The sequence below is a fragment of the Euleptes europaea genome, chromosome 6, assembly GCF_029931775.1.
Source record: "Euleptes europaea isolate rEulEur1 chromosome 6, rEulEur1.hap1, whole genome shotgun sequence".
Classification (NCBI taxonomy): domain Eukaryota; kingdom Metazoa; phylum Chordata; class Lepidosauria; order Squamata; family Sphaerodactylidae; genus Euleptes; species Euleptes europaea.
In genome coordinates this window covers 49,839,831-49,984,009 of record NC_079317.1, presented here as the reverse complement: position 1 = coordinate 49,984,009, position 144,179 = coordinate 49,839,831, and the positions used below count along the sequence as shown (strand labels likewise).

At 44.6% G+C, this 144,179-nt stretch overlaps 1 protein-coding gene across 1 annotated transcript; it reads right to left on the bottom strand.

Moving 5' to 3' along the window:
• Positions 1-41,765: 41,765 nt before the first annotated feature.
• Positions 41,766-118,252, bottom strand: BAHD1 (bromo adjacent homology domain containing 1). The gene is made up of 7 exons (XM_056851778.1): positions 118,228-118,252; positions 69,068-70,717; positions 51,072-51,433; positions 49,202-49,361; positions 46,662-46,738; positions 43,712-43,803; positions 41,766-41,955 (listed from the first exon to the last, which is right to left on the bottom strand). The coding sequence occupies exons 2-7, from the start codon at positions 70,698-70,700 to the stop codon at positions 41,766-41,768; spliced, it is 2,514 nt and encodes an 837-aa protein (XP_056707756.1). The 5' UTR covers positions 70,701-70,717; positions 118,228-118,252.
• Between the last annotated feature and the right edge of the window lie 25,927 nt (positions 118,253-144,179).

Here is a 144,179-nt window from a genome sequence, read left to right as displayed (position 1 = left end):
ACTGGTCCCTCTAGCTGTGCCTTTAATATCAGTTGATTTGCTGTAGATAGCAGGTGATGTTATTTAGCTCCATACCATGAAAAGCTTCAACTGCCCATTTGTGCACATATTAAAAGGACAGGGCTTTTTTTTCATTATGGTCTTTTGCCCTTCCATAATAATTGTCCATCCTTAAAGGCTTAGAGGTACTCTGTTCAGCTTTTATTGCCAGTTCATCATGACCTGTTGAGAGTGATCCGCTCTTATTCTGATTTTGATTGGAGGGTTGGCCTTTTGGTTTCCTTTTGTAATTATTCTTGTCCTTCTGTTTGTACTTGTGTGTGTCTATCTGACAAAGGTGGCACAATAAATGTGTTGGTCTTTAAGGTGCAGCAAGGTGTGGGGGGGAGGTAGTTGTGAATTTCCTGCATTGTGCAGGGGGTTGGACTTGATGACCCTGGTGGTCCCTTCCAACTCTATGATTCTATGATTCTAAGACTCTCTTTTTTGTGTGTGTATATATGGTGTTTCAGCCGCAATAATTAAGAAAACTACTTGCCTCCTTGTTCATTCATTTGAAAGGGAATGATTGGTTGAACTATCAAAAATTAATCAAAGGTTAATCAAACACCACCACTTCCACTTAGTCATGAAACCAATTATAGTGTTGGGAACGAAAAGTGTGTTAATCAAACACCACCACTTCCACTTAGTCATGAAACCAATTATAGTGTTGGGAACGAAAAGTAATCTTTGATGGTCTATAATCTTTAGGCAGTAGATGGGAAAGTGTGGGGAATCAATTTCTTTCTGGAGTCGGCTGCAGATGTCCGAATGCTTGGTACTGCAATAAAATGACAAAACTGGGAGCCAGAATCAGTGTGTCCAAGACATTCTGGTGGCTGAAAAGGAAACTCCAAATGACAGCCCTTCCATCGGTTAACCCAGAAAGCATAACACATGGAGGAACTGCTAGTTTACATGAGGAATGCAGTTTTGTTTTTTGTTAACCTGAGCTTGTATATGAAAACAATTCTGCGCAGATTTGCATGTTTGTAAGTACACATCCATTACCTATCCCCCACAATATAATACCTACCTTCCACAAAGAAGGTGAAATATAAAAATACGGGCATGTGGTGACTTCCTGCAGTGCCCTAGTGAAATGCAAGCACGGTGAACAAAAACATAGTGTACACCTAATTACGGCAGATGCTCTGTGTTACATGCTCAGTGAACTGAAGATATGCAAAGCACCACACAGAAGTGCACAACCACACTAATAGGAGGAACGTGAGAATAGAGAGGACACACAGGCAAAGAGGAGGGATGACATGAAGTGCTTGCAGAAACAGGTAGGCACAACACTTAGAGGTACCTGATAAGAATACACAGGATAATTTCACACCCAGTTATGGCCTTTGGAAGCTGCCTCATCATGGTAGGGTCACATCTGGCTGAATCATCAGCATTGATGAAGTTCTACTCCAAAGTCACCTTTAAATGCTAAATTTTTAAAACTTGGGCTGACCGCCCCAAACAGCTTACAAACAGGCTTTGTGTAGACTGAGGAACTGGCAAAAAATATAATGTTAGCAAGAGCACTGAATGCACACAGCAGCAGGGTAGAAGTGGTTTTAATTATTCCTGCTAACCCCTGGCAATAAAAATGTTGCATTGTACATGATAATTCCTGTATTTATTTAAACTAGGTCCAGTGTTTTAAAGACAAGTGTTATGTGAATGATATAGTTTTGGCAGGGCAGGACATTTATTTCTCTTCTCTTTCCCTTTTATTAAATAATCTGATATGCGTGCAAAGTGATTTTGTGAAACACTCAGTAGACTCCAGTTTCCAGAAAATTTCATCCACTAACGCATGAATGAGCAAGAGCTCAGAGGGGTGATGTTCAAGAGCACTGAGGTAGACATTGTACCAAGATACATCCAGGAAGTGCTTCTGGAGGGTTTATGTTGGTTTAATTCCCTGATTCCAACCCACAGTGCCCCTCTGCCCCATCTATACCACAGGCGATATCAAGGGTGGGCTCAGCACTGGCTGAACTGTCAGTATTGCAGAAGTGGGATAATGCAAAAGAATGTACTTGTCAAGAAACTGAGCCCCCTAAGTTTCTTGTTCTGATTTTTTCAAACATTAGTTCTCTGCGTTAGGCTCTTCATGATGAGGAAAAATTGAATTGTCATTGCTTGGAATTTAGCCAGTTGTAACTAATTAGCAACGGTGATAAGAACTCCAGGTGAGGGAAGTTTTTAGCTGCAGAAAATACCTCCAACTCCTAACTCATGACGACCCCTTTAGATCACTATAAAATGATGCAATTAGTTGAGATCATCAGCCAAGGGTCTGATTGGGCAAGCTCAGGCCAACTCAGCATCTTTTTGGCATAAAAGAATTGCATTCCCAATTCAGCTTTATTCTTGGATCTTATGCTGTGGTTCCATGATTCACTTTGGGATTCTTGCTATGGGGCCTGGACATGCTGTCAGCCCTTGACTCTGGCCAGAGTGGACCTTTTGATGGGTGACATCTTGAACTTTGAAGTGTGTATCTTGTTTCTTGAATTAGTGTTTGACTGTTTAGCGACTGCTACCTGTTTTAGGTTTTGTTATTTTAAACACCACACTTGCTTTTGTTCTCTTAGAAATATTCTTGCACAATTTTAATACATTTCTTGCTTTCATTTGTGTGGGGTGTTTATGTCTTCAGGTAGCTTCAACCTAATTTCAGTACCTTAACCAAAGGGCTACGCCTACCAGATAATAAATTGGTGAAACTCATATTGCAGGTGGCCAACCTCACAGGGGTGACTTTCTTTTGTTAAGCCCAGGAAATCTGTCTCTTGGCTTCTGGCTGATTGGGTTAGAAAAAGGGACTGGTGGCAGCTACACTCCTGAGGTATAAGGATTTGTGCCCCCAGGTGTCTTGTAAATTTTGAATACTTCCTGGATTGGAGGCTCTTGGCAGTACTTGCCCACCAAGACTGGATACATGAGAAACTGCTGCCTGAATGTACCCTTAGTTCAATACCTTGATTTCAACTTATGTTGGTCTCCTTAAGATGCAATCCTTTGTGCACCATGGAAATCTGTGTGCACTTTTTGTGGACAGGCATACTTTTCTATCTGTGGCCATATGCAGACATGTCCTGAGCTCCCATGGAGACAAATAACAAGGCTTCTTGAAACCTAAGAGTATGGAAAAAGAGCGATTAGTTGTTGCTTTAACTTGGCACTCAGATCACTGGCTCATTAAAAACCAACTGGCCCAGTTTCTAGAAACCCTCCCTCCACCTAATGATTTCCTTGGGGCTTTTCTTCACTAACAAAGGATTATCTGGTTCAGCAGGTCTGAGACATTTGTCCCAGCTAAATATGGTATGTGCTTCCTGCCAGCAATCTTGGCAGCCTGGGAAATTTCAACAAGACTAATATTAATACTGATACTTGTCTATCAGTAGCAACAGCTGGAAGAGTCCCCCAGCTGGGGGAAGGAGGCGTTCAGCACAGTCTTCTCATTTGGAAAGAGAACAATATGAAACAGGCCCACATCTGTCAGTTCACTTCCACTGGAGGGGAATAATAGTCTCAATACATTTGCAGACAGCTGATTAAATAAAGGCCTATTAATCAGCCCAAAAGATTGACAGGGCTTACTGGGGCTGATGAGCTGCTGTGCACCTGACAAATAGTGTCTGTTTAAGTTTCTCCAAACTTCTAGAACAAAAAGTGCAATAAAAGATGTTTCTGACTGTCTTTTCTTAAGAGGAGTAGCAAAGGGCATCACAATAACTGATATGATTTTTTGTGAGTAGGGTCGTGCAAAATAAATTCGGTAAACTTTGGGTTCAGGTTTATTGGGCCCAATTTTTTTCGGTAAACCTGGAATCCCAAATACCTATACCAGTAAAGGGGTATTTCGGCTTTATTTCTGGGAAAAATTCAGGGCCATTATAGTCTATGGAGATTTTTCTGAAGCTCCTGTGAGGGCATTTTTGGAGGTAGAGTCACCAAATTTGCAGCATGGCTGCAAGGGACTCTCCTTAGATGGTCACTGAAGTTTGGTGAACATTGGGATAGGGGGTCCAATTTTATGGTCCCACAAAGGGGTCACCCCTATTGTCCAGGCATTTGCGAGCCAAGCTGTCCATCGGTTTTCAGGTTCAGAAGTTCAGCATTGTTGAGGACTGGCAGAAAGAGCCAATTGGCAGGCTGGCACCTCAAAGTCTGGGGGCTCCCTTCGTATCTGGGGCACATAGCATTACCACAGCAGCTAGGCAGCAATTCAGGGCCTCTATAGCATCTACTTATTGAGGAGGATCACTCATTTACATTTAGATTGGCTAATATGCATTACGTTTACTCTCCTGTTTGCAACTTTTTGTTTTTAAAAGGTTTAGTGATTTATTGTTCATCTCTCCATTATCTAGTGTGTCCTCTACTGGTTTAGAAATGATTTAAAATTGTACTTTATTTACTCATGCTTCAGAACTGTCTATTTATCTATTTATATTATTTTCTGTAACCACTTGCAACTTACTAATGGTTTTTGTATCCATGCCTTGTTCATATGTATTTCATATATATTCACGCATCTGACTCAGTTTGAAGTTTACAATTTGCTTTTGTAGTATGTTGTGCAATAATGCCATCCAATAAACTGTTTAATTAGTATCAGTAAAACATTGGAACCTGCATCTTCCTACCAACAGTTGCATACCCACTGGGGTGAGAACCCTTGAAAAAGAGCAGAGGACTGAATTAACACCCTCAGTTCCAGGTAGAGGGAAAAAACCAGAATGTACCAATAAGAATTACTTCTGTCATCTCACTGATATACTTGGGTCTCTGTCACTCCATCCCTCTAAATCATGTTGAGAGATCTGAGGACTACGCTCCTAACTAACAAGGATTTTTGCCCTTATTGTCGTCTTATTATGACATAACAGGCTCAGACTGAAAACCACTCATATCTTGCCAGAAGGGTCAGATTGAAAACCACTCATACCTTACCAGCAGGGTCATGGTTTCCACCATTCCATGGCTGCTCCCATGCTATTTCTAGTAACATGCAACTTGCTTTTCGTTTGCATTGTATTTATTGAAACACGGCCATGGCACCTGGATGAGTCTTACTAGGATTATTCCAGTTTTAGCCTTCTGAAAGTACTAGCAAATATCACATGGGTAAGAAAATGGCTTACATATGTTACCATATTTATGATCCAGCAGATCATAAGATAAGATCCAGCAGGTTTGCAAAGTATTTCCTAATTGAAAGGAGATTCTGTACATCTACAAGTTAATAGGCTCACGATCCTGTTCATGCCTGGTGTAGTATACAAAGCTGAAGTAGCACAATGGCTAAGGAATGAGCTAAAAATCAGGAAGTCTACGGTTCAAATTTCTCTTTGGCCTGAACTTGGTAGGTTGCCTTCAGTAATCCTCAGTGCCTCTCCCTCCCCAGCAATATGGGGATAACAGTGGTGACCTATCTTACAGAGATGTTGTAAAGGTCACATTTTGATAATATATGTTAAGTCCACGTGGGAAGGATTCACGAGGTCTGAGACGGAGTTCAAACAACAACCGTGTTTATTGATTACAGGAACATAACTGCTTAACACAATGAGCAACCCCTGTTTATATGCCCCCTTGGCCACCTGCGGCCACTCCCCCCTTGATAGGGGGACATAACCTCCTGGTGACCAATGGTACATATTGGCTTAGAGCCAATGGGGTCCGTTTGCTTGACCAATAGGGTGAGCCGGGTTTAGGATCCTTTGTGCAGAACTCAAGCTCCTAAGTCTCCCTTGCTTACTCCCCAACTATATACATACACAACACCCCTCCCCCCTAAGTCCGAGCGACCCTCACTGTGCACTAGGAGCACACAAAGTCCTGAAAAAAGCTCGGCCGCGATCGATTCCGTTGGGAGCGGCGCGTCGCTGGGATGGGGAAGTCGGGCGATCCGTCGTTGCCGGATCAGTCTCACCTTCAGTGGCTTAGTTGTTGTCCGCCTGGCTGCTGGAGGAGTCCAGCGTTTGCAGCGGCAAAGTTTGCTCTGATCGCTCCGGTTGTTCCGGCTCCCTGGTGACAGGAATCGGCAGCAGCGCTGGCACCGTGGCTGCTTCCAGCAAGTCAGTGGGGCGGCATAGTAGCTGATCAATGTGGCACCGCAGGACGTGCCCCTCTGGGGTGGTGACCCGATAGGATACCGGGCCGGTGTCGTCCTGGACAGTGGCTGGAATCCAGGCGGGGCCTGCTCCGTAGTTTCGGGCAAACACGGGGTCGTCCTGCTCCACGACCCTTGGAGTGGCGGTCAAGTCCTTGCGGCCCGGGTACTCAGGCGCCAGGTCGGGGTGCAGCCGGTCAAGCAGAGTTTTCGGCCAGCGACCCATGAGGAGTTCCGCGGGGCTCTTCCCGGTCACGGAGTTGGGCGTGGTGCGCTGTGCTAGGTGGAAATCCACCAGCCCCCTGTCCCAGTCACAACTGTCGATGCGCCGCAACGCATCCTTGGTAGTCTGGACCATCCGTTCCACCTGTCCGTTGGTGGCGGGGTGGAACGGAGCCGAGGTTGTGTGGCATATTAAGTTCTTGGCCAGGAACTCCTTGAACTCGGAGGACGTAAATTGGGCCCCGTTGTCGGAGAATACGGTGTTCGGCAAGCCATGGGTTGTGAAGTCCTTGCGCAGCTCTCGGATGACCGTACGCGAGGTCATAGAGCCGACATCGACCACCTCCAGCCATTTAGAGTAGGAGTCCACGATAATCAGAAAAGTCTTACCCTGGAAGGGTCCCGCAAAGTCTATGTGGATGCGGGAACAGGGTGTGTGTGTGCGGACTCCCAGTGCTGGGTCGGGGCATGTGGCATCTCTGGGCGTGACTCCTGGCAAGATCGGCAACGGCTCACCCATTCCTCGACAGCAGCATCGATGCCTGGCCACCACACATAGCTCCTAGCCAGGGCCTTGATGCGCATGATTCCCGGGTGGCAGACATGTAGAGCCTCCAGGACCCTTGTGCGCATCTTCGCCGGAATCACCACGTGGCCCCCCCAGAGCAGGCACCCCTTGTTGAGTGATAGCTCGTGTTGGCGCATGGAGAACGGCTTGAATTCCCCGTCCGGCTTGGCGGCCGGCCACCCCTTCCCCACCCAGTTGAGAACCCAGGCGATGGTGCGATCCTTAGCCGTGTGCGCGCCAATGTCCGAGGGGGGCTTCCGGCAGCAACTCCAGCAGCATGATGTCGCCGGCAGGATGTGGGTCCGGGTCGCAGACTTCCAGCGGCCGGCGGCTGAGGACATCGGAGTTGCTGATGGACTTCCCAGGCTGATGGGTGAGCTGGAACTCGTAGGCGTTCATGAAGATGGACCAACGGAGCATCTGGGGCGACAGGATCTGTGGCGTCTGGCGATCCGGAATGAACAACCCCAAGAGCGGCTTGTGGTCCGTCACAATCGTGAACCGGTGGCCGTAGATGAAGTCGTGGAACTTCTTGATGCCAGCCATGACGGCGAGGGCCTCCCGGTCGATCTGCGCAGAGTTCCGTTCGGCCGGCGTGAGAGTCCTGGAGTAAAAAGCGATCGGGGCTTCCCGACTGTCAGGCAACCAGTGCTGCAGGACCGCGCCGACACCGTATGGGGAGGAGTCACAGGTCAGCACCACCGGCAACTTCTCATCAAAGTAGACGAGCAGGCTGGACGAGGAGAGGAGGCCTTTTGCAGCCTCGAAGGCTCGCTGCTGTGGCTTGCTCCACGACCATGGAGCGAACTTGTCCAGGAGACGGTGGAGGGGCTTGGCGACCGAAGCCTTGTTGGGCAGGAAGGCGTGATAGAAATTTAAAAGTCCCAAGAACGCCTGGAGCTCCTGCTTGCACTTGGGTGGAGGGGCACTGTGGATCGCCTTGACTTTCGACGGGGTCGGGTGGATCCCAGCAGCATCGATGAGGTAGCCCAGGAACTCTACCTGCGGAAGGCCCAGCTGGAACTTCTTGCGCTTGATGGTGAGGCCCGCGGTTCTGAAAAGGCCGAGCACCTGGCGGACGCGGTCCAAGAGTTCCCCCTCGGAGGCAGCTGCAATCAGGACATCATCAAAGTACGGGACAATGCCAGGCAGGCCCTTAAGGAGGTCCTCCATGATGTTCTGGAATATCCTCGGGGCCGTGCTGACCCCGAACTGCAGACGGGTCATCCTGAAAGCACCCTGGTGAGTGACGATGGTCTGCGCTTCCTCCGAGGCCTCGTCCACCGGCAGTTGCTGATATGCCTGGGCCAGGTCTAGTTTGGCGAAGACCCGGCCCCCTGCGAGGGAGGCCAGAAGGTGGCTCACGACCGGCACGGGGTAGGCATGACTCTGCAGGGCCAGGTTCAGCGTGCACTTGTAGTCCGCACAGATGCGGACGTCCCCGTTCGGCTTCAGCGGCGTGACGATTGGGGTTTCCCACTTCGCGTTGGGCACCGGAACCAGGACGCCTTGGGCGATGAGGCGATCAAGCTCCGTGTCGATCCGGTCCTTGAGTGCGAAGGGGACGCGGCGGGCCTTCAGTCGGTGGACCTGTTGGGTGGCGCCATCTTTCTTCTCCGGATGAGACGGTTTCCTCAACGAGTGGCAGACTTTGGTTATGTGGCCGGAACGCCCGCACGCCCTGCACTGAGCATTGCGGAATCGGCACGTGCGGTGGTCATGGGGGTCGCCGCAGCTGGCGCAGGCCCTAGAAGCCGGGCCCCGTGGCTTGGGCACCCTGGAGGGCATAGCTCTCCCAGTCGCCGGGGTTGGAGATGTCGAATGCCTCCAACGAACTGGTGATGGCCATGAGCGCGGTGTGTTCGTCTCTCCCGAGAATCCAAGTGAATCAGCAATCGGGCCGGGCTGCCTACCGGAAACAGCGAGGTCGCGGAGTGAGGCGGTAGCTGTGGGACAGCCGACGTGTGATTCAGCAATGCGGACAGGGCTGCCCACCGGTCACTGCGAAACGGCGGAGCGGGAGTGATTCAGCAGTCCAGCCGGGTTGCTCTCCAGTCTTCGTCGCCACTGTTAAGTCCACATGGGAAGGATGCACGAGGTTGGAGACGGAGTTCAAGCAACAACCGCGTTTATTGATTACAGGAACAGAACTGCTTAACACAATGAGCAACCCCTGTTTATATGCCCCCTTGGCCGCCTGCGGCCACTCCCCCCTTGATCTGTTATAGGGAGACATAACCTCCTGGTGACCAATGGTACATATTGGCTTAGAGCCAATGGGGTCCATTTGCTTGACCAATAGGGTGAGCAGGGTTTAGGATCCTTTGTGCAGAACTCAAGCTCCTAAGTCTCCCTTGCTTACTCCCCAACTATATACATACACAACATATGTAAAGCCATTTGAACCCCTTATTTCATTCACTATTATTACTGTAATCTTACTAGTATTAATGCATCAAATTTAGATATTCATGACATAGGCTATTGAGGTTGCTTCTGACTGCAGATAGGTTGAGCTTCTTAGATTTTTAGTGGTTCTGAACAGAAGGCAATGAGCAGCTTCAGACCATATTATAATTTGTGTTCTCTCTCTATTTCAGTATTTATCCTGGCAAGCCTCACCAATCCTTTGGAAGACTGACTGATTTAAAAGACATCCTTCCTAGTGGTTTTGTCCATCTTCTTTTGTTGAGTTAACTGTGCTCAGTAGACACCTACAGAAACTCCTGCGGCAGTTGCCTTTTGTTATGTCTTAAAATTCTGGTGCTCTTTTGTGTGACATGTTTCCTACAGAGAGACTCTTCTTTGTGTGTAGCAAAAAAGTGGACACACCACACAAACTGGTTCCCACACCTGTATACTCAAAGCACAATAACGTTTTGAGCGACATTTTAAATACTACAGTGTTTGCAAAAAGATTTTCCTACATAAAGATTTCTCTTGCTGAAGAGAGAAAAAAGACATCTTAAGTGGTCCTTAAATTGAATTGCTTCATTACTTTAAGCACAAATGGAACATGGCTAAGAAGAGAGAAAATTCTTATTCAAAAGCTAAGTGAAGTATCTGTGGTCATATAAGGGGTGCCATTTCAAATTTCATTGGGTGTGCAGCACAATTCTTAGTAAAGCTTTGAAGACCCTCTCTTGGCTATATCCAAGATTAAACTGCAAAGATGACAATGCATTATAAAAAATATTAATGTTGGTCACTATTTATTCCACATAACACCTGTAAGTAATGTTACCAACTCAGGTCAGCAATCACACCTTTTAAATCAAACCACAATAGTCAGTGGGTAGTCAGCAGACAGTTTTAATCAGTTTGCCTGGTTTTCAACAATGGTTAATGGAGATGATTCAGCATAAGAGAACAATGGAGTTTCTCTCTAGGTCAAGAGCTGTAATCAAAAGGTAGACGAGAAGTTTTGTTTATTTAATAGTTTGCATTTTAATAATGCTTTACAGAATTCAAAGAATTTCACAGGTATTAACGTATATGTTAACATGATATTCAATTATGTTTGGATGCAACCTCCCTCCCTCTCTCTTACATGCATATTATACACACACACACACACACACACACACACACATACATATACATATATACATATATATAAATTTGCAATACAGATTTAATAATACTGATCTATTTTATGCAGATTGAATAATACTGATCTATTTTTTGCAATGGAGGGAGTTGAATCCAAACGTAATTGAATATCATGTCATTATTGCACTATAGCAATAATTAACAATAGGATTTTGCTGTGTAGACAAGACAAACTAGTTGCAAATGATGGAACAATATCCAACTATGTGTGGATGGAGAGAGAAAGAAAACATGTGCCAACATGGACAGAATAGAAGATTGCCACAGGTCATCTAGTTTGTGGGGTTTGTGGGTTTTTGGTTCACAGCTCAGGTTTCTAGATACTGCACTTCCAAATAACTATAATGCTTCATTTTAAAATACATATCCCCTTTCCCCATATATACAATACTCAATGCAGCTCACATTAAAATGAGAACAAAATAAAGGGAGAAGGAAGGGATGTACCCACTGTAGCAGCAAATGGAAATTAACCCAAAATAAATTAACCCAAAATAAAACAAAAATAACAGCAAAATGTCACATAAAACACCTATAAAACCTGTTATCAAATAAGACCAGCCATACATCAGCATGAACCAGATACAACATATGCTAAAAGAAATCAGATCATAAACTGAAGACAAGGCTAATTTTTACAGAGAAGGAGAAACCTTAAGTTGCCTCTTAAACGCCAGGAAAGAAGAGCGATCTGAACTTGAAAGAAGGATTCCATAGGCTTGGGGCCAGTACACAGAAGGTCCCATTATGTGCAGCAACAGGGTGCACACTTCCCCTCTCACACTGTTGGCATGTACAACAGGAGCTCTAGGATTTGGGAGCCAGCGGCTTTCTCTGTGTCCCAGCTGAATGAATGTGTTTATACTTTGTATATAAAAGGGGAAATTTTTAAGCTGCAATGAACAAAATTCAGTCTGTTCCTTCTGTTGTGCTTCTGGGAGTCCCTTGGGAATAGTGTACTTGTAATAGCTAATAAACATTCAGTATTTTCTATTGCCTCCCTTGAAGAAGATCAGAAGAAAATTCGTCAGGAAATGTAATAAGCCCCTGCCCTGAGCCTCATACACTGGTTTGAGAAGTTCTTCCACTGTAATCTGTGTGATTTATTTCAAAATAAGTGTTAGCACTTAGTGTGTGTTACTGAATTCTGCTTGTGAATCAAACAGAGCACAGTGTACTATTTTATCATATCAAAAGCTGCATTCAAAATATTTTTTCCAAACAATTCTGTATTAACTCAAGAAACATATCCTTACTGTTTCTAAGATATTAAAGATAGCCTTCAAAGCAAAAGAACCAGCTTTGCCTTTTATCAGGCCTTTGTGATTAAAAAATACTTCTCTTAAATTATTTTTTGTTTATTTAAAAATGATCCTCTTAGAATTTTGGCAAGCATTTTTGTAAAGATGTGAACTCAGCTGGCTAAGCTCCTTGGGCTTGATCTGGCTGGATTCCAGAGGATTTTCCCACTCCCGAGGGCCAGTTGTCCGCACAAGCCACCTAAGCATCTGCTTCAGACAGCACAGTAAGGAGGGTGGCACAACACACCGTAGGAGCTTTGCTTGCTCCAGGCTGCTGGCAGTGTGAAAGGCCCCAACTTCTGGACCTCTTCCACTGGCAGCAGGGTCCATGCCGAGCCCCCCAAGCAAGACCGGCACTGCTAGGTCAGAGGCCCTCAATGACATGGAGGACAACATGGACATACCTTGCTTGGGGTGACAAAATACTTTGCCCTGACCCCATGTGCATCAGGTTTTTTTCTTGAGTACCCTTTTCAAAATTTGGCTTCCACTCATAAATTGTTCTGTAAACTGCCTTTTAAATTTTTTCACATTTGTAGCCTGCCTTTCCTCAAGGCTCTCCAGGATGTATATATGCAGCTAGCACCAGCGTGGTGTAGTGGTTTGGAGCGTTGGAAAACCAGGTTTGATTCCCCACTCCCTCACATGAGCGGCGGAGGCTAATCTGGTGAACTGAATTTGTTTCCCCACTCCTACACATGAAGCCAGCTGGGTGACCTTGGGCAGTCACATTCTCTCAGCCCCACCTACCTCACAGGGTGCTGTTGTGGGGAGGGGAAGGTGATTGTAAGCCGGTTTGATTCTTCCTTAAGTTTTAAAGTTGGCATATAAAAACCAACTCTTCTTCTCCTTAATCTTCACAACCACTCTTTAAAATAGGTTGGACTGAGGGACGGAGATCTGCATAAAGCTAACCAGGGAGCCTTATGTATGAAAAAAGATTTGAACACAGGTCACCCATGGCTAAGTCACACATTCCACCCACTGCAGGTACACCACAGTGGCTCCAATTTCCAAAGGGCAGAATAGCAGAAAATATTACACATACACTGACCACTTTTAGAAAACTCTCCTGTGTAATCCCCAGAGCCCTCTACATTCATAGGGGCTTATACAGCCAGAGGTACAGGGGCAGGGCCGGATTTTGGTTTGATGAGGCCCTAAGCTATTGAAGGTAATGGGGCCCTTTATATGTCCAGCTGTCCTTTGTCAACAACAAATTGTCGCTGTTTTTTGTGTTGAATATATGCTATATGGTAATTTATATATAGAAATGAGCAAACCAGTGATATTTTAGGGAGCAGGCTAGCAGGCAGGGCCCATTACTTACATCATAGGAGCCTACACAACACAAAACACTGTTGCTGAATGTAGGTTTTATTTTATTTGTTTTTTATCTTATATTTATCTGTTCTAATCGAGGTGATTGCAATATGCATTGTACCTCTGCATCCTTTACAAGCATTCTTTACAACAGACCTCCCACCTTCTGGCTGGGATAAAAACACTCAGATCTCCATTCCTACTGGTGTCTGACGAAGGAAGCTTTGACTCTTGAAAACATATACCTTGAAACTCTTGTTGGTCTCTAAGGCGCTACTAGACTCTTATCTAGTGGTTCTACTTGCAGACCAACCACGGCTACCATCTGAAAGGGACTTTGTGAAAAACTGTCACACACGGCTTCATAAAGGGCTTGTCTTGTGATCCCATGGGATATTCTCACACCCAGTGCCAGGTGAACAATAATCAGACATGCCATTCCCCTCAAAGTGCATCCCTAACAAAGCAAAACTACTGGGTAAATGAATGAAGTCCCCAGTCAGCGGGATAACTTAGACTCCAGCCTCAGAAGCATCAACCTCAGAGAAAATCTGGCTCCCACTGTTGTAACAAGGGAATATGGGATGCCCCTGCATAACACACAGACACGCCTGTTTTACAACCCCAGCAGCCACAGATTGTATAGGAACTAGGCAATAAACACCTCTTGTTACCTGCAGGAAGGAAAGCATCCCCATTTATGGTGATAGATGGAGGGGACATTTGCCACACTGCCAGGAAGAAACACAATGGATTACTTTTAATATCCTGATGGAGGGTGCCCTCAAAGCCAGGGGAGCGCCACGCTAATTGGTTAGATGCCAGCTCTCATTTCAGGATAGGTCAAACCAACCCTCTCTCAGCTGGGGAAGAAAATGTTAAAAGATTCAGCTCACTCACTGCAAGCTGTGCAAGACAGAGGAGTTGGGAACTGAGAGGAAAACTGAGTGAAGTCTGCAAGGACCATCCTTTGTTTTTATAAATTCTAGCTTTCTTGAGCCGGTTGCCTAGTGGCGAGGTAAAATCAGTGACAAGTAGGGTTGCCAGCTCTGGGTTGGGAAATACCTGGAGATTTTGGGAGTGGAGCCTGGGGAAGGTGGGGTTTGGAGAGGGGAGGGACTTCAATGCCATAGAGTCCAAGTGCCAAAGCGGCCATTTTCTCCAGGTGAACTGATCTCTATCAGTTGGAGATCAGTTGTAATAGCAGGAGATCTCCAGCATCACCAGGAGTTTGGCTACCCTAGTGACAAGTGAAATCTAGTTAGAGCTTGATTTCGGTGCTTTTCCTTGATTCTGTAATACCTGTAAGCCTTGTTCTGATATGTATTTCCCTACTTTTTTGTGTTTTTAGAAGACAGGAGTTTTCTCTAGTTAAATAAATATTTTTTTTCCTTTTAAAGATCTCAGACTGTGACTAAATGGCTCACCCTCAGGCCTAGCCATTCACCCATGCAGAGATCAAGCACCTGGCTCAGCTAGAGGATTAGCAGGCAGGGATGGGATGGGGAGGGGGGGGGAGCCACAACAGTCTTCCACCTGCACCCCCTCCTGCTTTTAGTGAGTCAGACCATGGAAAGGGAGAAAAGGGCTCAACACAGAGTCTGTCTGGTGGTAGAAATCTACCTGGTAAAAGGGTGGGCAGGAGGCCAGGCGGTCCAGTCCCCTTGAACACACACTGATCTGAGGGTTGTAGCCTAGGAAGGGGGGATAGGAGGGGAGGAGGATCAAGATACCTGCTCCTGGAAGAAAATAATTTTGAGGATAAACAGACTCCCTTTTAGGTCAGCATTTTAGGTTCAATCTAGTTCAGTGCAGCTTGATCTTCAGGACCGACCTGCCACCATCCTGACCCTTGACAACGCTCACACCTCAGAATCAGGCAAGGCCTCTTTCTCTGTCCCTCCCAATGGTCTTGCTGTCACCCTGGCCCCTTCAGGTTGCTCTCACTCCTGATCACCCCAGCTCTCTTGCCTCTGAAGTCCTTGTCCTTCCCAGGCTCCATCCCCAAATTCCCAGGAGTTTCCCAACCTGGACCTGGCAACCCTACATCCCACCCCCCTGCTGGTGGCCAGGGGAGACCCGGCAACCCGATAATGGGGGGATTTGTCACCAGTGGCAGCAGCGGTACTAGCAGCAGGGACATAGGTTGCTCTTGCCAAGATGGCTGAACAAGGGATCACCCTTTAGCACTTGACCCAGATTCTCGGTGAAAATGAAGAGGATGAACACAAGCCCCTGCCCAAAAGAACATCTGGGAGATCCAGGAGCTAAACGTGGGTGATGAGAGTGTATGCAAGTCCAAAGAGGCCCTGCTTGGAAGTGTTGCCTTTGCTGCTGAACCCCAGCGCTCCAGTTGTGGTTGCAGCTTACAAGAAATGTGAAGGAAGAGCCAAAAGTGAGGCCATTTTGTGCTCTGATATCAGAGTTCTGGTCAGCACTTGAATTATCTGACTGAATCCATGCAATACCCTGTAAGAAATAAGAATTAAATAAGCTGTGGGGAAATAAGCAAAAGGAAAATGCTGATTCTATGATCTTAGGCAGTTCATGAGAGAAAGTTCATGAGAGGGACGGCATCTTGGCCATCTTCTGGGCATGAAGTAGGGGTCACTGGGTGCGTGTGGGGGAGGTAGTTGTGAAATTCCTGCATTGTGCAGGGGGTTGGACTAGATGACCCTGGTGGTCCCTTCCAACTCTATGATTCTATGATTCTAATATTTCCCATGGTTTGATAATTTCATTATCATTTATGAGCAATTGTATAATTTAAGTCCTGTTATGTCACCACTCAACAAGGATCTCTTCAAATCCAATGTTTAGGATTTCCCTCTGGGCGGCCTTTTCTAGGGACCCACACAAGTAAGCACTGCTTGTCACCTGCTCATGTCCAATGCATATTGGGGATTAGTACAATTGTTTTTATTTTTAAAATGTTCAGGACAGTTTCTTCTTTGGTTTTTTCTAGACAGGAGTTAGAAGCAATTGTGCTCAGAATGTTACACTTCATATAAAAGTACAAAGCCATTTAAAAGGGAGGAGGATTTGCCACACTATCCTTCTGTTTCTTAACACGTATATAAAGTGCAGAGGAGCTGAAGAGGAGATACTTTAATTCACTCTGCGGAACGACAGGCACGCCGTTCAGTGCTCCTGAAAGCCTTACTAGACTTAGAAACGGGAACATATCCAACAAACAGCAGGCCCACCGGCAGCACCGGTGCCTTTTCTTTAGCACAATGAACTGGCAAAGGAAGAAATGTTTTAGTAAAAGCAACAGGGGAAAACCCAGAGGAAATAGGGAAAATGCAATACAATGCACAGAACGCTCAGCGGTTTAGGCCACAAAGAATGGTTAAAGCTGGGGTCTGCAACTTTTTACAATTAAAGAGCCAAACGACATCAAAATTCAGAGCAAGAGATCTAAAAGAGAATAATGAATTATTTAAAACTAGAACGGCAGAGTAGCCAGATGCAGAGCCAAGAAATACCTTCATGAGTCTGACAAAGTTTGCCCTGGTAATCTATTATTGTTTAAACTAACACAGTTTTTAAATGTCAAGATCTTTTTTTTTAAGCCATTTTGCTAGTCTAAACATTACCTAATCCCCATGCTATTATTAATGTTCTGTGTAGCGTTTGAATAAAACCCTTTTTGTTCTGAAGCATTGTTATGGAACCCTTTGCACAATTAGATATAAAAGCATTTTTATAATTACATAAACAGAGTGAAGACTATTTGAATTAAATCTGGAGAGCAAAATGAATATGTAAGCAATAAAAAGTAATTTCATTTATTTTCGGCTTCTACAACTGTCAAGCCAAGAAAAAAGTCTTGTTGAAGTCATTACCTATATGTTAATGCTAACACGAGTAACAAAATTGAACAAGTAGCGAGTAAGATTCCCTCTGAAATATTTTCAATATTTTCAACACTCCTTTCATGCTTTGAGCGAACCCTTCTTTACCTATGAAGTCTTCCCTCTTCTGTTAGTGTTGCCATCTCCAGCTGGGGAAGGGCATGAAGATTTAAGGGTGAAGCCTGGGGAGGATGGAGCTTGGTGAAGAGAGGAGGCCAGGGTTGCCAACCTCCAGGTACTAGCTGGAGATCTCCTGCTATTCCAACTGATCTCCAGCCGATAGAGATCAGTTCCCCTGGAGAAAATGGCCACTTTGGCAACTGGACTCTATGGCATTGAAGTCCCTCCCCTCCTCAAACTCCGCCCCAAAAACCTCCCACTGGTGGCAAAGAGGGACCTGGAAACCTTAGAGGAGGCTCGGCATGGATGTGATAACAAAGAGTTCAGCCTCCAAAACTGTCATTGTCTCCAGGGGATCCGATTTTTGTAGCCAGAAGATCAGTTGTAATTCCGGGAGATGTCCAGCCCTCACCTGGAAGTTGACAACCTGTCGCAGGGCAAGCTCTGGGCCTTGTGCTGGGATCTTCAGTTGTGAACAACCAGAAAGAGCTGTAATTAAACTCTTGGCCCTTTCTTCTACTCTGAACTCAACAGGGTATCTCCTGGGCTCCTCTCTGGCAAAATATATCTGCACAGTCAAATGGGGGCTGAATGTACTCTGGGTCCATAATTTCCTCCCCACAAACTGTTGACAAAATTTACAAAATCATGTTCCCTGACACTTAGTGTAATGAGCCATATAATTAAATCATTTCTGGCAGCACAATTTTACCATTATGTATGAGCAGAAATGAAAACAGTAAAAAAAAAAAGTAAAGGAAGCAAAGGAAAAGCAAAGCAAGCAAAGGAAAAGTATTGCAGACTCATGCTTCCCCACCCCAATTATCTTTTAATAAAACATTTTGTAGTTTAGTCTTCGCAATGGTCGATTAAAATATTGGGGTAGGGACCAGTTCGAGGACATTGTAAAATGACAGTGTGTTACAACTGCCTTTGGTGTCATGTTTCAGTGTCTCTCTTCAGGATAAACGTGGCCAAGAATGCCGGAGTCGAAAGGGAGCCAGAAAGATTTGCAAAGTCAGTCACAGTACGAGGTCAGTATTCCAAGAGTTCTCAGGTCAGGTACCAGACAGGTCAGAGTGAAGCGAACTCGTTGCGTCCACACCCAGCACTCTTTCCCCAAAGTCTTTTATACCAAGCCCTGGGAACGTGCTAGCTGAGTCTCTGCCTGGGTCCTGTAATCGATCACTTTCCAGCTGTAGTTTCTGGCATGCAGCCAAGCGCGCTGCATCTTCTAGCTTGTAGGTCCACTGTGGGTCTGGGAGGGCCTGCGTTTGGTCTTCTGGCTGTGCCTCCGAGCTAGCAGGCTGGGCATCTGGAGTCGGCTGTGGTCTGCTTTCACAGGTCTCCTCCTCCTCCTCCTCATCGCTATCACTAAGCCCAGGCTGGGCCATGACGCAGTGCAACCAGCAAATGATGGGGCATTACCAACCATGTCATCAACCACCCATAAATTCCTCCACTGGCTAATAATAATAATAATAATAATAATAATAATAATTTATATCTCACCCTCCCCCAGCAAACCAGGCTTCGGGCAGCTAACATCATACAAAATACATGAAATCACAATAGTTTAAGCAATCAACAATTAAAACTAAATTTCAATCCTACCCCAATGGTGCTTAATTTAATTATAATTGGCTTTATATGTGAAACTAAGGAATGGCTAAAGGCAAATCCAGTTGGGGTGATGAGAACTGGCTAGCCACCATTGCAATTTTGTGGTTTAAAAAAATATATCTGAAGATTCAAATCAAGGAAGTTGGTTTTAAAAAAAGAAACCTTGCTTGACCTAGGATGTCTTATGATCAGTACCCTCTTCAGCTCACCTTTGAATCATACAGCGAGGTTTTTAATGGTTCTAGAAAAGCTTTAGGGAGGGCAGGTGGCATGTTATGGCTCAATCTAATCAAATGTAAGAAGCTAAGCAGGGTAGGTACATGGACAGGGGACCGCCAAGAAAGACTCTGCAGAGAAAGGCATTGCAAACCACACCTGCTTCTCACTTGCCTTGAAAGCCCTTTGCTGGGGTCATCATAAGTTGGTTGTGACTAGGGTTGTGCATAACAACATACCCAAGACTAAGATATACATGGAAATCACTGTTTTGGGTCACTACACTGATGTTCTGGAATGGTATTAGAAATCTGGGGTACTTAGTGAAACGAAACTACCCTCCCCAAAGAAATCTGTGTTGTTTTCAACTTCGGGTATTGCTAGCAGGCACCACAGCATGTGCTTGTTTTCTTCCTTGAATCTGGCCACCAGCAGGGATGGAAGGTGTGTGTGTGTGGGGGGGAGATAGGTTGGCCAACTCCAGGTTGGGGAACGCCTGGAGATTTGGGGATGGAGCCTGGGGAGGACAGGGACCTCAGTGACTTGACGGCACTTTACACACACATGCATGTAAGCAGAGAAGCTTTAATATTTGTGGAGCTTGGTGGAATTATTAGAAGCAATCCTGCTGCCTCTGCATTAGTCAGAACAGTGAAAGGTAGTGGATGGTGTTTTGATTTTGGACATTGAAGCTGTAGGCACAAAGCCATACTTGTGATGAGTGCATAATGTCTTCAGAAAGACACTCTCTCTAAATGTAACTTAACTCACAGAGTTGAAATTTGGGTAATGAGATGGGCTGTTATAGCATAGTGTCCGAGCTGACTTTGAACCAAGGTTGTTGTAAGGATTGTTGTAATGAGCTTGATGTGGTATGAAGACCCTCAAATTATTGTAGAAACGTGCTTGAGGTGGCATGGGCACACTTCCTTGGCTTTGTGAAAAGGGCTCAGGTTCAAGCTCAAGTGGAGGGGAATGCCTACTACATGCCTACAGATTTGGAAATGAGCTCCAAAGAAGGCTTACAAAGGAAAGCAGAAGCGGCAATAAATTGAAATGATTAGAGATAGTTCATGGGGGAGAATCAGGGTTACAGTCAAGCAACCAGAGCAATAGTTCAGTACATTTCAGCACAAAGTACTACCCCAGGCTATCAATGACAGTACTTGATTATGGCACCTACCCAGTAATTAACCACCACGGAGCAGCGCATACTTCAGATAATGTAGGAAAGTGAGCAAGACATAAGTGGAAGAGAGAGAGGAAACAGAAAGTGTGTGTGAGAGAAGGGAAGTATTACTTATCCTTTTCTGTATCAGGGAATTGTTGGGGATTTGTCAGGACTGGGAAGAAGCCGAGTCAGCACATGGAGAGAAGGCAAGTAAGGATGCAGGCACATGTTTAGGTTGGCATGGGGAAGGGTAGCTCAGTCATAGGGACTAAGCATAATAGGAAACAAAGGCTGGTTTTCACAGGCTTGCCAGAGGCAGGGAAATCCTGAAAAACATGGAAGTTCTTCTAACTTTTATGAAAGAGTATAAGTCAGAGCAGATGCATGCCACTCCACCTGGAGGAAAGGAGGGATTGGAGACATGAAAAGAGACTCGACTGGCCCATTTGAATGACAAAGCTGGTGCACAGGGAATCTGCTGTATGAAGGGAATGATAGCAGCCATTATCTAGACCATAGCCTGAATTACACAATTTGATCAAAAATACAATATAAAAGCCATACTGCCTCTACCATACTGGGTTAGGTTTGCTCCACTGGCTCTTTTAAAGGCTTGCATACAGTAGTTTCTTCCTTGATGAGCCTACCATTGTCACAGAGGGCTCCAAATCAACCATGCAGAGTGGCTTGCCCCAACTTCAGATTCCTTTCTTCAGTTTACCTCCATTCTTGGCTAGAGTTTTTTTTGCAAAATCTGGCAAACCATTCCTGCTTGAGCAAAGGTAGTCAGGCTAGATGCTAACCAAAATGGCAGAGAGTGATGCCAACAAAATAAAGGCATATCAGTCTTGGAAACAAAATCAATCCACTGGAAAATCTTCTACAGCAGGATGTGGTCGTCAGTTAAGTTCATTTACTGAAATTGCTCAGTTTCTTTTCAAGAGGTCAAGACAATAACAAAGCCAGCTGTGAGGACCAAGAAAAGCTTCCTGAGCCAGAAGTTTAGCTGTTAAGCAGAAGCAGTCTAAGTCTTCACTCAAAGGACCAGGGAGATAGAGCTAACCATATGGTGAAAATAATACACTCCTCTCCCTTATGAAGAAGAACAGCAAGGAACAAAACAAAACAAAAAAGTTGCTATTTGCCAGTGCAGCTGAAAACCCAGCCTTTGTGCTAAGCACTACTGTTGTGTTTTTCACAGCTCTGGAAATCGATAACTCTCCTACGGACAAAAGAATCGACATCATCATCCCCACGTTTGCTTTTACTGCCAGTTCATAAATGCCCAAAGCATTTGCCATGCTTTGTTAAAGAACTTCTGAGTCGAGTAGGCTCCAGAGTTATGCTATAATTAACTCCCAGCTCATTGCTGAAATCTACGGTAAATGCATTGAAGGCAGGGTAGTTCGGAGGCTGCATTTCTTCAGTGGCCCTGCCCTTTCAGAAGTGCTGGCTGCTGCGTACAATATAAAGGCAGACAAAAAAGGAAGTGCCGGGGAGGGCTGTTTCCTCAGGTTCACTGGTGGGAGTTTTTATCTGATGCACTCATTGCCAAATGGGATGGCTGTGTAGAAGTGACTAAAGAATGGGGACAAAATAACAGGGAACCTAAAAGCTCTAGCAGAACACTAAGGAGACTAGACCTCGGCAACAAAGTTTATAAATCCCACTCTTCCCCCAGTTCTTGAATCAAAACAAAATGTTGTCGTTCTGAAAATGCACTTACAAAATGTATCACAAACGCAAATTCTACATTTGGAGGGAATTTTGCAAGGCAAAAAAAGAAGAAGCGGATGAGACACATGGAGAATGACACAGGAAAAGGTTGGCAGGGAGGGGGGAAGCAGGGATCAAATGGGGGGGGTTATGGGCAGAAATCTTGTCTCCAAATCACTGGAAGCCTTGTATAGTGGCAATAATGTTTCTCATCACAGCATATTTGTTTTGGAGCCTTTCTTCCTAAGGACACTGACTGAAGAGTAACTACTTGTAATGGAAACGAAGGCTGTCTGCTGAAAATGGCACCTGCCCATACTGAATTATCCCCTTATCCCTCTGTAACAGTCAGCATGGTGTAGTGGTTGAGTGGCAGTCTCTAATCTGGAGAACTGGGTTTGATTCCCCACTCTGCCACATGAAGCCTGTCGGGTGACCTTGGGCCAGTCACAGTTTTCTCAGAACTCTCTCAGCCCACGAGGAGGCAAGCGATGACAAACCACCTCTGAACATCTCTCACCTTGAAAACCCTACGTGTTCGCCATAGGTCAGCTACGACTTGACGGCACATGCACACACATACCTCCTCCCCCGTAACAGGCAGTGGATCCATAGTCTTCATCAGCTCCCATCTTCAGTTGGTCAAGCTAATCCAATCCACTTCAGCAAAAAGTGTAGAAAACTTTCTACCTGCTCTATAACCTGTTCACTCTTATGTGAAATGTTGAATTTTCTTTCATGTCTGACTCACCTAACTGCAAACCTAAAAGTCCTTCCTAGCTGCTATTTTGCTAAAAGCTGGATACCCCCTTTCCTGCCTTTGATAGGAGCAAATAGTCAACAACCCCTCTCCATCAAAGGGATGGACCAGCCATTCAGAGGTCCTTGCCTGAGTCATTTTTCCATTACTCCTTGTGATTGGCTGTCATAACTCTTTTACTCATTGGCTAAAAAGACATGTTAAACAGCTAATACAAAATATAAGATTCCACTCTGCTTGAAATATATAAATTTGGCTCTACTGGTTACTAGTGGGAATCTGAGAGAAGGGGAATGGAAAGTGGAGGGTATTTGAGGTTGAAACGGCTGTTGTAATTTGAATGGATTTGAGGCCATCCTGTCTGTGTCTCCTGCTGCATCTTTGTTTGAAGGAGTCTGCATGGCCAGAGGCCGTCTTAGAAATGGCTCCTTTTGAGACAAAGGGACTAATTCTGCAGCTCAAGTAAGCTTTTGAACCCTGACTGATTTATATCTGACACGTCAGTGAATGGAAGTTTTAAAAGTTTCATTTTTGTTACCCTTTGCAGCTTGGTGTAGTGGTTAAGAGCGGCGGTTTGGAGTGGTGGACTCTGATCTGCAGAACCTGGTTTGATTCCCCACTCCTCCACATGAAGCCAGCTGGGTGACCTTGGGCAAGTCACAGCTCTTTTAGAGCTCTCTCAGCCTCACCTACCTCACAGGGTGTCTGTTGTGGGGAGGGGAAGGGAACGTGATTGTAAGCTAGTTTGAGTCTCCCTTAAGTGGTAGAGAAAGTCAGCATATAAAAACCAACTCTTCTTCTTCTGATGTCTCATTGCCTTTCCTAATAAATGCATTTCTTTGATGTATGCCGGTTACCATGCTGTCTGTTCATACACTGACCTCGCAGTGATGCTTTCAAAGCAGGGGAAAGATTGAGCTTGCAATGTTTGGGTCCCAGTTTATGATTAGCCCTGCCAGAGGTGGCCCTGGTGCATGCGAGCTGCAGGATACCCATATGTGGATGGAGTTTATGACACATGAACCCACCTTCCTTACTAATAACACCTGGGGTACTACAGCAGCCAGCCTATATGTTCTTCAGTTACATTTATTTGCTGAGGCATATAGGGAGTTGTCAAGAACTTATGGTAGTTTAGATTTGTCCCTACTGTTAAGGTGCTTAAAAAAAAACTGGAGCAGCATTCTACTCCAGCATTTTCATTAAACAAATGTATTTTCCCTAATATATAACGGACAATGAATTGGCAGCATGAAATAGTTTTGATGTAGGCTTTTCAATAATTCTTGCTCTTTGTTTCCCTCTTCTGTTCACAATCTTTTTCTTCCTCTTTGGCACAAACAACCAGCCTTCTTATTCACAAAGCTTTTAAATACACTGAATAAAAAAACCCAAACAAAAGAAAAGCTGTACAAAAATGCTAGAGCCCCCCACACCCGGGTACAATGTCTCTCTCTTTTTTTAACCAAGGGTTCTGAATGAACACCTAGCAGCTTTCACCAAATTTATGGGTCGCCAAAAACTATCCTATCCCACCTCTAGGGTTGCCAACCTCCAGGTGGTAGCTGGAGATCTGCTATTACAATTGATCTCCAGGCGACAGAGATCAGTTCAACTGTTGAAAATGGCTGCTTTGGCAAATGGACTCTATGGCATTAAACCCCACTGAAGTCCCTCCCCTCCTCAAACACCACCCTCTTCAGGCTCCATCCTCAAAATCTCCAGGTATTTCTCAACCAGGTATTTCTCAACCCAGAGCTGGCAATCCTGCCCACTCCCTAACCTCCTGTAGTTAATGTGAAATATACAATGGATAATCCCCTCACATCAGCTCTGTGTGTATGGCCAGACATTACATTTTCTTTCCATATGGGACAAATGTGCACTTTGAATCAATGTTCACAAACACAAATAGTAATTATGGACACCATGGATTAGTAAGGATGTGTGGTAGCAAATATTGCCGGTTTGTGCAATAAAGTGTGCACGCAGTTATGCTCAGCAAGCACAAAAGATCACAATGTTCCTCCTCTCCCCAAACATATGTTTGTTATTAAAGTATTGCATCTGACAGAGCCTATATGTGTACATGTATTGCTATACTAGGTAGAATATTATGACATTTTTAATATTCATGGTTCACACTGAGGTAAAGGATATACAGGGAAGATGTAGTATGCAGTTGAAGCAGTAAGAACGACTGAGATTTTGCAGAGTAAAGAAATGATATAAAGAGAAAGTGAGATAAGAATGACAGAAAGACTTTTAAAAATTAAGTATTTTATATATAGATATTCACATATCATATCTATATCTATATATGTAGATTTGGGCAGGGAGGGATGCAGTAGTCAGGGTAAAGGGTGCATTAAACAAAGCCTAATCCTTATAAGTACAACCTGCCATTCTCTCTACCCTGGCACAACATTTCAGCCTGAAATGAAAAGAAAAACGTCATTATCAAGAGCCAAGGTATGAAACCCAAACAGTCCACACAACAGTAACTGCTGAGCCACAGAGCTGAATGTTCACAAGTTATAGTCAGGGATGTGCACCTTTAGGAGAAAAAAACACAGTGTTTTTGGATTCAGATTTTGGGAAGGGCATTGTGACGGAGAGGTCCAGTTCCTGTTTAAACTTTGTTGACTGGATGTCTAATGTTCCACGGAGAATATCACACACACACACACTTCAACCTTGATGGCTGTGGCCAGTGAATTAAATTAGCTATATGGTGGCAGTGAATAAGGGAAAGCCCTGAGCGGTAGCTGGGTGAGGAGTGGTTAATAAAGGAAACTGGAGACATCTGTCTGGGTACATCTCTGGGAAAGAGGAGAGAGGAGGCCCAATGTTTAGAAAGGGGTCAGGCCTCTCTACCTATTAAAGGGAGAAGTGATGGGTAGCAAATTGTGACCCCTGACCTGTTGATGTGCTTAAAACCTAGTTGAAGGGAGTTTGATGGTGGGGGAACAGAATATTGGGTGGGGGGTCCACAGGTATCAGTACTGGTATTTAGAACCCTAAATACCATTTCCGGATTCTGTTTTTCCCCCAGGATTCTGGAATTTTTGGGTCCCATTATTCCTTATGGGGATTTTTTTTTAGGGGGACTGGAGTGGCTTTCCCCCCAATCAAATAACACCAACATTTCAGAGGACCTAGTGCTGCCTGTCCATTAAAGACCACCATGTTTCAAGCATATTGCACCAAGGGGCCCAATTCTACGTGCCCTTGAACAAAGTGCCCCAAGCCATTCTACTTGTCTTCATTGTTCCCTATGGGGAACAAAATCCCACGCTTTCTCCAGGGCAAATCCAAAAGCCAACACAGAAGAGCAAGCAACCACTGGCCAACCCCCCGCCCCCCCCCCACACACCAATGCAAACAGAACCAACAAGCACCACTCTTAACCACTACACCACATTGGCTCAATAATAATAATAATAGTTAGACATATAGAAGAGGAAGCTAGCAGCCCCTTGAAATAAAAACACTGATGGGAGAGGGAATTAAATCAAACTGTCTCCTGCTTGTGTTGCTAAGGCTAATATATAAACAGGCCATTTTACTTTATTCTCTTAAGGAGGAACGAACAAAAGTCCCCGGCATGTTCATTTGTGCACATGGAAATGGGTAATGCAGAAAATGAGTGGCACTAATGCACCACATAATCCTTCTTTCACAGACTTTAATTGTATAGTGCATTATTAATACAGCCCAGTTTATTAAGCCTTATTTCAGTACATATGTGAAAAGAAAGGGAATTTACAGGGTCATCCTTCATTAAAGGAAAATTTTCACCTCTCAACTTCCTTTCCAGCAGGAAAAGTGAGGCCAGTGGCTAAATATAGTGCTTTAATTGCTAAATCGATCTCATCCAGTAGCAATTACTTTTGCATGGAACGTAATTGCCCCAAACATGAAAATACAGCAGCAGAACCCTGCCGCTTTTCCTGCCTTGTGGGAAGCATATGCAGCCCTGTTTGTTCAGGGTCGCCAGGGGACATTGAGCAATTTCCTTGATGGAAAATAGACTTTCTGTTATATGCAGACAATGAAGATTTGGTTGCAACACCTACTGTTCTTTTCTTGCTTCTGTTTCTACATTTATCTGGGTGGCAGTATTCCAAGATAAATAGCAGCAACTACTTTTTGAAGCATTCACAATGGTCAGCTGATGAGGACCTTATTGAGGAACTGAGGTGGTGGTGTCAGTAGGTCTACTCATAAGTAAGTTCCATGCTATTCAGTGGAGCTCATTCCCGTGAAAGTGTTCTTAGGATGGCAGCCTAGGTGAGGTACCTTATTGAAAATGAACTTTAAAATAAGGAGTCTTCATGAAATTTCTGCTTCAGCAAACAACAGTAAATAAATAACAGTGCAGCACCATTAAAGTACATGGCACTTTACAGTCATGCAATTTAACATGGTAGGGTTGCCAGCTCCAGGCTGGGAAATACCTGGAGATTTTGGGGGCAGAGCCTGAAAAGGGGAGGGACTTCAATGCCATAGATTCTACCTTCCATAAAGGGTTGCCAACCTCCAGGAACTAGCTGGAGATCTCCTGTTATTACAACTTATCGCCAGCCAATAGAGATGAGTTCACCTGGAGAAATAGGCTGCTTTGGCAATTAGACTAAATAGCATTTTAGTCCCTCCTCTCCCCAAACGTCACCCTCCTCAGGCTCCACCCCAGAACCCTCCTGCTGGTGGTAAAGAGGGACCTGGCAACCCTACTTCCACAGCAGCCATTTTCTCCAGGTGGACTGATCTCTGTTGCCTGGAGATCCGTTGTGATAGATCTCCAGCCACCACCTGGAGGTTATATATACACAAAGTGCAAATTTTATAAGCTACTGAGATGAAACAAGGACCATATACATGACACATACAAAGCACAAATATATACAATATGTACAATCTGCATAAAGCAGAAATGATTCCAAAGGTCTCAACAGAGTACCAGGTGAGTATTAGTATTGTAATCTTTGTGTATAAAGTCCATATAAAGCCACAATCATCAATGGATACGGCCGTTTCAGATCCACAGCAGTGGAAATCTTTCTTCAGTCCTTCAAAAAAGTGCTGTTATACATTCATAATTCCTTCCCATGCAGGGTAAGTACAAATTGATTCAATCAGACGTCTGATATGTGTCATGTATATGGTCCTTGTTTCATCTCAGTAGCTTATAAAATTTGCACTTTGTGTATATATATCATCCTGTGCTGTTTTCCTAACCTTGTGGTATTAGTACAGAGGTGCCTTTTTTCTCACTACCTGGAGGTTGGCAACCCTATTACACAGGCAGACTGGGCTTCTGTTCCAAGAAGCTTACAGATGACATTTTAACAGGGTGAAGACAACAACAGGAGAAGGAAGGAGAAAAGAGGAAGGCAGGAGTAACAGCTGTGAGAAAATGCAGCAACATGTTGTGAGACTTTGTATGGAAAGTGCTCCATCGAGGAGATGGTGTTGCTGCTCTCCATTGTAAGCAGGAAGCTCTAGCCCTTTACACCTATATTTGTACTGCCTGTGGAGTTGCCAGCCGGCAAGATCTTAATTCCCTTGGTTGATTGCCATAGTTAGAAGATACGAAACCAGGAAAATTTGCAAGTGACCCACTTTTGCTTCTTAATACACAGTTGTGGGCTATCACACATGTGCATTAAGGAATCATATGTTTCATGAGAGTAGGGGAAGACTGATGTAAATTATTTACACAACAGAATAAATTCAAAACAGGCATTAAAATGGAAATAGTCAGAAATTGGTGGGAACATTTAAACCTCCCTGGGCATAACACCTGCCACTTCTGCTGTTCGTAGCTCTGGGTATAAATATCTCTGCTATCTTAATGTAACACTTCATGTATCTGCTGAAGCAGGCTCTGGCTTAGAAAATCTTCTGTCTCAAAAGACCTTAAATAGTCTTTAAGGCGCCACACAACTCTCTTATTTTGGCTACTTACAGACTTACATTGCTAACCCTCTGGATTTTTTTTAAAATGCATGTTCCTCTCTGGGGGAAAAAGCATACTTTGTATAGTCAGCTAGATGCAAGTTCAGTAGCACCGTAGAGACAAACAAGATTTTCGGGGTATGAGTTTTCAAGAGTAAAAATTCCCTCCTAATCTTATTGGTCTCTAAAGTGCTACTGGACTCAAATCTAGCTGTTTTACTATAGACTGGCACAGCTATCCTCTGAAACTTTGTGTATTCAGATGTACTTATTCTGAAGTGCCAGAATGTTTGAAAACAGCATTTGAGATAGCTGCAATTGTACCTCAGCAGGTTTCAATCTTGCTTATGGGCAAACTAGACATATTTTTGGCTCAGTCTGCAGGAATGACCTAACGTTTTAAAAACTAAGACTGAAGGACACAACCATAATGGTTGAGGACAGCTATGGTCTTTTCTCATAAATGCTGGGCTCCCTAACTTCCATTCTGATCCCCTCCCCCTTTCCCCCCTTTCTACTACCATTAGGGGATATACACCTGCTCCCATGACTGTAGCTGCATGGTACACTTGGGGGCGGGGGCGCCATTGGACATTTTTGTACTCCATTTTTCGATTTTGTTTTTTAGGGCTTTTAAATTGATGTTTTTAAGGGGGGTTATTCTCACTTTATTGTTTTCGTATTGTGTAAGCTGCCCTGAGCCCGGCCTTGGATGGGGAGGGCGAGGTGGAAGATTGATAAAATAAATAATGGAAGCACTTTCGTTTCTGTCAGAAATCACTAGTAAAGCTCAAACTGGAGAGCCAGAGCACTGCTAACTTTAAAATCAGATGAAACTTGATCAGAACAGAAACCAGCATTTTGTATGTTAGAGTTTCAGGAAAAATTGCAAGAGTATTATACTATTTTGCATGGGATAGTTATTTTGAAACAAATCTGGACTTGTCTCGATTATTCTGTAGTGCTGCCTTTGGAGTGACTGTTTAAATTGCCCCCCTCCTCCCCAGCAGAGAGAGCTTTTGTCCCACTGGTATTAAAAGCATGATACCAAGGAATAAATTGTTCTTTCATCTGGCATGATTTTTAAACCCAATAAAATTGTTTCCTTTATTAAATATCCTTCCTCTTTAAAATGGATTAACGCCTTCACCAGAGGCCAAAAAGGAATAAGCCGCTTCATTGCTATAGCAACATGATAGGCAAGCTGATGCAAAGCTTGCTTGCTCCACAGCTCTGTTGAACATCATTTGATACACTATACCAAGCAATCCCCAAATACTCCCAATAATGATCTTCTTTACATCCAGCCAGTTTAAATCATTACCAAGAATTTTTAATCAGGCAGAATGAAGAGGTGATTGATTCTCAGCTACACTGACAACGAAGTTCTGAGCATCAGTCTTGCTATGGAAACAGCTGCATGAGGAGGAGATCTGGGATACTGTTAAGGACTGCTGATCTTATTTCCCCTCTCCCTACTGATTCAACAATGCAATAGGTAATAGTAGCAACAGAAAGGGTGGATAGTGCCCTCAGGCAGGGCCAAGCATTGGGAGAGCAAACAAGGTGTAGTGGTTAAGAGAGGTGGACTCTAATCTGGAGAAACGGGTTTGATTCCCCACTCCTCCACATGAGCGGCAGATTCTAATCTGGAGAACTGGGTTGGTTTCCCTGCTCCTCCACATGAAGCCAGCTGGGTGACCTTGGGCCAGTCACAGTTCTCTTAGAGCTCTCAGCTCACCTACCTCACAAGGTGTCTGTTGTGGGGAGAGGAAGGGAAGGAGATTGGTAAGCCGGTTTGATTCTCCTTAAAAAGGTAGAGAAACCTAGCATTAAAAACAAACTCTTCTTCTTCTTGGAGCCAGGGATATGGCTGTCCCAGACACTGGTAGGTTTGATTCTCCTTAAAAAGGTAGAGAAACCTGGCATGTAAAAACCAACTCTTCTTCTTCTTGGAGCCAGGAATGTGGCTATCCCAGACCCTGGCAGGGTGTGCTTGTTTCCTCCCTGGCTACAGTTCTTGGAATCTCCTATTCCCAAGATGGCACAAGGAGAAGGCGGCCATCTGGTGAGAGCAGACAGCAAGTTTATCTCACTGATTCAGACCACTAGAAGGCCAAGGTCAGCTGTCCTGCCAAGCACCAATGTTTTTATTTTCTTCAGTTCCCAACATTCAAACACAATCACCCAAAAGGCAAGTGGAGTGGTTCAGGGATCTGTCCTGTGTTGTTCAACATCTTTATAAATGATTTGGATGAAGGAATAGAGGGGATGCTCATTCAGTTTACAGATGACCCTAAATTGGGAGGGGTAGCAAAAAATAATTGGCAGGATCAAGACACAGGATGATCTGGACAGGCTGGAAAACTGGGCTAAAACTAACAGAAATAAATGTCAAGTTTTGCATTTAGGTAGGAAAAATCAAATGTATAATTATAAGATGGGGAGACTTGTCTTGGCAGTGTTACATTCTAAAAGGATCTAAGAGTTTTAGTAGATGATACATTGAACATGAGTCAGTGGAGTGATGTGGTAGCAAAAAGGCAAACCAGAATTTGGGCTGCATCAACAGAAGTATAGTGTCCAGTTCACGTGAAGAGATGGTATCACTTTACTCTGCTCTGGTTAGACCTCACGGAGTTCAGCACTGCAGTTTAAGAAAGATGTTGACAAGCTGGAACGTCTCCAGAGGAAGGCAATAGAGACGGTGAAGTGTCTGGAGACCAAGTCCTATGAGGAAAGGATGAAGCAGAAGGGGTATGTTTAGCCTAAAGAGGAGACAACTGAGAAGTGATATGATAGCTGTCTTCAAGTATTTGAAGGGTTGTCATATAGAGGATGGAGCAGAGTTGTTTTCTGTTGCCCCAGAAGGTCAGATGGGTTGAAATTAAATCAAAAGTGTTTTCAGCTAAACATTAGAAGAACTTCCTGACAGAGCAGTTCCTCAATAGAACAGGCTTCCTAAGAAGGGGGTGGGCTCTCCTTTTTTGGAGGTTTTTAAGCAGAGGTTAGATGGTCATCTGACAGCAAGGCTGATTCTGTGAACTTAGGCAGATCACAAGAAGGAGGGCAGGAAGTCAGTGCTCAGCTCTTGTGGCCCTTTCTTACATGCCCAGGGTAGTGCTGATTACCACTTTGGGTTCAGGAAGAAATTTTCCTCCAGACTAGATTGGCCAGGGTTCCTGGAGATTTTTTGCCTTCCTCTGGGCATAGAGCTGGGGTCACTGGTGTGGTGGGAAATTTTTAGTATTAAATGTTATTTGTGTTAAGAAAGAACCATTTATAGGCCTTAACTTATAGTTGCATTAAGGCCTGACTATGGCTTTAGCTTTAAACTGCTTCTAGTCTGACCACATCTTCAGATTAGGAGATGGGTGCTTACAATTCCTTTCAGGAACATAAAGAGCCTCTGAATCAGCAACAAAATTATCCTGCTGAATGAGAAAATTTACACAGACTTCACAAGCAAACTATTGTCAAAGACTTTTTTTAAACTAAAGTAACATATCAGGAACAGAAAGCACAGGCCCATCTCTGGGAGAGTTTGTAAGGAGGGGCTGTTTTAAACCCTCTCTCTCACAGTTTAGCCTATAAAACGTCTTCCAAGATTCCAGTTCGGGGTCCTTCTAAGAAAGAGACCAAGGCCTGATTGCCATCTGTCTCCTTCTTGGAATGATCCAGAGATCTCTGCTAACCAATTTTCTCTCTCTTTCAGTAGGGTGAATAATGTTCCATCAGGTGAAATTTACTCCCAAGTATGGTTGCTTAGGACTGCAGCCTTGGGCTCAAAGTCTTCTAAAAACCAATGCCACTGAATGCAAACGCTACAACGATTTAATTCTGCTTAAAAGTTTTTTTACTTGGTTTTCAGAAGTACTTTTCAGGCAGTCTCTTTTCATGGACATTGGAAGGGACCCTTGGAGTATCTTCAAGATCTTCCATAACACAGAAAAGATTCAACTCTGGCCTTCTAAAGTTTTGAGGTAACAAATTTGGCAATTTCTATTTTGGCAAGGTGTTAGCGTATAGTCAGAAATGCAAAATAAATGGTACTTTCTTGAAAGGGTTTTAAGATGTTTGGATAGGTAGTGGCTGAGGTGTGCTTTTCCTTTAATATTTGAGGATGCTTATACCAAGCAGAAGATTTGGTCTTTTCATAGTTGCATATGAAAGGCAAAGTTTTTCAAGTTCAATTATGTTTCCCTGAAACCTAGTGATTGAGTTTGTAAAAGAGACTTTGAAGTGTTCACTTAATTGTTTTTGTCATATCAGAGAGCAGGGAAAAACCCTTTGATCGACGCCATTGTAAAAGGAGAAAGCCACTAGCTCCTTTAAATAAGTTCTAAGCAATGTACCAGCATCTTCCCTTTGAAATCTATTGAATTTAAGCACATGGTTAAGTATGTTTAGTTGCGTTGATTGCACCCAATCCAGAGATGTAGCATTTTTCTCTATAGCACATTTAGCATGCCAATAGTTTTTAGTCAATTACAATCTTTGCAAGAAAACTCCTCCAATGTAGATGTAGTTAAAGGTTTTCTGTTTGAGGTCAAAGCTGCATGTGATAGTGGATATCTATAACTGGATCCACCAATGTGTAATTTAGATACAAAAAGCTGCTGCTGGGGTTAAAAAGATATGGATTGGGGCTACAGTGCTGTAGAGGTAGTTTAATTTCAGCTTCTGTCCATGCCATTTTGCAGTCAAAAATGCCTCCCATCTGTTTCTTTAACTACCAGTATGGGAAAAAAGACAAGTAACCATATTATGCCTGCTAGGAAAAGTTGAGGGCAGCAGGAAAAGAGGAAGACCTAATAAGAGATGGATTGACTCAATAAAGGAAGCCACAGCCCACAATTTGCAAGATCTGAGCAACGCTGTCAAAGATAGGACATTTTGGAGGACACTGATTCATAGGGTCACCAGGAGTCGGAAGCGATTTGACGGCACTTAACACACACACTTTCCTCTACAAGTGCTTAAAGCGATTGGAGAAATCATGAAGGAGCACCATGTCCTCTAACCCATCTCTCTCCATTGCTGCTGCTTTTTGTAGCTCATTTACATGTTGGGGGAATTCCATCACAGATCCCCAAAACTCATAGGCAGTTTGGCCTCAAGAGGGAACTAGAACAGAGCATATTATCCAAGCCCACACAATGAGTATTTGAACAGGGTTTTGAATTCAACACATTATCTGCTGGGCAATATTGGCTGTTAATAGATTACCATTTCTTCACAAGCATTAAAAACCCCTCTTTCAAACTTCATCTTTTAATGCGTCCTTCTATGGCCCTTAATCAAACAATTTATATCGATATACCACCACTTTCCCCATGTCTCATTTATCAGTACAATCATTTTAATGGGCCCAAAGCTACAGGAAAATCATTTAATTGGATAGGTATTCTATCACTTTAATATGACAACCACAATTACCCTCGACATTCAATTGGGATAATTTCTGGCACAATTACTGTCAAGTTACAATTAGCGGTATTAAAACTGGCAGTACAACGTAGCCAAATATCTCATGCCTTTTGTTCTTTATGGCTTTGTGGGTCAGAGGACACCAGCTCACTCTGCTTTTTAGTGCTCACTGAACAGTTCCTCATTCCTTCCCACAGTGCCAGGCAATATGAAAAACTTGGGACCGCACTGGAGTAGCCCGCGAAGAGGCTCCTTCTCATTCCCGCCTCAACCCATTCTCCCAAGGATCAAAGTTGGCAGGGGAAGGCGTTTCAGTGTGGGCTCCTCCCACATAGACTGAGGTTCATCATGTCATCCTAGAGGTACAGGATGGTGCCACACTGCTGTAATAATGTCAAGTAGGGATGTGTGCTTAAAAAATAGGCATATTTCAGATTTGGATTTTGGGAAGTGCATAAATACTGGAATTCAGGGGTATATGGGTCCCCTGATACTGTTTTGGGATTTAGGTTCGAGTCCCCCCCCCCCCAGGATTCCAGAATTATTCAGGTTCCATTATTCCCTATGGGGCAGTAGGGGTGTGTGCAGAGTGGCTGTTTTTCTAGCAAATGACAGCAGTCTTGCAGAGAACATAGTACTGCTGGTCCATTGAAGACCCACTATGTTTCAACCAAAAATGTGATAGACCATACCAGAGATGGTTGTAAGGACATAGATACACTTCAGGAATATTCAGAGAATTTATGCTCCTGATTATCAACTTTCTTGTGAGTGTTTCTTCATAACATAAATCAAGAAGAAGCATTAGATTTAAAACAGATAAAGCCTATAATACACTGTAGCAGCTGTGCAATGTTTATTAAGTTTAAAAGGAGCCCTGTAACACAGAGTGGTAAGCTGTCAAAGCTCTGCTCACAACGTGAGTTCAATCCCGATGGAAATGGTTTCAGGCAGCCGGCTCAAGGTTGACTCAGCCTTCCATCCTTCCGAGGTCAGTAAAATGAGTATCCAGCTTGCTGGGGGTAAAGTCTAGATGACAGGGGAAGGCAATGGCAAACCACTCCAAAAACAAAGTCTGCGTAGTAAACACTGTGATGTGATATCACCCCGTGGGTCAGTAATGACCGGGTGCTTGCACAAGGGGACACCCTTTACCTTTTAAAGTTTCGATTTACCAATAGTCATCCTTGATGCCTGACTGGTAGTCACACCCTCTGAGGTCTTATTAACAGATTATGGGAGCAAAGTTGTTGCTGCAATGCATGACAGGATCCCATGCCATGTAGGGACCATTTGGATGTCACAGTCATTAGATTAGGCTACTCAAGTGGATAGAACTACCATTGAATGCACCAAGGCTTTTGAAGGTTTAATCAACAACTGTGGATCAAATCCACGACAGCATGGAGAATAAACATCTCACTGCTTTTCATTTCAAACTCTAGAAATGCCTTTTTTGAAGTTAAATCATTTTAAATATGTATAAATTCTTGGCTGTTTGAACACTAACAATTCCACTCACACTTTCCTCCCTCCCCCCCATGAGTCCACATAGGCTATGCAAAAGCCTTACTCTGTATTCTGAGGGGAGAAATGCAAATCTGCACCAAACTGTTTGTGATATCATCAGGACACCTTCTGATGTCCTTCCCACAAGCTTCTGGCCAATAGAAAGAAAACTGCTTTCTCTAGAAAACAACTCTTTGACAGTTGCCTCCAAGTGCTCGTACCAAGGTACAATAAAGGGCTTGCAAGCAATCCTGGGAAAACATTGCCCAACAAGTCTCTGGGACCTCTTGTAGGGCTTCCCTAAAATATTATGTGAATTTGATAGTGTTTGACCTGACCCTTACAAAGGTAAAGGTACTTCCAATAGTTTTCAAGTGGCAAACTCATGTGCCTGCATCATCATGAGGTGCAGAAACAGACATTTGAAATATAACACATGTTGTTGCTTGCTGCAGGGGAAAATACAACAGCAAGTGACTAAATTTTCAAATTACAACCTTAGAGGGCTGAGTCATCGAAATCATGAAACGGACAGAGTAGAAAACAGTCTGATCTCATATTCTCCGTAACTTAAAAAACAACACACCAGCATAACTACAAGCTCTCTCTCCATTCTAAGAACCTCTTGTTCACCTGCCACAGAGCCTGCAGAACTTATCTGAGTCAGACCTTTGATCTATCAAGTCAGAATTGTGTACTCTTACTGGCATCAGTTCTCCAGGGTCTCAGGAAGAGGTAATCCATTGATACAGGAGATTGAACGTGGAACCTTCTGCATTCAGAGCAGATGCTCTACAACTAAGCCTTGGTCCTCCCCAAAGCCAAATGTAGCCAGCCTACCATTATTTGTTGCAAGTGTACCCCATCTTTCCACCTCAGGGTCCACGGAAGTATACATGGGGTTATTTACATAATCGTTATAAAGACCCTGAGGCATGACAGAGGCAAAGGCTGGGGCCAAGGTAAGCTTCATGCCTGAATGGAGAGTTGGAACCCAGGTCTCCCCATACCATATCCAGTGTTCAATCAGAGGGGGAATTCTAGATTGGGCCAAAGTACAAAGGAGAGGGGGAGTTTAATCCTTTTGCCCCGTTGTTTTCCCCATAGAAATTGGCTGCCCCAAATTGCTATTACCGTAGTTCCAGTAACACCGGGGGGGGGGGTGGAGGGAGAGAAGAGACAGGTAAAATATGGGAACCTGTGTCTCTCCCCCTAAACTTTCCCTGTCCCAAACTAATATTACAGTGGGAGAACCTACTAGGTAGGAAAATAGTCTAGGACAAAAAGGATTAATAAACTCTACCCAAACCACATTCTGTCTCTCCAGACCTGCTTTTCAACATTAAAAATGCATTGGGAGATCTGATCATTAATCTCACACATAATGGGAAGTTTGGCCCTGACCTGGAAACTTTCAAGGATTTTGTTGTATTGAATCATTACACACCACAGATTTGAGGTACAACTCCTCTTAGGGCCAAACAATAAGAATGCAGCATTTGGCCAGTCCTTTTACACCTCCTGGCATGCATAGCAAATTACAAATCTACCACCAGATGGCAGTCGCTTACCAGTTAATGGTAATCCCTAAGGAGCCCCTAATAGAATCCCGCCCCCAAACAGCCTCTGTTCCTCTCAAAGCGCAACCCCTCTCTCCCTGCCTTTGCACAAAAAGCAGAAGCAGGAATCTTTGAGGGGCAAAGGAAATATTTGCTCCAGTGTCCAGTTCCTTGGCTGGACACTGTAGCAAGACAAAGCAGCTCCATGGCCAAAGGAAGGCACTGCAGTTTCCATTAAGGAATTGACACCGAGGTGGGGCATCCAGGAGTCGCAAAAGGAATAAAAGCAGCCAAGCCAAGGGACGATAAGGCCCATGAATAGCAGCCATGTTAGAAAGGCAAAAGGGGAGGGTGGGAGAGGAAAGACAAAACTACTCATTTCTTCCACCCATTTTAAGTGCTCCTAATTGTCTGAAGTGCTGCACCATTCCCCTCTCATTAGTCTTCATAGCCTGCTACTCTGGGAGAGAGCCTATTAATATTCCTGTCTGACCAACTGGCTGAAGGGCTTGCCTAAGGCCACCCCACGACCAACCACCCGTCAAGGAGCAGAGGTTTTAGTCCAGCACACTCTTTTAATGCGGTGCATTTTGACAGCCTTATCAGAATGCATGTTTCTGCCACAGTTTTCAAAACAATATTAATTTGAAATCATATGCAACAAGTTGAGATCCATAAAATGGAAGAGCTTCTTCCAAGTCCTAATTTTCCTTCCACTCTGCAATCCTTTAAAAGTTGTGAAGGGGTTAAATACCTCACAACTCATGCTTAAAAACAGAAAATCACGTTTAAGAAGCACTCTTTCTGACTCTGTCCCCTTCCCAGAAGAGTCGGGTTCCAGCTCAAGAAAACGGCACAGCAGGAGGCAGAACCCACCCCATTAGGGATTTCCATTAGCTGGTAAGTGGGGTGGCCTTAGACTCCCCCTATGCGGCGGTCCCAATCTGAACTGGTCCCTTGCTGTGCTTTAAAACTTAGGGGGGCCCCCTCCCACAACTGCTGTGTGGAAAGTGAGTTGGGCCTGGGCTTTTTTTTTTTAAATCACTTTTAGTTTGGCCCTAAGCACATCCAACTCCCTCCCCTCCTTCAGCCATGAGAAGTAGTAAGACATTTGTGCCCCTTCAACTACCTCTTTCTAAGTTGTGGAGAGCTGAGAGGTTGTACTTGAGCAGAGCCTTCTAGTACTGGGGATGTTCTCCCACAGCCCTTATTCTCTGCCAGTTTGGGGAAGAGGTGGTGGGTCATTCCAGCCATTTTCTACTCATACCTCCTCCCCCCCACAACTTCAGGTACAGATAGAAACATTCAGCCAGAGCATGCCTCAAAGCCTTTAAAAAACCAACATGTTGTATTATATTTTATATTGTGATTTTATGCATCTTTGTGAACCACTTTTGTGAACCAGAGAATATAGGACATCCTTTTAACATCCATTCATTCAGTAATCCCCACCAACACAGGAAAACACTGGTAATAAAAACAAGACAGTCTCACCTTTGTTTTCTAAATCAATACAATTTCTCAAATTTATTTTTAAGAATTACTTCTAATATATCTTTTTCACAGAAGGAGGGTATAGGGAATGTTCTCATTCCGTCTGTAAACACTGAAATACAGATCTGGGAAACAAGGGAAGAGACACAAAAAAGTGCATTTTACAAAATTATCAACTAAAATATATTTTACATGTATTACATTTCAATTTTAATTCTACTGACTGCATTTTCAGTTTCAAAAATATTTCCATATCTAATAGATTAAAAAAGCATGAAATATTCTCATTTCAGATAAGACATTTCAAATCATTTACATGCTGTCCGCAAAACAGCATAAAACCACCACACAAGTCTTTAAACAATATTCTTGGCCTGAAGTAGATTCTGACAATATCAGAAGCAAGGAAGGGGAAGGGTGGGCTCTCCCTCCTGTCCAGAAAAGGGGGGGGGGCTCCTAAGCCTTTCCCAGAATCTGGGCAGATACAGTTTCTTGCTTATATTTTCTTTTTCTGCCTGGAAAGGAGGCAGGACAAAGATGGACGAGGAAGCTGCACAAACCAGGTTTTCAGGAAATTACTCTGGTTGCCGAAGCTAAGTTTCAAAACCTCTCCTGACAGAGCTGCTGTACCCTGAATTTGAGTCTGAATTAAATGTTTTTGAGGATTCCTGTTATCTACACCATGACCACCCCACTTTCACCTTTTTCCAGAGAGGATACCTAGAAATATAGCTTTCATCCTCCCCACCACAGCAAAAAAGGAATCCCAAATCTGATTCTGCATAGACCAGACTGTCCATCTTCTACCATGCACACACACTCTACCCACATCACTCTGGGAACATTCCCTATTCCAGTTGCTCCGTTTCCTCTACAATTCCCTCCTGAGCCAGGCAAATGGAAGAACAGGCAGTAGCTACAGAACCCACAGTATTGCTCCCAAACCACTCCTGCTTACCTCTAGACTAACAAGAGTGATGCCAATCCTACCTTCAGTCCCTAAAAACCAGAGCCTCCTTTCGGTCATGCCATCACTGGCCTGAGTGAAACATTGTACTGAAACCCTTGTGCCATTTGTGTGCTGTAAAGCAGAGGTGCTTTGTAGCACTCGTCATTCCAAGAGCTCCTCTGTGTGCCCCAGCAATGGTTAATGAATAATAAACCCTTTACTTTGGGCACTAGCAAGCTTGGATCGACCATGGACTGATGGTTCAGTTTTAGGGTGGGACATTCCCCCTAAATAGCAGGAACACTCCCTTTTCCCACCGGAACATAGCGGGAATCATCCCCTAGCCATCTGGCGGCTCCAGTGACAACCACCACGTTTAGCCTTCACCAATGTTTCAAGGTTCTCTGCATGACTTTCCCCCTCTTTGGTATGTAGAGCAAGATATCGCTTTGTTAACACACTAGGAACTGAACACAGCAGGGCTACTTTCTCCAGGCCAGGCAGGCACGGAGCTCGGCTGCCAATACTCTTGATTCCAGCTCACGGGCAAGTACAGGTAGTGCTACTTCTACTTGAAAAGACAACAACATTAAAGCCATAGGAACACTTCTAGATCATTTAACACTAGGTTCAGAACTCCCCGAAAAAATGCAATTCCCCAGTTCAGGTGAGCGACTCTGAGACTGTCAGCAGGTACATGGACTGATACAGTGTTGATTCTCATTCTTTAGAATTAGTGCAACCTACAAATGGAATCCCGGCACATTTGTGTGACTGATTCAGTGGACTCTTCTTATGCTGTCCTTTGGTTTGCTTTAGAATTAACTGAAATAGCTTTGTGTTAAAAGCTAAACTAAAGTATTTCTAAGAGCTATACATGTAAGGCAAGAGGCAGAAGTATCCATAGGAATCAGGTAGCAGTTTTTTCAACAATGCAAACCTCTCATTGGTCAGTTCCTTTTGGGAGCCTAGGAGTCTCACCTTGGTGGGCATGCTCAGATGACAGTGTTAAGAGATTTTTTTTTGGGGGGGGGAATCGGAAGAGAAGAGAGGTAGGCAAGCAAAAGTACAGACTAAACTGGTTGGGGTTAAGATGGTTTTCTGTAAAGACTATGACCCAAAGTAACACACTGTCATTTCTTATGCTTCTAGCCCCTCTCAAGTACAATGGAGTGTACAAATCCAGATTCCACAAGGACTGTAAATGAGAGCAAAGAAAACGGAAATGGGACGGAAAGGAATATGAACTATTTCTACCAAAGGAAGAGATGCCTCAATACTTCTGTGGGAAAGAGATCAATTTCATAGCAGCTGTCACCTAAACTCCACACTCTGGAAGCTTTTCAGAAGTAAAGGTATTGCCCTTCCCTCCCAAACAGGCATGATGCTTAAAGTTTTCTTACATCCTGATCTTGATCACATTTACTTGGAAGTAAGTCCCACTGTTTCAACGGAACTGACTTTTGTCAATGGCTTAGGACCACAGCCTAAGAAAGATATGCAGCTTTTTCATAATGGCGTGAGGTAATCCTATTACATCTTTCCCACTTCCTGCTTTGGAGATGAAGCTCAGAGCCAGCTGGAAAATCTCCAACCTGACTGGATCATTATAGAACATAAAAAGCAACCCCAAGTGTGGCCCTTCCCCCTTTGCGGAGAGAAACATTTTCCATATGCAAGAAAGATACTCGGTTCATTAATGTCTCCAAAAGAGACTCCTCAAGAGAGTCTCCGTCCTTACCTTTACGTAAGGACTTGAGATCAAGGACCTACCACCCTCCGACTCATTCCTGTGCTGAAGTTTCCCTTCTTTATGTTCTACCCATCCCCTACCAAGATTGGCTCTGGATTCAGTTTACTGGCTTTTATCCCCTGGACCGTCCTCCTTTCCCCTCTCAATATATGAAGCTCATTGTACATATAGATATAGATTTACAGAAGCAAGTACCTATATCTATATACACACACACTTTTTTTTCTATAGATATATATTTCGATTTATGCTCTTTAGACGAAGTGCTGTGCTTTGAACATCTGCCTTGACAGGAAATCCGCTCTCCAATACAGAGTGCTCTCAGGCGTTCGGTCCTGTGCCTGCGGGCAGAGCGCTCTGAAGAGTAGGAGCACGCCTGGAGAATGAGGTCAGCCTGCCCCATTGCTCTCTGTTGCCACTTGTCAACCCCACGGTCACACAGAGCTCCATTACTGGGGATTCTTCAAGATGCGCCCGTGCCTGAAGTCGTAGACGTGGCGGCAGAGGAACACCAGCTCCGGGTCTGTGTCCTCCGGCACCTTGCGATGCGCAGGGGTGGAATACTCTTCTGATGGAGGGACCATCACAGTTTTCTTGCCTGGGATCCCCTCAACTCGACGCTTTGCCAAGGCACAAAATCTGTGGAACAATCAGATAACCGTGTCTAAGAAACAGAAATCCTCATGTGAACTGGCAACACCATATGAAACTGCCTTATAATCAGCCAGACGCCTGGTCCGTGAAGGTTTGTATCATCTACTTTGACTGGCAGTAGCTCCCCAGGGCCTCAGGCAGAGAATCTGCCACCTGAGGTCTTTTACCTTGGAGATGTCAGGAGCCGAATCTGGGACTTTTTGCCTGGAAGCACGTTATTTCTCTCTACGCCTTGGCCACTTCCTAGACATTGCTATCTGCCGCAGCAACTTGTAGTATCACAAACGCCCAGATTTTATTACTATGTACCTTTCTATCTGCTCCCATACAAACCCTCCAACTGCCTGATAGTGAAGACCCTCATCAGAAGTTCTGCCTTGTGCCCCCCCACCACAAACCTTTAGAAGTAGGTGCACAGCTGCCAGAGAAAGGGTGATTTCTGCAGTGGCATTTCATCTACAGAACTCCCGTTCACCTGATGCACACTCCCCCTTAAGCCGTTTCATTTTCTCAGGCCTTTGGTGACGTGTGAGAACATCTGCTGCTGCTCTTTGATTTTTACACTGCCTTTGCAAAGAACAGTGCACAAGTTTCATGGCAGATCTGATTTCCATAGGAATTGTTTTTTAAAAGAAGACAGGAAAACTAAGCAGTGTTGTTTGATATCGAGATCTCAACTCTCCAACTGGCTGTAGATTTAATGCACTGTCAAAAAGTGACCACCCAAGGTTTGGCCATTTCTCCCCCTTATACGATAACCATTCTAGCTTAACAATTTAGATCAACCAGGATTTAATCTAAAACGGCGCAGAGTGGTAAGCTGCAGTACTGCAGTCCAAGCTCTGCTCACGACCTGAGTTCGATCTCGATGGAAGTTGGTTCCAGGTAGCCGGCTCAAGGTTGACTCAGCCTTCTATCCTTCCAAGGTCGGTAAAATGAGTATCCAGCTTGCTGGGGGTAAAGGGAAGATGACTGGGGAAGGCACTGGCAAACCACCCCGAAAACAAAGTCTGCCTAGTAAACGTCAGAATGTGATGTCACCCCATGGGTCAGGAATGATTCGGTGCTTGCACAGGGGACTACCTTTAAGGTATGTAAACAACGAAGACTTCACAAAACAAAAATCTGACATTTTCTGAATGGGTGATTTTGCAGACTGCTCCCCAAGGAATCTTTTGATAACACACATATTTCAGGCACACTTAACAACATATTTCATTATCACTCTTTCATGAAATACCATAAAATGTGTAAACCTCTACTGGGAGAAAATTCTGCAATATTACTGTATATAGTCTTAGGGACAGTGGGATTTTGATGATGGGTTGTTAGTTGGCTGCAATTCACATAAAACTGAAACATTTTAACACTTTCTTGCTTCACTTTCCAATCTCTACAAAATTCACCGAAGGAAGCTGGGCAGACAGGTGAACAATGAGCGACTAGTTGAAAAAAGGATAATACAAAAGTAAACCAAAAGAAGCAGCATTTCTATTGACATGCTTTCTCTCGGAACGCCTAAGTCTAATGAAAATAGCACAGAAGTCCCAGAGGGCCATGATGCCTGCTAAGAGGCAGTCAGAGCAGACCCATCACACCAACTATACTCTAAACTATACTGTAAATACAGGATATAAACTATACTATAAATACAGACTATGATCAAGGTGGTGGGCATGCAAGGCACATGCCATTCGTCTATGGATCGTCAAAGGAAAAGCAAGTTTAGAGCGCCACCTACCTGCAGTACTCTGCAAAGGTCAGAACATAGCACTTTTCCTCAATACAGGCAACACTGTTTTCATCCTGATGTCGGGATGCAAAGATCTCGTTCTAAAAGAGGGCACACAATGAAGATCACCTTAATGCTAGATGAGACATATGCACACTCTTGGCTGGAGCTCCATCATGACATGCATATTTATGCTTGCAGCTTTGGATGCAGCTTGTCCAAGGAATGGTGGTGGAAAGTGCCATCAAGTTGACTTATGGCGGCCCCGTGGGGTTTTCAAGGCAAGAGACAATGCCTGCCTCTGTGTAGCAATCCTGGACTTCTTTAGTGGGTCTCCCAACCCAAATGACCAGGGCTGACCCTGCTAAGCTTCCAAGCCTGCACCACCCAGATCAGGTCTGTCCAATGAGTCAGGCGAACAATTTATGTTCTTACTAGATGTAATCGTAAGGCAAATCTTTAAAGGGAAAACCTGTGAATTTACTTCAACTGGAACCTTTTTAGTGAGATCGCAAGTTATGTGGAATGAGGCCTACGCTGAACGGCAGGCCTGATTTGATGCAGGATTGTTGGAAGTAAATCCCAGTCAGGCCAAAGAGGCTTGTTCCCTACCAAGCGGGCACAGGAGGTGTATCTTTAATCTACGTTCAGCATCCAAGAGACTTTTCTGGACACACCTTGACACTTTTCATATAATGGTAAAGATATACAGTAAGAAAGGCAGACGCAGAGCCACTGAAGGCCTGTGTGATGTACTGGTAAAAGTGCTGGATTCAGACTGGGAAAGGATGGGTTCAGATTCACACTCGGTCAGGTTATTGTGAAGATAACATGGAAGAGGGAGGAACCATGTATGCCACACCATGAGCTCTATAAAGGAAGGGTGGAATAGAACAAATGTAACAAGAGTCAGGGAGATAGCTGTATAAAGCTATACGGTGCAGAAAAGGAGACATTTCTCACAGTGAGCATAGTTTTTAATACTACTTGGCGTGCACAGAAATCTGTGTTTTTAAACATTTTAATATGATACCACAATTCTATAAACTTGAGCATATACATTTAAGAGTGATGACTTTCTCACTGCTGTATACATCATTACTTATTTACAAATTTCCCATAGATAAATGTAAGCTTTTAAACACCCCTTTTGGATTTTTGGGACCTTCTCATGCTGGCCTCTGGTTCTTACTGCCTTTCTGACAAGTCAAGGTTACTGAAGTAAATGTTAATTGGAATCTAATGTGCTGGTATTTTAAACTGCACTGCTACTTTCCCAGGTCCTTGGGACTACTGGCTATCAATGCTGATATTTATGAAAATGTAAGCAACTGGCTAAAACTGAATTCTGCCAAGGTCATTAATATGCATGCAGTTCAGAACCCTCCATACTTCTTCACCCACACAAAGACTGAAGCAATACAGCGTAGGGGAACATATACTGCCCATGTGTACGGTCCCAGGTTCAACACACACTTTCAGTTTTAAAAAATGTTTGCTAGTGGGGTTGGTCTAGATGGGTCAGCTGTTGACTCAGAATATAGCAGCATCAACCACTGTCTCATTCAGCTTGTATCTGTCTACCTCTGACATCCACACGAACCACTGTGAATTAGATCCCTTTCCCTCACAAACTCCTTACACTTTGTCAAAGTACAGTTTTAAACTGAAGGCAAATGCCATCTTTCCCTTGGGTCAGTCAAGACCTGAAGTGGTCAGGAGTGGCTGATTCATCTCCACCAGCTGGCCATCTTATCTGGAACTACTTTAATAAAATAAATTGACAGGGAGGGGGAGAGGAAGCACTGTCACCCATCATCATCGTCAACAAACTCTGTTGGCAGAACACAATTTTCCTACAATAGACCAATTATCTGGGTGAAAACCATTTAGATCTTCCATAACAACAAACCCCCATCGGGGTAACACAACAAAAAGAGGTCTGGTCAGAAAAAAACATTGTTGGAGAACTCTATAGTCGCCACTGTATGTTCTTAAGGTGTCTTTTACTTAAGTTTTGTAACTTGGGCAAGGACTATTTTAGGTGAGGCCAATAAGAAGGTGTGACACTGGGGGGGGGGTTAAATTTCAGGGCTTCTGATTACTCCAAGGGCCTACAGAACAAGCAAGTTGTGACTAGTTGCCATATGAGGCTTGGGCAGTGTGATTTTTGTCAGGGGGTGTCTATGGTGACCCTTGGCAGCTCTGATTTTAGGGATGCGCTCTACAACACATTCCATCATTTCTTTCTTGGAGATATTGGCTTGGATCCAGCAATGCACAAATGAAAAAAGAAATCTATTGAGCACTGTTCTGCTTGTGGAAGAGATTGCACAAGATTTTCTACCACATCTACTGCTCCCATCCTAGCTCGCTCATAAACACAACATACACATGTAAAATCATGTACAACAATCTCTTTCCTCTCCCATACTGAACACTGGGGAGCCATTCTGATAATGAAAAAACTGCTTGCTTCACTCCTTCAAGTCCCAAGACTGGGTGAATAATATCTTGCACAAGTAGAAACGTAAGTGGGGATACAAGTAAGTTTGACTGAGTGCAAGCGACTCTGTGCTCTTTTTCTTGCATTTCTGCATGTACAAGAACTATAGTGCCTGCTGAAATTTTGCACTGGATTCAACCCAGCTAGCACATTTACAGAACAGTTGGTTGACTGTCAAATTATGAGTGTTTTGGTTGAGGCTGAAGAGGAACCTCTTTTTATAAGCTTGTTACAGATTACTTGGCTTCTCATGCAACACCATAAATTCTACCTATTCAAACAAAGCGGGTAACATGTAAAGAGGTGGCTTAAGATGTACCACGTTTTGAAATGTTCAGAATTTGTGTAAAAGGCGGGTGTGTTAATTCCATTCTCATCTCCCTAGCAAGGAAGTGGCTGCACTGTAATCCTTGCCTAAGCATCCTAAACACCCTGTGGAAGTTGATCACTCACTTGATGCATGCTAGGATTGCGGCCTCCCTGAGTGTGCTCCGGTCTGTAATACCACAGGAGGCTCATCATCAGCTCCCCTGGAAGGAGAGAAAAGGAGATGTCAAGAGAATCTGGGCGACAGAAGGAAGCACAGTAGTGACATTACCCCATTAATGATGAAATCTGACTTCGCAACCAAAATGACAGATGTGCATACTTGTGGATTGAAAGCTGCTCAGCCACTGACCCATGCACCCCTCACGTGCTTTGAGTGTTCTGTCTTTTTTTTAAAAAAAAAATTAATGCCCTAAGAACATACAGGCATTTATCTTTCCCTTATTTTTTTAAAAAAAACTTTCCAAGTGGGAAACTGCTCTGGAGGATATTGGGAAGATGGGGGTGGGGGGAGAAGTTTCTTGGTGACACCACAGGGGCTACAGCCAGTTTGCTTCAAACCTGCAGACTTTCCCTTCTATAGCTAGACTCTGGCGAGCTGCAGTTGAGTAGGTCACAGTAACTACTTTCAGAAAAACACCCACTGCTCTGAAACTGTTATCTCTTCAGCCTTTGACATTATAAACTGTGTAGAACAGCCTTAATTTTGCTAGGACTGAAAATGGTTTAAGTTGGCTCTAAGCTGTTTATGCTTCCTTCAAGGTGTTCATCAGCTCTTTGCAATAATAGTGGAAGCGGGACGCTGCTGACTGGGCAGTCCTGCTTCAGAGAGAGGCTACTTAGCTATGGATTCAGATTTGTTAGAGAACTCTAGGATGCCAAACTGCCCTTTTAACAACATGGGGCTCCATTTAAGGAACCAAAAGAACAGTTTCATGGTATCCCTCCTCTGGCACCAGACACTTCAGGTATACATCATATTACTTTACAGAGTGAGTTTCCTGCTTTTGTGTGTGTATGCGTGGAATTTACTTTGAAATCTTGAGCCATCTTCAGCAAGTGCAGAAGTCGTATTAGAGTGGACTGCTGAATCACCAGAGAAAGACTGTACTCCCTATACTCTACCCCAGCAAATTAGTTTTACTTATTTGCTCTCACCTGCAATGCAGCATAATGTTAGCTGCTAGAAGGAAGACAATCAACTAGATAGAAATCAGAGCTTTCTACTATTTCCCAGACTGCAAATGGTGAAGAACATTAGCCTAATTAGAGGTTCATGACATTATGGTTGTTACAAAATCACGTGGGAGCAGCTGTTGCTAAGATGTCGGAGTCATCAGATCAGTAAAAGTACTACCAGGGCAAACATCTTCAACTGCTGGGCCTGAGCCAACAGTGAGAGGTTGCCATTCCCAAGGCCGATACTGTGGATAGTTAGCTCAGATATCCTCATAAACATGAATTAAAATAATCTTTCTTCCCTTTGTGAGGTAGACATGGTCCCTAACTGGATGTAGTTCTCTAAACCAAGAGACGGATCAGTTTCTACCACACACAAGGCCCAAGCTCAGCAAAGACCTGCTTATTCAGCCGAGGAGCTTGCAGAGGGATGTTCCCTGGTCACGACATCACTGCTTCCCTACCCTTGAGCACCTTGGATGGAGAGCCCAAAAATCTTCCTGGTGCTCCATGAAAGGCATTTCATGGTCTTCCCCAACACAACAGACGCCATCTCGGGCGTCTTCTCTTTAGTGCTGAGAGGGAACTCTGAGAGAAGTGCTGTGGCTTGGCCCCAAAGGCCTCTGGGTTATCACCACAGTTTGGGAGGCATATTGTCAGCACCTGCTGAGCCACAGGGGGCACCTCTTAGACCACGATGCATCATGCAAGGGGCACCAAACAAGAAGAAGCAGAAGAGTTGGTTTTTATATGCCGACTTTCTCTACCACTTAAGGGAGACTCAAACAGGCTTACAATCACCTCCCCTTCCCACCCCACAACAGACACCCTGTGAGGTGGGTGGGGCTGAGAGAGCTCTAACAGAACTGTAACTTGCCCAAGGTCACCTAGCTGGCTTCGTGTGTAGGAGTGGGGAAACAAACACAGGTCACCAGATTAGCCTCCGCAGCTCATGTGGAGGAGTGGGGAATCAACCTCGGTTCTCCAGATCAGAGTCCACCGCTCCAAACCACCGCTCTTAACCACTACACCACACTGGCTGCCCAGACGTACTTACATAAATGCCTTGGTAGCACCCTCAACTTTGCATCAGGATGGAGGAAGGCACAAACACTGCACTGCTAGTTTACTCATTGTCTCCAGGCTTGATCTTGGGGTTTTTCATCTCCTTCAGAATCATATATTTGCTTAAGTCACCCAAGGGTGTTTTACCAAACCCAAAGACCTCCAATACAGTGAACATGGAATCCCTTCAGCTCGCTTAAAATTTGAGTACGCTAATACACTAAGGAGGTTGGGGTAGAAGTGCAGAGGGCAGGTAGAACAGAATGCCCTTCAATTCCCTTCCAGCTCTATAGTTCCCTCATAAACAGATTCAGTATTAGCTAATTCCACAAGCCATCTGTCACCAATCACATTCCTTGCCATTTTTCCTCTGCTGCCAAGACAGGAGGATCTTCTAAGGGGAAACTTGTCTCTAAAAGTACCTGTTTTAGGATCTTCCCATAAAGCAGATATCTTTGCCACGTAAGGCATAGATTTCTTTCGCGGTCCTGATTTCAGGAGCACTGTGTCTCTGACCCGGATGATTTCTCCGTCTCTCTCCACAGCTTGGTAGCTCTTGCGAACAGCTGGCTCGGGTTCGTTCTACAAATATTGACAAGGGAGAGCGCCAAGAAAAGAAGTGAGGCTGGAAAACAATGCTGAGAAATAGACACCGGCTTCCTTTAATCCACCTACACAAGAGTCAAAAGCTTTCTGCCAAAAAGGGTGTGCCTTTGCTGCTTGAGACGCCGAGGAAAAGCTGCGCTGCACACCGAAAACCCCCCACATGATGCGTCTCCTCTCCCAGCAGGTTAAATTTCAGAAACAAAACGTACTGCTCAGATGAGTAAAGATTATTAAGCAGAAAAGAACACACACACAAACACACATTCAAATTACTTTAGCGTGCTTGCACCAGTTATTAGCTAGAAGGCTCTGTATCAAGTATGTAACTAGAATCCAGCTTGAGACAAGAGTACTCCATTAGTACCTCCAGCAGAAGGATCAGCTTTAACCTTTCCTGAGTCGAAAGCAACACAGCTCAGGCTGCCCTTACTGAGTTGTTTTGTTACAAAGCTGTTGCGAGATAAGGGCCCACGGGCATTTCTTCTTGTTGTAAATACACAACTCCTAAGTCCACAACTTGTTTATGGAAATGCATGTGCTTCAAAAGGTAGGAATCAAAGCACCACTGAATTACAACATCCCAATGTATTCAGTAAACACCACACCCCTGAATCTCCTTTACAACAAGCAAGCTCGAAGTGTGGATTTCTAGAAACAACATTATCTCAGCATTGGGGCTGAGGCGCTGGAATATGGCAAGCTGGTACTAGCTTCAGTTGTATATATGGAGCATTTCAATTTACAGCCCTCTAGGATGATGGGTTGTGCTATGTTGCAGAGTGCTTCTTCAGACACAGCAGTCTTTTTCATCGCTGCTACACACTTCCAATGTTGTGATGCTCCGTGCATCAGAGGTAACTATTTCATGTGGCTGCACATTCCTTAAAAGCTCTTTTGATTTTGTTTTAAATACATTATTTTAAATACGATGTACTCAGGGCACAATCAATTCAATCTGGAAGGTCCACAGAAGCCAAAGGGGCTACTCAGGAGAAGAGAGTTTGTATAAAGTATCCTTGTTTGCAAGCTTTTTAAAAAAATCACTTTGGGCACTTAGCTCACTGGACTCTGGCTCAAAATGACAGACTTGGCAGAGAGCAATGAGGAAGACACTCAAGATTAAGGGCCAGACCCTGAGACTACAGAAACATGTGCCAAGATTTCTCTCTCTCAGCTTTATCCTCTTTTTCTCATTCCAAATACTTTTTGAAAGGTTCCATTTTCTACATCTATCATATTGAACTCCCACAGTACATAAGGTCAATGCATTCCAAACACCTTTAAAAATGGTCAACGTATTTAAAATGGTCAATACATTAAGGTCAATACATTCTAAACACCTTTTAAAATGGAGTTCATGTATTTCCAAAGGCAAGCTAGGACTGGGGCCCCTTGCATCACTGTCCTAACGTCAGGACTGTCATGATGCACACAGCTGTTTTTGTTAACAAGGCTTGGCATGTCCAAGGTTGACCAGCAATTACTGAGCCACAGGATCTTCCCCAACAGACAGGCATTGGGGTTGTTGTTTTTTCTGGTATAAAGCCAAAGAGTATCATAAACGAGGCTGCTGAAAACTTAACCCAGAATAAGGAAGAAAGGAAGAACAACTGATTTTGGTTCGCCAAACAGCATTCTTGGCACTGCACACAGAAAAAAAACCTCAGTAGTTTGCAGAATGCTTACCACAACGTAGACGGCCTTCTCTGAAGCTGCGCCAACAGGTACCCAGCCGTTCGTGGCTCTCCTTCGGTTAATGCGCTGCTGCTTTGGATGCGAGTGAGCCCTGGCTGTTTTGCTGTCAGACACGTGTAAACAGCTGGTAGTATTCCGGAGACCGGATTTAGAGCCACTGGGGGGCTTGGAGCTCTGTGGGCATTCGCGGGCCATAGTCTGGGGCTCTGAGTTGGGCGTCTGCAAGTGAGGAACGGGTTCTGCAGCTGGTGGCACACTGGGTACCGGACATCCTGAGAGTGGGTGGGCAGGTGAAACAGGGTGCCCTGCCACAGGGATTGTGAGGCTCAGCTGGTCCAGGGACTTGCAGCTGTCTGCAGGGAGATTTGGGAGGGACAAGCGAAGGGTGGGGGGGGGGGAGAAAAAAAAGCAAAATATAGTATGAAACACTGCTGCTCAGGGATAAAGACTCAATCTCCCAGGATTATTGTGCTGTTTCATGAGAGGAGGATTGTAAAGCCCTGTATAACAATGACTAAGCACTAATATTAACATCTGAAACGAAGTAACATACCTCGGAATACTTATGTTTTACTACGTCATTATTAATCAGTTGTTAGGAATGGTATTTTGGCCTTAATAATTCCTCCCACCCCCACATATCTACTTCTTCTCGTCTTCCTTCTCCAGTACAATTCACAAAGCACTTTCAACTTCCAGAGTGCATTACATACTCTGAGGCAAAATCCCCCAGAACAGCTTGAAACATGACACCTTCATTTATCTTACTCTCTTCCACAACCGCCTTGAAGCAAATTTTTAGGTCCTATGATTGGTGGGTGGGGTAAAGAAAATTCACAAACAGTTTTTTTTCCAGTTGAGAGACCACAGGCTGCCAGTAACAGGATCGCTGTACCGATCTGTGCTTCCAGATGCTGTTTCAACCTTGCCTTTATGTCATTACGTTCTGAGAGTTCCAGAGAGTCCAAATTCTAGTGCTATAGGTAAATTCAGTAACAACCTATAGGTTTTCACCTGAGAATGCTCTCCTGAATTCACCACCCAAGTAACAAGTTCATACACCTAAAGCAGGGGTGTCAAACTCAATTGTTACAAGGGCCAGATATGATGTAAATGTCACTTGGCCGGGCTGGGCTATGCCTTGCCAGCCCAGATTGATGTTGGGGGTGGTGGTGGCTGCCTCAGTTGGCTAGTGGGCCAGATAAGAGCTCTTAAGAGGCCAGATCCGGCCCTCAGGCCTTATGGTTGACATCCTGGACCTCAAGCAACTTCAGCTCTTGGTGGATGCCATACACCTGGCACAGCTACAGTTGTATTTCATGTACAGCACATTCAGACTTTCATGAGTGAAATATCTATCCTTGACCCACTTCAACTGGCCTGGTTTTGGGATCAAGACATCTTTGACTGCTCTGGTGGATGACCCGGTGGACAGAGGTAATGCCTCAGTACTGATCTGTCTTGATTTGTCTGTAGCTTTTCAGTTTTGCTGAAGGCATCAGGGCTTCCTAATGTGGATACCTATACATATAATATACTAAGCCTCCTGAAGCAGCTGCATTGGTCTTAAACCAATGCCTTAAAGCTGTGCTCAAATGCTTGCAAGGGAACAAGCTGAACCTGGATCCAGATAAGACTGAGGTGATGCTGACTGGGAAGAGGATGTTCTGGAGTGGGTTGCCTTACCAATGGTGTGAAGTTTGGTAAAGAGTTTGGCAGCACTCTCGGAGACAAGCTGAGAGGCGGGCGGGGCGCACAGAGCCGGCTGGGTGCGTGCGCGAGCCAGCGTTCCCCGCCCCGACGGCCAGCTGGGAGGCGGGCGGGGCCGCACAGAGCCGGCTGGGCACATGCGCCGGCTTGCTCTGTGCAGCCCCGCCCACCACCCAGCTGGCCGTCGGGGCGGGGAACGTCGGCTCGCGCCGTCCCGACGCGCACGCACCCAGCAGGCATTCACTCCATAAGACAAGTTTTTAGAGGAGGAAAACAAAAATTTTTCTTGTTTTCCTCCTCTAAAAACTAGGTGCGTCTTATGGAAAGGTGCGTCCTATGGAGCGAAAAATACGGTACTTACAGGATTTAGCTGCTATGGACACATAACCCCCAATTCTGAAGCAGTTCCAGAGGGTAGCTGTGTTGGTCTGCAGTAGAACAGCTAGATTCTAGTCCAGCAACACCTTAGAGACTAACAAGCTTTTTGAGGTACAAGCTTTCGAGAGTCAAATCTCCCTGGGAGCTTTGACTCTTTAAAGCTTATACCTCCAAAGCCTTCTTGGTCTCTAAGGTGCTAATGGACTCGAATGTGGCAATTCTGAAGCAGCTGCTCTGGCTTTCAAGATCAGTTCAAGAGGCTGGCACTTACTTTTAAAGCCCTTCTTGACCTGAAATCTAGGTAACTGAAGGACAAGCCTTTTCCTGTAGCAACCTCTATAGCAATGGCTATCCTCAAAGCAGTTTCTCAGCCTCTCATGCACTGAGTTTCTATATGTTCCCAGGGTGCCTCTGTACTGTGGAACAGAAGCACTGCAGAAAGCACTGCCACTGATGGACTTCCAGAAAGTATGAAGCAGAATAGTTTTACAGAGAACATTTTGTGTGCGGGGGGAAAAAAGAGGGTAAAGGTAGTCTGCTGTGCAAGCCCCCGGTTGTTACTGACCCAGCGGGTGACGTCACATCCTGACATTTACTAGTAGGCTGACTATGTATACGGGGTGGTTTGCCATTGCCTTCCCCAGTCATCTTCCCTTTACCCCCAGCAAGCTTGGCACTCATTTTACCAATCTCGGAAGGATGGAAAGCTGAGTCAACCTTAAGCCGACTACCTGAAACCGACTTCCGTTGGGATCGAACTCATGTCATGAGCAGTGCTTTTGACCGCAGTACTGCAGCTTACCACTCTGTGCCACGGGGCTCTAAGTGTGTGTGGGGGGGGAGTTAAATGGAAAAGGTATTTACGGACAGGTCATTCATTCTGACATTGTTTCCTTTGCAAGTTTTGTGATTTTATAGAGAAATCTATATTTTAACTGTGTCATCAGGTCATCTGTATAAGCCACTTGGAGCTGGAACAGAAAAGACAGAATATAGTGTTCTAAATAAGTAAGTATCTACAAGCCAAATGGGATGGCTAAATACCTGAAGCAGATGAATAGGGTGTGCCATCAAGCTATTCCAAACAAAAGTGTAAGGCTGCTTCCTTTGGGGGACCAGAGTAGCCACTACGGCACCATGAAAGCAGAAGTTTCTCCCTTTCAGTTTAAAAGCAAGGAATAACTTCAGCCGCAGCAGGAACAATTGCGGTCATTTTCGAGAAGAATCTCAGGCAAAGTCCGCAGACAATCCCAAACACCTTGGTGCAAAGAAGGGTTTGAATGCCAAGGACAAACTTGGGTGGAAAAGAAATGACACCTGGCCAAATGAGCAGGGAGGAAATCCCACATTTGAGAATAAGATGGCAGGAACGTGTTTCCCCAGGGCTCTTGTAAGAGCCCATGGAGAAGCTCCAGGTAGCCTTTGAAAACTGGGAAAGTCACATAAAGGGAATCAGCGAGACCAGCAAGTCCATGTGACCATGCACCCAGGGTGCCTCAGAAATCACTGCAAATTCGTAGTATGAATGCCATAGCTGACTTCGATCTAAAGAGCAAAGCATGGCTGAGGCTTTTTGCAGCGGGAAACTGCTGCCCTCTGCCTCCCACATTGCAAGCTATTTTGTTTTTTGAAGCTATGAAACGGTCTTCCCTCCTTACAGACCAGAGCGTGGAAGAAAGTGATACTGCTGACCTGTGAGCAGCACAGCTGTAAAAACAAGTGCAACTAATAAATATGACGAGTTCTTGTAATGACAGAATTATTAGAGTGCCATCACCCCTCCGTGGCTCTCAGAGATGCAAAGCCCCAGTCCTTTGCGAATACTGATGCCACCCACACAAACAGCACAGGTTTCCAGGAACCCCAGTGGAGAAGGGCTTGGGACAAACCAACAGGACATGCTGCCTCTTTTCCCAGGGAAGCAGAACTTTGGGCAAAGCGTACGGGTGGCTGGAAGTGAGAAACCCATGGCTGGGTTGAGCCACTGCAGACAGGGGCTTCTCCAAACAAGAAGTTCCCTGAACACCGAAGTGTGCAGAGATGGGTGTGCCATCTCAGTGAAAACTGAGAGACTGTGGTCGACTCCTGCCAGTCCACATGGATCAGAAGCTGCTAAACAGTGCATCGTACACATCCAGACAGAAGAAATTAATCTCCATTTGCTGCACTAGGAGCACAGCACCGCAGAGCTTAATTTGATTTCATTTAAGCAATTTCCTGGTTATTGGCCAAGCAAAGGGAGGTCTTGGGTTCAACTCCCTTGCCGGCCTTCTGTCTGTGTACCACACAATATCTCTCTTGAATACTGAGATATCAGAATGAAATATGGCAGGCAAGCTGGGGACATAATTCCATGTGGCAAGCTCTAGCTTGACGCCCCCCCCCCCGAAAAAAAAACCCCCACACACAAATGCATCGTGGAAAAAGGGATCACAGAGATTTCAGTTCCTGGAGTTTGTCCAGGATTTTGTGATTTTCCCATGCTCCCATTAGCTGTTCTGCTCCAGGGTCTCTTTTGCTGCCAGCCTTTCTTACATAGTTTCTGTTCCCCTGAAGGTGCCTTTGCAGAGATGGAGGAGAAAGGTAAGTTGTAGGAGCAAGTTCAGTCTTTTAGCCAAGGGCAGTTGGTCTTTCCAGCTTAGGATCAGCAGTTACCCAACTGGTTAAGCACACAAGGTGTCCTTGGGAACTTGCAAATTCAGAATATCTGAACATAGGAAAGTATCTTTTATTGATCACGCATAGATAACTGCAACTGGATATTTCCACACTGAAAATATACTTGAAAATATAATATACCTTATGGTATTCTTCAGAATACTTGCAGCTCTTCAACTACTCAGGCCTGGACTTTGACAGTATATCCTGGTCTGTCGAAATGATATTTGGGCCGCCTTTCTGGACCCAGGCACAGGATGTTCATTCTTCCGGTAGTGTACCCACTGGGGAAGAGGCTGCACGAGGGCATCAAGACCTGCCTGAAGCCTCTCACCCAGCAGAAGGTCTACATGTTGGTGACATGTGCCCTGCACATCAAGGCCAGCCTGGCCAACTGGGCTAGCCAGCTCATTCAGTGGAGAAATGAGCTGTCTCGGCAGGTACAGAGTTTAGAGACCAAGACAGGCACACTGCCTCCAGCAAGGGGGGGGGGAGAGCAGCTCTACTGCTCCTTCCACCTCCTCTTCTCAACAGGGTTCTCCCACAGCCACCATCAAGATGTCCATGGAGATAGAGCCCCTTGGGGAGGCAGTTGTCCCCTCTGGGAATGTTGAAGAAGAAGAGTTGGTTTTTATATGCCGACTTTCTCTACCACTTAAGGCAGAATCAAACCAGCTTACAATCAACTTCCTTTCCCCTCTCCACAACAGACACCCTGTGAGGTAGGTAGGGCTGAGAGAGCTCTATCAGAGCTGTGACTAGCCCAAGGTCGCCTAGCTGGCTTTATGTGGAGGAGTGGGGAAACAAATTCAGTTCACCAGATTAGCCTCTGCCGCTCATGTGGAGGAGTGGGGAATCAACCCCGGTTCTCCAGATCAGAGACCACTGCTCCAAACCACCACTCTTAACCACTACATCACGCTCTTAACTACTACACCACACTCATGTGAGGCACATGAGCCAAACTTCAGCAGATGCAACAGTGAAGGACTAGCTGAGCCCTATGAGTTGCTTTCCACCAATCAACTGAGCTACTGGGCCAGGAGAGAGACATTCTGGCTGGACCTCTCTCTTCTGGCTCAGAGGCTCCTCTTGTGCTCTCTGACAAGCATGCAAAGTGAGCACGTTTATTCTTGGACAGGCAACATTCTCTGATCACACTACTCATGTCTGTTCCCGCAGCGGGTCTTCCTAACTTGCCGCTCTTCAACTACTCAGGCCTGGACTTTGAGAGTGAGTGAAGTGAGCACATGCCTGTGCCGCCAGCATCCTCTCCCTCTGTGCTGGGGAGTCAGGTGAAAATGCTTTCCCCACCGCTTAAAACTTTAAACACAGCAGTAAAAAAAGAGACAACAGGCAAGTCATCCAATTTGATTGGCGCCATATAAAATCCACATTCCAAACTATGTTCTAAAAACAAAACCCCCAGCACCTCTTGACACAGTTCTGTGCAGATAAATAAATATGGAACCAAAAATGTGGTTCTTGCCACTCTCAAAAAGCAGAAACCCCACAAATATCATTCAAAAGAAAAGATGATAGGGAAGGAAACAAGGATGTCTATTAAAACAAGCAAAACCCACAGAAGCACCTAAAATGAAGTTCATGCGTGCTGCATTGTTGTGTTGCTTCTTTACAGGGGAAGGAACAAGAACGCCACTGACCCACCTGCAGTTCTGTCTGTGCTGAGAGGGGATAACTCTCCCTTTCTGATATAATTTCTTCTGATGCCTTCCTTGGGGAAGTGATATTAGTTTGTGTGTGTGTGTCAGTGTCTAGCCTTGGTACTGGCTAGCCAGGTTGGTTTGGCTCGGATTCTCTGGCTAATGTTGGTTCTGTTGGGCTTGTTGATTTTGTTTGCATTGGGAGGATTTTGGCCAGTGGTTGTTTGCTCTTGTGTGTTTGGCTATTGGCTTTGCCCTACAGAAAACATGGGATTCCCCCCCCCCCATAGGAGGACAAGGAGGATGAATGGGAGCACCTTTCTCAGGGGCCTGTAGAATTGGAACCCATGGTCCTATTCTCTTGAAACCTGGGAGGCTTCAGTGGGTAGACAGCACTAGGTACCCTGCAATATTTGTGTCATTTGGTTGAAAAACAGTTGCTCCAGCACCTCTGAAAATGTCCCCTATAAAGTATAATGGAACCCAAAAAATTCCAAAAAATCCCAACCCAAACCTGAATCCCAAAACAGTTTCAGGGGACCCAAATACCAGTGTTTATTCCCTTCCCAAAATCTGAATCCCAAAAATACTGGGTTTTTTAAAACAAGTACACATCCCTAATCACATACAAAGAGAAGAAAATAGTAAATGATTAGAAGCACTTGTAGAAAAGAAATCAAAAAGCAAAATGAAGCATGCAGGGATGTTATTAGAAGCAAGGCCTAAAGACTTACTTGTTACTATCCAAACATGCTCACACCATGAACAGATTCCCCCAAGCCTGGCGAGGAATCTGACTGTGAACAGAAGTATGAATTCTATCAGGAGCTTGCTTCAAAGGGACAGGGTTGTAGGTTGATTTCCCCTTTGTAAACCAGCAGGGCCAGAAGGATTGGCTGGGCTATCACTCACAGATTCAGACCGATCAGTATAAAAACTGGCTTTGAAGTTCGCACTTTTAGCAGGCATTAATGGCTGATGGCAGACAAGTCAAGGGAAAAGGAACTGACACTTATCTACGCTGTCACTAGTGCATATTTAGCACCAATTCCAAGGCACTTATTTCACCTATTATTTCATTTATAAACCACCTTTCTCACAAAGAATAAAAGTCCTTCAGATTTTCTATATTTTGGGAGGAAAGGGATGATATATGAGTAGATTAGACCACAGGGAAAGAGCATCTTAAGGTCTACAACGCTATATCCATACCCACAACTGTAGTTCTGGGCTTCTTTGGGGGGGGAGTGGAAGAGGAAAATTCTCTCTCTCTCTCTCTCTCTCTCTCTCTCTCTCTCTCTCTCTCTCTCTCTCTCTCTCTCTCTCTCTCTCTCTCTCTCTCTCTCTCTCTCTCTCTCTCTCTCTCTCTCTCTCTCTCTCTCTCTCTCTCTCTCTCTCTCTCTCTCTCTCTTTTATAAAAGGATAAAACTGTGGATTGCTCTTAACTTAGCCATAATTAACTGAAAAACAACCACAGAATCCTCATTCTTTCAAAGCTCCCTGTTTTCATCTCCTTTGGCAGAAGATCCCTAGATTACGCTACCGAAGCTGCAAAAATATTCCGAAGGACTAGCAAAAGCCTAAAACGTGTTTAGAAGTTAGTCCATTATTCAGAGTTGGGAGCCACTGCTCTAGGCAATTCAGCCAGCTTCTCACCTCCACTTTTGATATGTATGTTCTAGTTTTCTCAGGCTTGCTTAGAAAGAGCAACATAATATGTAGGATGCTGCATTTGTGAAAACTCCACTTTACACAACTAGGGATTTACCCACGTGAACTATCTGTAACTACTTAAGCATTTAACTTGAACTGGGGAGGAGAGACAGGAGAAGTTTGGTGGTAGAGAGAGACACAGAAAGGATTCCGTTTCAAGGTCTGAACACTTGAGATAATCCAAATGGAACTGGTAGATCGAAAGTTCAAGAGGAACAAAAAGAAACTTCTTTGTGCTGCATAAAACTATAGAGCTTTTACTACCACAGAATATTATGCTGGCTGCTAATTTAAGAGGCTTTGGGGAATGATTCAATGAAGGTAGATACAAGTGGTTTGTTGCCAAGATAGCCAGGTGCCCATCTTGAGAATGCAGGTCTAAGGGCCTCCAATGTGGTGACAAACAAGGGACTGAGACAAGCACCACCTTTTCTTCTTCAGGGTACCTGGCTGACCAGAGACCGAATGCTCACTTAGGTGAGCAGATCCAGCCTAATAATGTTCGTGTTGATAGATCACAAGGGGTAGCTGTATTAGTCCGTCTGTAGCAGCAGAAAAGAGCGCAAGTCCAGTAGCACCTTAAAGACTAACGAAATTTCTGGCAGGGTGTGAGCTCCCCTGACTCACAGCTCACTTCTTCAGATTCTTCATGAAAGATCATACCCTGCCAGAAATTTCGTTAGTCTTTAAGGTGCAACTGGACTCTTGCTCTTTTCTAATGTTCATGTTGTAATGAAAAAGCTAACTGTCAGCTCTTCTCTGTACAATACAGAGCCTAAAAAACACACACCACCACCTTTTAAAAACCATTACTGATTTAACCGAAGGCAATTTAGATCTTCCTCTACAGATGTCACAGAACCATCACATGGACGGGCTTTTCCGAGCAATGGAAGGCTCCCCCTCTACTTGTCTCTTTTACTAAGTTACTATGAATCTTCTTTAATTTTAAATGCAAGTTAATAAGCAGACAAGCTGTGCTAAGCTCTGTTCACACCTTTGAAGCAAGCATAACTCAAACATCACATTAAAGAGATTCACACTATTGCCTTATCTCACAATACGGAAAACTAATGTAATTAATACGATATAGAGAATTTTTTTTCAGACTCCCTGAATTTGTGTGGTAAGTAGTGCAGTTGCTTGGTTCGTGAGGCTAGGGATTAGTAAGTATCAGCCTTTGACTTGCCACGCAGGTCCTTCACCTCTCCTTACTGCCAGCCCCTTGGGCATTCATTAGGGATTCCTCTTCTTTCCCAGACAGACAGATACTTGCCATAACCTCCACAGTTAGAGCCACACTCACAAGGTGTGTTCTAGAAAGGGAGAGTGAGGTCAGCCAGCATTCAAACCTGCGTTTGATCAGAATTGTGGATCAGAGCTAGAAGTAATGGATGCTGTCTAGATGGTTCCCTCAGCAACCACCTACATGGCTCCCCTTGTCTTTCCTTCCTGCCTTCCCCTTGCAGGCCTTGTGATTGCTCTCAGGCCGCAGAAGAGGCTGTCAGAGGGAAAGCAGAAAGCAAAGGGCCAAGCTTCACTGGCTAGTGGACGGAGTGGAAGTTACTCCTAAACCCCTATGGACCAAGGACTACCCTCTATCTCTTTCCCCCTGTTCTTAGACCGAGGTCTTGAACAATAAAACCATAACACTTAAATAAGACCCATCTCTAAAAAAAAACACCTCACTTCGACTCTTCTCTGCAGCCTCCAAAAAACGAGCAATGAAATAAGTACACTGAGGGTTAGAATCCTCTAAGACAGTGATGGCGAACCTTTTAGAGACCGAGTGCCCAAACTGCAACCCAAAACCCACTTACTGTATGTATCACAAAGTGCCAACTCGGCAATTTAACCTGAATACTGGGGTTTTAGTTTAGAAAAAACAACTCATACGTTAACATCTTTTGCCTTAAAAGAAAAACACAATAACAGAGCTTTTAATGATACAAACAACTTTTTATTGAAAGGCATGCTTTTGAACAATTACTGTGATTTTTGCTGTTGTGTGCATGCTGATAATTTGTCTACCCTTGGCTCATACTTTGTAAGTTTGAGAGCAACACATGCAGCACTCAGGTCATCTGTTAGTCTGTTTCTGGTGTCAGATTTGATATAATTCAAAGCTGAAAACAGCTGCTCACAAGCATAAGATGATCCAAACAAAGTAAGGAAAGCAATCCCAAGTGCTTTCATTGACTTAAAATTATTTGGCAGAGAATTCCACACTTTAATGATTTCATTTTCAGAACTAACTGTGCTATCCTTTGTCATCCATAAAATTAAATCATGACAATGACTGACAAACACTGTACATTTTCCCCATCTGCATTCTCAAAACTCTGCAGGGGGGGCTTATTGTTGAGTTATGCATCTGAGTGGCAAATCCAAGGCAAAACCTCAATGGCCAATAACCCCCCATGCAGAGTTTTGAGAATCTGGATGGGGGAAATGTGCATCTGAGTGGCAAATCCAAGGCAAAACCTCCTGTTCACAAATGGCCAATAACCCCCCAAAATCCGGCAGCTCTGTGAGGGGAGGGAAAGGGGGGGGGAGGAGGGCTCTTTACCTCACACACTGTCCTGCGACCGGCCCTTCCCAGGCTTTTCCCCGGTCCCACCTCTCACCTGGAAACCGGGAGAACCAGGAGGCGGCCGCAACGACCTGCAAGGAGGGAACGGGGGTGGGGTCCGGCCGGGAAACCGACCGGACGATCCAGACGGCGGGGCGGCCAGGAGGGCGGTGTCAAAGGAAAAGGGCGGTGCCATAAGCCCACGGGAGCCGGGTCGGCGAACCTCCTCCTCAGGGGACCCTCCTCTTCCCTCCGCAGGCTGGCGACCGGACCTGGGATCAGGCGGAGGTTCCGGGGAGACGAACCGGGCAGGGCCCAACAGCCCCCAAGAACGCAGCGGACTGCTGCAGGGGCGGGCGCCAGGAACCATGCACCGAGGGGGACGAGTGAGGGGGAGCTGAGGGGAGGCGGAGACACGCGCTGCCAGCTGGGCGTTGGACAAGCGCGGGCGGGGCGGAAGGTGAAGGGTCGGACTTCCGCCTTCCGCCCTGCCCGCGCTCGTCCAACACCCAGCTGGCCACTCAGAAGCTGGCAGCGCATGTCTCCGCCTCCCCTCCCCCTCGCTCGTCCTGTCTCCCGGCCGTTTGTGGGGAGGTCCCTCGGTATGCTCCTCTCTCGTGCTGGCCGCAGCTTAGCTGAGAGAGAGGGAGAGAGCTGCGTGCCAGCAGAGAGGGCTACGAGTGCCCGAGTAGGCACGTGTGCCATAGGTTCGCCAACACGGCTCTAAGAGGAACTGAACCTTTTGCTCCAAAGTTGCTTGAGAAAACTCGGGCCATTTGTTAAAACATGGTATAATCCATTTAAATTGGTACACATAAGGACAATGAAAAGGATATGTACCAAGGAGTCTGACTGAAGAGGGCAGGGACACAGCCGATCTGAAAAAGGGATCCTTAGCATACCACCCAGCAAAACCACTGAAAAGGGGCAATTAAATCTTGAATGCATAAAGGTTCTACATAACGTTGGACTAACCAGAGAATCCAGATAGGAAGGAAGATTACCCTTAAATAACAGGCCCAGGGCAACTAGCATCAAAATGAGTGTAACTCTTATCTCTAGCACAGATCAATTTGGCCACATGGTTACACTGATTTACAGAAGAAGAGTAAATTTCTTCCACTTTCAAATTTATAAGTGATAGCTTCTGTTCAAAATGCTGGAGCCAGGGAGCCTTATAAGGGTCCTTGAGAGTTAAGCTTACCAAACCCCCCACCCCCCCGGGGCCTCAAAAAATAGATGAAACCAAAAATTAAAGGTGCATAACCAGGTGACCAAGGACTACCAACTAGCACCCCACTCAAAACTGTTCATGTATGACACTGTTCATCACAATGATCAATTACAAGGTTACATTTTTCCGTGCCTGGCTGAAAGTATCACGTACCTCGACAATTCTGCATACCACACATTACTACCAAGAGAGTCTTTGAAATGCTATGGGGTCAGGCACTGGAGACATTGCCCCTTGGTAGGGAGGGTACACTGGGCAGTATTCTTTCCTGGCTTCCTGAGTGCATTACGTGGTCATTGCACCTTAATGCAAGTAAGGCTACAAAGCACACAAATCTAACGAGACAGGAAAAGTTGTGCTTAGGTGGCTATTGAATACTTATTGATAAAATAAAGATCCGGTGTTCTGTGGACCTTGTGGCGCAGGGCTTTCCTGGTACCCCCTGCTAGTTACAGCTTACTGAGCCCCCTAATTTTTTTCCTCAGGGAGTCAGCAGATTGCAGCAGGGGAGAGAAGGAAGAGAAGCACACGGTGCAAAGCAGGAATCTGTAGCGGGGAGGGGGGGAATCGGCGGAAACTGCGGCCCTATCTTCTGAAGACAGAAGTGCCCTTAACTCTTTGGAACTGCATGATTGGATACATGCCAATACATTTGTTCACATGCTTACTTTACACCTAGCCTGATGAAGAGTTCTGGTGAACTTAAAAATGTGCACGCTGTATTGTGGTTGGTTCTAATAAAGGTATTCTCCTGATCACGTTTTGGGATTCTGGACCAGTGCTGCTGTAAACAATTTTAGTTTATTTTTGAGCAGCCATACCTTCCTGGAACAGGAGGAAAGCATAAAGTCCACCTTATTGCATAGTTCTAGCTTAAGCATTCCATCCATCTACCTAAAATCACCCAGCAGTTTAATTGGATTAGTTATCCTTTCCCAAGAATCTTAAAACAGTTTGCACAGCATGGCTGCACACAGTCAGAAAGCAATGTCCACAGAGGCAACTGACATCTCAGGTAGAGGAAATTATGCCTCTTTATCCACTAATTGTGTAAATAACAGTTATTAGAGATAGAGTTTTACAGCCCTACAGCTTTTATACTTGGCATACTGGTGTGAAATTTCCTAGCGCAGCAAGCATGAGAAGCAATTTTAATAGTTGGGGATCAATTTTTTACGCACTGTAGGCAAAAGACCTGTAATATACATAACTGGCAGCTCCCCTTGAAATGCACTATGCAAGAAGCTGCCATATTGAAGAAGATGCCTGGTCTACTGAGCCTACCTTCATCTATTCTGACCAACAACAGCTGACCAAAGCAAAGGTCTTTCCCAGGCCTGTTATCTAAAATCTTTTAACTGGAGATGCCACTGACTAATCCTGGGGTGCATGCAAAGGACATGTTCTACCACTGAGATATGACAGCTTCTCACAGGTTCACAAGATGGACCCAAAACAAGCGAGGAAATATGTATGCATATCAGAAATCCTGAACAAAATTAAAATTAGCAGCCATGGCTGTAAAAGCTATGGGTAATTTTGAAAGATTCATTAGTAGTATCCTTGGGGAATCCCCCCCCCCCACCCAGGAGTCACAATTCATCTCATGAAGGGAAGGGCACAACTGGGGTGGTGGGCACACACTGTGTTTGGGGGGAGGGTTAAAAGGAACAAATGGGTGGTACAAAATTGGACATCTTTCCTTTTCCTACTTCACTTCTCAATAAAAAACTGGATGGAAATCTCAAGGGACAGAGGGGGCTTGCACATATGCACTGAGCCTCCCTCCGACACCCCCCAGTCACTTCAGTCAATCAATAAATTGTGGAAGTCACTGTCAAACGACATCATGGTGGCAATGAGGTTAGATGGCTTTAGAAAGGGATTCGAGATATATTAGATTACCGGAGGAGAGGTGCCTTAATGGCTACTAGCCATGGTGAGGAAAGGGAACTTCCAGATTCAGAGGCAGCAAACCTTTTGATACCAGTGCTAAGAGTTAACACTGGGGCAGGCTGTAGCCTCTATGACCTGTCTGAGGGCCCTCCAGGGCAACTGGTTGGCCACTGTGTGAGACAGGACCCTGGAGTAGATGGACCACTGGTCTGATACACCAGGGCCCTTCTTATGGTCCCTACAAAAGCTGCCTAGAGTTAGGGGACTGTAATCTGACCCTTTGTTAGGTGAGCTGTTGGGGTGACATCTGATGCATCAAAAAGAAGCTGCATTTGGAAAACAAGGCAGAATCCTGCAGCTTCTCAGCACTGGATTTGGCATGCCAGAATATATGAATCCCAACCATAGTCTTTAGACTGTGGGGAGACATGATAGGGGTCTATAAAATTATGCATGGTATGGAGAGAGTGGACAGGGAGAAGCTTTTCTCCCTCTCTCATAATACTAGAATGTGGGGTCATCTGCTGAAGCTGGAGGGTGACAGATTCAAAACAGATAAAAGGAAGTATTTCTTCACACAATGCATAGTTAAGACGGTGGAACTCCCTGTCCCAGGATGTGGGTGCTAACTTGGAAGGCTTTAAGAGGGATGTGGATATGTTCATGGAGGAGAGGGGTATTCATGGCTACTAGTAAAAATGGAGACTAGTCATGATGCATACCTATTCTCTCTAGGATCAGAGGAGCATGACTATTATATTGGGTGCTTTGGATCACAGGCACAACAATGGTGCTGCAGTTGTCTTGTTTGCGGGCTTCCTGGAGGCACCTGGTTGGCCACTGTGTAAGCAGACTGCTGGACTTGATGGACCTTGGTCTGATCCAGCATGGCCTTTCTTACGCTCTTATGTTTAAGACAGGCTGATAAATAGCTATTTGCCTGTGGAGGGAAATTAAAAGGTCAAAGTAGATGGGATGATGGGGGATCTGTGATATGATCTTCCCAGCAATTTTAAAAGGGCAACTGCAACCAGTCTGAGCACCTGTGTGGACTGGGGCCACAGCACAGAAAGTGAAGAGATTTAAACCCTTCCACCCAAAAAACCTCTTCATCTGAAACTAACAAACTAACCCTTACCCAAAGTCCTGCATTAACTCTTTAAAGAAAAAAGGAGACAGATAAATGAACACATGAAGCTGCCTTATGCTGAATCAGACCCTTGGTCCATCAAAATCAATAGTGTCTACTCAGACTGGCAGTGGCTCTCCAGGGTCTCAGGTCGAGGTATTTCACATCACCTACTTGCCTTGTCCCTTTAACTGGAGATGCGGGGACTGGCTTCAATTAGCAAAACATTCAGGTGTGAAAGCCACCCCCTCCCCTGCATGACCCTGATGAGGGCAACGTACTACCGCAATTGCCCCTTTAAAAAAATTATTGAGAAGATATGGTCATGGTCTCTCTTGTTATGAGTCTAATAATCTCTTCTAAGCGACAGGTAGGGACAGGTTTGCAAAAGCATCCTTGGCCTCCTCCTCCACTTTAAGCTACAATGGCTAACATTACTGTACGCAGACAGGTGGGCTAAAAACATCTGCATACTTCTTGTCATTATCGTGCAAATACCCAAAGGCATTTATTGATATACATTAGATGTTATTATTCTTCTCTTGTTTGTTTCTGGGCACTGGAAATGGGAGAAAAAAAGTGGGGTACCTCATACCTTGATGAAAAGGAGTGGCACAACAGTGGAGAATCCTCCACCAAGACTGTTTGCAGGCTCACGCCCCCCACACACTCACAGGAGTCTGCAGCCATGCAATATGATGATTTCCTGCCTGGCTTTCTTGCTGTAGCCCAGTGGTCCCCAAGCTTTTTGAGCCTGTAGGCATATCTGTAATCCTGACATGGCATGGTGGGCAGAGCAACAAAAATAGCTGCCACAGTAGGCGGATCCAGCCACAAAATGACTGCCACAGCTTAACTTCAGCAACACAATGTAGATCCTTGTGCTGTGGTGACAGCTGCTACCAGAGCAACACATTTAAAAAAAATCTGCAGCGACAATCAAATCTCCAATAGTCAATCAGAAGCTCTGCTGGGCAAAAGCCCTACCTGGCCCATGTTGGGGACCCCTGCGGTAGCCATTATGATATTCGGCTTCCCTGGATTGGTTGGGAATTTCATTTACAAAACATGCTGTACTTGTCACAAGGCCTCACTAGAGACAGGTATGAGCAATGGAAGGCTTTTCTAACAGACATGGTGGAGGTAATCATGTGTATTTATTCAAATATCTGCCCTGTTCACTTAGACAGTGTGAATGGATGGGTCGATTTTTTACACAAACAACACGGCACAGGTGAGAGGAGTGAAAAACATTCTCTTCACTGACTTCACCTCGCTGTGCCCGACTGCTTCTACCACACATCTCAGCACTGCTCACGTCTACTGCTAGAGCTGGGCTAAGGAAAAAACACTCCAAAACAGTCGACTGTGAAGGGAGAGAGGGCTTTAACTCTTTTCAGTGGCATATTCTTTTCATGCAAAAAACCTCGACCCCTTCCTTATTTTATATGCGAGGGGCAGACATGTCTATACAAACATTCATTATGAAAACATTTCAAAATTCCTAAGTGGTTGAATCAGATTTTTAGGCACCTGGGCAGAGAACATGAAAAAATTGTAAATTTCTCGGACAGTAGTTCTAATTTTTCCCCCCAGAAGATAATCCCTTGAATAACATTTTTCTTGCCTCTTTTGTACAATTTTGGTTGGCCAGATTACAAAGCTACAAATAATAGCACAACAGAAAGAAAGGAATATACTGTCCAAATTCTGCACTTCTATGCATTTAATGAAGCTTCCCTGCTGGCAAGAACTGGAGAAAAGCTTGCCAGCTGAAGGTGTTTGACCAGAAACCTGATCCAAAATCCCCAGGCCCCAGGGAAAGGGGATCTCTTCCTTGTATCAACTACTCAAGCCTTTCCAATTAGCATATACCACCCAAGCCAGCAACTTGCACAGATATCTGAGCACAGCACTAGTTTTTGGGCTATGAGCACAGTCTTTCAAGTGCTTGCTACTCATTTCAGGTCTCCCAGAAATGAAGGAGAACTATTCATTCCCTGAAGTGGGCTTGCAGATGACAGCTTGTGAGGGCAACAGAGATGTGTGGAAAGGAAGCAGAATCCTTTTAAAGGGCAGCTTAACACTTCTGACTAACTTCGAAGAATCTCCGGATGAGGGCCATCAATCATCCTTCTAAAGGTCTACACTGAGCATGTCAGTTTGGTATAATGCGCACTGTGGGAAATATTTCAACCGGTATGTTTGTTTAATCTGTGCAAACACCTTGACACTCTCTCCTTGACACCCCACAACAGTTTATAACATTTTTCTCCCTAGTATCCAGACCCCAAAATCCCACCTCTGAAATATCAACACACACACAAACACTACTTATCCAACCATGATCTCTTGGGCACTTCCTGTTTCCAAAAGCAGGTCACCAGTAGTTTCCAGCACATACTTTCAGCTAAACATATGAAGCCACAGGAATGCCAAGCAGCTGCTACTTCTTCACATATCCTTCATAGCAGATTCCAATGAGACAATCAAGTCCTTAAACTGCGTAAAACATCTGCACAGTGCCAACACCAGATTTGGGTCACCATGGACCAAGACAGACTACCAAATGAAGTTTCCAATACTTGTACTCCTCAGTTTCTCACTACAAACAGAAGGTTTTTGAGGTAAACTCCCTATTGAGAAGCTGGATAGGTTGCAAGCATTTCAGCATACATGGCAAATATCAGCTAACAACATGCCAAATTTGTTCAGAGAAATAAACTCCACCTGCAACGGACAGGTTAAAATCATGTTGTGATCAGTTCACTATGCCACACATGCACAGAGGTAATGAGGACTTACAAAAACATAAAAACACTGGTATGCTATATAGACAATCAAAGGACAAAATGTATCACCATAAGACCAGCAACATCCCAGCATCCAATAATTCAGAGGTAATGTTCTCTCAACTGGCTGTATTTTCTGGCAACTACTTTACTCTCTAACTGCTCCTGTCCCTCAGGTATTAATAAGCAAACTTAAAAAAAAACACACACACACAAGAAAAAAGACAACGTAAAGGCTTACCTGCTGTGAAAGGCATCTTATAAGGGTAGCTGTTCCGCCCCATATGCACACCACTGACTCTGCTTTCTGGGACGTGCATAACTCCGCAAAGGCTGTAACTATTATTAATTGCTGTTCCTTCTCCACAACAATATGGAGAGTTGCACCAGTGAAATGGCTGAAACGAGGGATCTGATGGCAAGGAACCTGGAGATACCAAAAGGCCCTCACAACTTGTTGCCTGCGACAACTCATCCTTCGGGTAAACAGAGCAATGAGTGTAACTACTGTATCCACTTTGACCATAATAAACATAAAACCCATTTAATGGAGTCAAGCCTGATGATTCATAGACACAGCCACAGTCCGCATGATTTCCTGGCACCGGCAAAGGATGGAACTGAGGTACTGGGAAGGAAGGCTGATGGAATTCCTGCTTGGGGGTAGGAGATTTCTCTCCAGGTCTTCCATATTCAGGCTTCATGGAAGCTTGCCCACCCATAAGCAAAGGCAGCCTGTGACAGAAACCCTCTGTGCCCTCACAAGAGTTAGGTAATGGTTCGTAACTGATAGTTTCTGCTTTCCCATAGATTCTAGGAGAATCCTGATGGGCTACTTTTCTAAATGCACCCTCGGTGACTCCTTGCCAGCCATGCTGACCCTCTATTTTTATAGTGGACGTTTCCTTTTTGGATTTAACACAATTTTTCCTGTTGGCTTTGGCCCACTTGAGCTTCGATTTGGAACAGTGATTTTCAGACTTGCCCTCGCCAGTCGATTTACTCCTCGGCTTCAGCGGGTGGTCTTTCTCATGGGTCAGTTTCAGAAATGCCACTGCATTGAGACTGGCCAATCTCTTTGGAGCAGGATGGTAGGAAACCCCACTATCCTCCCGCCTCTTCCCATCAAAGACATCATCCAATAACTGGTCATAAGGATCACACTTCCGATTCGATCCGTTTTGGTTCTTTCCCTTCACTGTTTTAGAGCTATGCTTTTCCAGCAAGGGCCAAGCGCACTGAGTTTTGCAACATACGGTCTTAGTGCAACAAACTCCACTGACTTTGGTGGAATCTTTTCGAAAACGTCTGCCAGATAATAGGCCATCGTCCCGTTCGAACAGCAGGTTGTTCACTGCTTCTGCATTCAGGGAGGCTAGCCTTCGTTTCCTGGGCACTGAGAGGCAGGCGTCATGTCCCTCCTGCTCAGTGACTGGACAAGATACTGTGCATTTCCCTAACGATGAGTCGTTCGTTCCTGCTCCCCCCACTTGAACTTGATCTGAAAGGCAGGCAGGTCTGAAGTCATCCACACAATTGGAGAGACCTCTTTTCATGACGCTCTGAGTTTCCTCTGAAAAGGATCCGGCTACATCTTCCAGTCTCGTGAGGAGCACCGAGCATGTCTTTTTATCCACGGATGAGCTGAGACGTTTCCTCAATGGATACGTCTTTCGGTGTTCTTGTGAATTCCTGATTTTATTCACGCCTGCAAATCTACTCTGGCAGCTTTGCCCCTCGGTACCATTTCCTTGCTCGCTGTCCTCCGCCTCAGTCCTATCCATTCTCTCACCGTCAATCGGTGACAAAGCTTGACCCACAGAACCAGCTGAGTGTTTCAGAAGTAAGAGCGGTTTCTTCCGGGCATGCGTCATAGGATCAATGTCCACCCCTGAGAACAAAGAGGAAAATGTCTTAATATCACAAGTAGAGAAAGGCTTCCTTGCACAATACACCAAATGATGATCACTCGGAAGCTTGTGCCCAGTACGAAATATGGGGGGTGGGGATTAGCTTTTTAACCAATTAAGATGCCAGATAGTTTGAGATGCGGCTTTATTTCAAACCACAGAGCATGATAATTACCAGGGAAGGCTGAAGGCCAAAATCTCAGCCTCCCACCATTTACTCAAACACACGCTACCCTACAAATACAAGCTACGTAAGCAGTATGTAAGATGTGAATTTATTAAAACCATGTCCAGAGCAGGTTCTACTGAGAATTATTTACTTGTAATTTGCTAGGTCTCCCCTGCAGAACTGGAAGCAACTCTATATTGTGGGGGTGGGAGTGGGGGGGGGAGAAATGGAAAAAAAAATTCTAATTGACTCGTGATATACAGCATTACAAATTATACATAGTACTAAAATGCCTTGTTTTCCCCTTCTGAGTCATTATTAACATATAATCAAATGTCTCATCAGTAGAAGCAGCTATTTCATCGCAACGTGCTTTAAAATTTTAATTTGGTATTTGGCAATTGGTATCCTGGAGTGTGTCATTCTACTTCATGTTTAATAAATGCTGTTAAAAAGCTCTAAAATGTGTGTTCATTATATATTTGAGCTTTAATTTTTGTAAAAAACATTAAGAAGGAATGGAGAAATGGTGTCACATGTCCGGAAAATGCTAGGAAAATGGCAGGCTTGAGCAAAGGCTCTGAATATAGTGGGCCATACCCACCCAGTCAGTCAGTCAAAGATATGAGAAATTTTTGTTTATTCACATTGCACCCTATTTTTCTTTAATTTTTTTTAAAATTTCTAGTTAAAGCTACTCATAAATAAAACATAACTCTCAAAGAAGAAATGCAAAACAAAATAAGAAATTAAGAAAAATAAGGAAAAAATAAAATAAGAAGAGTTGGTTTTTATACCCTGCTATTCTCTACCGAAAGGAGTCTCAAAGCGGCTTACGAATTCCTCCCCCCTCCCCACACACACAACAGTCACCTTGTGAGGTGGGTGGGGCTGAGAGTGTTCTATGAACTGTGACTGGCCCAAGGTCACCCAGCAGGCTGCATGTGGAGGAGTGGGGAATCCAACCTGGTTCACCAGATTAGAGTCCACCGTTCATGTGAAGGAGCAGGGAATAAAACCCAGTTCTCCAGATTAGAGTCTGCTGCTCTTAACCACTACGCCACGCTGATGTTTACAATGTTTAACTTATTTCTTAAGTCAATATTTTACCTCAACTAGCTTATAACCTAAGAATGAGTGACTGCATCGAGTAGAGGAAAGGAACAGATGGATGGGGTACCAAGCACAGACAGAGACCATACAGGAACAATAAAGGCAGGCTCGTACCTATCTAGTTGTCTGGCTCACCTGCAATCCAGGCAATGAAGTCTGGCAGCTTTACAAAGATTTGCTGTGCCCTCCCCCATCCCTTGAAGCCGCATGTTACTTACACAGATGTATGTGGGCACACAAGATAGTGACACTTTGCACAGGCTAGTGATCAGTAGACATATTTGCAAGGCCGAATGTAGGAATCATTCTTACTAAGCGTCACAGAAAAGTATGCATTGTTAGACATTTATCAGGCATCTCTGCGGCTCTAAACACTAGATTTTAAACAATCTGTGTGTTTACTTATGTCCTCTCTCCCATCGGAAGAGCTCTGCAACTCATCAGAGCAGCACCCAGAATCATGCACTGAGTTGCATGGAAATTTATAATTTTGCAAAGGACGAACAGCAAGACTCTGGGCTGTAGCAACTGCAGAAGCACAGACTTCCTGTGGCACCAACATGCAATTCCTATAGGAAGTTTCCACTTGAATGAAGTATTTCAGGGACACTTTTTCGGACGAGCCCCAGCTCCCGTACAACAGTACCGAATGACTAGGGTACCGTGTCGAATAGGATGGGGCACACCGGTATGGGCCTTGCTGCTTTCGCCTTTAAAATACTCATGATCACCTAACAGGAAAGGATTGGCTTTCTGGCCCTACATTTTGAAGGAAAAGCACCCCTTATGCACATATCTGTTTTTCATGTCTGACACCACACACCTGCATTTTGTACTTGGGTATCAGTACCAAATTACAAAACAGCCAATACATTAGCCTAAGGCACCGAGTTATATGTTCAACACAATCACATGAATCGTTTCTCTGATGTTAATTCTTTCACATGCACCAATAGGTCCAAAACACCATCCAAAAGCTGCTGCATGTTTCCGTGGAATCACAGTGTGCATACACTATGGGGGGGGGGGGAGGAGAATATTTATTTCCCTTCCAGCCATTTCTTGTTCTACAGAAGAAAAACCGTACCCAAATTCTCTGAAGACTGCTTTCACTCAGCTTCCAGAGGCTGATTTGGTTTTGTTTTTCAAAAAGCAGAAAAAGTTCGCCGCTGCAGCTGCTGTGTCACCCTCAGTCATTCACTGAAACATCAACCGAATCGACTGAAGGGCGAGAGAAGGGAGCCCTCTGCTTCCTCAAGCGGGTATAGCACTGTCCGGGAACTCCAAAGTTCTACTCCTCCTCCCCGTGATCCGACAACCTCAAACAACCACAAAGGCCGCTGATTGTCAGTTTCTATTATCCTAAAGCTTTTTGTCCCAAAGAAACCAACAAGCCCCTCGCTGGAACCCCCCTCTCCCTGAACTGTGGCTAAGAGAATCAATATCGTGTCGAGACTGCCCCGTGGAAGTCCACAGTGAGAGAAATCATCTGTGCCTTCCCCTTGCGGATTTGTCCGAAATAACCTCAAGGGTGAGCCCAGTGACCAGAAGGGCTCCCTGCGTTTAGGCTTGGAAGGATTCAATTGCTGCCAAGCCTGTCTTTTGCCAAAGACTGCATCTAAAAACGACATCCATCGGCCCAAGACGTACACACCAAGAGCAAAGACCTTTAATGCTGTACAATGTCTAAAATGATGTAACTGGAGCACAAAAATAAAACAAATGAACATCCTAGCTTTATATATTCACTGACAGAGTCTGGAGTGGCAGTAACTGACCAGAAGAGATTGTGGGGTCATGATGGGCAGCTCAATGAAAATGCTGGCTCTCTGAGCAGGAGTGGTGAAAAAAGCTACAGATTTTTAGGCAAAGGACTGAAAATAGAATGGATAGTATTATACATGATGTGTCCTTGTTTAAATCTTTGGTGCACTCCCACTTTGAATACTGTGTACAGTTCTGGTTGCCCCACCTCAAAAGGAATAATTATAGAGCTAGAAAAGGTGCAGAAAAGGGCAAGCAAAATGATTAAGGGTTGGGGCACCTTTCCTCTGACGAAAGGCTACAGAGTGTTGGGCTTTTTGGTTTGGAAAAAAAGACAACCAAGAAGGGACAAGATCCATGACACATGGGGAGAATCTCCCCCCAGATCATACTAGACCCGTGATGGCGAACCTATGGCACGCGTGCCAAGTCTGGCACGCCGAGCCCTCTCTGTGGGACGCGACTCCCCGCCCGGCTTTGAAGGGCTCCGGGCTGCCTGCAGGCAGCACGGAGCCCTTCAAAGCTGCCCCGCCCCTGGATTCCCTGCCGCCCAGCTGCGGAACCCTGCCCGGGGACAAAACAAAAGAAAAAGGCGGCAAACTTTTAATTTAAACAGCTTCCCCGCCCCAAAAGGCGGAGAAGGCGCCTTCTGTCCCGGTAGCGCAAGGCACGGGTGAGCCCTGCAACTACTGAGCGGGTGCTCCAGCCAACGTTTTTGCATTGATCTCCCCAGCAGCCCCGCTCGGAAGGAACCCAGACAGGCCCCTCCCCCTTCACGTCTCCTGCCGCCGGACTGTTCCATTCCGAGCGCAGGAAGCAGGGAGATCTCCAGCCCTGGGCCGGCGACCTCCTCGCCGCCGACTTCTCCCACTCCTTCGTCCAGAATGTGGTCCGGCGGAGGAAGGGCCAGCGGCAGCCTCGAGAGACTCCCGGCCGAGCAGGCGGCGGGGAAGGCGGTGGAGCGGCCGAGCCTCCCAGCTCTCCCAGCCCCCTCGCCCCCTGCTCATCCAGCGTCCCTGCGTCCTGGGCTGGGATGCCTTCGGTGGCGGCGGCGGCAGCGCCTGATTTGAGCTCCGGCTTGGGAAGAGGCTCGGGAGCAAGAATGCGCGCTTGCTTTTGGGGTGCCTCTCCTCCCCCCCCCCACGGCAGCTCCTGCCCACACAGCTTTCCTTTGCCCAAAACCAACAGTGGGGACGCAGCCCGGCCCTGGCTTTTGCCGTGAACCGTTTTGTGTGGCGACTGTTTGCCGCCAGTTTGTTTTTTAACCTCCCACCTGGGGGTGGGGGGGAGGTGGGAAGGCTGAAGCCCGGTCGCAGGGAGACGGCTGTGTGTGTGTGTGTGTGTGAAGGCTTTTCTCTCTTTTCTTCCTTTTTCTGTCATTCTCTCTCCTTTCTCTCCTCTTTTTCTGTCTCTTCCCCCTTCTCTTTCTTTATTTTTTCTCTTCTTTCTTTCTTTCTTTCTCTTCTTTCTTTCTTTCTCTCTCTCTCTCTTTCTCTCTCTCTCTCTCTCCTTCTTTCCCTGCTTCCTTTCTTCCTTCTTTCTGTCCTTCATTCTTTCCTTCCTTCCTTACTTCTTTCTGTCCTTCCTTCCTTCCTTCCTTGCTTCTTTCCTTCTTTCCTTCCTTCTTTCCCTGCTTCCTTCCTTCCTTCTTTCTGTCCTTCATTCTTTCCTTGCTTCTTTCTTTCTTTCTTTCTTTCCTTCCTTCCTCTTTCTTTCCTTCTTTCTGTCCTTCCTTCCTTCTTTCCTTGCTTCTTTCTTTCCTTCCTTCCTTTCCTTCTTTCCTTCCTTCTTTCCCTGCTTCCTTCCTTCTTTCTGTCCTTCATTCTTTCTGTCCTTCATTCTTTCCTTCCTTCTTTCCTTCCCTGCAGATCGACTGCAGGCTGCAAGCTGCGCCCCCCTGGCACCTCGGTTGCCTGGGCTCACCGCTGGCTGCCCTCCCACCTGGGAGGAGGGGGAAGACCTGGGGGAGCAGAGGCACCCTCCAAGCCTTCTCTGCATAGCCTCCCCTAGGGTTGCCAACCTCCAGGTGGTGGCTGGAGATCTGCTTTTAGAGATCAGTTCTAGCCAATAGAGATCAGTTCACCTGGAGAAAAATGGCCACTTTGGCCATTGGGCTCTATGGCTGTGCAGTCTTCCTCCCCAAACCCCACCCTCCTCAGGCTCCACCCCCAAAACCTCCCGCCAGTGGTGAAGAGGACCTGGCAACCCTAGATTCCCCCCACACACACACACCAGGAGATCTACACCCGGTATGGCCCAAGAACGATGTTATAAATATGCAAATGGCCCTTGGCAGAAAAGAGGTTCCCCACTCCTGTTCTAAACTAAAACCTCAGTATTCAGGTTAAATTGCCGCATTGGCACTCGGCGATAAATAAGTGGGTTTTGGGTTGCAGTTTGGGCACTCGGTCTCTAAAAGGTTCGCCATCACTGTACTAGACCGTGGGGAACTCAATAGGCAGTAGTCAGTACTACTTCACACATGTAATTAATTTATGGACCTTACTGCTACAAGATGTAGCAATCATCACCAATGTATATGATTTTTATTTCATGGAATATAGCCATTAATCAGTCATACTAGCCATGATAGCTAAAGGGAACATCCGCATTCAGACGTAGTATGCCTTAGAATACCACAGCAAGAGGAGAAACAACATGAGGAGGTTCTGGCCACCGTGACCTGTTCATAGGACTTTGAGAGGGACCTCTGGTTGGTAACTGTATGAAAAACCATGCTAGTCTGATTCAGCAGGGCTCCTCTCATGTATGACTGCTGAGTGAAGTATATTTGGTTTATTTTGACACTATTTGTAAATGGCCAACAATTCCAGTATTTGGATTTTGGCACAAGCCATTAAATGTTCTAATTCCCTCATTTCCACAACTGTAATCATCTGACATAAATCGAAATACATTTCTTAAAAACTGACATCACTACAATCCACTAAGGCAAAACAAATTTCAACCTGCCAAGCCTACCTGTATTTCTTATGTGTCATAAACTCAAATACCAATAACTCGGCTGCATTTTAACAAAATGAGCACATGCAATTTTTTTTTAGAAGCAAAGTATGTTCTGCTTAATTTTTCTTGGTTATTAAAAATGATAAGTAAACAATACAACTGTAGGCTCATTAAAATACACGTGTTATGACATCTAAACCTTACTTAAACATCCATTACAATACAAACTACCATCTCCAGCCCTCTATCTAAGCTGATATTTTAGACTACCATCCACACTTACCAATCTCTAACTGCACTGATCCATCCCTCATACAAATTCCAGTATCCGTTGCTGCCTGGCCTGATAATCTGTGCAGTTATTCTAATACAATTTAAATAATTTCCAAGTTTCTACAAATTTAGCAACAGACCAACCTTTCCAAGTCCACATATAACTGTATGAGGATATATTATTCATTGTCCGTATATACCACACCCTACAAAGATGGCACTGACTGGTGCTTTCATTTTTGTGCCCATTTCTCTGAAGGAATGTGGGGGGGAGCATTTTATAAAGTATCAAAGGTGTCATTTAATGTTGGGATCAGAGATAACTTTTGAAAATGCTTTATTGCTGGCATTTAACTCCTGCAAGATTAGCCAAAGTCTTCGGCCCTAGGGGTTTTGACACTTTTCGGCAGTGTGGAAAGGTAAAAGGATCCTTCTTCCATCTATGGTGGGCTTGTCCAGTAGTTCAGTCAGTCCTGTGGCTGGCCTCTGAGGCACAAATTAGGACCTCCCCCCATCAGTAGATAACGCGGTCCAATTTCTAAAGCTGCTAACAAAGTATTATAAATTCACTCAAAAACTGCTAAAAACCCATAAAACTTCACTACGACGCAGGAGCTCTTTACCTCTGCTCCTGCCGCAGCACCATCCACTCAAGCCCCAGTAGTTGAAAATAGCAGAATAGTATGCATAATGAAACTGAAGTTATTAATTGCTCACCTAAGCTTTATTTACTGAATGACTGCCCAACTAGTATGAATCTGCCTCAAAGACATCAGGTACCTCAGCTGCTTATTGAAGCTAGAATGACACTGGCCCATGCAATTTATTTTATCCCACTTTACACATATTGGAATGACCAGTTGAGTTACTGCACCATATTCATCTTTTAAGTAAATATAAAAAGGGAGATCCCCCCCCCACTATTTACAGTGTAAGATGCCTCTCCCCTGCAGCCTGTTTTAGGGTAGGTCCATTTCCCTAGCAGGTAATGTCACATAAACAGGTCTTTCACTCACCCGTAATGTCAATATTTGCAGCCTCATTACTTAAGGAAAATGGTCAAGTCTCAAAAAATTATACTCAAAAACAAGGGAAAGCAATTTTTACCCTGAAAGCTGTGAATTGTCATACTCTCTATTTGATACAATTTGCATATGCTATTTAACTCTGTAACATTACAACTTTACAACAACAGCACAGCCCCCCATCCCAGCACATCAGCTAGCACACTTACATCTTATACCACTTTACAGTATTTTGTGGAAAACACTGAAACAATTTTTATCAACTCAATACATTCAGTTCCACAGAACTTACACAAAACAAACCTGCCTCTGGGTACATAATAACTGTGGGATTATGGAACAACTTCACAGTCTACACATTTTTGCATGGCGGCTTCTTCAAAGTTTCCAATTACACCCAAACCAGCAATATTTTATCATCTTTTACATCTCTGGAGACAAAAGGTAAACAGAAGGCAGTGAAATAAGTAGTTTAGAGCCTGGTTTGGACGCACCATTTGTCTGATCAGATACCACCAGAGTTCTGTACTGTTGCGGTGGTCATAAACATGTAACAGTTACTTTAGTTGAACCATTGCTGTGTACTGCAAAGTAATATGGCAGAATGTCAAAAGAAAGGGCAAATCATGGTAGAAAAGCATCTAACTCCATGGACATGTTTATACTAAAAAGTACAGTATTTTTCCATGTATAAGACAATGTTTTTTTCTTTAAAATTTTGCCCCAAAATTGGGGGTCATCTTATCTACAGAAGCTGGCCATTGCTGTTGGCCCTGCCCATCAGCTGTCGGGTGGGGGGTGACCGGTTTGAACTGTGGATGCCGGCTGGCCAGGGCGACAGGGCTCCTTTGCCCCCATGTATAAGATGACCCCTATTTTTTTCTTAATTTTGGGTTAAAAAAATAGGGGTCGTCTTATAAATGGGGGCATCTTATACACGGGAAAATACAGTAGTTAAAATGCTATGTTATCCATCACCTCCTCAGCAGACCCTAATAATTGTAATTTGGGGTGGGAATTCTAAAAAGAATCAACAGCACCTTGGCAAATATATAGTCAAACAATTCTACATATAAATCCTGCTGAGTACTATTTAGTCAATAATGCATTTGTGTGCAAGTTCAGCATGAGGGAAAGGGGAAGCAAGGCTCTGCCCATATCTCTAATGCCCACGGCAGGTAAGTTTAAAACCATTTTTACATTTGTTAGTAGAGAGGTGGCCACATGGAGAAAGGCACAATCAGCCAAACTGCCAAATTAAATGCAGGTGGGGCTTTTAACAGTTTAGAGAATGGAATTTTTTGCGGGAGGGGGGGGCGCTCCTCCCAAAATCCACCTTGCAGTGAATGAGCCCAGCTGTGTACAAATGCTAAAGATGTACTCACATGTCTTACGTGTCCACGTTACATCAAGTCCTCGGAAGAGGATAACGCACCCTATCGTGTTTCTTTTCTGACCCTAGTCACAGTACTACCTGAATATCAGTGAAGCACAACATCCACTTTGAAATATTTTGGCAACAGAACCACCACTACTTATGAGTGGTCTCAGGCCCTTCACCCAGTTCCCCCCACCAATCCTTTAAAATCCTATGACTGAAAATAGAAACAGATTTAAGCACTCCCCCCCCCAATATCCTCAAAAGGCCAACTGTATACAATCCCATTTTAAGGGAACAGAACCATGAATACGGTGATTTGCCAAAGTACAACTACAAATTAGGGACATTTGGAGACTGACGCTTACTTCACTAAGATGTGCAGAGCTGCTCAACTCTAGCAAATTGTGCCAAGAAGAACGGAACACCTTTAGGGCTACCACACAAACAACACTGTATAGGTTTTAGACTAAAAACGCAAGTGGAGCAAGCAGTTTTTAAATTTCTCGCTGGAAATTTGGAACAGTAAAAACATGGGTACCTTGACTCTCAGTGGGTGCATACCCCATCCTAGTAATTAAAACTGCTGTTAAGCAATCACACTCCACGGTAAATTACAGGATACGCTACTCTGTTATCAAACCCAGTGCTTGTCTTTGCCTGACTGTTTGATTTCAAGACAATGAGGCAAGCCTATTAGAACGTAGGTAGCGCTTGCAAGCTCACCACTTAGGGAAACCTGCTGTTTGTAGGCCGGCAGATTCCCTTGAAACTCGCTTTTAATTGCATGTCTTTAACTCCTTTGGAGTAACTGCATGGATTGCTAGCCTTAATTTTTGGCCAAGTAAGTGGAACTGTGAATTGCTTGGCCAGAGCCCATACACAAGCATGATGATGTATTTTAATTGATGTTATAGAATCATCCCGTTTGTACTCTAGCGGGGAAAAAGCTGACACCCCCCCCCAAGTTTTAACAATATTTTGCTAATATTTCTCTGAAGCAATAATGGGAACCTCTAGGATTAGAACTGAACCTGCCTGCCTCGAGTTTTCTGTGAGAAAACCAGACTATAAGTGAAGTAAATACATAAAATAAAATTTCTACCACACGAAATATAAAACTAGTCCAGCATGCAGGGGCCCAAAAACTTATGCAAACTCTGGGCAATACAACTTCAACCCATAATACAAATCTGGATATAAAAAAATCCAGCAAGGTTTCCCACTGGAAATTTGAAAACCAAAAGTAGTGCCCAGAATTCCCGCCATCCCCATTATTAATAATGAAGCAAGAGTGAAAAGCTGGAAATGTTTTGAATTAGGAAAAAAATTCTAAAACTCAAGTCAGCATCTACAAATAAATTGTCCCCTTTGGCTCATGCAAGTCCCAGAGAGATGAAATGAAGCCTCCCAAGATTTCACCAATGCTCTATGAAATCTTTATTCTTCTCAAAACAAATTAAAGAAGAGAGGAAAACTTTGATGTGTCTCAAGCAAGATGACAATGTTCCATTTACAGCTTCAATTTACTTGGTTTTTTGGGGGAAGGGGGAATCAAACCTTCCTTTGAATCATAGCTACAACTTGTTCTATTCCTCTTAAAGTATAATCCTATGCAGAGAGCTACTCCAGTCTAAGCCCATTAGTTTCACTTCTCATTACTACATTCAAACATCTTGATTAAAAGGCAAAATATTCCTGTTCATGCTGCAGGTGCAGTTTGAAGATCTGCAGTACTTTTTTTTATCCTTCCTTGAGTCAAAAGTAGAATCAATTCAAGTGTTCAACATACAGCTCTGCTTCTCTTTCAGTTTCTGGTTAAGTTATGCTCTGTGCTGAATTTCAGAAGTAACTACTAACAAAAACAGTGCAATTAGTCTTTGTGCTGGAAAAAATAAACACTTAGTACATAAGTGACAAACATGGCTTCCATGTTGTAAATATAAGATCTAGTCATTTCAGGCTGATGCTCAAAGGAACCAAATATGGAGAGACCCTGATGGAAGAGGTGGAGAAAAGTAAATTTATTGAGTGTATTTATATGCTGCCTTTCTGACAGAGGTGTTCTGAATTGCCTCAAGGAGGGAGACACAACATCTGGCTCAATGTTGTTCACACTTGAGGATGACAATTTCAGAATAATATTTTAGGATAAATGCCGTATGCCTACCAAGTAAACTTCAACATCTGCCACGTTCATGAGAATATGTAAATTCTATTCAAAAGCATCAAAAATAAGCAGATTTCCAGTGTGATGCTCAGCAAGTTGCTCATTTCTGTTGCAAAACTGTTTCAGTAAGAGGTTTTTTTAAAAAGGAAAGAAAAGTGACAACTTCTATCAAACAGGAACACAAAACCCTGATCAGATGCAGATCTGTGGGTGACTAATGATTAGGGATGAACAGATTCTGCACTTTGATAATGTAATCCAAATTTTATGCCTTGAGTAAATTTTGAAAAAGTAATTGTGCATAATTTGTTCCATTTATGCTAGTCAGAGAGAAGAAAAATGGGCACTGATGTCCCCCCCCCACTGAAAAAATAAAGCATGGTGAAAACAGGCAACGGCTGAGATTCTTAGATTGCTGAATTCTGTACCGAAGTCAAACTCTGCATTTATTTACTGATGTTATTTATAGTCCGCCTTTCTCATTGAGACTCAATGCAGATTACACAATGTAAGTCAAGCAATCAATAGAGTAAGACATCTGATAAATGAAGTAACAGGACCAAAAATCTGAAGCAATGCATAAGTATTAGATTTGATATGTAAACAAAGTTCGTTAGAAAATAAAATAAGTGGACATTCAAGGGTCATAAAATTCTGGAATACATATATAGTGGCAGGAGTACCTTAGCAGGTATCTATGAGTATGGACCCCATGTCCAGCTATTAACTATGCCGTTTGGGCTTTCCCATAGCTCTTGCAACTATATCCAAGAATGACTGGCCTCAAGCCACCAACTTCCATAACTGAGTTGGGATTTGAACATGGGTCCTCCTAGTCCTACAGCTAAAACTATAATCACTTGAGGTAGTGGATAGTGTGTCAGACTAGGAAGATGGAGACTCGTGTTCAAAAGCCCTTCTCAACCATGAGTCAATCTAGGCAACTTTGGTCCAGTCACTCTCTTCCAGCTCAAAACAACCCTTGTGTGGTAGGAGGAGTATGAAACAGAGCATGGGAATATCCTATATACTACACTGAGTTCCATAAAGGAAGGGCAGGATAAAAACATCACAATACCTTCTATTATTACATGAAAGCAGACTGTTGCATGTTAATGGCACATTAAATTGCCATTCCAGGAGCCTAGTCAGTCAGGGCACTGCTTTTTAGTCTCATATGCCCCCAAACCCAACAAAAACCAAGACAATTGTCCAAGAAATGAAAGATCTCCATCTTAGAATAGGTGATAGGAACTAGCAGGAGCCAGCTAGTCCAAGGTTAACATCAACTGCAAAGACAGTATATACCCGTGGTGGCGAACCTATGGCACACATGCCAGAGGGAGTACTCAGAGCCCTCTCCATGGGCACGCGCGCCATCGCCCCAGCACAGAGTTCGCCTGAGTTCGTTACTAAAAAGCCAGAGGGACATGGGGCCAGGCCGTTTCCCATCCCCCTCTCCATATGCGCCTGAGGGCATTTCTCACATCACCCGCCCCTCTGCCCAGCAGCCCAATGGGAGTGCTTCCTCCCTCCCCTGTCTCATGCGGCAGGGCGGCTCACATGCTGGGTGGCTCACATGCGGCGTGGACGCCTGTTGAGTCTGTGGCGAAGGTGATTCCCGTGGCAGGGTTGGAGAGGAGCTAGGTTGAAGGGGAGCATAGCTCACAGTGTGGCATAGCTGGAGGGGAGCAGAGCGCTTGGGCCACAGCGTGGGCTTTGTGGTGCCTCCCACTTTTCAGTGAAATCCCCTACTAAAAGAGGAACACCCACTTACCCAGCATGTAATTAACCTGTGGAACTCCTTGCCACAGGATGTGGTGATGGCATCTAGCCTAGATGCCTTTAAGAGGGGATTGGACAAATTAATGTCATTAATTAATTAATTAATGTATGAGTTGTTTTTTCTAAACTAAAACCTCAGTATTCAGGTTAAATTGCCGTGTTGACACTTTGCGATAAATAAGTGGGTTTTGGGTTGCAGGTTGGGCACTCGGTCTCTAAAAGGTATGCCATCACTGGTATATACCACCAATTTGACTAAGGTAAGTGGCTATGTGAAATGATGTGCTATACACAGAGACTGCCAGAGCAACCCTTGGAAATATGTGTAAGTAGCAGCACTTTCAGTACCCACAACAGTCATTCATAAGAGTCATTTTCTTGTTAGCATCTAGAAGATGCCACTCAAGCAGCTAATTCATAACACAAGAGATGTTGCAAGCACTATAAATATATCTGCATGGCGGCTGCCCCAGTAGCAAGTCTTTTACATGCAGCCCCCGATCAAATGGGAACTCCATTTTTCCCTCCATGCCTCCATAGTTCAATTTTTTCTTATAGCAATCAACAGGTAACAGTTAAGAGAAGCCAAAGTCCTTCGTCTCTTCTCCACACCAATTATTATTTTAAACATACAGGACCCAACAAACAATTTTTTTCAGAGGCAAAGTAAGAAGAGAAACCAAAAATGCATCTCCAAACAACAACAACCAAAATAAAAAGAACTCACCCCCCCAAAAAAAACCCCACAACAAACTGCAGATATTGGACATCTGTTATTACACAGGTATGGAATCTGTCATCCCAAAAGAGTTCCCTCTGATCTCTTTTCAAACATCTCTCCTGTGAAAGGCATAGGCAAAGGCATGTGCTGTGCTCAAAACAAGGCACAGAATTGGGCATGAGTCTGCTTTTCTATGGCGATAGCATTCCAATGAGGTCCCTATCTGTCACTCACAATTATCTTCTCTAGACACAACCCACACAGTCCAAATTATGTCCTTTTTTCTCCAGGACTCCAAAGCCCTTACAATATCAGTCTTTTGAAAGTATTAAATTGGGGAGGCAGCAATGAGCTCCTAATTCTGGGCACCAATTTTGGGGGATGATGAGAGCCACAGAATGTGCAGATCTCTGGCTCTGGTTAAGAAGCAACTCCGCTTTCTTCTTCTTGAGCTCTATTCCAACAAATATGCTGTCAGAGGCAAGACTAGAGTCAGAGAACAGCAAAGTCAAAAGCAGGCTTGCAGATTAAAGGAAGCAACTACAGAATTCGCGGATGATGCTCGGAACACCTAGAATCATGCTATTGCCTATACTAACTATATTCTAACTCCAACTAAACAGAAAGTCTAAACTAAAAAGCATATTAACAAGCTATCAACAAAATCTGGCTAGGCCTATAAATGAAGCCATTTAAAACTAAGGAGAGGTGGGGCATAACTCATTTTTAAGGAAATAAAATACTGATAGAAGTGCAGTACAAGATTCAAATTGGGCCAGCAAACCAATGCTGCAGAAAGTTCTTTGTCTTCTCCTGTTGTCCCAAAGTGATAACCTGTACATCACAGCACACACCCACGCGGGTCTTTGTAGGGACTAATTACAAACAAATATTAATCTTGAGCATCTTGCTGCTCTTTCATAGTGCAAGTCTTGAGATGGAGGAGAGATCCCACAGGCAAATTACCATATTAACCACCATCAAAACAAACCTCCAAACTCCAGCTGCTCTTAAGTAGCCAAGTGGTTCCTGCTGGTTTAGAGTTCTTCTGATGAACATCAACGTCTTGGGTGCAGAGACTTCCAAAACTGTCATTAGAACATGATTTGCAACTTTGCACTTCTCACACATAATAGGTGACAGAAAGCTGGTAGGGCTAAGGGAAAAGGTACATGGCAGCTTATCAGGAGCACCCTGAATCTTGCTTACTTCCAGCAACAAGCATCATCAATCCACCAAAAAGTGAGCAGAGCTATAAATGTTACCACAAGCTGTACCAATTTTCATCAGAAACGTCACCCATTGCATGTGATGAGTGGACTTTACAGGCAAAGCTGTAGATTCATGTTGTGATTACAGCTTTGGAATTTATTGCCTCTCCTGATTTTTACCACTCCCTGGAAGAAGTCTGAGCTGTCAGGAGCAGATCACTACCTAAGGCCAGTGTGGTGTTTGGGGTTTTTTTGTCCATGGGGTCTCCCACACTTTTCATCAAGGATTAGAGACCGATCCCTGGCACATACGGAGGCCTCCATGCAATTTTATTGTGTCATGGCAGCCCAAGATGGCTGGAAAAACAAATCAATAAGAAAGTGGCCAGCATAACACTCCCAAAAATTAATAAAAGAAGACAATTCAACCACTTGAACGCAACCTTGTTCAAAGAGGAGGAGAAGACAACGACGAGTTACAATCACCTTCCCTTCCCCTCCTCACAACCGACACCCTGTGAGGTAGGTGGGGCTGAGAGAGAGTGACTAGCCCAAGGTCACCCAGCTTGCTTCGTGTGTAGGAGTGGGGAATCAAACCCGGTTCTCCAGATCAGACTCCACCACTCTAAACCACTGCTCTTAACCACCACACCACCACTACATATGTAATAGGGGCCCACTCCTGCTCTCCACCTGTTCAGAAGAAAGTCTTCTCTAGACACAACCCACACAGACCAAATTATGTCCTTAACAGAAAGTCTTAACAGAGCCCTACTCAAATAAATGAGCAGGTTCTACCACACTATCAAGAATTCTGCAAAAAACCAGAGTCCCCAAATGTGTGTAGAAAATCCTAAATGGTACAGGTGTACATCCTTTCTTCTTACCATCTGAATGTCAGAGGCAGGGCCAGCAGACAGCATCTCAGCGTCTCACCTACATGCGTTCCACTTGTTTAAATCTGAATATAGGGCTTATGAAGTCTACCATGCATAGAAGCAACTACGATGCTACACAAGCTAAACAGGCTGTTTGAAATCTGCCTTCAGCTTGGTAGGAAACCCGGACTTAATCAGCTTTAATAGTGACAATTACGTCGACTATATCTTGAGGGCAGAAACCCAGTTGCTACTACAAAAGACAGTCTGGTGGTTCTGTCTTGTCCAAGCAATGAGTGACATATGTCCTGCTCAGAAACAAAGGACTAGGCTTAATGAAGCATTGCAACTTGCCACTTGATAGAGAGCCCTGCACTGCTCCTAGCTGCTCAGATAACAAGACACCAACAGATTACATCAGAAGCCAAATGCAACCAGCAAAGTTTTACTTCATTCATATTTCAGTCTTCCCACTTGCTGGAAGAAATTACCTATTCCTTTCCTCAATCTAGAGGTTCATTTGCAGCTTTGCTTCAATTCAACTATTTAGAACTATTAATCTTCACACTACTTATGTAAGATATGCTACACTTGAGTCAGTGTGATATAGTGGACAGTGTCAGACACAGGTTCAAAGGCCCACATTGCCACAAAGTTTTGCTACCACAAGGGGTTGTTGCTGAGATAAAATGTGGGAAGGTAGGACCATTTGTGCCCCTCTGAGCTTCCTTGAGTGAAGAAGATATGGAAGGACAGTCTGTTGGGTGCTAAAGCCAATATTCCCTCTTACCCTTCTGTTCTGAAGTCACAGATTTTCTTCAATTAGCATTTAGAGTTCAGAGAGACCAAAGATTTCCCATTCCCACTGGTTGAGTCACTGATGCCCTGTGGAGCCTCAAGTTTCCTCAGATACTTTTTCTGAAGCACTATGCATGCCAAGCAGCATGTGCTCTAACCGCTGGACCCTTTTGAGATGGCTTACAGAAAGACTTACTTAGGCCTTTGGACAAAGTCTCAGTCCCAGGCCTTTCCCAGTCTGGAAATTCTTTTAGCTCAAAACTGAACCTGATCATTCTCTCTTTGCAGTGAGGCCATTGATCCATGTAGCTCACAACTAGCCACACTGACTGAAGCCGCTCTCCTTGGTCTCAGCTACAGGTCTTCCCCAGCCCTGCCAGAAGAAATCCTTTTAACTAAAGATGACTGGAACAGAACCTCAAGCCACCTTGAGCCCAAGGTGACAAGTCAGCATACAAGTATTTTAAATAAACAAACCTGCAAAATTCTGGATGCAAAGCATGCACAGAGCCGCCTCCTTAGCAGATTTTGATTCCTCAGTGAGAAGACCAGAAATGACAGACAAGCTTCCTGAAGAACAACTTGTCCAGCATTCCCAATAACTTCACCAATGTGTCCTCACAGGGCAGCATTACAGGGTGTGTTTCCAAATCATGCTCTACTTGAAATGACTCTGTGCCCTTGCTGAATGTACAGTTGCTCCTCCTTCTGTAAGAGCAGCTTAGCAATTAGACAAGCACACTGAGGAACCGCCTTCATTATGACTTTCAAAGGCCTAACAAGAAACCTGTGGTAGATATTTGACATGCAAGTTACCCTGGCTGACAACAGAAGCTTGTACTACATGACCTTTGGCATTCATCTTCCATGATTCTACAGACACTAGGACTTAACTAGAACAAACATATTAAGCGAAGCACTCTGATGACAAAGCAGCATTCTATCTTAATGTATGTCCAAATTAATGTACTCAGCAAGAGGAACAAAATTTCCCTGCCTCCCCTTCTCCAAGCACATCCTCACAAAATGCTGCCCTTGAATCAGGGGACAACCCCCTCAAACAGCACAGGGTGCAATGGAAAGGGTCTGCAGTATGAGGAGGGAACTAGCGAAAAATGTCCACACACACACAGCCATTCCACCCACAGAATTGTACTTTCACAGACAAGGAAAAGGTGTGGATCCAAAAGACAGCAGCAACACTGGGTTACATTTTTAGGTTTTAGCTTCAGTTTTTAAAACATCATTACTGTTCTAAATTTTTAAAGCCTCTCCTCCCTGCCCAAGACATAAAACTACCACCAGGAATGCGTTTGATACTCTCGAACGTTCAACAACAGGAACTGTAGGACATAGGACAAAACAGAACATGAGTACACGAATAAACTGGGTATTCTACATACACTTTGTTTTCAATTCCTGTCATAAAAACGAAACATAAATATCAATGAGCGCCATTCATTCCAAAAGCAGTCACAGTCCAAAAAGTCATGATGGGTAGCCGTGTCAGTCTGTCTGTAGCAGTAAAAAAGAGCAAGAGTCCAGTGGCACCTTAAAGACTGTCAAAATTTCTGGCAGGGTATGAGCTTTTGTGAGTCACAGCTCACTTCTTCAGTCTGAAAAGTAAAAATTTAAAAAAAAACAGTATCCCACCCTTCCTGGGAGATGCTTCCAACGGCTGCCATGGTCTAGCCAGTCTCTCACCCACCCAAGCAACCTCAACAGGTCATATAAGCGCACCCTTCCAGATGGTAAACTGTGGGCCAAGGAAGCCCCCAGCTCTGCTCTTGGTTCTGAATGAGATGGTGGTCTCTAATAATCTCTCCATTCCTGAGGATATGGGGATGGGTAATAGAAAGGGTAATGGTGCTAAGGAACTGGATGCAGGGTGGTATACTGACCGGTGTCTCTCCTTATGTTTGGTCTTAGTTTTGGCTTTCTTAAGCGGCAGTTCCGATGAGCTCTGTGAAGGCATCAGCTTGGGTGAAGTCGATTGCCTACAGATCAGATCTGACCATAGAATGGAGGGAAACAAGATAACAGAATACAGCTGGGATGGATGGTTCATCGGCAGTACTGACTTTGATGCCGGAGACGGACCTTGTTCAGCCAAGGCAGTTGACTTAGCTGCCAGGCACTCAGAACTTGATAAAGCCCTCCCCCAAAGGGCAACCATGAGGCAGGAAGCATGGTCACTGTGGGCCTTGGATGTGAACTGCCAGCACAATGTACAGGTTGCAACATTATGCCCTTCCCCAAGACAAATTAAACAAAGGGCATGCTCACCCATCCTCGTCATTTTGGTTCCACAGAAGGAACATTTTTTAAGTGTCTTATGAGACATACTGAAGACGCTCTCAGCTACTCACAGAGAAAAATTGGATGAAAACTCATGAAGCTAGAAAACTCATGAAGCTAGAAAACTTATCTTCATGATGTAGTGGCAAAGAATGAACTGAGGGAGGGGGAGCACCTCCCCTCAGAGCACATGACCATTTGAGCAAAAAATGGCATCTAGCACGCTCCAGAAGGGAGGGGTTCACCTTAAAGCGTCCACAGACTAGAAAAATCTTTCAATCGACTGGCCTGCATATGCACAGTGAAGATGAGCTTGATAAGAGCATAGTTATTAAACACCTTTGTCAGAATAGATAGTCTCCACTAGCCACTTTGCCATTAAAGTTAATTGTCTAGTGATTAAATATTTCATTACTAAGCAATTAGCACTTAAAAGTTTACGCGCTAAGCAGCCAGCTGCATTCCAGAATGATCCAGGGGGTGGAAGTAGGACCATCACTTGAACATCCGTCCAAGTAGTATAGGGAAGTTGCTCCGTACACATGCACCTGTCTGATTGCCATACTATACGGCGAAGCCTCAAAAGAATGCAAGTATTCTGCCTGTGAAATTGGGCTTTCATACAACAAAATCTCAAACTGGCAGGTTGGTGGGTGAGAGGGACAAGCACAACAGAGGAAAGACTCCTTTGAAAAATATACAATGGCTGCTAAATTCTTTGCCTGAGCAAGAATCCAGCCACGGGCTTCATTTCAGACGTGAATTTGTCACATCATATGAGTGAAAAATATGGTAGATACTAAACAAGCTGTGAAAAGTCACCACACTATTCCAAAAGTGCTGAATGGCTGATGTCAGCAGAAAGAAAAATTGGGGCAGGAAAACCATTGCCTGGATGAGTGACACAGCAGCAAGAGGATATGATGGTCAAATGATGAAGCACAGAATAACTTGCTATTCAGAGATCAAAATTAGCACCATAGAATTTTTTTTAATAAAAGACAGAAGACTCCGTTCCATTAAGAAGAGTCAAGGGACCAGGGAAACAGCTCACATGTACTCTGGAAACTGGATGAGAACCCGTTGTAGACATGGGATTAAGCTATACCAAAAGACTCAGATCTGGAGAGGTTGGATTACTAAATTAGGCCACCTGCAGGAGAAAACAGCAAAAGTACTACAAATTCTGCCATCTTAAACAGAGCTACACCCTTCTAAACTCACTGACTTCAAGGGAATCCTGAAAAGACTTCAAGAGGCAAACTGCAAACCATTTTAGTTATATATCATCTTCTAACATGACACAAAATAAGTAGGATGATTATAGAGCAAGAACAAGGAGGAGTTTCAGGAACGACACGAACATTTCCCTTTTTCCTGGTCTGTAACGCAGCCCCTTCCTTTCAAATCATCTTATGCTTTTAATAACCTTGCCACAACCCAGTCCTGGTGCAGATAACTTTTGTATGCATCCAAGTTTCAGCTAAATTTGATTTTCTGTACTTGCAAGCTTTTCTACTAAAAGGGTCATTTAAGAGTTAAAGTAGTGCTACATCTTAAGTGGTGCCATATGTCTTAAAAGCTGCACAGTATCCATTCAATTTAAGTAGCAAAATGAGGGCATCTGAAAAAAAATGTAGCAAAATGATTAAGGGGCACTTCCCCCTTTTTAGAAAAAAAATCAGCTTTGGATCACAGAAGCAGAGTTTAAATAACCCAAGATTATTGCACAGGTGTAAAACACTCAAACAATTGGGGCTTGGGGAAGAGGAGAGGATCTCAAAATAATCTGATGCATCAATTCCAAAACTATTAGGCTGGAGTAAAAGGCAGGATTGCTGAGAACAGCAGCAAAAGTAAAAAGAAAATACAATAATTCATTTTTGTGTAGGTTGTGGGAAGCCAGGTGTGTAGGATCCATCCTGATTTCATCAGGCAGGCCATTCCATAATGCGGGGACCACTACAAAGCATGCACATGTATGGGTAAGTTCTTGATTTTGCCCATTTGCACCTGCTCAGATGAGTGAAGGTGTTGTGCTGGAGCACAAAGAGAGAGGCAGTCCCACAGATATGAGGGACTGAGGCCATGAAAGGCTTGGAATGTGATAGTCAATACCTTCAATTGACCCTGGTAGCTGATGGCCAGCCAGTGGAGTGACTGAGGAATGGAAGTAATATGCATGCTCCACCTAGCTCCTCATAATAATCAAACTGCAGCATTCTGCACAACCAAAGTCTCCAAGTTGACTCTGAGGAGATGCCTATGTAGAATGTATTACAGTAGTCTAGTCTCAATGTTACCATGGCATGAATACAGGTGGTCAGACTGGCCATGTCAAGGTAGAGAATCATCTTGTGGGCTAGACTAAATTGGAAGAAAGAGTTTTTGCAGCTGCATTAACTTGTTTCTCCAACAGCAATGTGGGATCCAGTGTAATCCCTAGGCAAGGGACCAAGTCAGCAAGGGTCAGCTGAACTCCATCAAAAGTGTGAAGCATAATGTCATTCGAGATCTCTGCCTTTCCAACCAGCATCACTTCCATCTTATCCAGATGCATTTTGTTCACTTCCAGCCATTTAACTACAGCAGTCAGGCACTGGCTGAAAATCTTTACCACATCACCATAGGATCTGATCAGAGAAATCTAGAGATGGGTGTAATCTGCATATTGACAACATTCAATTCCAACACTATGACTAATTTCTCCTGAAGGCTTTGTGTGTGTAAAGTGCCTTCAAGTCGCAGCCGACATATGGCGACCCCTTTTAGGGTTTTCATGGCAAGAGACTAACAGAGGTGGTTTGCCAGTGCCTTCCTCTGCCCAGCAACCTTGGTATTCCTTGGTGGTCTCCCATCCAAATACTAACCAGGGCTGACCCTGCTTAGTTTCTGAGATCTGAAGAGATCAGGCTAGCCTGGGCCATCCAGGTCAGGGCCCTGAATGCTTTACGTAGAGGTTAAATAACATGGGGAATAAGACTGTGCCCTGGGGAACACCACAAGACAGCTCCTATACTGAATACACATGGTTTCCAATGGCAAACCTTTGACTCTGATCTGTGAGGAACGATTTAAACCAGTCCAAGGCACATTCCCTGATATCTACTTCTGCCACTGAATGCCTCAACAAGATATCATGATCTACTATATCAAAGGCTGCAGATAAATGCTGTAGGAGCAACAAAGAAGTACGGCCTTTGACTACATTCAGACAGAGGTCATCAAATAAAGCTACCAGGGCTCTCTCTGTCCCATAGCTCAGCCTGAAGCCAGACTGAAAAGGGGCCCAGAGTACATGAGTTATCCAAGACCATCTAGAACAGGTCTGTTAAATGTTATCTCAATCACTTTTCCCAGGAAGGATAGATTAGAGACTGGGCAATTGGCCACATCATTTTTCTGTACGAATGGTTTCTTATATAGTGGATGGATAATTGCCTTTTTGAGTGGACAAGGTAGTGACCGATTTATGATACACATCAAGAGCTCATTAACATGGTTCTTACATGATATTAGAAAATAGGATGGGCAAAAATCCAGTACACTAAGTGATGGCCTTCATAGATCTCAGGATCCTGTCAATATCCATCACAGAAACTGGGTCAAAATGGTCCATATGCAGTTCAGATGAAGTATTAGGCATTTTCATTGTCACTATCATCACTGCTTCATAGGTCTTCCAAAACACTGTATGGTTCTCTCTGTCCTATTCAGTACAAGTTTTTTGCCAGTGTCTTTCTAGATTTCTGGGCTTCATTAGGTCAACCAGCTCCACGGTAAACTATGGGTCTGGCTTCCATCCCAAGGGCAGGGAGGTTGACAAGGAACTATCCTGTCAATAGTTTCAAGGAGCTTCACATCCAAGCTTCTGCAAGCTTCCAAGCATGTAGTTTGAATCCTAAAATCCCCAAGAGAATTTTGGAATCAAGAAGGATCCATGAGCCAATATGGTTCAGGTGTGACTGTCCAATTTCAAGTACAGTTCTATACAATTCAGATGCCAGGTGTCCAATTAACACACTTTGGGGGTTTATGATTCTAAACCACACACAGTGCATGGTCACAAAACCATACTGAAAAGGGTTGCCAATAAAAATTTAAAGGCATCACCTTAATAGAAGATGTGTGTGTTAAGTGTCGTCAAGTCGCTTCCAACGCATGGCGACCCTATGAATGAAAGTCCTCCCAAATGTCCTATCTTTGACAGCCTTGCTCAGATCTTGCAAATTGAAGGCTGTGGCTTCCTTTATTGAGTCAATCCATCTCTTGTTGGGTCTTCCTCTTTTCCTGCTGCCCTCAACTTTTCCTAGCATGACTGTCTTTTCCAGTGACTCTCGTCGTCTCATGACGTAACCAAAATACGATAGCCGCAGTTTAGTTATTTTAGCTTCTAGGGTCAGTTCAGGCTTGATTTGATCTACAACCCACTGATTTGTTTTTTTGGCAGTCCACGGGATCTGTAACACTCTCCTCCAACACCACATTTCAAAGGAATCTATTTTCTTCCTTAGAAGATACCTAGCCGAATATAGGCAATCATTCTACCAACGAAAATCCAAGGCCTACAAAATGAAACCCATCTTTCCCAGCCCCACCTGCAGTTCTCTACAGCACCAACAGGCAGAGAAAATTTAACAACTTCTTTTCCCAAGGCACATTTCTCAAGCAGTGAGGCATGAGTTGCGCACACACACACACAAACATACTCATACTGTAATTCTTGTGGTAACCACCAACCAATCACAGTGTAATTCCTTTTGAAGCCCCGTACACTTTCACAAGAGCTACTGCTCATGCCCCTAGAGAAGACCCATCTGAACGCAGTTCATCACAGCACGAGAAAAAGGGCCCTTTGCCCTTAATACTAATCACTCCAACAGAAGGAAAGATCAGACGACTCCACCACAGCCTAGGCAACAAATACAAGCCAAGAGGCCAAGGACTGCAGAGGACAAACGTCTCACTGTCAAATCTCCTGACTTTTCAGGGAATAGGGCAATCACATTACCTCCATAACTCCCAATGTAGCTGCTGGGGCCAGCAAGGCCCCCACAGTAGTCTTTCCCCTCCCTAATCCCATTATACCCTCAAACATTTGACAGAAGAAAAGAGATGCTCCAGTCTTCCACTAACATTTCATTCATGTTCAAATTATAGCACTGGATAAGCTATGAAGACAGTTTTGAAATACTAACTTCGTAACATTCTTATCTAGTACAGAGTACATTTGCATAACAAATACATTATATACATGTAAGCTATGATGATATTGCAATTTTTCATTCATATGAACACCTGCAGCATTTCAAAGTTGGGCAAAGTTTTAAAATCTGATTACCCAGTTTAATATACACCAGAGGTTCCCAAACTGTGCTCCATGGAACATTTGGTGCTCCGTGAAACATCTCATAGTGCTCCATGAAGAGATTGGAAAGAAAAATACTACTGTCATTCGGTTTAGAATATAGGTGCTAGGTGAAAATTAGTGCTCCGTGACAAACGTTTCTCCTGAAAAGTGCTCCATGACTCAAAAAGTTTGGGAACCTCTGATATACACAATACTGAAAGCTACCAAATAAAAGCTAGGACCCAGTAAGATGAGCTAATGGAATCGAACTCATGGTGCTGGACCTTCCTACGTATTCTCAAGTCTTGCTACAGCCCACTGACCTCCCTGAATTTTTGTTCCTGGGAGACCCTCATGAACAGCACAGAGGGCAAGGTGGGGAACTACAGTGGGGGGGGGAGGAACTGGAAGAAACTGCCACCCCCTCTTCTACCCCTTGTCTTTTGGAGCAGCATGGCTGGATATAAGCCACTGTATATATGGCAGGCCAACGTCCAGCATTACATTCAAGCTTACTACACAGCTTCACACAAAGAAGAAAAATAGCTCCTTACCTACTACACAGATACTATTGATGAGTAACCTACATGTGCAGCCAGATCCTATGCATGTTTACTTAGAAGCAAGTACCACCAACCCAAAGGGTCTTCCCCCTGAATTGATGCAGAAGCTTTAAGCTCACCGTTGAAACCCTCTTTCTACTCTACCTGGGGGTGAGGTATCAGTTGCTTTGAAGACCACAACCCTCATCAAACCAAGTAAGGGAAGCAAAGCTACTTCCAGCCTATATTTTCCCCAACCCAATCCCTAACAGCAAAACAATGTGTCCCTTAGCAGTAGAAAAGAGCAAGAATCCAGTAGCACCTTAAAGACTAACATAGTTTCTGGCAGGGTATGAGCTTTTGTGAGTCACAGCTCACTTCTTCAGAATGCATCCCTTAATATTTCTGCTCTCTACACTCTGATGAATTAAACAGGCAGTACTCCCTACAGGCTAACAGTGGCACCAATTCAAGTTAAGTCACATTCCAGAGGCATCGTAATGACTACGGCTTCAAATACACAACCATGTTTTGTTAGTTGTAACATAGTTGTGGGACACCACTGAGGTTACTATATCTCTCTGGTTGTTGTTATGACATTGCTAAGTACCACTACACCTATTTTCTATAACCAAAAGGCTTTCTCATTCCGAAGCTCCTTATTCTAGTATTCAGTCATCAATGATCACAGGAACGAATGATTCTGGAGTTGCATGAAGCATTATGCCCTGTGACAGTAGAAGTACCCTGAACATTTATATAAGAAATAGCATCTTTGCATGTTTTCCTTCCCACTATTAGTAGCTGCTAGTTCAATATGCCATGCTGTACCATGCAAATGTTTCATAAAAGTCAGCTGTGCTGGAGGATGATGCAAAAATAAGGCACCAATGGCACACTGCAGATATACTGCAAGCTTCTAGATGAAAACATCTACAATACATTTCTTACACCAACCCTGATGGATCAGATAAGTCCCAGTGAAGCCAGTGGGATATTACAAGTAAATACACATAAGAGTGCAGCTTTATGAAGTAAGAACAATCAAATATCTTTTGAAGAACTGAATAATCTTCTTTGCATGGGTTTAACAAAACCCATTACAAACAACACTCTCGCTTTGAGTATCATATATGATACTGTGGGCATCTCTTTTAAATGCAAGGACAATGTCGCTGCCAACTTCCAAAGCCCTAGGAAGAATGTGAGAAGCTGATGTCACCAAAGACTTGGATATGTAGACATTAATGAACAAATTTAATGAAATTCCCTATATATTCTGTATTATAGACAACTGACTCCCTGAAAACTGCTCTCCACATGTGATCTGCTTCTTTTTCTCACTTTTGTTAATTCTGCGTTGATTAAAAAAAAACTGAAATGGAGATGATATGCAAACGTCTCGCTTTCAAGGTGGAGAGAGAAAAGCATTTTATGACACATACACACATATCCCTTGAGGAAAGTTACGATTACATTACAAAGAGTGATCACAAAGGGTAGCCATGTTAGTCTGCCTGTAGCAGTAGAAAAGAGGAGTCCCGTAGCACCTTAAAGACTGACAAAATTTCTGGCAAGGTATGAGCTTTTGTGAGCCACAGCTCACTTCTTCAGATACCACAAAGACTGGACATGGATCTGCCCAGACCATTTACTTTCATGGAAAGGGCCAAACAATCAGTGTTGCTAAAGGTAAATTGCTCATAAAAAAGGGTTGAAAGAGACATTACGTGGTGGTTTGCTGTTGCCTGCCTGTGGGGGCTGAGGGAGTTCTGAGAGAACTGTGACTGGCCCAAGATCACCCAGCAGGCATAACGTGTAGGAGTGGGGAAATCGAACCCAATTCTCCAGATCAGAATCCGACACTCTTAACTACTGCACCACGCTGGCTCAGAGCCCTCACTACTGAGAAACCAAACCAAGTGTGCAACTATAGTCAAGCAGCAACAACAACCACTGGAGAAGGCAGAGGATGCTGCTTTCAAGTGACATATTATCAGTACCCCACATGTTGGATCAATCCTATGCCACCCTGAACCCCACTTGGTTGGGTAAAGGTGGGATAAAAATTGAATAAAATGAAATAAAAATAATGTGCAATGTGGACTTTTACATATAACTTGGACATTGCAAGTATATCTACTTTTTTTTTAAAAAAATGGCCAGAACATTTTGGGAGGTGCAGAAAAGACTGCTTTATTAAAGAAAACTGCCCCCTCCAACCACTATGAGGCCAGCTTTTTGAAGTCTCAAAAAAAATGTCCAAATGCAACACTGATGTAGAGATGCTGATGAAGCAGACACCACAGAACCATCCAGTTTGACTTCTACCTTACCACGCTCCCCTTTAACAGAGGAAGCAGGAAAACTCTTCTGTTCGTGTTAACATTTCCAGCAGGGCAGATGATGCAGAAAATGCAGAAACCATGGAGGGCACTGCTTGGCTAGCACTGCAGTATTAGAGGCAGACCAATACCTTCCCTGCTGTGACAAATTAGCCACCTTTTTTGCCCTTAGGTTTTCCTCTAGCTACTGCAGAAGTATTGCATGGTGAGACGCTATGACCCATAAGAAAGTTATACACTTTCTGTTTATATAAACACCACTCCTCCCTCCAAAGCGCCTGAAAGTGCCATGCTGCTTCTACTCCTCACTAACAACTCTGGTAATCCCGGTTCTTTTTTCCATCAACATAATCTCTTCCAATTGTGCTCACTCACTTAATTGCACATTTCCTCCAGCCAAATGGGACGATGTTACTTCCCTTTTCAAGCCAATATTGCTCTCCTTTGTGGCCCTAAATGCCCAATATTAAGACACTTATTCAAGTCTTTTGGCTGGATGTCTTTAGCAACTCTTCTATCACCTTCCTGCCACAATTGTTGTCACCCACTTCTCCACTTAGAAAGAAGCTGAAAGCAGTTCTTTGCTTACCTAACCAACCTGACTTCTAGAAATCATAAAACTGGTTCCAGGTAAGCTTGAATCTCCCTCCCACACTTTCAAATCCGCATGTATTTTTCTCCCATAAAAATGGTTTAATTGAACAAAACCCAAATATACAGAACACACAAACATCTAACAGATTATAGTCTGTGCTCCCCCCTCCTTAATGAGTTTGTTGGCTTCCTTTTTGACAGAAAAATCTTGATGGATCCAAGTGATAAAACAATTATATGCGATGAGCAACATATGGTATCCATAAACTATATTCCAGTAAAAAACATATGCCAGTTATCATTAATGGAATTGTTTGTCCTATTTCTTTCAATTTCACTGTTATTTTAAACATTCCAATAATTTTCCCTACTCACATTCTATCTTCTGTTGAAGTCTGCTATAGTAGATATATATTACCGTAACTTATAGTTTTGATAATTTTTGTTTCTATTACATTAGTAGCTATATATTTATCTTCCTCCCATAAATATCCATTAAAATACTTAAGTAAACTTTTAATAGATCCACATGTAAAAGTTACCCCTTCAGAATTCCCCAGATTCTATGTACCCAGAATTTTGAAAACCATCTCACAAGACTGCCGAAATACTCAAAATCAGTTTCAGTCAACTCACACTTCCAAATATTATCCAGAAAATTATACATCTTGTTCAATGGTAAGAGTGCTAAATAAACATCTGTACTTTATAGTGGGGTTTTCCAGCAGAAACTGGATTTGTGAGATTATTAAAAATGTAAACTCACACTTGCATCATTACACTCTCTATATTTCTTTGGCCATCTTAAATTTTGCTTCTTGTATACTGCCAAGAATTCTGTGAGGACAACAATTTGTTCATTGCAAACCCATTTCAGGCAACCAAACATTTGGGCATCACTAGATGACCAATATAGAAATCGGATTACATAACCAGAAGATGGAGAATTGTCTTTCTGCTAAAGAAAGACCAGGCGCCAATTGTGGTACAGACAATGAATTGGTAATATAAAAAAATTAGAATAAAGCTGAAGAAAATCACCAAAACATTCACAGTGCCAAAATACAATTCAAACAACATTCCTGAGGAGTTTAAAGATCATGTAAAGAACAGATTTGCATTACTAAATTCAAGTGAATGTGAACCAGAAGAACTATGGGTTGAAACTAGAGATATTATCAAGGAAGAATGCACAAAGACTATTCCTGTAGCCAAAAGAAATTAAAAGCCTTGATGGATGATTCAGGAAACTCTTCAAATTGATAAAGACAGATGAGAAGCAAAAGTAAATGATGACAGAAACAGAATCAGAAGTCTATATGAAGCGTTCCAGTGACTTGAACGTACAGACAAAAAACTATTATAATAACCAGTGTAACAAAACAGAAAAGAACAACAAAAAAGAGATTCATTCCACAAGATCCAAAAACTCAAACAGAAATTTAAAGCACGGTTAGGCAAGTGGAAAGATCAACAAGGAAATACATTAACTGAACAGGCAAAATAAAGAAAAGAACTATACAAAAGAGATGAAAGGGTGACAGATTCCTCCCAAGAAGTATCTTTTGAAGAAGAACCGAAAGCTGCACTGAGAGCAATTGGGAGAAACAAATCACCAGGGGTTGATGGGATATCAATAGAGCCATTCCAAGCCACAGAAACAGAGTCCATCTAAATCTTAACAAAAATATGCCAATAAACATAGAAAACAAAACAATGGCCAACAGACTGGAAATGGTCAATTTACATTCCAGTTCTGAAAAAAGAAGACGGCAAAGACTGCAGCAACTATTAGACCATTGCATTAATTTCTCATGTGAGTAAAGTGATGCTCAAAATCTTACAAGACTCTTACAATATATGGGAAGAGAAATACCAGATATTCAAGCTGGAGTCAGAAAAGGAAAAAGCACTAGAGATCATATTGCAAGTTTAAGTTGGTTACCTGAGCATATGAGAAAATGTCAGAAGAAAATCAGCTTGTGTTTTAAAGATTACAGCTGAATGGTGTGGATCATGAAAAGCTATGGTTGGTTTTAAAAGAAATGAGTGTGCCACAGCATCTGATTGTTTTGATATGCTTCCTGTACTCTGGGCAAGAGGCTACTGTTAAGAACGAATATGGAGAAACAGTTGTTTCCAACTGGCAAAGGTGTCAGACAAGGATATATTTTATCTCCCTCTCTTCAATCTTAGATGAGGTTGGAGTGAAAATTGGTGGAAGGAACATTAACAATTTGAAATATGCAGATGATACCACATTACTGGCAGAAGATAGTGAAGACTTGAAGCAACTACTGATGAAGATTCAAGCAGAAAGGGCCAAAGTAGGATTACAGCTGAACATCAAGAAGACAAAAATAATGATTACTGGGGAATTACACAACTTTAAGGTTGATGATGAAGAAATTGAAATGGTTCAAGATTTTCTATTCCTTGGCTCCAACATCAACCAAAAGGGAGACTGCAACCAAGAATTCAGAAGGAGATTGAGACTGGGAAGGGCAGCCATGAAGGAGCTAGAACAGATTGTTAAGGGGAAGGATGTGACGCTGGCAACCAAGATCAAGATAATTCATGCCATAGTATTCTCCATTACTATATATGGGTGTGAAAGTTGGACAACGAAGACAGCTGACAGGAAGAAAGTTGATTCTTTTGAAATGTGATACTGGATGAGTATTCTACGGATACTGTGGACTGCCAAAAAGGCAAGTCAGTGGGTTCTAGATCAAATCAAGCCTTAACTGTCCCCTAGAAGCTAAAATGACTAAACCGAGGCTATCGTACTTTGGTAACATTATAAGAAGACTAACTGGAAAATAAGATAATGCTAGGAAAAGGTGAAGGCAGCAAAAAAAAAGGAGGAAGACCCAACATGAGATGGATTGACTCTATGAAGGAAGCCATGACTCTCAGTTTGCAAGACCGGAGCAAGGCTGCTAACAATAGAATATTTTGGAAGACATTAACTCATAGGGTCCCTGTAAGTCAGATGCGACTTGACAGCACATAACACGCACTTCTGAGAACCTCTTACATGCAGATCATAAACAAATCTTTAACACCTCTTCTTTTAATACACCTCAAGATCAACGATTCACAAATACCACCATTCAACATATATTAATTATAAAGCCTTATTAGAGAAAACAGAATGTATCATCACCTGGTAAGATATTACATTATCCTTAATCTTTTAAAGTAAGAATTCTTCAGAGTTCATACTGGTCCTATACTCTAATAAAGGGACACTTCTTCAGACCAATAAAAGCACCTATTACAAAGAAATGAAGATAAGGCAGACAGCCTGCAAATAACTTTATCCCCAAAAACAGAAATTTTAAAAACACATACTAAAACAACTTTCAAACTGCTACCTTAACAGGTCCTTGAGGGTTACTGCACTTTATATTCCCAGTGATGTATTAAGAGTTTGAAAATGTTATAAAAAAACATCGCTTTAAAAGGGTTTTTGGATACCACGGCTAATAAATGGTTGGAAGATGTCTTCACAGCTAAAGGGGCCAAATAAAGTGCAAACAGTATTTTTTATAACGTTTTCAAACTCTTAATGCATCAGTGGGAATACATAGAAAGTGCGAACAGTATTTTTTATAATATTTTCAAACTCTTAATACATCACTGGGAATACAAAGTGCGGTAACCCCCCTTATCTCCCTTTGCCTACCATGGGGACGTGGTTTGCAAAGGAAAACAAATAACATAGTGTTCAAACACATCAGTCATGTTTATTCTGAGACAAAATTAATGATACAGAGGCAATTCATTTTTTTACATTAGAGAAATCCACTTCTCCTTTCTGTCTCTGCATAGCCAGAGAAGTGATGCTGGACTTTTTCTTACACACAGAATTGAAGTTACCGTAATCTTATTTCACACACTAAATATGTTTTAATGGCATATATTAGGATCATAAAGAAGAAGAAAAAGATGAGCAATATTAACTTTTAGGGTTACAAGCTTCCTCCATCCATTATACTCTGTCTAGTCCAATGTTTCCGATCTCTTTAACCATACTGATTATAAATTGTAATTTGTGAATAAATCCACAGTTAGTCTAATCCACCAATCTTTTATCAGAGTCTATAAGAAACAACTTCAATCTTGCTTCTGCAGCTGGTGGATTCGAAGATCCACCAGTTCTAAATTGGTTCTGTTAATTCTATATCCAGACACAGAATGAAACTAGGGAGGAAGGGGGGGAGAGATTTGGGGTTTGCTATTTTATTCTTGGTTTTAAACTGAAAATGTTTAAACTATTATTGTAAGCAGCCTTCAGCCATGAGGAAAGGCAGGACATAAAGGTTTTAATAAATACATTAAAAAAAACCTCATTCAGAGCCTCAAAGATTAGGGCTTACACCAAGAAAAGCATTCTCATGATTCTAAATTGACTTACCTTAATTCCTTGAATACCCCAATGTTTTCTAATAGCAATACAAAATTCTGCACAACTAAGTTGCCTTTCCTCCAAGGAGCTCAGAAAAATAATAGACAAAGTTCCCCAAACCAAGAATGTTACCTATTTGGAAGTATACCGCATCTCACTGTCCCCCCAAAAATGAAAATAAAAAGGATTCTGCAATCAGATGAAGATGCATAATGGGACTTCATTTACAGGGGTTAGATGCTCTCCATCTATTATGTGTTACCAAATTTGGCTACTATTGATTTGCTACTTAGTGTATCATCAAACTTATTCTCCAACTTTTCTCCAACTACAGACAACCATGTTTTCCCCATTATGTTCTGCCCTACAGGGAACCAGAGTGTTCCAGATTACTCCGGCTTTGATGAACGGCATGCTGGCATGTACATTTTCAACAGGGAGACGTCCCATTTTTCTGCATCTTATTCGCAGGAGGCTCCAGGGCAACTTGAAAGCCAGTTTACACCCAGCACCACAGGCTGGATCCAGCAATCTGTCAGCAATAGGCCCTGCTGGCTGCGGATTCTTGCTGTGGGTGGCCTCTGCCACTTTTGGATTTAGATTTTCACCGTCTTCCCTTATAACCCCTAGAAAGTTGATTCCTGAGATGGACGAACCGCCATACATGTCAAGTGGCTGAAGCAAGACATGGAAGGGGACAACGTGGCCCCTCCTCACTCACCTGTGAGCACAACTGATGAGATTATTTCTCTCCCTTCCCCTTCCTCACTGTAGCCCCCAGGTACGTGTGGTTGTGTGTTTGCATGCAGGGGGGCACAGAATCAGCTTTCTTCCACCCACCTTCTGTTTGTCATTTGTACTTAAAATCCAGCCCGATGAAAACTTCTGGGAAGCTCAAAAGCTCACTACCCTGTGATATTTTAGTTGGTTCTAATAAAAAAGTATTATACAACTGTTGTTTTGGGGCAACATTTATAATATGCTGAATTATCCCAGAGGGTGTTCTATTTAATACATTCTTATTGGTCAGGATGCATATATTTACTAAGCTTATTCAAAAGAGCAGCCAAAATAGATTAACACTTTGGCAAAAAAAATGAGTCTGTATCATTGTGTGATCTTTTCTTGATTTACACTTAATTGTATTCTTCCAAGATTCTGGCATCTTTTGTTCGTCTGGACATTGACATATTGTGTAACAACTGGAATATCTGTTTTTCTTATTCATTTGTAAATTTTTACTGTCATGCCACGTGGCCCTTACACTTTCCCCCGCAAAGAGACAGTCTTCACTATTTAGGATTCTACAAGAGCATCGAACTGTGTCTTTCTTATGCTGTAATCTTAGGAACTGATATTTTGTTCAAAAAACTCCTGTTTGTTCCAATTGATTAACTGATTAATACAACTGATCAGAATGGTAAGCTGCAGTACTGCAGTCCCAAGCTCTACTCACGACCTGAGTTTGATCCCAACGGAAGTTAGTTTCAGGTAGCCGGCTCAAGGTTGACTCAGCCTTCCATCCTTCCAAGGTCGGTAAAATGAGTACCCAGCTTGCTGGGGGTAAAGGGAAGATGACTGGGGAAGGCACTGGCAAGCCACCCCGTAAACAAAGTCTGCCTAGAAAACGTCGGGATGTGACGTCACCCCATGGGTCAGGAATGACCTGGTGCTTGCACAGGGGACCTTTACCTTTACTACAACTGATCATAATCTTTAAATCAATTTTTAGCTTCTATCTTTAGAAATTTTTCGTTTCTTATTTATTCACTCCACTGTCGTCCCCCCCAAGTAATGTTACCTAAAATATAGAAGATGCTTTCAGATCTGTCTTGAATCCATAACTTCCAATTGCTCTTTCCATTCTTAATATTCTAAAAATCTTATCAGGTCAAATTCTGAATTTCATTTTAGTGTTATAGCTTGCGGTCCTAGCTCGCTTTTTCCTTTCCAAATATGCGATTTTTTTTGGCTGATCAACAAACCTCTAACACAGGCTTTGTATATATCCCATTTAGTTGAGAACAGTATAGCACCAGCAGAAAATGAAAGACTAGTGGGTTAGGTCCAGCAAGCCCCTCTAGCAAGCAATGGTGGACTTCCCCTGTTATTCTCTCACACTGCAGCCACTTCTGATTCCATTTACAAATGAAGCAGGAAGGGCAATTTATTCCCTTCCCCCCTCCTCACTGCAGGGCACGGATCCACATGCTTATTACTGCACCCAGGTCCCATAACTTCAGGAATCAATTTTCCTGGGGTCGGAAGTAATTGCTGGGTAGACAGGAAAGCAGGGAAGATTTGTGACAATCAGGGCCTTCCACAGATCCCTAGATCTAGCCGTGTCTTTCTTTGAGGGACCCAATATTGATTTACATGATAAACGTAAGTTATCTATGTTCCAAGATAATCCATTACAAAAAAGGTGCCACACCCACCAAACCACATGTCTGCAAATATTTTTGACTCAACAATACAATCCATACTCTGTTCAAAAGTGGAAATTATGAAGTGCTTAAATAATAAAGCACCCTTCTCTATAATATATCTGAACTCTTCCAAAGTCTGCACACTGCATATATTTCCGAGTCTCGCTCATGCTGAGATGGATCCTATGAACTGTGAGCCGAACATGGTGCTCATGCTTTCCCACCTCCCCCATCCCTCAGCGGCCTCCTAAGACCTCCCAAAAGCTGGTGCTTGGTCATGGGAACCACATGTACAAAATGCCGCAGGGCACTAGGAACTGCTCTGAAGAGGGGAGGGGAGGGCACTGCTCCTACTTTCAGAGCCTCTTGTTGTCCATGGATGCTCAGGTGGTATAAAAGGAAGGAGTCATGTCACTCAGTTCCTCCTCTTCCCGGCTGCCTTCCATGCCCCATTGCATTAAGTTCAATGGGCTCGTCAGTCTGAGTATCAGCATTTTGGAGGTCTCAGGAAGCTGCTGGAGGAAGGTCGGAAAGATCCATACTTCTCCTATGCCCATTGTTTGTGGGATCTAACCCACAGCTGCTGCTAAGAAATACATAATCAGATCACAGTAAACACACATCCCTAACCTATTTTTCCCACAAAATACATGATAAAAATTCATTATTGTCTTCTAGTGCCTTTCCAGAGGATGCCCAACTTACACTTTTTCAGATCACTTAGACCATAACCATATGGACACACAGAAATTTATCTAAATGTGCCCCCAATTCATGCCCAAGATTAACTTCAACTCATGGGAAAGGTTGTTTCACATCTCACAATATAGCTAACTGCATGAGAAAAGTGAACTAAATCTACAGATCTTCTTTTGCTTGTGCAATCTCTTGGACAATTTGAAGCTTGAGAACATCTACAGAAGCTCTCGCTGTACCCTGGGAACACAAAGCAGTTTGCAGAGCAAATACTTTGTTGGATCCATCCTATAGGACGGCAGTCAGACCCACTGAACTCAGAGATCTGGATCCAAAGCACTACAATAGGGACTGTCCCATCACACTCTGCAGCCCCGTCATGCCTCCTAAAATACTACTCCGAGATTAAAGCAGGGGATTCAAACAGGTAGTTTATCAGCTGCTGCAGAGTTCCTTGTGCTTCTCCTAGAAGACCCAGGGAAAGATTGCAAAAAGATCTGCTCTAGGCTTTTAAAAAAAAAAAAAGTAAGAGGGGAGGGGGAGTAGATTGGGATTTTCTCATTACTCAGAAGTAGCTCTCATTAAAGAAAAAGTTGGGGACCCTAACAGCATCCCCCCAGAACAGAGATGTGTGAGTCTGCAATGGAAAGGAGGGGGGGGATCAACCAAAATTAGCTCCTGTCTGCTGGCTGAAGTGCACTTCATGAGTTTGGATCCACATTGTAGGACTTACTTTGAAGTAAACATGTATAAATTACGCTTTAAAATAAAAGTGCTATCTGCCTTTTCTTCACACTGACTCAATATAATTTTTAAGAGCAGTTTGTGAGATGCATCAGTTGTCATCCTATAGGAACACTTTGGTCCCACCACCTCTGGTCAAACAGGTTTTGCAATGCAAAAATCTGTTTGACCAAAGGCAAAACTGGGTCGCCTACACACAACAATAGCTACAATTCAAGTTGCCAGCACAGCATGAGCACCAGTCAATCATTATGGGTTGGATCCTACAACCCCACCCAGCTTATGGCAGCATTATAATAAAGAAGAAGAGTTGGTTTTTATATGCCGATTTTCTCTACCTTTAAGGAGTCTCAAACTGACATACAAGCGCCTTCCCTTCCTCTCCTCACAGCAGGCACCTTGTAAGATAAGTGGGGCTGAGAGAGTTCAGAGAGAACTGTGACTAGCCCAAGGTCATCCAGCAGGCTTCTTGCAGAGGAGTGGGGAAACAAACCTGGTTCACCAGATTAGAGTCCGCCGCTCATGTGGAGGAGCAGGGAATCAAACCCAGTTCTCCAGATTAGTCCACCGTTCTTAACCACTACACCACACTGGCTCTTCTCATGTACCTTAATGCACCTTATAATATCATTCTCCCCTCCTCCATTTTATCCTAACAACCCAGTGAGGTAGGTTGGGCTAAGAGTAGGTAACTGGCCCACGGCCACCCACCAGGTATTCATGGCACAGTGGAGATTCAAACCTGGGTCTCCGCAATACCAGTCCAACACTCTAACCACTACACCACACAAGTACACCCCTTTGCGGCTCCTGAGGAATTACTGTTCTACACTATATGGTTCCCCATTATACTTTATGTAATGCTTTAGTCTCATGAATCTGCAATGCCCCATTCCCACAGAACACCCTCCCTCCGGCTACAGGGAAGCCCAGCCTGCCAAGGAGGTGCCCAGGTGAGGGCAGAGAAGGAGGCCAGCAATCTAGGAATGGCTCCGGCCGAGGCTGGCACCCTCAGGTCCAACAGCACAAATGCTGGCACTTCCCTGCTATGTCAGGAAAGAGAGGTAGCAGGCAACGTGTGTGACCATGCAGGCCTGAAGAGGAGAAGACTGAGAAGGGATATGATAACCATCTTCAAGTACCTGAAGGGCTGCCGTATAGAGAGGATGGTGCAGAGTTGTTTTCTGTTGCTCCAGAAGGTCGGACCAGAACCAACGGGTTGAAATTAAATCAACAGAGTTTCCGTCTAGACACGAGTAAGAATTTTCTAACAGTTAAAGCGGTTCCTCAGTGGAATAGGCTTCCTCAGGAGGTGGTAAGCTCTCCTTCCCTGGAAGATTTTAAGCAGAGGCTAGATGGCCATCTGTCAACAATGCTGATTCTATGAGGCAGATCATGAGAGGGAGGCCATCTTCTGGGCATGGAATAGGGGTCACTGGGGTGTGGAGGGGAGGTAGTTGTGAATTTCCTGCATTGTGCAGGGGGTTGGACTAGATGACCCTAGTGGTCCCTTCCAACTATAGGTCCCTCTGAGCCTGCAACAACTTTCCTCCCTCTTTTACCATACATAGTAAGGGAAGGCTCAGGGCCTTCTTGCCCCAGATTCTGGATCTCTGGAACCCTGTTCATCTCTCAGCTGCGCCCCTCTTCAGCAGCCCCAGAGTTCCCTCTCTGGTAGGGGCTTTTAATGCAGCAGTGTGCGCCACTTGTCCTCTCCACACCCCAAGCACACACACCCCAGTCCTACACTCCCTCCACACAAAAATTGCCTCCCATACACTGTACCAGGAAAAGGTTACAAGCTCATGCTCCCATCCATTTTTAGTGTAATTCAGCATTTAGTCAATAGTTTATATTTCTAGTAGATGAAATTTCATCATTATACACTAGGGGGGAAAAAACTCTACTCACACAACCAAAACAAATGAATTATGGGCACAGGCTCCATTTGTCCCTCCACTAAGTCAGACCCTTAAACATTTCCTGGATTCTTTTTCTCCTCTCTCCTGGGAATTATGAAAATGGGGCCACATTTCAGGTCATTTTAAAATGTCTGTCCAGCCAGAACTTGCCTGGACATTGCTAGTGTTTGCAAAACCACCGCCCACCTGGTAGGTGCATCAAAAACATTTTATTTTTGCCCATATACACAAGGAAAGCTAGGGCAGCAACTCCATTTAAAGTCCTAAAAGGAAATAGAAACAAGTCCCAGAAGACACTGGAACACATTGGACTGATGAGGTGATTGTCTTGACTCTTAAGAGTGAACAAATGAAGTCAATTTTAGACTAAACAGCCTGCTCTCCACAATCCTCCTCCCCCCTCTTTAAAAAGTTCCTTGCTGCGCTAGAGAGGAAGAAGACAATGACTTTAAGAACTAATAACTTTTTTTAAAGGAAAAAAGAGGGGTTAAATGTTCATGAAATGACAGCTGTTTGCTTGCTTTAAAAAAAAATCACAAGTATACTCCCCTCCCCACAGCATCATGAATACAGCAAGAGAATGCTCAGCTTCCAAATCAGTAAAAAGCAATTAAAAATCTTTTACAAGGCATTATACAAACTGAGAAAATGCAAATGATTTTGTGTGTATGTGTGTGGGGGGTAATTTGGAAATCTCATCTCCCCACCAAAAAAAAAATATCTCCAAGATTCTATAAGTTCTTAGTAGCTGGAGCAGGCTACCCCCCCCCCCACCTCAGGCCACTGTTTTTGGTCTTCCGTTAACTGGCAGCTAAGCTGAACCCTCTGTTCCTCCTGCTTAGGCTAATTTACAAAGTCATAGTTTTCTGCATACCAAAAGAGTTCCCCCGAGTCTGCAAAGACCCTAACACCTGGCTGTGGGTGTCCTTGCCATTAGGAAGGGTGCTGGGCATGAGGGAGGAGGCAGAGACGGCCTTTCCCTGAATAACTCTCCAGGCAGGAGGCAAGAGATGCTTGCGATGCTTACCACCACAAGGTATGCTGCGCTGCACACACTGAAGGAAAATATCACATACTGGTGTTCCAAGCAGCCAACTTTTTGAGTGCTGGGGAAACTTCCCTTTCTCTGGGACAAAAAGCACGACTTGAAGAGTTGGTTTTTATATGCTGACTTCCTCTACCACTTAAGGCAGAATCAAACCGGCTTACAATCACCTCCCCTTCCCCCCCCCCGTGAGGTGGGTGGGGCTGAGAGTGCTCTTAATAGAACTGTGACTTGCCCAAGGTCGCCCAGCTGGCTTCATGTGGAGGAGTGGGGAAACCAACCTGGCTCACCAGATTAGCATCCACCGCTCATGTGGAGGAGTATGGAATCGAACCAGGTTCTCCAGGTCAGAGTCCGCTGTTCCTAAACACCGCTCTTAACCACTACACCATGCTGGCTCTGAAACCACCACAGCCAAGTAACAACTGCATGGTGAAATGATCACATGGCAAAGTCCTAGTAACCTTACTGACCAATACTATGCCAGTATAATACAGAAGGGCCCATCTGCAATTTCTTCATTACCCTGCCATGTTACAGCAAGCCCCACAATTTGTAAGTTAGCTCTGAATCAACAATTTATTATGTTAGTTTATTCGATTTATAGGCCGCCTTTTCCCGGCCGAAGCTAGGCTCAGAGAGGCTAACAACAATCTAAAACCATACATTACAAAAATTATTACAATAAATCAGGCACACTCAAATGTCAATAACATCACTACTATAGCAGCCATAATCATTTTAGCTCATTTGTGGGCACATAGCAGAGATACCTGGGGGAGGAGAGGCCAGCTAGATGGAATACTAGTTGGATTACCGCCGCTGTCCTCAACCATAAGCCTGGAAGCCGCTCAGTTTTACAGGCTCTGCAGAATTGCTTTAGGTTCTGCAAGGCCCAAACCTCACTGGGCATAGTGTTCCACCAGGCTGGGGCCAGAGCTGAAAAAACCCTGGCTGGGACAGCCAGATGTTTTTTGGGCCAGGGATCACCAGCAGATGTTCACCAGTCGAGTGAAGTGCTCTTTGGGTGGTGGGGAGAATATACCAGGAGAGGCAGTCCTGAAGGTACGATGGTCCCAGACCGTTTAGGGCTTTGAAGGTCAAGACCTTCAATCTGATTCGGTGCTCAATCTGGAGCCAGTGCAGCACAGAATTGGAAGTCCTATGCATTTTGACCACAATGAAGAAGAGAGCTTTTACAGAGCATGCGAAACTAGCCAGACACTACCCTGAGTAAAAGTGAAACCTTAAGCCTGTTTCCTTGACTTCGCTTGATGAAACCAAGTGAGAGCTCTCCAGTAGGTATTTGAACTTACTCTTCTGAAGCCAGCTGACATACAAACGGCATTTCTAGCCCCAAGGATACAATGCACAGAGACCACTCATTTATATCTGTGGCTTTATAGCACTCTGGTTTCTCTGGTTTAGCCAGAAGTGGAATCAGCAGCTACTTAGTTGCTGCTGAACTAGTTTAGAAACACATGTGCCTGCTCAGGTAACTAAAGCCCTCCGTGACACATGCTGTGGTAAAGCATATGCTATTCCACGAGGTGCTCCACAGCAAAGCAAACAGGCCATTCACCCTTCCAGTCACTGACTCATTTTGGCACTCTGCAACTAGAGGTATAAAGGTACGAAATTTGCTTGCTGTCTTATTTTACTGTGCTCTTCTGTCATTCAACGCAATCCAAGAAACATTAATTTTAAATGCTAATTTTAATAATTTGATACCGAAATATTCTATGGAAATTTTTCATGCTGCGGGATATGCCTTGAAAGGGGTTGGATTTTACTATCATCCCGTTGTCTTGTGCTGCCCTCTCGCTCTTTTATAAGGTGCCCCCACATACCCTCATGCAGCCAACAATGCAGCAATCTGCCCCCCAAATCCCTTCAACCAACCACTTTAGAAACCTTCATAAAACCACAGTGTTGTGAACAGTTTATGTTCTGAACAGTACAATAACAATTCGTCATACACCCACAGTGACTGGTGCAGGATGACACCCATTAGTAAAAACATGTTTAGCATAAACAGGTAGGATAGCATTTTGCTCAAGCCAGAGTATCTGGATTACAGGAATATGGTTGTAACTTTCAAATAGTTCAACTGATTAGTTGTCCATAGGAACAAACTAGAATTTGCTCCCATGGTAGCATCTCTGTAATGCATTTCTGTGAATCTTTTCCAAATAGGGCATCCGCGTGTGCTGTGTTTGATCATCAAGCATTTGGGTTTTAATTAACAGGTACTAGCTAGGGTAGTTATGCAGCTTGGGGTACCAGCTGATAAAGCATAATTATGTGTTTGATTATCTATGTTCACCAATTACTTGAGCTATTTGTTTAGCATATATTTACTGTGAACAACAGACTTTCCATAATGAATTACTTTTTTGATCAATGTTTCAACACTGAATAGGCCTTTTCATCTATTCCCGTCTCAATACAAACTTTAAATGCTGTACAAGCACTGCAAAAGAAATGACCAAGGACCCTGAGGCTGGGATGGGCCACAGCAACAAGCCCATGTTTTCTCTTTCTATCCCTAACCCATATTAATCAACTTCACTGCAACAGCAGGGCAGCCCCCAGAAGAATGCTGGAGCAAAGGGCTACCAGACACCCAAACAATTCCAAGACTTAGGCAGACACTGAATAAGTCTAGGCATATGTATGCTTTTGAAATTGGCTTACTTTTTTAACCCAAATGATTGCTTAAAAGAGGTGGCAAAGAGCTTTTAAAACCCAGCAATTGGTTGTGTTTGATTTCTTTGTGGTGCACAATAATGTAAATGAGCACAACTGTACATGATTGATTTCCCACCTTTGTTACTGAACAAATACATTTCTTAATGAGTTCTAATAAAAGAGGGGAGGTACTACACAGAAGTTACAATTTTATTTAGATAAAGATATGAGCATAAAAACTTTAACTCAACTAAGGGAGGAACTGTGAACATCATTACACTGAGCTGGTATGATTGACAGTTTCCTAGAAGGAAAACTGGTAGGGGGGGAAAGAGAAAATGAGGGACCATTCATAAAATGTCATACTGAAAGGCCTTTTTAACATGCACTCCATGTCACAGTTTGCCCCATCTTAACCAATGGCCAGTCCTTCTTTTGTCGCAGTCCTGTCTATTATTTATTGAGAAAATTTATATAATGCTTCTCCAGGGACCCTCACACTTGATGTGCAAAACTTTATACAGTCACTGCTTCAGTTGATACTGCAGATGATCCTTCTCATTTAAATGACACACACGACCTGGAAATACTTCCCTAGCAGGCACTTGCATCACCAAAAGTTTTCTTCCAAAACTTCAAGGAAGAAATCAGATGCAATATAAAGTTAAGGCATAAACACAAGAACACTTCAAAAGCCCAAAAGCAGGGAAATAAGAAAAGGGGCAATTCCTTCCAACAATGGCTAAACATGGCTTGGTGGGATTATTCTGGCATACAACCTCTGGAAGCACAGATAATATCAAATATGGTCACATTTTGCCCACATAAAATATGAAAGAGAAAATAAAAGCTAACATATTTTAAGGCTTAAGAACATGAAGTGCCACAATGGTCCTGGTCGAGTCAATATGAAGAGAGAGATTGGGAATTCTGGAAAAAATACAGAACATTCAATGAAGCATGCTACTATATTGAGACTATGACTGAGTCCATACCACAAGAGACTTTAACTATGATGTAAAAACAGCTCTGATGGCTTGCAAACAGAGGGAAGATCAACATCTAAAGTTTTGTTTAGATCTCTCAAAGCCAAAAATCAAAAATAATTTATCACTTCAACAGAATGCCTCTTTAAAGGGCTAAAAGAAAGATGATTGCAGACATTGTTCACACAGATTAATGCCACTCACACAACAGAAATGCTGAGCTCGAGTTTCTAGCTAAGGAAGGTTTCCTCAGTCAGGAAAGTTTTGTTCCTAAGGATATTCCAGTTCATTTTTCTTTGAAAGATCACAAGCGCTTGATTTGGCGAAAAGTCATAGAAGAAGTACCCAAAGGAAATTAACTTGCATGTCGCTAATGGATTATAGTATTAGAGAACTGGTGGGATGCCCATTACTATTCCTTATGGAAGTAAGAACACAGCAATCACATTCTGGGGTGGGGGGGATGGTATCCCATTTTGCAAGAGTCAGATTGGTAAACCACACCCAGAAACATCCTAGAATTCAATAAGGCCTCTGGAACTACCAAAACAAAAATGTCACTTCATTTGTGGTATATCAGAATTTTGCTCTGACAATTGAGTCTGTCTGTTACAGCATCTAGGAGAGACAGCTGAGGAAGCCCCCAAGCTCAAATCTCTACTCAGACAAGAACTCAGTAAGGTGAACTTCAGCAAGCCTCTATTTTCTTACAGCAGTAGCCTCATCTGCTGCATATAATAATAATACTGAACTGCTTTCACAATAATTACGCGAAGGACCTTGAACATTCAAAACCTGGGAATTATTGCTTTTCATATACTTAGGGATTATCACACAGGTAAGTAGCCACGTCTGGTGCTAGTTATGCCTAAGATATTATTAACAGTGTCCTTTTAAGTTTGTTTCCTATGAATCGTTTACAAAGTATGGCATGAATCCCCACAATATGTATAAGTAACCTATCTTTAGAAAGAGCTCTGGATTGCCTGTATGTGTACCCACTCTGAGCCTTGAATATAGAGTATAGGACACATAAATAAATTCTCTTCCATTCTACTTAATAGGCAGAAACTCAATAAGTGCACATGGTGGGTGGGAAGATCTGTATAAAATAAACTGCAGGTTAACTACTTGCCAAATCTGGATCAAGGATGCTCATCTTGGTTTTATACAGATTACAGAATAAAACTACATTACAACAATACAGCCAATACAGACGCATAATTAACACAAGCATCACATTCCTTGTTTGTCTGATACGGACAGGGACATTTCTTGATCCTACTTAATATCAAGAATTCAAACATCATAGCCAGCTGGCATTTTTTACCGTTCTCTGGGGGACCGTACTGGTATCAATGAAACTTTCTTCATTCTGAGGATCGCCAGTTTAACCTCTTTTAGCGCTGCTTGCCAACCCCCATCCTCTCTCCTTTCCCTCCTCCTGTCCATCTAGCCGACAGTAAGCGCAGTAACCACTTCAGTGCTCCATACAGAAGCTATCACGTTTCTAATACCAACACAGCTATCAGAATTAAAAAGTTTCCTCAATGAAATCACAAATTTTCCCAATGAAATCACAAATTTTCTAGCCACCTTTCAACAGAAAGTCTACTCAGTATTATGGGGCTTGCATACAAAAGATAAATGTGCTACAAGGAGTATGGCAAAAAGGCTTCGCATTCTAATTGTCAGAAAACGTTGGACAGTTGAAATTCAGAGGTCATCTTAAGCAAGTGATTACTTGTATCCTTAAAGCATACTTTCTATCAGACTATGCTATAAACCACGCAGTATAAAAGTTCTTGGACCAACATATATTTCGATCACAGTGCCAACGATTCTTCAAAAAGCCTGAATTCAGTAGGTGCTCTTACAATATCACAAGATGTTGGCACCATACCTTCTACTTTCATCAGAACTCCGGTCCCCTCGATCCACCCACAGACACATACTAGCATTCTTGCAAGGACCTGGAGACACAAGCATTAAGTGCGGATGGTGGGCAAGTGAGTGGTGAGTATAATAAGGCTTTAACCATGGACTTGCCAAACAACCATGGGCAAGCAGTAGCCTGCCTTAGTTCCAAAGGTTACAAAACAGAATGGGGACCCTTCTCACCAAGTCATCCTAAAGCTGTATGCATAAGGAAATGTTACACTCCAAGAATTAGTCAGGCGGCAATCTAGATAAATAAGAAGTAATGACCCTGCTTGAATTTTACAGATACTGGTACCCACTCCTTTCAAACAACAGCTAGGAAGGAACAAGAGCAGCCAATTTTTTAGAAGTTACTTCCATGAAAGCAACACAAACAGCTGCTCTCTACAGTACAATCTACATGAAGGTAAACATGGGCTGTTACCGCACTTGTATTCCCACCGATGAATTAAGAGTTTGAAAAAGTTATAAAAAATACTGTTTGCACTTTGTTTGGCCCCTTTAGCTGTGAAGACGTCTTCCAACCATTTATAAGCCGTGGTATCCAAAAACCCTTTTAAAGCGATGTTTACAACATTTTCAAACTCTTAATACATCGCTGGGAACACAAAGTGCGGTAACCCCCATGGAAATCTGGAAGCAGATAATACAGACAGTTGAGATTCATGACTGCAAGATTCCACTGCAAAAAGGCACATTAAAATACAATAGGTACTTTCCTAGAAGAATATTGCTGGGTAAACAGCTTTCAGATTATACCAGCTCACATCAGATATGTGCTTTATGTGATCTGTTAACATGTGGTCTATACAACGGAACAGAACATCTGATGTTCCATAGAGCAGTTGGTTTCTGGATCATCCCACACAGGAGTAGCACACTTAACAGAAACGAAACTCATTGCACATCTTTTTCATGTAACAGCTGTTCAACAAGCAGTTTGCTTCCATTTGGTCATGTATTCATGTAAATATTCAAACTTTTAGAAAACATATGAAGTGCTAATAAAATCCCTAAAACACATGTTCATACATGTGTCTTGCAGCATGTTTAGTTTCCATCTCCTGTTGGGATACCAGGATGAAAGAATGGCAGTAAGTGACTCTCGGTTAGGTTTTTTAACTGAATACAGGAAAGTGGATTTTCAACTGTATTTCAGCCTTCCTGTATCTTTTATGCACTCTGTCGACATTGCATTTTCAATCCAACTGCATTTGTTCCCATAAAGTTCCACATATTTGCAAATGGCCTTTTCACATATTAAGATCTATGTTTTCGTAATGCTCCTGAAACAGATGTCTTTCAGATTCTTAGCTCTCTTGTAAAACTGACTAGAAACTTAACAGTCTCCCTCCTCCTTCAGAAAGGCATGCAGGTGCAACAGGGCAAGCATGCACAGTAATACTTTAAAAAAAAACCAACCTAGTAAGGTTTTCACTCAACTTTGCCAGTTTCACTGGAGAACAGAACTGGCAGAGGGGAAAGTGGCCGGGCAGACTAGAAGGATCCATGTCTAGCCATAAAGCAGACTGGACTAGCATGTAGGAAAGGCAGGGAATCACCTTCGCCTAACATTTCAACTGGGAAAAGCGTAACAATGTTAAGGCACACTGACTGAAACAGAAGAAAATTCCTGGGAGATTGTTAAAGCACCTTGAAAAGGCCACGTAAGTTTTGTTTAAGAGAATGCTGCATGTCCATCATCTCTTTGCAAGCAAAGTGTGACAAACAGGCAGACCAGACTGAGAATTTTTTTTTAACTCCCCTGAACTGTACTCCTAAAAAAATAAGATACAGAGAGAAAATGTGGCCTGGGAAAGGGGGGGGGGTTAGGATGCCCGGAGACCCACCCCCTCCTGGCACCTTCCTTCATTGCTTCCCTAATCGCTTTCGAATAGTGGAACTATTGCATAAGTTTGCCTCGTCTCATGAAACGTTCCTCCTGAGTCACTGTGAAGTTCTTGTGTGCCTTGGTTTTTCCAGAGACAGGTTTTCCAGGTTTTTCCCGACATCAGCCTCAACCCCCTTCCCTTAAGGCCGGGTGCCTTCCGATGGTGCCCGGCTCCAAGAACAGCCCACTGGCCAGGAACAGAGAGTGTTCTGTGCGCCTTTGTCCTTTACGGCCCATTTTAATCAGGGCATCTGTCTCCATGTCTGGTTCCCCCCAGGAAAGAGGTCGGTACCCAGACACACCAGGAGCGGCCCCCTCCCAACTAGGAAAGTGGGGCTGTGTGGCATCCTCAATTACAGAGGCGGGGGACGAACCAGGAAGGGGGGGGGGGCGAAGGTGCCCAGGCCAGCCAAAGGCAGGCAGCCGCCATTCACGCGGTCTCCCACGGATCTGTCCTCGGATCGTTTGGGCAGAGGGCTCTTTTGTGGCCGTCGTTGTAAAAGTTAATGGTTTTATTACGTAACTCCCGCCCTCCAGCTAATCCCCGGCGGCAGCGGCAGCAGCAGCAGCAGCAGCAGCAGGCAGCCCCAGCCCCCCAGGCCGGATCCGGGCGGGCCACCGGGGCGGCCATGGCTCAGCCCACCTGCCGCCAGGGGCCATTTCCTCCCCGCTCGCAGACGGCCGGGGGATGGGCGGGGGGAGACGGGAGCAGCCCGGAGCCTCCTTCAGCCCGGACGGAGGACCGGCCCGGCCCACCGCGCCCTTCGGGAAGAGCCGATCGCCACGCAGCGGCGAGGCAGGACCCGGCCCCAAAGGCACCCACGTCGGGGGGGGGGGAGCGGGAGAGGGAGCAGAGAAGCGGCTGCAGCGGGAACCACAGCGCGCAAGCCAGGCAGCCAGGCGAGCCACCCACCCACCCACCCACTCCCGCACGAGGGACGGCGGACGAGCGAGGCGCCGCGACGACAGCGGCGGCCCCCGGAGGCAGTCCGCCCGGGAAGCTCAGCCCCCCTCGCAAGCCTGAGCCGGATCCAGGCGGAAAGTTCCCGGGGACCGGCCCCCCCCGCCCCCCGCAGCCCGCACGCCGACTCCCGGGGGCGTCCCGCAAGAGCCGCGCCCCCTCCGCCTCCCGCCACCCCCCACCCCCCTGCTCTCCTCGGCGGCGGCAGCGACGGCGGCACCTGTTCCCATCACCCGCCCGGCCCCGACGACTTCCCCCAACGCCCACGGCACCCCGCCACATCGCCGCCGATGCCACCACCGCCGCCACCTTGCGGGCTCCGCGGCGGGCGGAGCCCCGTGGCGTGGCCGGCCGGCCGGCCGGTGCGGGCGGACAGACGGGCTCACTCACCCGGGCGCTCGCGGGCTGCTGCCGCTGCTGCTCCTCTCGCGCCGCCACTGTGCTCGGCGGGGCCCACCCGGAGCAGGCGGAGGCCCCGGCCGGGCTGCGATCCGGCGGCTGGAACGCCCCGGGGCGCCCGAGTCCCGGGCTCCACGCTGCTGCGTCAGCGCCGCCTCCTCCCCCTCCGCCGCTGCCGCCGCGTAGCCGCCCGGCTGCGGGATGGGCACTGGGAGGCGCGCCCCCTTCTGGAGCCCGCGCGCACAGGCCGGAGGGGGGCGGCCGCCGCTGCTCCCGCCGAGGAGGGGGCGGGGGGAGAGAGGGGGAGAGAGGGGGAGAGAGGGGGAGGGGCCGCCGCTCCGCCTTCGCCGCCGCCGATGCGCTCCGAGTCCCCGAAAGCGGTGGCGGCAACAGAGGCAGCGTCGAGCCCCTGCTCCGCTCCGTCCTCCCTTCCTGCTTCCTCGTCGGCGGCCAATCAGGGACCTCTCCAGCGCCGTCCGCTGCGAGGCGCCGGCCAATCGCGCGGGGCCTGGCCCGCCCCCGCCAACCAATCTCCGTCCCCCGCCCCCCGCCCCCCGCCCCAGCCCAGTCCCGGCGCAGGCAGAGGCAGAGAGGCAGGCAGGCAGGCAGGCAGGCGGCTCCCAGCGGACGCGCCAGGGCCACGGCCGCCCAGCGCGGGGGAGGGGCGGCCCCACGCGAGCGGCAGCAGCCCCCGCCCCCCCCCAGCGCAACCTGCTTCAGACGCCTTCCCGGCCTCTTCTCCCTTGGAAGGCTCGGAGGAGGAGGGGGGGTTCTTCGACCAACCCCCCCCGCCAATAGAACCCAAAATCTTTTCTCTCCCCCCGCCCCGACCCACGGCTGGGGCTCCCCCCCCCTGCGGCGGCACCCGCCTCCTCCTCCTCCTCCTCCCGTTTCCCCCTCGAGGGAAGAACCTCAGTGAAGTTTGCAGGCGCCGCGCCCGCCCGCCGGTCCGCCGCCGTCGGAGCTCGGCTTTGCGGGGAGGCATGGTCCCGGCCGTCCGCGGTTCGGCCCTCTTCTTCGCCAGCCCTTTGTTGCGTCCGCTCCCGCTGGAGAGCTTCCCTATTCAGGTCACCGACTCCGCTTGTCAGTCACCCTCCAGCAGTTCCTGCCCACAGCAGACGACTCTCCCCCCACCCACCCCCCACCGCTCTCACCTCCTCATCCCTGAAAACGCCTGGCCTTCGCCATCGAGGCTCCAGCGGGGTGAACGGGGGGCCGGCAAGCCAAGAACGCCCTGTCAAACTTGCAGCGCCCTCGGTTTGATTGGTAACCCCCTCGACGGCTCCGAGCAGCGTATTCGAACGTTTTAAAATGAACATTAAAATTGCCGAGGACTGGGAAGAAAGGGGTGAGCTAGCAGTCCTCCTTGAACGCATGGAGCTGCCTTCTACCGAATCAGACCCTCGGTCCATCCAAGTCAGCATTGTCTACTCAGACCGGCAGCAGCTCTCCAGGGTCTCAGGCTGGGGTCTTTCACATCACCTACCTGCCTAGTCCCTTTAACTGGAGATGCCGGGGAATGAACCTGGGACCTTCTGTATGCCAAACAGATGCTCTACCACTGAGCCACGGCTCCTTCCTCCGGCCTGTGACTCAGGCCATCATGGCCACCCCTCACCTAGCTAGAGCGCATCTATGCACTATGTAGCTCATGCTTTACAAAGGTGTTTGCCACACAGGGACAAGCTTGTTTATTCCCCCCCCCCCACTGCTGCTGTTGCTGCCAGTGCAGTGACAAGGGGGCTTCCACATGGCAGGTTCCCCCACAGTTACCACAGTTTGGGGAGGGGCCGTGGCTCAGTGGTAGAGCATCTGCTTGGCATGCAGAAGGTCCCAGGTTCAATCCCCGGCGTCTCCAGTTAAAGGGACCAGGCAAGGAGGTGATGTGAAAGACCCCTGCCTGAGACCGTGGAGAGCCGCTGCCGGTCAGAGTAGACAGTACTGACTTTGATGGACCAAGGGTCTGATTCAGTATAAGGCAGCTTCATGTATTCATGTATGTAGTCATACCTCACCCCAGTTCCCTGGCAGCAAGCATCCCTCCACACTACCCAGGCTTTTGAAACAAGTCTCTAGCCCCTTTCACTGAGACATAATGGGAAAGGCAGATCCCCTGCAACAAAAGGGGTCAGAGACCTGGTTTTCTTAAAAAATAAAAGTTGGAAATCCAGAGAACCTTTACACTTTATATTCAGTTGTTCATTAAAACCCCATAAAAGACGGGTGTGTGTGTGTGTGTGTGGTGGGAGGTGAACGGCAGCTGTGGGAACCAGCAGGGGAAATGGCTGCTATGTGGGCACAACGGGGAAGTTCTGAACTTTCCCACCCATTCAGCAGCCAGCCAGACTTTGTTGCAATGTTTCCCCACACTTTGCAGCAAAGCAGCTTTGGGAAAGATCAGGTGAAATCTGGGGGAAACCCAGGAAGTGTACAAATGCACCACAATGCTGTAGAGAAGCAGAGGAAAAACCTGCTTCCCAACAGCATCAAACTCAGGGCAAATACAAACTTGATCACATTACTATTGAACCAAGGACTAACACCTTTTTAATACAGACTTGATCCTGTAATGTTACAATTGAGCCGTATTAAACTATGACATTTACATCTCTTCTGTCTTCCAGAAGCTCAAGTCAACATTAATTGGATCTTGACAAGAAGGTTCTTCATTTTTGGTTTTTCCTAACTATCCCGTTTTTTGGTCTTATTTTTCCAGTTTTGCTGATGGAGAACCAAACCTAGCAGTCAGTTTTAATTTGATCTGGGCTAAAAAACATTCGTTCTGTGCTGTGTGGTAGGTGCTAAGCCTATCTGAACACTTAATGCAGAATAATCTCTTGAAGGTTGTGTACTGCTCTCAAAATGATTTGTGGATTGCAAATTTAGGGAGCACCTGGAATGTAACTCCTGGTCCAATGTGCCACATGCTATCCTACTGAGATTACACAAGTTCTAACACTTTATTTATTCAAAGGTCCAACAGACTTTAGCAAGACTTTAGTAAGAGTGTGATCCTATGTACATACACTTTGGAATAAGCCTGATTGTGCTCAGTGAGACTCATCTCCAACTAAACATGTTCTGCGCATAGTTGCCAATATCACCAATAAGTGTACTAGGACCGTATACTGTGCTTTTGCCCCTTATACAGCAGTATTCAAGCTGTATGAGTTTTTAGTTGCCTGGAAATTCTTTGGATTAATTTCTTAAGGGTGGCATAATGCAGAGCAGGACAGGAAGGGGTTTTGTGTCTACAAGGGAGAATTTCCTGAGGCCTTTCTTACCTCTGCATGACAAACTGCACCTGTTGAAATGCCCTCTTTTGCATAACTGTTCCAAGATACAGGAGCTCTGTGCTCCTTTGCATGGGATCCTAAAACAGAAGATTAAGTTAACTAGCAGTTAAAAGATTATCATAGACAAGCTTTGCTCTAGTGATGGCTGTTAACTATTTGAGATGACAGAGAATATATAAAAGCTTCCTGATTATTACCTGGTAATTGCAATGAACACTGTTGGCCATGTAAACGATCCATTTTGCTTTTCAGGCAACAATTCTAAAAGAAAAGAAAATCAAATGCAGCAGTTTAATGGAATTGGCCTAGCAAGATCACATCTTTTGTTATGTGTTTTCACTGTTTTTGAAAACAGTTCCTTGTTTTTGAAAGCCCCTGAAAACACACACCATGAAACTAGAAAACATTTGCCATGCTTAAACTAACCTGAGTGTTAAGAGACAACTAATCCACCTCAAGTGATCTTGAACCTGCTCCTGAATAAGGTGGTTGGATGGGGCTAAAGGTTTACTTTTTTAAAAAGCTGGACATTCAGAGCACCTGATACACAGATTATGTTATGATGATGTTCCGTTGTCATTTGTTTTTCAAAAAAATGAAAATGCCCTGGTGCGTGTATGTGTGTGTGGGGGGGGATGTCGGCTGCCAGGAGACTAGAGCAGGGAAACCTGCCATGAAGAGTCATCAGCAGCTGCAGCAGCACCAGGGAGACATGAAAACACCTGAAGTTGCAATCCTCCCTTAAAGTGGAAAAAGAGCATTTCCTTGCAACACATGTTAGGCAGAGATAGATGCAGAAAAATAGTGAGATCTTCATACCGCAAATGTTCCAGTTGTCTACAGCACTGATGCTAGTTTTTTTCTGTGTCATTTCAATTTTGTTTCATTTTTAAAAAGTGCTTTTAAATCATAGCACAGCCTCTGACTCATCTTAGAATGAAGCAGCTGTCACTGCTGGGTTCTTTAAGAATGATTTCTTGAACTGAGGGCATCCTCTGCTTCAGTATTCTTATGGATTCATCCCACTCTCCCTCAGTTCCCCATGTCTCCCAAAATAGCATTGCAAAATTGCGATCTGTTCAAATGTTTAAGAAAGGAATTCTGAAGAAGTACGTATGGAACACAATCTGTATCATGGGGTTGTCCACAGAAGCTAGGGGCTGCAACCATGCAAACCCAGATCAACAATCGTGATTCTAGTTTAGGTCAGAAGATTCTTCTAGTCATAGGATTTTCAGTGTGACAGACACACAAATAGCACTGGAGGGAAGAGAGAGAGAGAAGAACCTGTGACCACCTGCCTGCTCTACACTGCAGACCTAGGATTGCATTGGCAGGCTCCAAACCACACAAGGGGATTGTTGAAGCACCGTGGTTCAGCTGAAGTCATATAACTTAAAGATGGGTTGAATGTGGGACAGAGCTTTTATATACAGAATGATGGTTGTGTGATTGCTTCAGTCATGCATTCTCAAGTCCTGGCTTTTCAAAGGCAGACTTCAAAGAACTTGGTCAAATAACACACCTACCCAGATTGCAACTCACTGTATTTACTATGGGGGGGGGATTTCCAACCAAAGGTTGCTAAGGGGGTGATAACCCTAGGGTAACTCATGATGTACTCCTCTGATACATGTTTTCTCAAACTTAAAATCTGGTCATCATCTGAACTCCACTTTATCATACTGGGGGTTATTGTTTCTACTACCAGTGGGGTTTTTCTTCTCCTGCTACCCTAGTTGACCAGGCACAGCCTCATTCCAACTACACCCTCTGTGTACTACTAGTGTGAGCCACTTGTTCTTGCCTGTGGGCCGTCTGGAGCTTGGGCAGCAGGATATCTTGCTGGGAGGTTCAATAGAGGCCTGCTGTTGCTGCACTTTTGCCAAGTGTCCAGAAGCAGAGAGTAGGAATCAATGGTCAGTTCTCACAATGGCAGGATGCGAGCAGTGGGGTGCCTCAGGGATCTGTGTTGGGACCGGTACTTTTCAACCTGTTTATCAATGACCTGGAGTTGGGGTTAAACAGTGAAGTAGCCAAGTTTGCAGATGACACCAAATTATTTAGGGTGGTTAAAACAAAATCGGACTGTGAAGAGCTCCAGAAGGATCTCTGCGTACTGGAAGAATGGGCATTAAAATGGCAAATGAGATTCAATGTGAGCATGTGTAAAGTGATGCATATTGGGGCAAAAAATCCCAACTTCACATATACACTGATGGGATCTGTGCTGGCAGCGACAGACCAAGAAAGAGATCTTGGGGTGGTAGTGGATAGCTCAATGAAGATGTCAACCCAGTGTGCGGCTGCTGTAAAAAAGGCAAATTCCATGCTGGCCATAATTAGACGAGGAATAGAGAATAAAACTGCTGATATCATACTGCCCTTGTACAAATCTATGGTGAGACCACACTTGGAATACTGTGTACAGTTCTGGTCACCACACCTAAAAAAGGATATTACAGAGCTTGAGAAGGTGCAGAAAAGAGCAACCAAAATGATTAAGGGACTAGAGCAACTGTCCTATGGGGAGCGGTTAGGACGCTTAGGGCTGTTTAGCTTGGAAAGAAGGCTGCTAAAGGGAGACATGATAGAGGTCTATAAAATTATGCATGGTTTGGAGAGAGTGGACAGGGAGACGTTTTTCTCCCTCTCCCATAATACTAGAACACGGGGTCATCTGCTAAAGCTGGAGAGCGAGAGATAAAAGGAAATATTTTTTCACACAACACATAGTTAAACTGTGGGACTCTCTGCCCCAGGATGTGGTGATGGCTGCCAGCTTGGAGGGCTTTAAGAGGGGAGTGGACATATTCATGGAGAAGAGGGGTATTCATGGTTATTAGTTAGAATGGATACTGGTCATGCTGCATACCTATTCTCTCTAGTATCAGATGAGCATGCCTACTATTTTGGGTGCGGTGGAACACAGGCAGGATGGTGCTGCTGCGCTCGTCTTGTTTGTGGCTTCCTAAAGGCACCTGGTTGGCCACTGTGTGAACAGACTGCTGGACTTGATGGGCCTTGGTCTGATCCAGCAGGGCCTTTCTTATGTTTTTATGTTCTTATCATGCCTGGCTGAGTAGACCTGGGGAGTGGGACTCCACACACATGTACCAGCATGACTGAAGAAGAGTAGGTTTTTATATGCTGACTTTCTTTACCACTTAAGGAAGAATCAAAGTGGCTTACAATCACCTTCCCTCCCCCTCCCCACAACAGACACCCTGTGAGGTAGGTGGGGCTGAGAGAGCTGTGACTAGCCCAAGGTCACCCAGCTGGTTTCATGTGTAGGAGCGGGGAAACAAATCCAGTTCTCCAGATTAGCCTCCGCCCCTCCTGTGGAGGAGTGGGGAATCAAACCCAGTTCTCCAGATCAGAGTCCACCGCTCCAATCCACCCCTCTTAACCACTACACCACGCTGGCTAAGTTGTGAGCTGCCCTGAGCCCGACCTTGGCCAGGGAATGAGAATCGAACACCTCAGATATCCTGTCCCATAAGGACATCTGATATCTCCCCATTAGGGCACCAAAGTTGGAAATACGAATGCCCAGAGCAGCCGAAGAATAAAGCTTTCGGCCTAGCCCGTCTAATTTACGCCCCTCCTTATCCAGGGGAGCAGAGTGGGCGCCCGATTTATATTTTGCCGCAAGCACTTCAGTAATGATGGAGTTGGGCTGTGGGTGTTTATAAAGAAACTCAGCATCCTCCTCATTAATCTTGTAAAGATTCTCTATTTTCTTAATTGAAGCCACAACTGAGGCTGGCCTCTGCCAAGTCGCCATGGCTACCTCCTTAATGCCCCTGACCATGGGTAGTTTGGCCGGGCCTGTATCAGGGCTATAAAGAACACCCATAATGGGGTCAGACGGTCTAGGGTCTGCTTGAATGGCTGATAACCCTAACACCTTAGCCATGCGTAGCAAAAGCTCCGAAAACACCCTCAGGTCCTCTGTGGGGGAAACTGGTGTGGGGTCTCCCACAACATCATCCGGGGATGGCAGAGAAGTGTCCTCCGAAGAGGACTCCGAGTCCCGGTCGGCGTCGGCGTCACTGAGGTCGACCTCGGCGACTTGCCTGGGCCTCGATGTCGAAGCTGCCGAAGTCAGTAGCTCCTCGGCGCCGATCGCTGTCGACGTCGAAGGGAGGGGAGCCAAGTCCGCCGAAGTCGATGCCGTGTTTCTCCGGGGGTCTGGAAACCTTATGGCGTCGAGGAGGGGCATCAGCGAAAGTTGGAGGGAGGGCCGGCGTACGCTGGTAGTGGTCTGGAACAGCGCCACCCCGACGTCGGTGGTAGGTCCCGTCGTCACCCCGGTGAAAGCTGTCGGCGTCGACTCGACGATGATAGTAGTCGATGTCGAATTGGCGTCGAGGGTCGATGTAGTTGAATCGTGGATACCATGGGGGAGGGCAGTACCCCCATGGGCCCCAGTCGTGGTACGGGATATAATCCCTCCGACATGCCTCCGACGCCAGAGGCTCCTCCGAGTCCGAGATGACAATCCTTGGAACTTCCAAAACGTCTTCCTCCGACTACGAGGAACGTGCCTCAATCCCCGAAGGCGATGGGGGACGAGGGGGCCTTAAGGCAGGTGCAATTGCACTCTGCAGGCACTGGCGTGGGCTCCGACCCCGATCATTAGGGGGCGTTGAGCCTCTACTCGGCGGAGAACGGCGGCGAGGTGAGGCCGACGCCTGCCTCGGAGATCTTGATCCCCTCCGCGAGGGAGCTCGATGCCTCGGCGACGATCTACCGACGTCGACCGGCCTATCGGGCGCACACGGCGTCGCAGTCGACGTCGAAGGCCTAATCATGGCAGAACTCTCCGGGGCCGATCGCACAGACTCTCCCGTCTTCTTTGATCTTGGCGAAGCAGGGTTTTTCTTTTTATCTTTGTGTTTTTTCGACGGTGGTTCAGACATGGCCCTATCTTCTCTCGCCTGAGAGACAGATCTTTTAGATGAGGAAGCGGGGTCAAGAGAGCTGGGTCTCGAGGCCTGCTCCAGGCGGAGCGATTTTTCATACAGGGCCGCCATCAACTTTTTAGCTCTGTGTTGGCGGCACTTATGAGTAAAAAGTGCACAGGCCTTACAAGCCGCCACCATATGACCCTCGCCCAGACACAGGAGGCAATCATTGTGTTCATCAGATGAAGCCATCTTCGTACCGCATGTGCGGCACTTCTTAAATAGGGCCATGTCCATAAATTCAAGTCCTTCTGGGGTAAAAGTCAAAAAAATTTTACCTCAGTTTCAGTATAATAGACGAAGCTCATCCAAACGCTGTTCTCTCCGCGGCGGCAGAATGAGAACTGAGGGAGGAGTGCTCCCCACCCCCTCCGGTCAGGTGACTCCTGGGCGGGAAGAGCCGTTAAGGCTGGGTCCCTGACGGGAGGGGGAGGGGAGCGCTCCTTGGGAGCTAACTCTTCTAGAAGCTCTGCTAATCTTTTCCGTGGCTGGCCTGCGCCTGCGCAGTCCCATGTGGGACTGCACAGAAGCCACGAAAACGAAGAGTAGGTTTTTATATGCTGACTTTCTTTACCACTTAAGGAAGAATCAAAGTGGCTTACAATCACCTTCCCTCCCCCTCCCCACAACAGACACCCTGTGAGGTAGGTGGGGCTGAGAGAGCTGTGACTAGCCCAAGGTCACCCAGCTGGTTTCATGTGTAGGAGTGGGGAAACAAATCCAGTTCTCCAGATTAGCCTCCGCCCCTCCTGTGGAGGAGTGGGGAATCAAACCCAGTTCTCCAGATCAGAGTCCACCGCTCCAATCCACCCCTCTTAACCACTACACCACGCTGGCTAAGTTGTGAGCTGCCCTGAGCCCGACCTTGGCCAGGGAATGAGGGTGGGATACAAAACTAACTAAATAAATCTGTTTGTGTTTGTGACATTTCCTTTACACAGGGTCCCAAGGAGCCAAATTGTACCCATGATTTCTGAGGCCTTTACAAGTACTCTTTAGACATTGTCCCCTCCATTCTCCCTCATTGACAGCCAGTGTGGTGTAGCGGTTGGAGTATTCAACTAGCATCTGAAACACCCAGGTCTGAATCCGTTCTGTCAGGGAAGTTCGGTGACCTTGGACCAAACACTCTCAGCCTAACCTACCTCACAGAGTTGTGGTGAGGATAAAATGCAGCAGGGGAGAATGTTGTAAACTACTTTGGATCCCCACTGGGGAGAAGAGTGGGATATAAATGAACTACATAAATACATTCTCAAACAATACAACGGACATTTCATTGATTTAGTGGCATTAGATATACTTTGTTACATCTTTCAGCCACTGTGTTTGATTTCTACTTTTCTTTTTGTGCCATTTTTCTGTAGCCTAATTCAGTGCCAATAGCGATGACGTCCTGTTCCTACATAATGCAGAGGAAGGTAAAACAGGGGCAGCCAGGGGAATAGCAATGCTCTAGTTTGCCATTTAAAAAACAAAGGCAAGTGCTGATATGTGTACTCCATGTGTGTCACTCAAAGAGTCTTTTGTGTTTCCCATGCCTATAATAACAGGCATAAAATCTAAATTGGCTAGCATGGACATTCGATTGAAAATGGCTCTTGGCTACTATCACATTCTTATGTGCAAATCTCATGTGTGACAATGCTCCAAGTGGCACAATGCCTTTTCAGTCTAGCCTAATAACACCACCCATCTGGATATAGGCAGACGAGTAGAACGCCATCAGTTCACCAACATAAAGTGACTCTCTCTGGGTCTGCAGGAACAGAAAATATAAAACACAGTATCTTTACCAGCATGGGGCTTACTGGACACATTGGGGTGATTCAGATATTTTCAGGGATTACTATGATTCTACTCTTCTGTCAGGCTCTTGCTTTTCTCCCTGTGGCTAGAAAGTGGAAGAATGGTAATGAAAGAATGACGTCCATTGGCTTAAGTTATTTGAACAGAAATGGTGGCATAAACATTACCATTTCAAACCAGTGAAGACAGGCAGCTTCAAACTACTTCCTGAAGGCTAGCCGATGAGGGCTGGATTCTTGTTCAAAACGATATCATTGTACTTCCAGGGGGCTGTATAGGAGTCAAGGTCAGAACAGCTGCGCAATCCATGCCAAATTCAAATAGGGCCCCTAACAAGGCATTACAGTCGTGCTACCCTTAATAACCAATTTACTAAGTAATTCCCTCGTTCGCTCAATGCAGAGAAGAGGGTATTTCCATACTCAGGGGAAAGTGTCTAATGCTTTCCCAGGAAACTGAAGTGAGAGCCAGATAAGAAGTGGATTTACAGGCTGAAATTGAAAAACAAACAATGGCAGTTTCCTCCATTGTGCTCCACTTGCACTGAGATTCAGGCAGTGATCCCTTTTCTCATTGTCTGAATCGATGATGCGGATCTCATTCTTTCTCTATGCACTCATTTATGCTACCTGCATCTTTCAGCTTTAACAGTTTTCCATTCACTTCAGGACTACTTCTGGTAGCTTAAAAAAAAAGACTGTTCTTATACAATGAACACAAATTACATAATGTGTAGATAGCATGTGCCTGCTTTAAAATGCAGCATTTGCTGCCAGAATACGTGCAAGCAGCGGCACAGTCCTTAATGCTGCAATTTATACTAGTGTCTGCCATTCATAAATAATGCTGTTTGCATGTATGCTTCAATTGTTTCCCAAGTATGCAGATTTGCATAGGACTCACTCCAGTCACCGACAGAGAAATAGGAAGCATCAGCGTACGTTGTGTACAGTGATAAACTAAGCACGATGTATTAGTATTGCAGTTGTGAGGTTCTCTTCTTCACCTGTTGTGTCTGGTTAGAAAGCCTCATAACCCATCTGGCATATAGGGGGCTGTTGGTTGTTGTTGTTTTTTGTATGAGGGAAGGATCTGCAGGCTCTGTGTAGCTCTGCATCAGTACCCCCATTTTCATTTCTTGCGTTCTTTTTATCCCTCACTATTCTAGTATTCATTCTTGTGTATTTGCCATTCATATAGACTTACTTCTCTCCAGACCACTGTACTGAGCTTGTTTTTTAAAATAAAATGGCAGTGAGCCCTTCATCCAGACAAGTGCTTGTATCGAATAATTTTGATGACGTGTGCAGAAGGAGGGACCTGGGGAAACCTTGAAATGTTTTTGTCAGATTGTGAAGGGACTAAGGTAAGCAAGATCAGCAGGGGTGGAGTGGCCCTTTAGCTGACAGGGAAAGCTCCTGGTGGGTCTCTGCCCTGGAGGGCTGCTGGCAGCCAAGAGCTAACCGAGCCAAGCCCCAGTAGCTCTGCTTAGCTCTGCAAGGGGCCACTCAGCCTGGCTTGCTCCAGGGCCCTTTTACCTTCCCAGTCAATGCCTGAAGATCAGATCCCACCCATCTACCCACACCCAGGGCAAAAAACAAGTTCCACAGAAAACAAAGAGTTAAATAGATGGATACGTGCAAACTCATTTCAAAGGATAGGCAGAAACCACAAAGCTGTGCACCTATTAGGGACAGACAGGATTTCCCTGTATTTACTCAAAAGGAAAAATGTAAGACAAGCCCCCTCCAAGTTATAGCCCAAAATGTTTATTGCTAGACATAACTCTAACTTGTATGCAAATTTAAGGCAACCTGAAGTGGGAGTAGGGTTGCCAACTTCCAGGTACTATAGGGTTGCCAGCCTCCAGGTAGTGCCTGAAGATCTCTTGCTATTACAACTGGCCTCCAGCCTATAGAGATCAGTTCACCTGGAGAAAATGGCCGCTTTGGCAATTGGACTCTATGGCATTGAATTCCCTCCCCTCTCCAAACCCTGCCCTCCTCAGGCTCCACCCCCAAAATCTCTAGATATTTCCTAACCTGGAGCTGGCAACCCTAACTCTTGGTCTATTGAAGTCAGTATTACTCTACCTGGCAGCAGCTCTCCAAGGTCTCAGGCAGAGGCCTTACTTGTTTCCTACTTCCTGTTAACTGGAGATACTGTAGACTGAACTTGGGACCTTTTGAATGCAGAGCACACGCTGTTCTACTAGTAGTTTGCACAGTCTCACAGTCCTATAGGGGCCATGGAAAGAGGTGAGAGGAAATAAGCCTTTTTTCAGCCACCAAGTCTTCTCATTCCCCTTTGAGCTGCTATTTACCATGTTGGGGAAATATAAAGGTTTCCTTTATCTTCCCCAACAAAGCAAATAGCAGCTACAGAGGGGGCATCTGAAATTGCGAACAGGGTGCAGAAGAAGAGTTGATTCCCACTTTCCCCAAGTCATAGCCCCAATCCAAATCAGAGGGCTATTAAAATGCATGGGAGATCCATTCACAGATCCCAGAATTTCATCAAGTCTGGCTCCAAATAATCAACTTAAGTCACTGTCAGATTCTACAAAAAATTGATGGCGCAATTTAAGTGCATTTCAGCTGCTTGAGGCAATGCAGTCAGATGGTGGGGGTAGTGGCAGCATGACTCCAAGGGAGCCCCATCAATTAAGGGCTGCTATTTATTCATTTTCTTTGTTTATACCCTTCCACTGTAACCACTACACCACACCGGCTCTGACCATCCCTACAGTATAACCTTGGATCTTGATATGAGGCAGCCCGCTTTGATGCTACTGCACCACCCAAAGGCCATCTGTGGTTTCTTTCCCACTCCCAGAGTGGTGTAGAGTCTAGGAGTGGTGGACTTTAATCTGGAGAAACAGGTTTGTTTCCCCGCTCCTACACATGAAGCCAGCTGGCTGAGCTTGGGCTAGTCACAGCTCTCTTCGAGCTCTCTCAGACTCACCTATTTCACAAGGTGTCTGTTGTGAGGAGAGGAAGGGAAGGAGATTGTAAACCAGTTTGATTCTCCTTAAAAGGTAGAAAAAATTGGCATATAAAAAACATCTCTTCTTCTTCCTCCTCTATCCTAAAGTTACTTTGAGGAAAGCCAAGAAAATAGATGAGCAATATAGCTGGCCACAGACAGTCATATTATTACCTTTTCATTTGGGTAGAATGAGTGAGATGGTTAAGCTGTCAACTGCATCAAAAATGTGTGTAGGAAACTTGCACTTATGCAAAGTTGCACCATTTGCATGTCCTTTTCTGAAGCCCGTATCTGTAGAACCGGAGACTGTCTGGCAATAAAGGGTGGCAAGAATGTGTGAGGCAGAGAGTATTGATCAGGGAATACAACTGAGAATTGTGATTGACAGGCAGGCAGTCTTGCAGAAGCCCCATATGCTGAACACGAGATAGATGGCATTTTGGAAGTACTGGTCTGATGGATTTACACTCCAATGCATCTGAAGAAGTGAGCTCTTACACATAAAAACTTATGCTGAAATAAATTTTATTAGTCTTAAAGGTGCCACTGGACACCTCTTTTATTCTGGAAGTATCTCTGTAACCCGCAAGCGCTTATCATTGTCTGGTTGCAGGGGGAACCAGAGGACCGCATTCATCTAACCTTGTATCAGCATGGGGGAATGTGCCCTTCTCTCACTCTGCAGGTTCTTCTGTTAAACTTCACTCAGTTAACACAAGGCCAGTCTTAATCTTCCCTGCTAATCACTGACCATTTTAGCTTAAAACCTGGGCATTATTTGAATCAGTCTAAAGGTGGGAACAATCTCACAATTCTTAGTTTACAGATCCCTATCATAGGCCTCTAAGGGTCCACAGGGTTTTTAGTGGTTAGAGGCTGCCACTGGGAGCACACTTTCAGGTATTCTGTAATCGCCCAAAACATCATTATTTTGTAGCCCTGTCTGCCTCGGACTGTCCTCCTGCCAGGAAAAACAGCACGTGTTCGATTTTGGTCAGTACTTAGAAGACCTCTAAGGAATATGAGTTGGAAGATGCAGCAGGAAGTGGTGCTGATGAGATCATTGGTGACCCCTGCCCTCCAGCCTCCACCTTGATCAATACTACAGCTCAGTGCTAGAGGTCAGCGTGATGCCAGCAGCAGCATCTTTCCTGCTAAGGTACAACTTAGATCTAGGTTTTGCTTCCAGCATACCATGAGCCAAGGTGGGAGGAACAAACAAGAGAAGGGCACATTAGGGATGGTCTCAATAGCTTTCAGTTGAAACAGCATTTCTTTGGACTTCCCTGCAAGGGGAAAAAAGCATCTAGCATATAAAACCCAGTTTGCCCCAATGTGCATGTTTCCCAGCCTACCTCCTGGTAAGAGCTTCTTCTATATTTCTCTCCACCCATCAGAAGGGTGATATAAAAATCAAATTGATGACGAGATCTGTCATTCAGTGCAAAGAGATTTGCACTGAAGCGTATCGGTACTTGTAGAAACTAATCTCTTATCCCACAAAGGTCGCTTCCAAAAGAGCTCCTCACTTCACCTCACCTCCCAAATTGCAGCAGTCCTGCTCGGGGGTTTCCTCATAGCCTTGTCATCTGGGCCTCCCCTTCTAGGTTTCCCAATTTGCACTTTCCCAAACCTGATTTGGTACAATCTTTCCTGAATGCTGATGCCCAAAGCAGGTTTGGACAAAGTGTGGAGTAGAAGGTGCAGATTTTCACTCCTCCCTGCCCACCACATCCCATGTACTTTCCCTTAGCACCTGCTATTTCCCTTCACACACACAACTGTAATATACAAACAACCAATTTGTTAAAAATGGCAAAAGAGGTGAGGGGGAGGGAAATGGCAGACATGAGGAGAAATAATGGAGAACTGCCCAAACAGCAAAGGTGTTTCGCAGTTGCAATGAGACCCAAATGGTGGAATTGCCTCTGCTCTGAAGCAACAATAATTAATCAGAAAATGTAGGGAAAGGAGTGGTTGTTGCTTGTCCAACCTGTTAATATATAAGAATCAGTAGGGTTGCCAACCTCCAGGTACTAGCTGAAGATCTCCTGCTATTACAACTCTTCTCCAGCCGATAGAGATCAGTTCATCTGGAAAAAATGGATGCTTTGGCAATTGGACTCTATGGCATTGAAATCCCTCCCCTCCCAAATCCCGCCCTCCTCAGGCTCCACCCCAAAAACCTCCCACCGGTGGCACAGAGGGACCTGACAACCCTAAGAATCAGCGATGTACCTTTAAATTAGGTGCTTGTGGTGCAGCCTGATGCTGTGAGTGTTCAGTGGGACACCCAAGAAGTGTGCGTTAGGAATGCAGCCTTTAGTTAAGGAACGGCACTCATCTTTTCAACACAAAGAGGCAGGCAGGAATAGGAAAAGGGTATGACAATAAAGATAGGAATTTGTACTTTTAAAATCCCAAATTCTTTATAGATCAAATATTATTTATTTTCAGTATTTAGAAACCCCATTATAGAGGTGCCAAAAATAGCAGCGTGGCCATGATCATAAAGTATGGTCCTGCTTTCATCAGTGTCCCAACATTTTTTTGCAGTGCTTGTAAATAGCTTCAGATGTCTCAGTCAAGCACAACAGCAGGCAAAACGCTTACTACCTCCAGCTTAGAAAGGCTTCCTACAAGGCAATCCTACCATACAAAGGTTTCTACTAGGGGTGCCAGATGCAGACAGACAGCTTCAGCATCCAGGAATAAAAGAAACTTTGCCCCTGCCTAAATGTTTTGCACTTCCAACACACACATTTAGCTCCAAAAGGAGGAAACTGCCAACACCTTTTTTGCAAGAAAACACGAGAAATCACATAGTAGCACCACATTTCCTTCAATACCCAAATGCATTTTTTTAAAAAAAGCAAGAACATTGGCTAAAAAGCTTACCCAGAGTAACGTCTCCAAGATAATTATTTTTCACACCAGCCATCAAGCAGCTGTCTGTAAGCTTTATTATTTCACATTTCTATTCCTTGTCCTTTACAAAAATGCACATATTAGTATACCTGGAGAGGGAAAACAAACATCTCTGTTTTCTCCCATCCGAAATAGGTCAGTGTGGTAAAGATCCCCGTATCATTGTCTACCGACAACCACCACCCACACAGGTAATGAGGGCCTGGCCATCACTTCCAGTAAGTTACTTCTACAGCACAAGCACACACACAACAAAATCAAACAAAAAACAGCCCAGCTTGAGGAGGTTTACAGCAAGTTCTGCAATCCAGAACACAAAAGAGACCAAACACCTGTTTGTGCAATCATTGCCAGTTGCACCATGGGGCTGCAAAATAAAAAAAAGTGCCACAAAATCAGAATTCTTTACTCACTTCTGGCAAATATTTTACAGGGAGGAAAAGAGAATCTGTGTGGGCTTTTCAAGTCAATTAGGCTTCAAAGCACGAGGCAGTAAGAGGACTGACACAGTAAACCAGGGAAACAAGGGATGAAATAAGGAGAGGCGCTGCTGCTGAGAGACAATGATGGGAGGGGGGGAATCAAACAGTGTATGTGTGTATTAAGTGCCCTCAAGTCGCCTCCGACTCATGGCGACCCTATGAATCAATGTCCTCCAAAATGTCCTATCTTCGACAGCCTTGCTCAGATCTTGCAAACTGAGGGCTGTGGCTTCCTTTATTGTAGTAGTAGGGTAAATAAAATGGAGTTATTGGGCCACTTGCTCTGGAAGAAACAGATATGGGCAGAAAACGAGCAACAAAGAGAATGCAACGACAGTTATCAAATGATGTCCAATTATGTAATGTTTTTATACCCTGATTTTATCTATGGGAACCCAAAGTGGTTTACAGCATCATTCTCCTCTCCATTTTATCCTGCCAACAACAACCCTGTGAGGTAGGTTAGGCTAAGGCAGAATGACTGGCCCAAAGTTATACTAGATCCAGCATTACTGCTGGAGAAGCAAGTTAACTCAGCTGCAACAAACTCTTCCAACTTCATTTAGCCCGGAAGATGGCCTGCGTTGACTTGGCTGATCTGGCCATCTGGATCCATGCCATGGTAAAATCAAGACTGGACTTTTCTAATGCACTCTAGGTGGGTCTGTCCTTGAAGTCAACCCAGGGTCTCCAGTTGGTACAGAATGCCAGAACTTGCTTATTATCAGTAGCTGGAGCATGCATATTTATACCCATTCTGCAGTCACTTCACAAGCTGCCCATCAGTTACCAGGTTCAATTCAAGGTACTTCTTTCACATTTCACAAGCTGTCACATACAAAGCCCTTCATGGTCTTGGGCCCTGTATCTACAGGACCAAATTTTCTGCTATGTTCCACCACAATACCTACACTCATCTCAGCAGGGCCTTCTGCAGGTGCCACCCTGCAAATCAGAAGAAGAGTAGTTGATTTTTATATGCTGATTTTCTCTCCCTTTTAAGGACAATCAAACCGGTTTACAATCTCCGTCCCTTCCTCTCCCCACAACAGACACCTTGTGAGGTAGGTGAGGCTGAGAGAGTTCTGAGAGAACTGTGACTAGTCCAAGGTCACCCAGCTGGCTTCATGTGGAGGAGTGGGGAAACCAACCTGGTTCACCAGGTTAGAGTCCACCACTCGTGGAGGAGTGGGGAATCAAACCCGGTTCTCCAGATTAGAGTCCACCACTCTTAACCACTACACCACGCTGGCTCTCAACAACATCAACAACTGTCCATACATGTACGTTTTCCATGTTGTGGAATGGTCTTCCCAAAGTGCTCAGGAAGGCTCCCATGCTTCTGTCATTTCGCAAACTATCCCAAAAGAATTGTTCAAGAAGGCATTTTTATAAAGGAAACAGGACTGAATTATGCCACTCTGTATAGTATGTATTATCTGTTTGCTGTATGTATTATCCTACTCTTACTGCATTGCTTTTATCTTATGTAACACCATTTTCAGTATTGTTTAACATATCATGTCTAATACTTATGCTTTATTTCAGATTGCTGTAATCCTAGTCCTTTTATATTGCTTACCAGATGTCTCATTTTATTGATTGCATTGATTTAAACTGTAATCTGCCTTGAGTCTCAGTGAGAAAGGCGGACTATAAATAAAGTAAATAAATAAATAAAGTCACCTAGTGAGCTTCCAGTTTTCTGTTTGAAGTAGCGAAGCATGTTTTTAAAGTAGTACAAGAGAAGCCCAGATATCCAGCTTGTTCAGAGGCTTAGTGAGGGCAGCAGACTGGCACTGCTCCAGCATCTCATTGCCCCTGTGCCCTGCACCCCAATGCAGTAAAGCTCATTCAGCCATTGAACAGTGCTGATGGAGAAGGAGGCTGTCGGAGACATCTAAAGCACTGGATAGCAGCAGGAAGCAGCCTTTTTTTAAAAATCCACAACTTCTGTCCTTGTTAATTTAAAATATTTATATCCTGCCTCCTAACAAAAGTTCTTCAGGTGCCTTATATTTGTTATAAAGATGCAAAACAAGCCACACAATATTTAAAATACAAACTAACTACACTAAGATGTCATCAATAAAACTGGATCATATAATGATAATAGAAGGGACAAAAAAACAAGCAAAGAAAGATAAGAAGAGCAAAATCAGCAGTGATAATTATCCAAAGCTTGGGATTACAAAAATGTTTCTACCTGATGCTTAAAGGTCAAAAGAAGAGGTGCCGGGCAAATAGATGTAAAAAGGGAATTTTATCATTGAGGTACTGTTGACTGAAAAATCCCCATTTTTGTCAGTCATCCAGTTCACTTCTGAAGTTTGGGGGAGGGGTACACAGAGCAGGGCTTCTGATAAAGATATCCAAAGAACGCATTCCTGAGGTGTGGTTCTGAATTGCCTTAGGAGGCGACGTGACCCCAACGCTGGCGACCGTGCCACTTGCACGGTGCAAACTAGCATGGACACCGGCGTAGTGCCATTTGTACCGTCTCCCTTGGATGGCCGCGAAACCTCTGTGGAGGCGTGGTGGCAGCACTGCGGCCACGCCATCCCTGGCCGCTGCAGGTTTCAGGAATGGGCTGATAATCAGCCAGGTCCCTTTGGCTAGCAGCTGTGGCTCAGTGGTAGTGCATCTGATTAGCATGTACAAGGTCCCAAGTTCAACACCTGGCATCTCCAAGGATCAGGTAGCAGGTGAAGTGAAAGATCTCTGCCTGAGACTCTGGAGAGCAGCTGCCAGTCAGCTTAGGCAATGCAGAGTCTGATGGACCAAGGGTCTGATTCAGAATAATGCAACTTTGCATGTACCATGTGTTTTTGAGAAGGCAGTCATTAAGGTACCCTGGTCCCAGGCCATTTTGAACTTTAAAGATGACCTGCAGTTTCAGTTGTACCTGGAAATAAATGGGCTTCATTACTGGAAAGATATGGGCTCAGTAATTTGTACCAGTTGGCAGCTTCATAGCTACGTTCTGAATCATTTGAATCATTTGAACTACGATGATCATGTATAACTGTCTCACATTAGCAGCAAAGCAAACAGTAAATGCACTGATGTCAACCTATATGCTCCAATCAATCTCATTGATTGGACAATTAATGAGGTAGGTGAGGTTGAGAGAACTCTAAGAGAACTGCGACTAGCCCAAGGTCACCTAGCTGGCTTCATGTGTAGGAGTGAGGAAACCAACCCGATTCACCAGATTAGAGTGCATCACTCAGGTGGAGGAGTGGGGAATCAAACCTGCTTCTCCAGATTAAAGTCCACCGCTCCTAACCACTGCTCTTAACTGCTCATAACCACTATTCTACGCTGGCTCTCACGGATACATCATGGAGGACCACAGCCATGCATATGCAAGTTATTAAACAAGCTACCTTGTGTTCCTCTGGTTTTATGACACCTCCTCCCACTCATGTGTCTGAGGTTTCTACCTGGCTGCAATGCCACCTAGCCCTTTTTTCTTTTTTGCCTTTTTTGATCTTAAACCAGGAACTTATCCACTGGTTTAAAAGATCTGTCTTGGGGCTCTTACATTGTACCAGCTCTTTTGCTGGGGACAATGAAGGTTCTTGTCTGCAGCGGTCTGCATCTCACTCAGCATGTTCTGTAAGGCCTCCCTATGTCACATGACAGTCTCTGGTTCAGAAACATCTCTTTCTGGCAGCTCGCTGATGATGTCGAGTGGTCCTTGCCCACACTGATCATTCAAGAGTTCAAAGGGGCTGAACCTGGTGCTCTCCTGCGGGACTTCTCTCCACATAAGCAGCAGGTATTGTAAGTGCTTGTCTCAGCCACTTGGGTGCATTGCAATATAAGTTTGGATCATCCTCTCCAGCATCCTGTTGAACCTTTCCTGATGACATGGGGTGGGTGTAAGATGTTTCACACCACATGTGGCCCAAAGCAGCTGCATTAGAGTAGACATAAAGGAAATTCCAAGATCACTCACAATCTCATTAGGAAAACTGAAAAGAGACAGCAGAGCATCCCCGCTACAGTGTGAGCGTCGATGTTGCTCAAAGGCACCATTTCAGGAAATGTTGTGGCAAAGCAAACTAGTTTCGAGATGCATCTGTGTCCTCTTCTGGTGGGTTTATTCAATGGACCAATGGTGACAATTCCCACTCTTGTAAATGGTACTTCTGTTATGGGCAGAGGCTGCAGTTTTGCTTTGGTTCTGTCCCTTGTTTTGCCCCCAGTTTGGCAAGCATGCCATGTCTTGCAGAAGTCTGCCACATTTCTTCCTATCATAGGCCAATAAAAGTGTTGATTCAGCCTGTGCTTAGTCCTAGCCACTCCCAAGTGACCTGCACATGGGCTTTTATGTGCCATTGACAGTAACTGCAGTCTTGCTCATGGGATTCTCTGTGGCTGCAGGCCTAGTTGCTGATTTTTTTATTCAACATTTTATTTTGGCTTCTGGTCATTACATTGACCTGTTTGACATGTCTCCTCAAATCTAGGGCTGCCAACTGCCCTGAACCACCACCCTTCAATCTGGCCTCCTCTTGAGCCCTAACAACCATTTCTGAACTACAGAAAAGGAAAGGTGAAGCTGTGCACAGCATGAGGCAAACATTATCAGCAGCTAATGTCTTCACATCAAGCTGTTAAAAGTGCAGCCACAGATACTGGCTGAAAAGTGGGCAGTCCTAATTTAAAATCTGTTTTCTGTAGCCTTGCAGTATTATTTTGACTTTTTAGGAATTGTACAGTGACCAAAGGATACAGGTGTCTCATCTTCCTTTACATCTAGTCATCCTAATAAGAAAAAAGAAAGAATAATCTAGCAAGAATATTTGGCTGCATGATGACAGTTCATAGCTCTTCTCCAGGGCAACATGGGATTCATGCACATTTCCAAGCAACATTTTGCTCTTTGGCTCCATTGTATCTCTATACAAGAATAAATGCACAGCAATACTTTCCTCTCAACGGCATCCACTAGTTATAAGAATTAGCCAAGGGCTGTCCCAATTTAAAGGCTAAACTGGACTTACTAAACAGACCCAATTCAATGTGGGCCCAGAAAATCCTAGCAAAGAATACAGCTATCAGGAAAAACATCACAGACAGGGAAATGTTATTTCAAGACTCAGTCTTGTTACAAGAGGAGAACACCTAAAGAGACCATTCTTATGTGAGTAACCTGGATTTATCCCCTGGTGATGACTCAGTCATTAAAAAGGGATGGGAAGAACCTCTTCTAATACGAACTTGTAAAGAAAGAAGGGCAGACTATCTGCCTTTGGGCCACCAGGATAATTTACACAAAAGAGCAGTGAAGGTAGTTAGTTTGTATTAAGTAATCTGGAGTATATGTCTGAAATACAATTTAGCCTGCGTTTCAGAACAATGCTCATCAGACATCTCTAGTGGACTCGAGGGAAGAGTAATCCAAACTCCTTGGTTGGCGATGGCCACTGGCAGCTCTATGATGGGCTGTTTTCTGAGAAGCGAGCATTATAAGAAAAAGCCTACTCTTCTTATACCCTTTAAATTACACACATGTATTATTAGGACTCAGGCTGATGATTCACTCTTCCTTGACAATGCTTGAAAATACACAATGAGTGTGATTTTCAATGAAAGGCTGATCTTAAGCAGGAAGCAATTATACCCTCTAATATTTTGAAGACGAAGACAGGGACAACCTTTGTGCATGATAACAATCCCACTGGGGTAGCAAAATCAAACAGGAGTCCAGCAGTAGCACCTTAACGGCTAACAAAATTTACCCCAGCGTGTGTCAGCATATAAATGTATGCAGAAGCGTATCACCTAATGCCAGAATGTTAGTCTTTAAGGTGCTTTTGGGCCTGGGTGCATAAGTGTTGAAGCGAAACCAAGGGCAAGCTGAGGGATGAGGCTGGATAGACAATGGAGGGAGCTGGTGGTTTAGGGAGGAACTGGCTCTTTGTGGCAAAGCCATTTTTTGGTAAGTTTTATCAACACATGACAGTGGCTATAACATCCAGAAATTAGGGGGGGGGAGGAATTCCTACTTGGTAATTATTAGGTTTGCCAACCTCCAGGTACTAGCTGGAGATCTCTTGCTATTACATCTGATCTCCAGCCAAGAGAGATCAGTTCACCTGGAGAAAATGGCTGCTTTGGCAATTGGATATGGGATTGAAGTCCCTCCCCTCCCCAAACCCTGCCCTCCTCAGGCTCCGCCCCAAAAACCTCCCGCTGGTGGCAAAGAGGGTCCTGGCAACCCTACCCTATACTGAGGAAAGAGATCTCATTTTACTCTTTTTTAAAATTTAAGGGTATCTATATTTCCAACCCTAATTATCTGGCAGGCCCATACTTCTGTATTAGGCTGAAAAATAGATGGCTGTTTAACTGCTGAGTTTCCTCCTTTGAGGTGACATGCTGTTTCTTTCCTCTCAGTTTGAGAAAAATAATCTGGTTACTTACATGCTACCCTCCAAAGAAGGTTGCAACTTGCAACTATGGCTGACCAAGAGCCCCTTGAATCCAGGGAAGGGGGGGGGGAACATGTAGCTATTCTGATAGCCAGTTCACAGAAATAGGAAGCAGAAGGTTACATGCTGTTGCAAAATCCCACTCCGGTTTCACAGAGATCTTCTGACCACCGTTGCCTACCCCTTTAAACTTCAGTCAGCTAAGCAGACTCTAATATTTCCATCATTCACTTCCTTCTTGTCTCTTTCTCTCTCTCTCTCTTTGTGGGCATGGAGAACTAGCCAATAGTGAAAGCAAGTGATTTACATTTAACACAGAGACTATACGGACAGCAACGTTGTGGGGAGAGTCAGTATTTTAACTCAGAAGAACATTTTTGCCAGTTCCTTTGCTTGAACTTCAGTGAGATGTTGTGCTTGCACAATCACCAGCTCAAATTTCCTGACTCACCATAACCTGAAATAGATTTTACTAATTTACTTTATTTATATCCCACTTTCCCCCCAATGGGGAACCAAAGTGGCTTCCGTAATTACATTGAGATTTCAAAGGTTTAAATTCTGACATAGGCTGTTACCACACTAGGTTTTCCCAGTGATGTATCAAGAGTTTGGAAATGTTATAAAAAACATCACTTTAAAAGGGTTTTTGGATGCCACGGCTAAAAAATGGTTGGAAGACGTCTTCACAGCTAATGGGGCCAAACAGAGTGCGAACAGTATTTTTTATAACAGTTTCAAACTCTTAATACATCAATGGGAATACATAGTGCGGTAACAGCCATACTCTAGATGACAGCTCTTTCCAGTGTGCTGGCTAATGCTGCTTTGAAATTGGGGGCTGTTAGGTCCAAGCTACACAGGACAGTGCTACAGCTGTGTGTGGCTGTGCTGGGGCCTTCTTAAAGTGCATCAATGATATGGTGGCTGAATCATTCTTCTTCCTGCAAACCCACTGTTTTCCTTTTCCGCTGTCCTCCTTCTAGGGCTCTGAAGCTGGAAGTGAGCATCTCCAATCAATAAGCATATTGTTTTGACTTTTTGCTTCAAGTTTGAACTTTTTAAAAGGCTGCAGTTTAAATGTACTGAAACATGGAGAGTTTCTCCTGCTTTGCAATCTTTTCCTTCAGAAAAAGCCAGAGAGCAGCTTCCTTTTTTTATTTTAGCCTACTGATCCATTAGCAGCTTTCAAAACCCAGTGTCCCTGTTTAACCTGGCTTTTTGCATAGAGTTGCAGTTTGTAAAATAAATTGACCTGTTCGTTCTAAGCCAGAAGGATCTGGCAGTGCATCGTTCATTTGCTATCCAGAGGCACAGGGTTAGTGCAAATGCAATCTGAACAGGTGAACCAGATAATTCAGCAAACATTATAAATCCTGATCTAGAATTCATCGAAGAACTATAGCATACAGAAAAGCTTGCACATTACAGAATTAGACAAAGATGAGTGCACCTTAATTGCAATAGGGTTGCCAGGTCCAGATTGGGAAATACCTAGGGTTGCCAGGTCCCTCTTCATCACTGGCGGGAGGTTTTTGGGGCAGAGCCTGAGGAGGGTGGGGTTTGGGGAGGGGAGGGACTTCAATGCCATAGAGTCCAATGGCTAAAGAGGCCATTTTCTCCAGGTGAACTGATCTCTATCAGCTGGAGATCAGTCGTAATAGCAGGAGATCCCCAGCTAGTACCTGGAGGTTGGCAACCCTAGCAGAAAATCTAGGGGAGAACTACAGATTGTTTCCTCAGTTTGCAGTAGGAAAACTGCCTGGATGAGTCAGTTGGGCCATGTGAAGAGGATCTGCAGGAGGAAAAAAATGTGCCCAGTCTCACCCAGTCTGGCATGTGTTTTTAACCATGCACAGAGAGCCATCCCGGTACAACTTGATGGTATGAAGCAATGTGTGACTCTGAGCATGTGCAGAATTCCTTTTTTACTCATCCAAACTAACCTGTTATCCCCCTCCCACAAAAATCTAGGATTAGGGATAAAGGGTTGAAGAGGGCATAAAATTGAGGCAAATTGAAACCCTAGCCTCTCATGACAAATATAAAAAATTGAGGGGTTCTAAGTTATACCACCTCTCATCAGAGGGGGAAAGTCTTTAGGGGAGGCTAGAATCTAAATAGGTTTGAGCCAAGAATAAGCCCTGCTATCAGTGCCAAAGCAGCAAACTGTTGAAGGCAGTATTCCAGAGCATATGCAGAATGCCTTTCCCTTACTACACAATAACTATCTAGCTGGTTTTTATACTTGAGGAAACAATTTGAAGACTGTTTGACACCATTTTAATAACTCAAGCACTTGTTACAGTAATAGCAATGTCCCCAGCACGACCAATCCATCTTTCCCATCATGGTTTTGAATCCTACCTGACACACCCTTCAGGCTTATTGCCTGCAACATCTCTTGAGGTGGGGTGGAGAGGGGACAACAAAAACAGCATGCTACTAAATCAACAAATGGCTCAGCTTATAGCTAGAAGCCAATAATTCCCCTCCCCCGTACCTGATGGTAGAAGCCCCGTGGCGCAGAGTGGTAAGCTGCAGTACTGCAGTCAAAAAGCTCTGCTCACGACCTGAGTTCGATCCCGACAGAAGTAGGTTTCAGGTAGCCGGCTCAAGGTTGACTCAGCCTTCCATCCTTCCGAGGTCGGTGAAATGAGTACCCAGCTTGCTGGGGGTAAAGGGAAGAGGACTGGGGAAGGCACTGGCAAACCACCCCGTAAACAAAGTCTGCCAAGGAAACGTCGGGATGTGATGTCACCCCATGGGTCAGGAATAACTTTGTATTCTTTCTGGTTTTACAGCACTACTCTCCTGCATAAATGCTAACCTGTTTACAAATTTAAACATTAGGAAATCACCAGTAAAACATGAGAAAATATTCCCAAGGAAAAGATAACGCCAGATATCCTCTAGTGCCACTCTCTACTCTCCTTTTCTTAACTGAAAAACTGAGTTCAGGATTTTAATTATGACTTATTTCCAGTTCTACGTATTGTCATTCCTCCAGGTAATTAGAGATCT

Bases quoted from the DNA above. Each gene is read 5' to 3' on its own strand.
- BAHD1 (XM_056851778.1), bottom strand. From the start codon at position 70,700: ATGACGCATGCCCGGAAGAAACCGCTCTTACTTCTGAAACACTCAGCT. The intron at 46,739-49,201 runs GTACTTTTAGAG...CTCTCCTTCCAG, and splicing joins ATGGGAAGATCCTAAAACAG to GGGAGCTGATGATGAGCCTC. The intron at 43,804-46,661 runs GTGAGTGATCAA...GCCCTCTTTTAG, and splicing joins GCAATCCTAGCATGCATCAA to AACGAGATCTTTGCATCCCG.